The 128,034-nt window shown below is 52.6% G+C and overlaps 37 protein-coding genes and 1 non-coding gene across 38 annotated transcripts in view; 21 read left to right on the top strand and 17 right to left on the bottom strand.

Moving 5' to 3' along the window:
- Positions 1-821: 821 nt before the first annotated feature.
- On the bottom strand, positions 822-2,426 carry BO95DRAFT_454528 (adaptor protein NBP2; the record flags this gene model as incomplete). The annotated part of the gene is made up of 3 exons (XM_025588267.1): positions 822-866; positions 1,086-1,281; positions 1,309-2,426. 3 exons carry the CDS (start codon positions 2,424-2,426, stop codon positions 822-824), a joined length of 1,359 nt encoding a protein of 452 aa, XP_025440503.1.
- Positions 2,427-4,406: 1,980 nt separating this feature from the next.
- Positions 4,407-5,779, bottom strand: BO95DRAFT_188644 (uncharacterized protein). The gene has a single exon (XM_025580925.1). The coding sequence runs from the start codon at positions 5,597-5,599 to the stop codon at positions 4,544-4,546; it is 1,056 nt and encodes a 351-aa protein (XP_025440504.1). The 5' UTR covers positions 5,600-5,779; the 3' UTR covers positions 4,407-4,543.
- A 2,360-nt stretch (positions 5,780-8,139) lies between these two features.
- On the bottom strand, positions 8,140-8,590 carry BO95DRAFT_188681 (uncharacterized protein). The gene is made up of 2 exons (XM_025580926.1): positions 8,411-8,590; positions 8,140-8,354 (listed from the first exon to the last, which is right to left on the bottom strand). Exons 1-2 carry the CDS (start codon positions 8,537-8,539, stop codon positions 8,247-8,249), a joined length of 237 nt encoding a protein of 78 aa, XP_025440505.1. The 5' UTR covers positions 8,540-8,590; the 3' UTR covers positions 8,140-8,246.
- Positions 8,591-9,854: 1,264 nt separating this feature from the next.
- hmg1 (HMG-CoA reductase) lies at positions 9,855-13,889 on the top strand. The gene is made up of 4 exons (XM_025580927.1): positions 9,855-10,524; positions 10,588-10,953; positions 11,009-13,329; positions 13,379-13,889. The coding sequence occupies exons 1-4, from the start codon at positions 10,183-10,185 to the stop codon at positions 13,716-13,718; spliced, it is 3,369 nt and encodes a 1,122-aa protein (XP_025440506.1). The 5' UTR covers positions 9,855-10,182; the 3' UTR covers positions 13,719-13,889.
- A 1,399-nt stretch (positions 13,890-15,288) lies between these two features.
- Positions 15,289-16,354, top strand: BO95DRAFT_500073 (metallophosphatase domain-containing protein; the record flags this gene model as incomplete). Its single annotated transcript, XM_025590964.1, has 1 exon — positions 15,289-16,354. Exon 1 carries the CDS (start codon positions 15,308-15,310, stop codon positions 16,352-16,354), a length of 1,047 nt encoding a protein of 348 aa, XP_025440507.1. The 5' UTR covers positions 15,289-15,307.
- Positions 16,355-19,617: 3,263 nt separating this feature from the next.
- Positions 19,618-22,761, top strand: BO95DRAFT_188724 (putative cell polarity protein). Its single transcript, XM_025580928.1, has 3 exons — positions 19,618-21,019; positions 21,072-22,181; positions 22,236-22,761. Exons 1-3 carry the CDS (start codon positions 19,751-19,753, stop codon positions 22,635-22,637), a joined length of 2,781 nt encoding a protein of 926 aa, XP_025440508.1. The 5' UTR covers positions 19,618-19,750; the 3' UTR covers positions 22,638-22,761.
- A 694-nt stretch (positions 22,762-23,455) lies between these two features.
- cyp4 (peptidyl-prolyl cis-trans isomerase) lies at positions 23,456-25,066 on the top strand. Its single transcript, XM_025591779.1, has 5 exons — positions 23,456-23,528; positions 23,805-24,023; positions 24,274-24,443; positions 24,523-24,629; positions 24,686-25,066. Exons 2-5 carry the CDS (start codon positions 23,828-23,830, stop codon positions 24,870-24,872), a joined length of 660 nt encoding a protein of 219 aa, XP_025440509.1. The 5' UTR covers positions 23,456-23,528; positions 23,805-23,827; the 3' UTR covers positions 24,873-25,066.
- Positions 25,067-26,300: 1,234 nt separating this feature from the next.
- Positions 26,301-27,215, bottom strand: BO95DRAFT_367237 (high-affinity Cu transporter CTR3; the record flags this gene model as incomplete). The annotated part of the gene is made up of 4 exons (XM_025582781.1): positions 26,301-26,337; positions 26,483-26,990; positions 27,068-27,098; positions 27,171-27,215. 4 exons carry the CDS (start codon positions 27,213-27,215, stop codon positions 26,301-26,303), a joined length of 621 nt encoding a protein of 206 aa, XP_025440510.1.
- Positions 27,216-27,697: 482 nt separating this feature from the next.
- Positions 27,698-28,980, bottom strand: BO95DRAFT_417329 (exosome non-catalytic core subunit SKI6). Its single transcript, XM_025584411.1, has 2 exons — positions 28,404-28,980; positions 27,698-28,327 (listed from the first exon to the last, which is right to left on the bottom strand). The coding sequence occupies exons 1-2, from the start codon at positions 28,700-28,702 to the stop codon at positions 27,817-27,819; spliced, it is 810 nt and encodes a 269-aa protein (XP_025440511.1). The 5' UTR covers positions 28,703-28,980; the 3' UTR covers positions 27,698-27,816.
- A 206-nt stretch (positions 28,981-29,186) lies between these two features.
- BO95DRAFT_483523 (putative DNA excision repair protein (Rad26L)) lies at positions 29,187-32,673 on the top strand. Its single transcript, XM_025590296.1, has 2 exons — positions 29,187-29,324; positions 29,370-32,673. Exons 1-2 carry the CDS (start codon positions 29,237-29,239, stop codon positions 32,438-32,440), a joined length of 3,159 nt encoding a protein of 1,052 aa, XP_025440512.1. The 5' UTR covers positions 29,187-29,236; the 3' UTR covers positions 32,441-32,673.
- A 484-nt stretch (positions 32,674-33,157) lies between these two features.
- On the bottom strand, positions 33,158-35,025 carry BO95DRAFT_433423 (OSBP family protein; the record flags this gene model as incomplete). Its single annotated transcript, XM_025585093.1, has 7 exons — positions 33,158-33,407; positions 33,469-33,782; positions 33,837-34,086; positions 34,142-34,420; positions 34,489-34,599; positions 34,662-34,767; positions 34,911-35,025. The coding sequence occupies 7 exons, from the start codon at positions 35,023-35,025 to the stop codon at positions 33,158-33,160; spliced, it is 1,425 nt and encodes a 474-aa protein (XP_025440513.1).
- A 1,689-nt stretch (positions 35,026-36,714) lies between these two features.
- BO95DRAFT_188862 (uncharacterized protein) lies at positions 36,715-37,151 on the top strand. Its single transcript, XM_025580929.1, has one exon. The coding sequence runs from the start codon at positions 36,801-36,803 to the stop codon at positions 37,023-37,025; it is 225 nt and encodes a 74-aa protein (XP_025440514.1). The 5' UTR covers positions 36,715-36,800; the 3' UTR covers positions 37,026-37,151.
- A 293-nt stretch (positions 37,152-37,444) lies between these two features.
- Positions 37,445-38,332, top strand: ssuA (RNA polymerase II subunit A C-terminal domain phosphatase; the record flags this gene model as incomplete). Its single annotated transcript, XM_025582780.1, has 2 exons — positions 37,445-38,155; positions 38,207-38,332. The coding sequence occupies 2 exons, from the start codon at positions 37,445-37,447 to the stop codon at positions 38,330-38,332; spliced, it is 837 nt and encodes a 278-aa protein (XP_025440515.1).
- A 625-nt stretch (positions 38,333-38,957) lies between these two features.
- On the bottom strand, positions 38,958-40,940 carry hosA (histone deacetylase HOS2). Its single transcript, XM_025580931.1, has one exon. It carries the CDS (start codon positions 40,451-40,453, stop codon positions 38,996-38,998), a length of 1,458 nt encoding a protein of 485 aa, XP_025440516.1. The 5' UTR covers positions 40,454-40,940; the 3' UTR covers positions 38,958-38,995.
- Positions 40,814-42,555, top strand: BO95DRAFT_188867 (isocitrate lyase/PEP mutase family protein). Its single transcript, XM_025580930.1, has 2 exons — positions 40,814-41,308; positions 41,363-42,555. The coding sequence occupies exons 1-2, from the start codon at positions 41,174-41,176 to the stop codon at positions 42,140-42,142; spliced, it is 915 nt and encodes a 304-aa protein (XP_025440517.1). The 5' UTR covers positions 40,814-41,173; the 3' UTR covers positions 42,143-42,555.
- A 1,666-nt stretch (positions 42,556-44,221) lies between these two features.
- aspf4 (allergen Asp F4) lies at positions 44,222-45,819 on the top strand. Its single transcript, XM_025586909.1, has one exon. The coding sequence runs from the start codon at positions 44,646-44,648 to the stop codon at positions 45,636-45,638; it is 993 nt and encodes a 330-aa protein (XP_025440518.1). The 5' UTR covers positions 44,222-44,645; the 3' UTR covers positions 45,639-45,819.
- A 553-nt stretch (positions 45,820-46,372) lies between these two features.
- BO95DRAFT_444560 (cytochrome b5-like heme/steroid binding domain-containing protein) lies at positions 46,373-47,614 on the top strand. The gene has a single exon (XM_025586910.1). It carries the CDS (start codon positions 46,423-46,425, stop codon positions 47,536-47,538), a length of 1,116 nt encoding a protein of 371 aa, XP_025440519.1. The 5' UTR covers positions 46,373-46,422; the 3' UTR covers positions 47,539-47,614.
- Positions 47,615-48,037: 423 nt separating this feature from the next.
- On the top strand, positions 48,038-48,890 carry fkbp3 (peptidylprolyl isomerase family protein FPR2). The gene is made up of 3 exons (XM_025580932.1): positions 48,038-48,058; positions 48,140-48,406; positions 48,564-48,890. Exons 2-3 carry the CDS (start codon positions 48,150-48,152, stop codon positions 48,730-48,732), a joined length of 426 nt encoding a protein of 141 aa, XP_025440520.1. The 5' UTR covers positions 48,038-48,058; positions 48,140-48,149; the 3' UTR covers positions 48,733-48,890.
- A 1-nt stretch (position 48,891) lies between these two features.
- On the bottom strand, positions 48,892-50,304 carry zrfB (low-affinity Zn(2+) transporter ZRT2). The gene has a single exon (XM_025580933.1). The coding sequence runs from the start codon at positions 50,055-50,057 to the stop codon at positions 48,960-48,962; it is 1,098 nt and encodes a 365-aa protein (XP_025440521.1). The 5' UTR covers positions 50,058-50,304; the 3' UTR covers positions 48,892-48,959.
- A 1,346-nt stretch (positions 50,305-51,650) lies between these two features.
- BO95DRAFT_454547 (uncharacterized protein) lies at positions 51,651-52,496 on the top strand (the record flags this gene model as incomplete). Its single annotated transcript, XM_025588269.1, has 2 exons — positions 51,651-51,879; positions 51,973-52,496. 2 exons carry the CDS (start codon positions 51,651-51,653, stop codon positions 52,494-52,496), a joined length of 753 nt encoding a protein of 250 aa, XP_025440522.1.
- A 10,434-nt stretch (positions 52,497-62,930) lies between these two features.
- On the top strand, positions 62,931-64,805 carry BO95DRAFT_189113 (uncharacterized protein). Its single transcript, XM_025580934.1, has 4 exons — positions 62,931-63,118; positions 63,179-63,467; positions 63,544-63,682; positions 63,738-64,805. Exons 2-4 carry the CDS (start codon positions 63,317-63,319, stop codon positions 64,714-64,716), a joined length of 1,269 nt encoding a protein of 422 aa, XP_025440523.1. The 5' UTR covers positions 62,931-63,118; positions 63,179-63,316; the 3' UTR covers positions 64,717-64,805.
- A 609-nt stretch (positions 64,806-65,414) lies between these two features.
- On the bottom strand, positions 65,415-66,589 carry BO95DRAFT_444568 (alpha/beta hydrolase). The gene is made up of 2 exons (XM_025586911.1): positions 65,997-66,589; positions 65,415-65,859 (listed from the first exon to the last, which is right to left on the bottom strand). The coding sequence occupies exons 1-2, from the start codon at positions 66,441-66,443 to the stop codon at positions 65,485-65,487; spliced, it is 822 nt and encodes a 273-aa protein (XP_025440524.1). The 5' UTR covers positions 66,444-66,589; the 3' UTR covers positions 65,415-65,484.
- A 1,388-nt stretch (positions 66,590-67,977) lies between these two features.
- Positions 67,978-68,543, bottom strand: BO95DRAFT_189141 (uncharacterized protein). The gene is made up of 2 exons (XM_025580935.1): positions 68,251-68,543; positions 67,978-68,183 (listed from the first exon to the last, which is right to left on the bottom strand). The coding sequence occupies exons 1-2, from the start codon at positions 68,333-68,335 to the stop codon at positions 68,071-68,073; spliced, it is 198 nt and encodes a 65-aa protein (XP_025440525.1). The 5' UTR covers positions 68,336-68,543; the 3' UTR covers positions 67,978-68,070.
- Positions 68,544-71,335: 2,792 nt separating this feature from the next.
- On the top strand, positions 71,336-72,283 carry BO95DRAFT_444573 (uncharacterized protein). The gene has a single exon (XM_025586912.1). The coding sequence runs from the start codon at positions 71,822-71,824 to the stop codon at positions 72,221-72,223; it is 402 nt and encodes a 133-aa protein (XP_025440526.1). The 5' UTR covers positions 71,336-71,821; the 3' UTR covers positions 72,224-72,283.
- A 179-nt stretch (positions 72,284-72,462) lies between these two features.
- Positions 72,463-76,090, bottom strand: ura7 (small subunit rRNA maturation protein UTP4). The gene is made up of 3 exons (XM_025590297.1): positions 74,688-76,090; positions 74,392-74,621; positions 72,463-74,332 (listed from the first exon to the last, which is right to left on the bottom strand). Exons 1-3 carry the CDS (start codon positions 75,736-75,738, stop codon positions 72,566-72,568), a joined length of 3,048 nt encoding a protein of 1,015 aa, XP_025440527.1. The 5' UTR covers positions 75,739-76,090; the 3' UTR covers positions 72,463-72,565.
- An 804-nt stretch (positions 76,091-76,894) lies between these two features.
- On the top strand, positions 76,895-77,706 carry BO95DRAFT_189186 (uncharacterized protein). Its single transcript, XM_025580936.1, has one exon. The coding sequence runs from the start codon at positions 77,089-77,091 to the stop codon at positions 77,497-77,499; it is 411 nt and encodes a 136-aa protein (XP_025440528.1). The 5' UTR covers positions 76,895-77,088; the 3' UTR covers positions 77,500-77,706.
- Positions 77,707-89,268: 11,562 nt separating this feature from the next.
- Positions 89,269-90,893, top strand: BO95DRAFT_189278 (G1/S-specific cyclin). The gene is made up of 2 exons (XM_025580937.1): positions 89,269-89,771; positions 89,829-90,893. The coding sequence occupies exons 1-2, from the start codon at positions 89,559-89,561 to the stop codon at positions 90,870-90,872; spliced, it is 1,257 nt and encodes a 418-aa protein (XP_025440529.1). The 5' UTR covers positions 89,269-89,558; the 3' UTR covers positions 90,873-90,893.
- Positions 90,894-93,484: 2,591 nt separating this feature from the next.
- On the bottom strand, positions 93,485-95,898 carry phzA (putative serine/threonine protein phosphatase). The gene is made up of 3 exons (XM_025580938.1): positions 94,126-95,898; positions 93,908-94,060; positions 93,485-93,761 (listed from the first exon to the last, which is right to left on the bottom strand). The coding sequence occupies exons 1-3, from the start codon at positions 95,491-95,493 to the stop codon at positions 93,732-93,734; spliced, it is 1,551 nt and encodes a 516-aa protein (XP_025440530.1). The 5' UTR covers positions 95,494-95,898; the 3' UTR covers positions 93,485-93,731.
- Positions 95,899-98,145: 2,247 nt separating this feature from the next.
- On the bottom strand, positions 98,146-98,657 carry BO95DRAFT_367162 (LSM domain-containing protein; the record flags this gene model as incomplete). Its single annotated transcript, XM_025582775.1, has 2 exons — positions 98,146-98,391; positions 98,547-98,657. The coding sequence occupies 2 exons, from the start codon at positions 98,655-98,657 to the stop codon at positions 98,146-98,148; spliced, it is 357 nt and encodes a 118-aa protein (XP_025440531.1).
- A 735-nt stretch (positions 98,658-99,392) lies between these two features.
- BO95DRAFT_483539 (uncharacterized protein) lies at positions 99,393-100,602 on the bottom strand. The gene is made up of 2 exons (XM_025590298.1): positions 100,221-100,602; positions 99,393-100,167 (listed from the first exon to the last, which is right to left on the bottom strand). The coding sequence occupies exons 1-2, from the start codon at positions 100,381-100,383 to the stop codon at positions 99,752-99,754; spliced, it is 579 nt and encodes a 192-aa protein (XP_025440532.1). The 5' UTR covers positions 100,384-100,602; the 3' UTR covers positions 99,393-99,751.
- Positions 100,603-101,327: 725 nt separating this feature from the next.
- On the top strand, positions 101,328-102,784 carry BO95DRAFT_444580 (protein MEMO1). The gene is made up of 3 exons (XM_025586913.1): positions 101,328-101,638; positions 101,693-101,761; positions 101,813-102,784. The coding sequence occupies exons 1-3, from the start codon at positions 101,484-101,486 to the stop codon at positions 102,690-102,692; spliced, it is 1,104 nt and encodes a 367-aa protein (XP_025440533.1). The 5' UTR covers positions 101,328-101,483; the 3' UTR covers positions 102,693-102,784.
- Positions 102,785-104,605: 1,821 nt separating this feature from the next.
- On the top strand, positions 104,606-105,942 carry BO95DRAFT_189486 (uncharacterized protein). Its single transcript, XM_025580939.1, has 3 exons — positions 104,606-104,886; positions 104,962-105,358; positions 105,423-105,942. The coding sequence occupies exons 1-3, from the start codon at positions 104,826-104,828 to the stop codon at positions 105,901-105,903; spliced, it is 939 nt and encodes a 312-aa protein (XP_025440534.1). The 5' UTR covers positions 104,606-104,825; the 3' UTR covers positions 105,904-105,942.
- Positions 105,943-108,530: 2,588 nt separating this feature from the next.
- Positions 108,531-110,942, top strand: BO95DRAFT_500085 (uncharacterized protein; the record flags this gene model as incomplete). Its single annotated transcript, XM_025590965.1, has 4 exons — positions 108,531-108,708; positions 108,781-109,008; positions 109,240-110,306; positions 110,369-110,942. The coding sequence occupies 4 exons, from the start codon at positions 108,531-108,533 to the stop codon at positions 110,693-110,695; spliced, it is 1,800 nt and encodes a 599-aa protein (XP_025440535.1). The 3' UTR covers positions 110,696-110,942.
- A 658-nt stretch (positions 110,943-111,600) lies between these two features.
- On the bottom strand, positions 111,601-112,598 carry BO95DRAFT_444584 (PLAC8 family protein). The gene is made up of 3 exons (XM_025586914.1): positions 112,277-112,598; positions 112,092-112,189; positions 111,601-111,985 (listed from the first exon to the last, which is right to left on the bottom strand). The coding sequence occupies exons 1-3, from the start codon at positions 112,425-112,427 to the stop codon at positions 111,752-111,754; spliced, it is 483 nt and encodes a 160-aa protein (XP_025440536.1). The 5' UTR covers positions 112,428-112,598; the 3' UTR covers positions 111,601-111,751.
- Positions 112,599-113,956: 1,358 nt separating this feature from the next.
- BO95DRAFT_t205 lies at positions 113,957-114,028 on the top strand. Its single transcript has one exon. It is a non-coding gene; the product is annotated as a tRNA-Gln (tRNA).
- A 2,724-nt stretch (positions 114,029-116,752) lies between these two features.
- Positions 116,753-118,600, bottom strand: png1 (peptide-N4-(N-acetyl-beta-glucosaminyl)asparagine amidase). The gene is made up of 3 exons (XM_025580940.1): positions 117,775-118,600; positions 117,312-117,712; positions 116,753-117,256 (listed from the first exon to the last, which is right to left on the bottom strand). Exons 1-3 carry the CDS (start codon positions 118,305-118,307, stop codon positions 116,841-116,843), a joined length of 1,350 nt encoding a protein of 449 aa, XP_025440537.1. The 5' UTR covers positions 118,308-118,600; the 3' UTR covers positions 116,753-116,840.
- Positions 118,601-123,797: 5,197 nt separating this feature from the next.
- BO95DRAFT_465357 (glycosyltransferase family 20 protein) lies at positions 123,798-125,821 on the bottom strand (the record flags this gene model as incomplete). The annotated part of the gene is made up of 5 exons (XM_025589135.1): positions 123,798-123,864; positions 124,017-124,356; positions 124,431-124,801; positions 124,868-125,243; positions 125,521-125,821. The coding sequence occupies 5 exons, from the start codon at positions 125,819-125,821 to the stop codon at positions 123,798-123,800; spliced, it is 1,455 nt and encodes a 484-aa protein (XP_025440538.1).
- A 1,790-nt stretch (positions 125,822-127,611) lies between these two features.
- Positions 127,612-128,034, top strand: part of BO95DRAFT_189688 (trehalose-6-phosphate synthase) — a 3,572-nt gene continuing 3,149 nt past the window's right edge. Inside the window, exons 1-3 of the mRNA XM_025580941.1 lie at positions 127,612-127,710; positions 127,778-127,908; positions 127,975-128,034. The exon at positions 127,975-128,034 is cut by the window's right edge and continues 1,270 nt beyond it. Of these exons, the coding sequence (XP_025440539.1) occupies positions 127,886-127,908; positions 127,975-128,034 (83 nt within the window). The 5' untranslated portion in view covers positions 127,612-127,710; positions 127,778-127,885. The remainder of the gene's footprint in view (positions 127,711-127,777; positions 127,909-127,974) is intronic.

Below are 128,034 nucleotides of genomic sequence, written 5' to 3' on the forward strand. Positions count from 1 at the left end.
CAATGGATGATGATGTTGGCTAGCTTTCAAATTGAGTCTTGTTGTGTAGATGTTGTAGACTTCCAAGCTTTGTGAGTGTTGTGCCGTAGAATTAAGGGGTTCTCATCCATGCCGTCTATGTAAATACAGACAGCTACCTTCCTGCTTGTGCGGGGTGGGGGGGCTAGATATAGTCCCGAGTCAAGCCCGTGAATTTTGCTCAACTTGATGGCCGGGCCAGGGACAGATACAGAAGAAGATCAGACGAAGAGATAGATAGACCGCGGCGTTCTATGCTACATATGTAATACATCTACCCCTCCCTTCTCCAGTGGGACGTGAGAATGAATAGATATGACTCTTAGACTGGTCATCTGTCCATTTTCTATTTGAGAATAGAATATACAAAAGGGAGAACCAAAGCCTCGATAATGCCGGTTCATGCACTCACACGCAACACACCGTGTTCATCATTGGTGAGAGATATAACACTACAATTGTCCGTGGACAGAATCAAAATAGAGACACAAAACAAAGTATGACGGATGTCCTCCCACGCTAAAGAAGAACTTTACTGCGAAACAAACTGGAAACTTAAACACCAGGGTAGTCGAAAAAGAAAGCAGAGAAAGAAGAACTGATATCATAATACCCGTGTATGAATTGTACCGTATGCTTTGCGTGTGGGAAGTGTTGCTAAGCGATGATGAGTGTAAGAGAAAAGAGAAAAAAAATATATTTGAGATCACAAAGTTCCAGCCGGGGAACGAAGAACAATAATATAGCGATGATATGGGGTGTCAATAAGTAAAAAGATTGGGAAACAAATATGCAGGATGCAATTATGGATGACCAGCTTCCTTTCTTTGTCTTTTGTTCGCCGGTCTCTCAAGGCATAGCCAGGTTTGACTGGGGCTGGGATGGAGGGAAATGTCAGAAAGGGGTCTTGGGGGGGGGGGGGGAATTTGTGGGAGGCCGTTTCTCTTAATACCGTACCTTGGTCAGGTACGTAGACAGGGCAGGTAGGGAACCGGTGGGGGGGACATATACAGTGGGGGAATTAAATTTTAACAAGCCTGAATGTGACTGTTCTTCTCGGTCGGGACGTCAATACCCTGCTTTTCTGATGCGCTCAGATGTGACAGGTTCGAATCGGCGTTGCCACCGCTAAGCGACGACGACTTGGGAGCACCTTCTTCTCCTTTCTCTCCGTTCATGGCGGCTTCACGAGTTGCTTTCGGAGAGTCTTGTTGCTGTGCCTGTTGCTCGTTCGTGGCAGATGGTATCGTCTGTTGATGAGAGCTTCGATTCGAGCCCGGGTCATGGTACGTATGCTGATGACCCTCGTCTTCATCTTCCGGATCGGGCTCGCCGTTCAACGACGTCAACCCACCTTCGATATCACGGAGCAGCCGGACGAACTCCTCAGGAACCAGTCCACTCTCGCCGGTCCGGGGATCCTCCGCTACCAGCCAGCCCTGACCGTGCCGGTATGAAACAAAGATCACCTGCCCCTCGGTCAGAGGCAGCTCATTCTCGTGCTCGCGTGTGAAGTCAAAGAGCGCAACCGCCTTGCCGTGCATCTCTTCATCTGGGCATCCCACCGCAAACTGAAAATCTCGCGAATACCGATGTGTTTCATAATCATCCTCGGATTCGAAGTCACCCTCGTGTCCATAGGACTGGTCATTACCGTAATCGCCCGCTCGGGAATACCGGCTTTCGTTAGCTGGATAGGTGACATACTCGCCCCCGGGGCCATCGTCCATATCATCGTGGTCGTCGTCATTCACATAGTAAGTCTCGCTACCATCCGGATTCATGCTGACGAGCGTGCCCCGTTCGGCATCATTCTCATAATATACACTTCCATGTGCACGATTGAACTTCCGGCTCTTGCGCCCATTAGAATCGGTGTCAGTGGACTTGTTCTTTCGGTGATGGGGTGTGGAGAAGACTGGGCTGTGCAGGTCTTCGTCTTCGCTGTAGGGCGGACCATCGCCAAAGGACATGGCAGGCAGCTGCTGATGCCCGTAACTGTGATCAGTGCTCCAGGGGCCCATAGACCACTGACCACGCGAGCTATCCCACGGAGCCGGAGGGTCAGACAGGCGTCGTGGCTCACTGGCCGGGGTGGATGCTATGGATGCACGAGGAGGCAGCGGACCATAGTGGAGGGGATGTATCGGTGGGTATGCAAAATCGCGCACCAAAGCATATGACAGGCTGGAATGGAAAATGGGAAAGACATGTGACCCGGGTCGCGACCGGTTGTGTGAAGCAAGCGAGACATTCGAATGTGTTGAGAGGCGCTCACGGGCGTATGAGGAAGAGCGTTGACGGCCCGGCCGCTTAGCTGAAGCATCCGTAACTATCGGAGGCAAGACCGTGAGGTTCGCAGAAGACGCCGCCTGCTGCGGCTGAGGGGATGATGCCGCAGAAGCCATGGCTATTGAATGCTGGTCTTTGTGGAGACGGTTCGGCGCGCGAGAATTGTGATTGCGTGTCGAGAATGTCGTGTGAAGTGATGTCAAGTCGGATGTTATAACCCAGGGAGGAAATGAAGGGGAGGCTCAAAAGACTGGTTCGCCCTAGCTTTGCATCGCGATCGCCCGCCCACTGAAGTTCAACTACCAGCCTGCGTTCGAAGAACGTCTCTTGATGTTGACTCGACCAGGCAAAGAACCGGGAGAGAAGCGTGCGGACCGAATTGGTGGGAGGGCAGGAACTCCTTGCGTGTAAGCACGATGCAATCGAGTTGGTGGAGGAGGCTGCGCCGAGCAGGATTGTCCTAATTCGAAACCACGGAGCTGAGCAAGCGACGAACGATGGGGTCCTAGGCGCCAGAGAGGCGAGGTGGTATCAATCGGGTTACTGGAAGGTCCAGTGAGAGTCGGCGGCGCAGGGCAGGCAAGGCGCGGCTATCAATCGCAGAATACCACAGCGATCTTCACAATCCAGACTGCTCCCCTCTGTCTCACATAAGCGATAGGAAATTTATTGGTCACGGCAGCGAAGAGATTGTCCAGGCCAGACGACTGAAACGAGACAAGAAAATGTGGACAGGCGCCCAGGTTTGGGGAGGTTGTAATGAAGCAGAGTGGCAGGAAGCTTTTTCGACCGGGCTTGGTGTCTCGGTGTCCCGCGCTTGACAGTCGAGTGGATTGGATGGTCGAGGGAGGGTAGAACTGGGGATGCTAAATTTAGCAACGAGGGCAGGGAGGAAAAACGCCACTTTTAGAGACAGCGATTACTAAAGCCCATGGGACGCTGGAGGGGAAAACCAAAGAATTCTAGGCGAGAACCGGGGGGGGGGGGGGGGGGGGGGGGGGGGGGGGGGGGGGGGGGGGGGGGGGGGGGGGGGGGGGGAAGGAGGGGAGGGAAAGAGAGGAGAGGAGAGAGGAGAATGAGGAGGAGGGGAAAAGTGGGCGCTTGTAGATGACACCACCTGCAGGACAAGAAGGCAGAAAGCAAAGAGCAGAAAGCAGAAACACACAGACTGAGACTGACAGACAAAAGGATAAGAAAGAACCAACTAACTTAAAAGGATGGTGGAGCGAGTGAGGGCGAAGAAGGGCAGGCAGAGGCCAGCGTCGGAGATTACCTTGCCTAGTGTGTAGTTTTAGTTAATCGATGCGTTAAGGATCACCGAGGCGCAGTTCCGGGGAGGAGGAGGGGGGAGGGGGGGGGGGGGGGGTAAGAAATGTAGGGAGGGAGACTCACGGGTCTTTTTCCGCCCTCTGCTTTCTTGAGAATCGAAACACGGAAACACGTTTCAAAAAGAGAACTCTTCATGCAGACAAGCCACTCAATCTGTCTTATCGCAACATTGCCGCGCGGTTGATCTGGGATCGATCATTCATGACAAGTCAATCCGGAGAGAATAATGAAGAGTGAAGACTCGCCGGGAAGCACGTGACAATCCACGCGTGGCTTAGTGTGTTTCAGTCAACGATGCCTCAGGCGATCCCTGTTTGGGATACACTGCCTCAGGTTTCATCCTTGCTTCCTCCCTCCTTCTTTCAGTCACCGTACATACGGTACCTGCCTACCTACATACCACAACCACCACGCCATTGCTACAACCATGCACAGCCAGCACATTCAACACAACGCCCCCCCTACAGCAAAGGCCAAGTTCTAGCGGTATGCCAGCGTATGCCAGCGGGAATTCTTGGCGGTTCTCCTTCCCCCTCTGGCTACATCTTGAAACCTTCCAGCCTGATGGTGCTGCGCTACGCCAGGCTCAATACCTACAATAACACTACATTCTTGTACAATCTTACTTAGAAGGAAATTTTCAAAGAGACCAAAATTTTTAAAGGTTAAAATGTCTATTGATCAAATCAAGGAAACTAAAATAACATCAAGCGATCGTGCTCGTACTGCTCAGCCAGCCGAGCAGCAGGAACAATAAAGAAAGAATGGCCCCCAACAGGTCACAATTGTCTGATCTGCCATGACCTTCAGGACAGGGCGTTTCATGCTCGACTCTCGATCGCTCTCTCCTCCCGGAATATGCAAGGGAGAGCATACTTGTGCCCCGAAGTCAAGAACAGCACACTCAAACTGGTGTACTGCTTGGATAAACGGTCTTATAGATCGTCAAGAAGGTGGTTTTGGAGGCTGGCTCGGACGGTGCGCAGGCTGGCTGGGACGATGCGGAGGCTGGCGCTGTCGAGGATGGCGATGGCACAGGCTGGCTGGATTCACCACCCACGGCCGGGTGAGAACCCATGATCTCAGCAAATTGCGATGGGATCGAGGCCTTATCCAAAGGTTGGTCGTCCACATAATCTGCAGTTCCAGCCTTGACGTGCGTATGCGTCGCAACATTGTCCACAACATCCACGTCGATGCAGGTGGTATAGATCTCCTGCTTGCCGTTGGGCAGCGTGTCCGTCACACCAGGCGCAGTCGGCCAGTCCCAAACCCAATACAGGGTATACGGCTTGCCGGACGGCGCATTCGCGGGTAGCGCGATATCCTGCTGACACCACAGATCGGCGCCCATGGTCTGGTCGGCCACGTGAGGAAACTCGGCCTGGCGATGCTCGGAGATATTCCCGGAGTTGATCTGGTAGCACCGGCCGTCATCGAAGTTCTGCTCCGACAGAAGCACGCCTCGTCGGTCGCCTCCCGTGCCGTCGCGATTCCAGACGCGGTGAACGTCCAGGAGCTTCTCGTCTGCCTTGGGCTCGGTGGTTCCGTACACGTATACCGTGCCCCGATTCGGGGGCTTTCCCGGCTGCGTCCCGGGGAGGGTCACATGGCCGTTTTCCTGGAAACGAAGAGCGATGGCCGCGCCCGCGCTGGCCTGCAGTCGGGGGTTACCTTCGGTCTGTCGGTACAACTGCTGGCTGTCCTTGCACATCTTGTCGGTGGGAAGGATCTCGCTTTGATTGGCCCGGCCGTTGGGAGGGATGAGATACGTCATATCGGTATCGCTGAAGCCAGAGGCGGTCCGCTGGACATTGCCGCGGGGGTAGCCAGTTGCTCCGACGAAGGTTCCATTTGGCGCGATGACCGTCAGTTGTTCCACCCAGGAGTGTGCGTTCGCAGTCGACAAGCCCAGGGCGAGCAGTAGCCCCCCCAATCCCGTGCCACGGATGAAGAGCATGTTTGCGTCTTTTCAAACTGTGGTGATTTCTGAACGCTTCGTCAAATCGTTGTTCTTGTGAGGAATAGCAAGTTGAGACACCGGCCAGCGGGGTTGTCTATCAAGAAAACTTGGTGGTTGGTTTCTGCGTGTGGTCAGTGGATGGCAATGGTGGTTTGTAGAAGGCAGGGGTGATTCATACATAATTTATAGCCTCATTGTGACAAGAAGGGCCTTATGTATCTTCTCTTGTCGTCTAGTTCGCTGGAGTGTTCCACTCAAAGACAATTAACTGACCGCGATGGACAATGGCTATCTAGCGGAGAATCACAGTGTACAATAAAACAAACACAAAGGAAACGGGAGTCATTGGGTGTTAATAATGACATTGAAGGAGAGTGCCCGTTCCAGATATTGTCGCCCTCCGGGGCCTTATGATCAAATTCACTTCCCAAAAGAAATTAGGAGTCAAAGCAGTTGTCCAATATTATCCAGTTGTTTGAAACAAAAAGAGAATGAGGAAACTCGGCCAGGCTGCGTCAGTCATGAGAGGCTCGTTTCTGTAGGCGCTCCGGGACAATGCAATAACATGATCATGACTGGAATAGATCCTTGATGAGCATCGCAGGACCAATCGATCCCCTTGGAAGCGCTACCAAGCTTTTTGTGGCCCTAGGTGATCCGGAGAAAGACGACAGCCATGATTCGTCGCGTCTTCAAAGTCTAGCGCGGAAGGGGGGGGGGGGCAAAGGGCATGAAGAAGAAGACGATCAGACCGGTCAGGTCTTGATGGGATTTGCGACACTAAGTGAGGTCTGAAATTAGCAACGGCGCCTAACCTGGGCCGGAATATAATCTCTTACTGACAGACATTCGCCCTCACGGATGGACCCGTTGTTGCAGAGTTGCAGACGACGCAGCAGTCCTTTGATCCTGCCCCATCCGCGGCACACTCGAGCACCTAGGGGCTGTTGGTGTTTATTTGGGGTAGCTTAGCGATGTACCCCCCATATCCATGAGCAAAGCTGTCTAGCTTGACGGCGCGCATTGGTATTCAGCAACCAGCCGGGCAGACATTTACCCAGCCAGGTGTTGCATGTTTATGTTTTAGGCGCCTGAGGAGTGAGTGTTGAAACATGGCCGCGTCCCGCCCTCGCCAGCCCTAGCAGATTCCCGGACGGCTGGGAACAGTCGATCTGAAAAGCAGAAACTTACCCGGGCGGGCATGACTGGGATATTCTGTGAGCTTTGTGCATGAATCTTGATTATTTTCGCTGAAGAACAGTTCCTGCGAAAACTGAGAGTACTATCTATGACTGTGAAATGCAAGATGCAAATAAAAAAAGGTTCCAGCACTGCGGCTCATGTATGGAACTGACAACAAACCCCTTCTAGATCCTCCCGCCCGCCCAATGATCCAAGTTAACTACTCCGTACTTAGTTTCACTACCGAAGTTATAGCTATAGAAGTGTACTCTAGTACTCCGTACATACAGTACTATACCTACTGGACGTGACACGATTCATTGACAGACTTCTGAAAAATCTACCTGTCTGGTCAAGGGGCTGAGATAACTCGGGTCGACTAAGTCACCAACTCACCGACCTCACAATGTTCTTGCTTGGCATTGGAAATGACCCCCCCCCCCTCCCCACTTCACCTTCGTCTCGTCTCTGGATCAAACAAGACCACAGCGTCGCCGTGGTTCCATCGCCCAACTAAGGTAGTGAGTACCCATCAATTGATTATCGGTCCTCAGGGGAAAACCCGACCCCCGAACACGCATTAACCGTATGTACATCCAACATTGCGACTTGCGAGACCGACATGAAAGTCACTCATGTCATGACATTAGATCAACAGCTCAAATTACCATACTGCCCTGAGAAAATACCCAAGTACGTAGCGACTTGTTGCGTGATCTCATCCGGGTCCAAGCTCGTTACGTGTCAAGAGTGCCAGACCCGCAGCTGAACTGGTTTTTTTCCCTGCCGATTTCCGGACTATCTACCGGGGAGTTTTTGTTTTCTTCTTATTTTTTCTCTGTTGCCTGGGGGGGATCAACCTTGCTCGGGTTAGCAAGACGTTCTGATGGTCAGCATACAACAACGTTTTTGACAGGACTTTTTTTTCTGTCTGTCTGCCACGATTTCACCGAAGCGCACAGAGAAATTTAGGTCAGGCCTAAACCCAAAGTAACCGTATGTGAGACAGATGGGGATCCCTTCCCCCCCTCTCTTCGCCAGAAGAGATGAAGAGATTGATTAGATGAAAAAGGGTGGGTAGGCTGTGTTATCTCCGATGAATCGCAGCCCTTCAGTGGCCCCCGACGGTCTCGGTTTCCACCATTCGATCTCCACCCCGGCAGACTGAGGGAATATCGGGCTACGGATGCAGTCTTGGAATTTTTTATCAGATGGAGGGGTTTTGGTCTCCTACGGCTTTCGAAAGCGGGATGCCAATTAACCACCAAAGGGCGGAATGGGGATGGAGGGGGGAGGGAGCTTGGAAATTACCTAACGCATTGAATAATAATATTACGACTAATTTAGACTGGATTGTGTGTGATTGCTCTCTGCTGGAACCAGGATTGCCCTTGCCACCATTTCAGCCAACTGGATCGGGGGAATGAGTGCATGCGGTGCTGTACGCTGCTGGCATGGACAATCAGAGAGATGATCTGCTGGTGGTGGTGGTGGTGGTGGCCAGGGTGCTTTGCTGCTGGACTTCCTTGAAGTCATCATGATCAGACCAAATGTGGTCCATGGTTAGTAGGTATCACCAACCAGTACCACAATCCGTATTTCTCTGATGACGTTTGTGATACCGATGTGTTTGGAGGTGTTCAGCTTCACTCGGACACCAAAAACGCTCTCCCCAATCTCATACATTCCGACCGCTTGACCAGCTGCGGCAGAGCGCAGCAAGCCGAGATCTAGAAAAAGAGGTTGGCCTGACATGCGGGTCGCTATTTGGCCCGCATGTCGCTGTTTGGCTGAAGTGTTTGGATTTCACGAGAGAACTGCCGTCTTTACTACCTTACGAGTGCTGAATCATGAATGCCTTGTCTGATCTGCCGACCAGTAGAGAAGTGGCTCTTAGAGTTGAGCAGAGATCCAATGACGGGTCTATAACCGTATAACTTAACGGGAGCTGGGCCACATGGATACCCTTTCCTTCGGGCTCGGGTTCTCTTGGAGGAGAAAAAAAGTGGCTGTAAGTACGGAGTAGGGTAGGTTACTGTACAGCGCTCCGTATCTTAGTTTGCTTATTAGACTGTTTTCTGATCACTGAGGTTTGGAAGCCTTCTGTCCCTTCGGTGAGATTGGGCAAAGGCTCGCTCACACTCACATACTATCCATGTATTATGTACTGTACATGCACACTGCAGATACACCATCCAACATTGAACATGCAAGGTTAGTCTGCAAGCGGCTGCAGAATCTGTAGAATGCTGATCTCAGAACAACGCTAACCAATCCTACTTTACAGACTTGCAGCTGGCATCATTTGTGCATCCTCCACGTTGGGATTAATTGTTGCGGCTTCCTCCCGATAAGCGGAGTATGTGACCACCACAGACTAAACTAGAAGTAAGTTAAGTACGGAGTAAGTTAATCTCGTAAAGGAAAAGAAGGAAAAAAAGGGAGGAGAAAAAAAAGAAAAAGTGGAAAAAGGGAAACCGAAAAAACCACTATCAATTTGTACTAATCCCGATTAGGTTATCTCCATTGGAACTTGTCCCGGTAGTCGCTATTGTTCCCAATTCTTCTTTATGCTGGGTTGCCCCCCCCCCCCCCCCTCCGCTCTCTCTCTCCCCTTCCTCACTTCTCACTTCTCTCCGCTCATTTTCCTTTTATCCTTCCTCTTCCTCTCCTTCTACACCTTCTATATTCACTATATCACCTACTACTAGATCCATTGATCTTGTGGTAGTAGCCCGATAAGTGAACTGTCGGTTGTATCCCAACGCGACCAGTGTACTTTTGAGCCACCTCGGCACTGCTGCGGTCCGTATTCCCGCAGTGCCATCGATTGGCTGTCTTTGTTGGCCGAACCTGTGGCTTGGTTCAGCGGCGAAACTCGCGGATTTACTTAATCCCACCGCCTCTGTGGCTGCCTAGTGGGAGTACTTCCACCCTTGCTTCTTTCAGGGGCCCGTGAGCGAGTCAGGAAGTCCCAGAAGGGGTAAGAAAAAAACCTCAAGAATCCAGTTGCTTGGGATCTTATATCAGCCCAACGCAGAGGTTGGACTTTGGACGTTTTGCTGTCAGGTAAAGCCACTCCGACCCCCTCGTCCGCCCTTACTTGCCCCCCCACCGATCGCAAAGCTCATCGCATTGCTCTTTTCTTTGTTTTTAGACCCGATAAGCAACGGCCACTCTCGCTCCTCAATCCCATGCCATTGACTTTTGGGGAGGTGCTTGTTCAGATCTAAAAATTCAGATCATCGTTCGCGTGAACTAGTGCGATACGTTCGGGGGCACTCTTTGGCGGAATCTCAACGCGTGGACCATCGCCCTCCCGACTCGACTAACTTCTCCTTTGACACTCGGTCCACACCGCTCCTTTGGACTCAATTGTCCAACTTCCATAAGCAATCATGGCTTCGACGTTGATTCCTCGCAAGTCGCGTACGGCAGAGGAAGATCGCGATGCTGAGCCCGGATGGCTCAAGCGTCAAGTTACCAGCGGTCTACAGTTTATCTCCCGCCGTGCCTGCCTTCACCCGATTCACACCATCGTTGTAATTGCCCTTCTGGCCAGCACCACCTATGTTGGTCTGCTGGAGGGGAGCCTTTTTGACTCGTTCAAGAACCCGCGCAATGTACCCGGCCAGGTCGATGTGGACACTCTTCTCAGAGGCAGTAGGAATTTGCGCCTGGGAGAGAGTACCTCGTGGAAGTGGCAAGTTGAGGATGCTCCGACCATCCAAGACTCTGAGGTGAGCATCTGCTTGATCGATCTATCTGTGTTTGTTCATGCACTGATCCTTTCGTTCCGATAGTCCGCTCAGCACATGGCACTTGCTACATTTATCTTTCCCGACTCGGTATCTAAGTCAGTGTCGACCGCCCCTCTAGTCGACGAGGTCCCCATTCCTGCGAATACATCTGCCCAGCGGGTTCCTCATACGCCCAACCTGTTCTCGCCTTTCTCCCATGACTCGTCTCTCGTGTTCACTCTTCCTTTCGAGCAGGTCTCCGATTTCCTGAAGGCCGTGCAAGAGATCCCCGAACCTTCAGCTGGCGCGGGAGAAGGAGAGCAGAAGAAATGGATCATGAGGGCAGCTCGTGGCCCGGCTTATGGCTCGACTGGAGCCCTCAAGCTGTGGTTCGCAGACGCATGGAACTCATTCGTTGATCTGATCAAGGTATTTTCCCACAAAATGTAACCAGCCTAATGACTTGATTGCTAATTGTCTGTAGCACGCTGAGACCATTGACATCGTCATTATGACCTTGGGATACCTTTCTATGCACCTCAGCTTTGTTTCCCTTTTCTTCTCCATGCGCCGTCTGGGATCGAACTTCTGGTTGGCTACCACCGTTCTTTTCTCTGGTGCTTTTGCCTTCTTGTTCGGACTTTTGGTAACCACAAAGCTTGGGGTCCCTATCAACATGCTCCTGCTGTCTGAGGGCCTTCCATTCCTGGTGGTGACCATTGGATTTGAGAAGTCGATCATCCTCACTCGAGCTGTCCTGAGCGCTTCCGTGGATAGGAAGCAAGGCGCCCGGGCTGGCAACAACCCCAGATCCATCCAGGACTCTATCCAGACTGCTATCAAAGAGCAGGGTTTCGAAATTGTTCGCGATTATTGCATTGAGATTGCCATTCTTGCTGCTGGTGCAGCTTCTGGTGTCCAGGGTGGCCTAAGGCAGTTCTGCTTCCTTGCTGCTTGGATCCTGTTTTTCGACTGCCTCTTGTTGTTCACCTTCTACACTACGATTCTCTGCATCAAACTCGAAATCACCCGTATTAGACGCCATGTTGCGCTCCGCAAGGCTCTCGAGGAAGATGGGATTACTCAGCGTGTTGCCGAGAACGTGGCTTCCAACAATGACTGGCCGAGAGCTGGATCGGAGTACAATGGCAACAGCGAGACCAGCATCTTTGGCAAGAAGTTCAAGTCCAGCAACGTCCGTCTCTTCAAGATTCTGATGGTTGGCGGTTTCATCTTGATCAATGTGGTGAATTTGACGGCTATTCCTTTCCGGGATTCCGCTAGCATCCCCCTTCTGTCGCGCGTTTCCAATGTTTTGGCTCCTACCCCCATTGACCCTTTCAAGGTCGCTGAGAATGGTCTTGACTCCATCTATGTCGCCGCCAAGAGCCAAATGCAGGAGACTGTCGTCACGGTTATCCCTCCCATCAAGTACAAATTGGAGTATCCCTCTGTCCACTATGCTGCGCTTGGAGAGAGCGCAGGATTTGAGATTGAGTACACCGATCAGTTCCTCGATGCTGTCGGTGGGCGTGTGATCGAAAGCCTTCTGAAGAGCATTGAGGACCCGGTCATCAGCAAGTGGATTATCGCTGCCTTGACTTTGAGTATCATTCTGAATGGCTATCTCTTCAACGCGGCCAGATGGAGCATCAAGGAGCCCGAAGCTGCACCCAAGATGGAAGCCCCGAAGCCCAAGGTATACCCCAAGATCGACCTGAACAACCAGGATGGTCCCACGAGGAGCGCTGAAGAATGCGAGCTTTTCCTGAAGGAGAAGAGAGCTGCCTTCCTATCGGATGAGGAGCTCGTGGATCTCTCCCTGAAGGGCAAGATCCCCGGTTACGCTTTGGAGAAGACCATGGAAAATGAAGATCTTATGAGCCGCCGTGACGCTTTCACTCGCGCAGTCAAGATCCGTCGATCTGTCGTGGCCAGGACTGCTACCACGTCTGAATTCAGTGGCTCCTTGGAGGCCTCCAAGCTCCCCTACAAGGATTACAACTACACTCTGGTTCATGGAGCTTGTTGCGAGAACGTCATCGGTTATCTGCCTTTGCCTCTCGGTGTTGCTGGTCCTATGCTCATTGATGGTCAAAACTATTTCATTCCTATGGCGACCACCGAAGGTGTCTTGGTGGCTAGTACCAGTCGAGGTGCTAAGGCTATCAACGCTGGTGGTGGTGCAGTGACTGTACTGACTGGTGACGGTATGACCCGTGGTCCTTGTGTCGGTTTCCCTACCCTTGCACGAGCCGCAGCCGCCAAGGTTTGGTTGGATTCAGAGGAGGGCCAGCGCGTTATGACTACAGCTTTCAACTCCACTAGCCGCTTCGCCAGACTGCAGCACATGAAGACTGCCCTCGCTGGTACTTATCTGTACATCCGATTCAAGACAACGACAGGTGATGCCATGGGTATGAACATGATCTCGAAGGGTGTCGAAAAGGCACTCAATGTCATGGCTACTGAGTGTGGCTTTGACGACATGGCTACGATCTCTGTTTCGGGTAACTTCTGTACGGACAAGAAGGCGGCTGCTATCAACTGGATTGACGGCCGTGGCAAATCGATTGTGGCCGAGGCTATCATTCCTGGCGATGTTGTCCGGAGTGTGTTGAAGAGTGATGTCAATGCCCTCGTTGAGCTGAACACCAGCAAGAACTTGATCGGAAGTGCCATGGCTGGAAGTATTGGCGGCTTCAACGCCCACGCATCCAATATTGTTACTGCGATTTTCCTTGCTACTGGTCAAGATCCCGCCCAAAACGTGGAAAGCAGCAGCTGTATCACTACCATGAGAAAGTGAGTGGACACCCTCAAAGATTTACTACATTATGCTAATCTACTGTAGTTTCAACGGCAACCTTCAAATCGCTGTGTCGATGCCTTCCATCGAAGTCGGAACTATTGGCGGTGGCACAATCCTCGAGGGACAGTCCGCCATGCTGGATCTCCTCGGCGTGCGTGGCTCCCACCCGACCAACCCCGGCGACAACGCCCGCCAGCTGGCGCGTATTGTCGGCGCGGCTGTGCTTGCTGGTGAGCTGAGCTTGTGCTCTGCCCTGGCTGCCGGCCACCTTGTCCGGGCGCACATGGCGCACAACCGTAGCGCTGCCCCGACCCGCTCGGCCACTCCTGTTTCTGCCGCCGTTGGTGCTACTCGAGGCCTCACTATGACCTCGTCGAAGTGAAGTCCGATGCGCTCGGTTGCCTTATGAATGCATGTCCCCCAATCCTTCTGCCACTGAGCAGAATCTTTTCCCCCGCGCTCCTCAGAGACATTTGCTCGCCCGTCTTCTTCTGCATACGAACCGTTCTGGCTATCTGGCCCATGATTTAGTTGGGATAATTCTGGCCATTTCCCCCTTCCGCCGACGGGCTTTTCTACGACTGTACATTTACTTCCTGCATACGCACTGGTAGTTTATCCGGGCATTCTGCACATTTCATGTCGGTTTATTTCTAATTGAGGGGAGGAGTTTACCTGGTTGTGAAGACAGGGCTGTTGATAGACGGAGAAGAAGAAAAGCGAATGATGAGTTCATTCGCCTGTATTGCACAACCTATACAGCTACCTGACTGTAGTTACAATATGATGATGGAATGTCACCTGTTTTTCTTTTCCTACGTACATAACTGGGGAGGTTCAATGCATGTGATGAAATTTGTTATCGTCAGATTTCATTGCCAGCATGCTCATAGCCCTAAGTCGCACATGTTAAGGTAAAGGATGAGTCGAGGCGCGCGCTAGTAGTAGTTTCTTCGGCTGACTTGCCACTGCCGCTGTACTAGATACAACGCATTCGTGTGGAATGGACACCGGCCGGGCACTTTGTGAGGCTTCCGAATCTGGGTTCCACGAGAAGTCTACAAAGTTACCTCAATCCTACTTTGGATATCCTCGACTTAGCTATTTTCTCGCATGCCCCACACAACATGTATAGGACCATGTGACTTAATTTCCAGCAATACACAAGACATCTAAAGCAGCATTTTACATTGTTCTCTGCTTTCCCCTTCACAATGGTTCGTATCCTGCTGACAGCTTCCTGGGGTAGCTTGCTTGAGCGGGAAATGGCAGACTGCTCTCGAGGTAGGAGCAGCTAGGATTCGATGCAGTTACAGTGTCTCTGTATACAGGAACAGGAACAGTGCAGCCAATTGCAATACGGAGGAAAGAGCAGTGGACAGGACAGTGCTTTAGGAAGGCGTCTACAACCGTCCATCAAAAACAACCTCGCGGTTCTGTAGCGTGGCTGTCAGTTTGCTAGAGACAACAATATTTTATGAGAATATCATATATCATTGTATGATATTTCAACACGCTCACTCTGATCGACCGATCGAGTCCGTCCCAGACCCTCCCCAGCCTCGCTCACAATATACTCCAGTGAGTTCGCTGGGATTCTTCGATTGCTGGGCAATAAGAGCTCGAGATAGAAGGACGGCGGGGACTTTCTCTCCTTTGTACAGATTATACTTATAGAATATTCTTCTAGAAGTATTCTATTTATTATTGTTAGACATATCATATGGATCAGCATGATTGACTGCCCACACATCTACCGTAGTACGCAATTGTGGTGTAGTGTTGGAATAGAGATCCGTATATTGCAACATGATTAGGGCATACTACTTTTGTGACTCCAGATCTTCTTTCACATCCTCTTCAATCATTCTTCATTCTTCGTCTTCGTTTTCATTCTTCATCCTTTTCCTCCTATCACCTCTAGAACTGTTCTGAAATCATCAAGTTCTAGAACCATCCTTCACACCCAACATGGAAACCTCCATCCCATCCGATATCAAAACCCGTTTCCTCATCCTCTCCGACACCCACGGCCACGAGCTCCCTGGAGAGTGTTCCCAGCACCACGCCGACGTAGTGATCCACTGCGGCGACCTGACCGACAGCTCCTATCTGACCGAGTTCCGCACCACGATCCAGCACCTCCAGAAACTGGACGCGCCCCTCAAGCTGGTCATCCCCGGCAACCACGACTTCACCCTGGACACCCCGACCTTCCAACAGAAGGTCAAAGCCAGCGGTCTCGACCACAGCGAATACGACCGCCGCCTCGTGCGGCAAGTCTACGGGGACTATGAAGAAGTCCGAACCAAGCTCTTCACCGACGACCTCCAGCAACGCAGCGGGATTGTCCTGCTAGACGAAGGCATCCACGTCTTCACCCTGGCCAACGGCGCGCGGCTCACCGTCTACGCCAGCCCGGACACCCCCTCGCTCGGTGGCGACTGGGGCTTCCAGTACCACCCGGACACGGGTCACGATTTCCAGTTCGACGGCCGCAGCAATCAGATCGATGTGGTCGTCACTCACGGCCCACCGCGAGGCATCATGGATTATACTAGTAGGGATACGCATTCACGCGGACGACGAGCCGGCTGCTCCGATCTGTTCAAGGCCATCGCCCGCGCCAGACCCCGGATGCATTGCTTTGGACATATTCACGAAGGGTGGGGGGCCATGCTCGCGCACTGGCAAGACACCCGCAATAGTCCTCGAGATCAGGATCCTGATGGGTTGGGCACCCAGAACGAGCCATCGCATTTCACGGCCATCGACTACGGCCGATCGACCGTCATCAGTAAGCTTGCCCGGCTGGTGGAGCTGGGGAAGCAGGAGGAGGCGGCGGCGGCCCCAGCGGTCATGGCAACGAGCCACTGCTCGGAGGACCCAGCCCCGTTGAGACCTAGGGAGCAGACGCTGTTCGTGAATGCCGCGGTGCAGGGTTGTAGCGCTGAGGTTCCGGTGCATCCGCTTTGGAGGGTGGATCTTGAGCTGCCGCGTGCGGTGCCGCATGGTTGAGGACAGCGAAGGCGTCCGAGGACCAAAGGAACGAGACCTGAACTGGAAGAGACAGTAACTGGGCCTGGCCTGAGTACTGGACTGTAGTGTACTGTACTCAATATGGCAAACTTTGGAAAGACACCTCGGCATTCGTCTCGTCCCTCCCCCCCAAAAATTCTTTGTCAAACCACAGCAAGGGCATTTTTCATGGCCACTTGAGATTATCTTAGACCACGTCCTTGTGAGCGAGGGCCGGAGCCTTTTGTTTTCATCTTCATCATTTGTCGTCGAGGGTGGGAAACATGGCTGTTTACCCTGTTTTGTGGGCTACAAGTACACAATACATGATATATGGATGGAATCAACAAGCGGATATCGCTCGCATGCGAGCTGCGTGCAGGGGCGTTCCATCCCCATATGAGAGATCCATCTTTGAATATAGGATTTCATCACGACCAGCAGGATACTTGTTGCAGCATTGACTCTACAATTCAATTTATAGACTACGATTCTTCTACCAAGAATAGGTTGCTATGGTCTGCAGAACTCATTTTTCATCAATAATCATATCGTGCCACAATTTGACAAGAGTGTGGAAAGAAAAACATACACTTCCGTCGCCTATCTTGGGGGACTATGCCACGATTCAGATATAATCAAAACAAGGTGATTTAGAGACTCACGAAAGATGAGATATGGGAAGGGGCTGCTGTAAAATTGGCGGCTGCACGTATTATTGTGTACCTTAGTTTACCACATCTACGTCCAAGACGTTGACCAATGACCAGCCAGTCTTCTGAGAAGCCATTTGCTCCGGACAGCGTTGGTCAACTGCTGGCTTATACTCCGGAGTTGATTTCCCAGCTTCGGGGTTCCTCCTCTTTCCATAATGTCCATTTATACCGACAAGTTGTTGCATGGGACATAGTTGGTGGTCTCGTGGCTCGGGGCCTGAAAACCGGGTTGACGTTTGTTTGCCGTCCGGAAAGCCCATGGCTCCCGAGTCGGCAGCTGACGGCCGAAGACTGATGGAGACCATCTTGGGATACATCAAGGAGAGTGGATATCGAGTCCGACGAGATGGAGTATACGTTCTTGTTGCCTACCGTTTGCAATGCTATACTGCACGGAAGGTAGTTGAAGGTAGAACCTTCTAGCCTTCTGAGCCCACCGGTTATACATAGACTGTGGTGTGTCTCCACGGTACGAATTGGCGGCCGCCCCCTGAGATGCTGCCTACGCCCTAAGCTTAGGGGGGGGGGGGGGTGGAAAGAGACAAATTTAAGTACCGTAGGCTAACCTTCAAGCCTAGGTACTTACCGTAGTGAGCAATAATCACTCAGAAACAGTACACCAATCGCAATCCAAGATCCCAAGCAATAGCTCAAACCTAACGACCATAGACTACGGAGTAAAATCCACTGTCTTCTTTTTCTTTTTTTCTTCGTCGCATGAACAGGTTTTGCCATCCTTACCCATACGACCACAAAGAAGACAGACAGGAAAAAGAAAAACACAGGCCTAGGATAAGCCGATCCAAGCTCTGAAGGGGCATCGGGCTCTGGGGTCTGGGTTCTGGGTTCTGGACCCCAAACGAATTCGAACGTGCGCGGGACTCGCAATCTCGGCAGAGGCCAACAACGAAAGTTAGTCGTAACTAAGTTACCTCCTGAACTAACTTAGCAGCGAAAAGTCTCGACCAGATGGATGGATGGGCGGGTGGAGAGCCGGTTGCAGAAGTGGTGCTTGTGCTCCCTCCCCTTCCCCCCCTTGGGGGCTTGGAGTGAAGCGCATGCTGGGGGCTGGTCAGTTTTTTTTTTTTTTTTTTTTTTTTTTTCCCTTTCAATCGACACTGGGCTTGTCACTGGTCATCCCTGGAGGGAGAGGGACACCAGCCTCAAGAGGGTGGGTTTTGACATTGATGGGAGGGATACGGGGGCAGGAAATGCTTGTTTTGTTTCCGTAGAGTCTAACTTAAGGGGTTGGTAGCGAAGAGGTTGATGGGTGGGTGAATGTAGAAGTGTGTCTTGAATTATGCAGTGGCTGTTCGGCAGGTGCTGGGAGCAGCAGCACCAGCAGCACCAGCAGCCACCGCCACACGGTGTGCGTCAGTTTAGAACCGATCGATCAGTTCCGGGCGGAGGAGTGGAGTTCAATGTGTCGGTCCAGTCAGTCATCGTATCGTATATTGGTATTTCATGGTAAGAAGGAAATCATGAATTCCTGGACGGACGCACTACGGTGTATTCGTAGTTTCGTACCTGCATTAGCTGGGATGATGAAGCATTTATTTTTAGTCGAGGAGGATGTGACTGGAGATGATCGCCTTTGCACCTGGAGTGTTGACGCCGCGTTCGAAGTACAGTACTCAGATTGTACTGCACCACATTTATAGAGAGAGGAGGACCAGTAGTCAACGGACGATCGGGGCTCTTATCAGTCTGGCGGGTGTCTATCTGGTCTATCTGGGGTCAATCTGAGACAGTCAAACAGCTACTCCGCATCATTTCTGACTGCTCAAGTTGCAAAGGAAGGATTGAGAAAGAGAGAGAAGGGGAAAGAGTCTGTGCCTGTCACAACGTCGGCGTGGTCGAAACTGAGATCGGACTGCTACTGAAGCACCGGTAAGAGTGCACAGCTCAAGAACTAGGCAGACATTGTGGACTGAACGGACTGAACCATACGATACCCCTTTTTGTGGTACCTTACCTGTTGAGTATCCTCCGTATTCGTAAAAACACCTGCGGCTGGGCTGGTGCTTCTTATGCTTTGCCGCAGTCATTAATCTTCCGGCTAGACTAAGTTCAGTCCACAGTTCAGTCCACTTTCTGTCTTTCGGTGGCTCAACACTCACTAACTCCATTCACTGCTAATTTCACTCTTACCACACCACTCTTCTTCTTCCTCTTCCTCCACCCATGGACTATTTCTCCTTGAGGCTGTTTTCCAAGGTTCCTCCTGGTGGCTGCGACTTTTTCCCCGGTGGCTTAATTTGCCCGGCTTTAATCTGATCCTAATCCGACCTTTCCTGTTCTCATTGTTTACTTCATCTTTGCTGGTCGTCTCTTCTCCATTATTGGTGCCCGTGCCGACTTGGCCGAGAAACTACTTCCCCCCCCCCCCCCCCGTACCGGCTCGTCTTTACTGAGTCTCCTATTGTCGCTGCTGAACTCTTCCTCTTACCACCCCCTCCAGAGTCACAGAACTGGCCTTTGCGTCAAGCTCTTTCTTTTGAGTCTGGCCGACAATTTACAACAAGCGATCTCTTCTTGCAACTCCACTCCTCTGCTAAACCCTCCATCGAGCCTGGTCGATGGCCCGGGTGCCGCAGTTCCGCCCGTCGCACATCCTCGCATGCATAGTTGCACCCCCCGGTCTTCTCGAGCCGCTCAGTGACCAAAATCACTTTGACCTATGAACGGTCACTCAGGGACCATGTCGCCTGTCTCTGTGGATGGGAGTGACTGGTCCGGGATTAACCAATACAATAAAACCGACCCGCCCTTTTCCCCGACTTTTTCGACACGCAGCAATCTCGCGACACCGCCAACATCAGGCGTCCCCAGTGGCTCGTCGACGGTGGAGGGAATCCCAAATGGCTCCTCGGGCCCGCTGAGCGATGCTGGCAACCCGTCTCCGCCGAGCTCCGTGGCCGCGCGATCGAGCGATGGGACCTTGCCCGACCGCACCAAGCGGCAGAAGCGGCTGGAGGAAGTCCTGGGCCAACACTACGTCGCTCTGCGCCGGTTTCTCCAAGGTCCGTATCGGGAAGATCGCCTAAATAGCAAATCGAACAAAGCTCGCGACAAGCTGCTGCGACTCTCGCCCACCCAGTTCCACGAGCTCAGTACGGACGTCTACGATGAACTACTCCGACGACAGCAGGCAATGCCATCGCCCTCCCGGCCCCCTCGTCCCGATATCCCTCCGTTCCTCACCCCGCGAAAGGAGTTCCACGAGAAGCGCAATCAGGCACGGAAGAAGCTGGCTTCGCTGCAACACCAACGGTTCAGAGATCTTGCGACGGATGTGTACACGGAACTCGAGCGTCGGTTTCCGCAGTTCCCAGCCCGAGATACCAGTCGCGCCGTCAGTCCCGCCCCGAGCTTTCGCGGACGCCCTCCTCCCACTCCCACCGGCTTTCCGCCCAATGGGTTTCCTCCGCCGGGCCCCGGGGGCCGCAATTCACAGAACCGGGGACCCCCACGGTATCCCCCGGGGGCGATGCCGCCTCCGAGTCCGATGCGTTACCCCCCACGCCAGGGTTCCTTAGGAGGCCCACCGCCTAGCATGAACGGAGATGGCCCCACGGCGAAGTCGTTCCAGAGCAACACAATTGTTCCCAATAAAAGTACCATGGTGGAGGATGATGACGAGGCGGCGGGTACGGAAGACGACTACGATGCGCGCAGTGATGCGTTTGCCCTGGATGTGGTTCTCAACAGTAGGAGAGGGACCGGGACAACTTTAGGAGATGGTGACCGCAAAATGCTGGCCGAGACCCAGTCGCAGGTGTCTTTCCTCCAAGAAAAGGTGACAAAGCTAGAGGAGCTGCTCAAATTGAGGGATCAGGAGCTTTCAAATTACGAGGAAGACCAGAGCAAATTGGGCATGCTGGAAGAGTTGGTCAAAACGAAAGACGAGGAGCTTTCAAGATATCAGGAAGAACAAGACAAATCACAGGTATATTGGCTCGCCGCGGTCAAAGTCCATTCTAGCTAACCAGGTGGAACAGATCAGTGTTGCAGAACGCCAAGAGTGGGAGGATATCAAGTCGGACTTGGAGAGCAAAATAACGCAGGCCGAAGACCTGAACCACTCCCTTCAGCAAGAACTCGAAAAGGTCCGGACTGAACAGCAGGATATCGAGATGGAACTGCGCAGTCAGATCGATCAGGTTTCGCGGCAGAGCACGGGTGATGCTGAGTTGCAGGCCAAATTCAGTAACCTTGAAATCAAGCACCAAAGCTTGCAGACGGAGCTGCAAGAGCAACAAAGGGTGACCGAAGAAGTCAGGCGGGAGGCAGCAGGGTTCCTCGTGGAGATGAGGGCCTTATCGGAACAGAGCCATACCAAGTGGGAGCAGGAAGAGCGGCTTACGACGGAGGTCCATCGACTGGAAGAGGAGGTAAAACAATGGAAGGCACGGTACGCCAAAGCGAAGACTCAACTACGACAGCGCACCTCATCCATCGGCATGTCGGAATTGCGCGCAGATGCCGCGAGCGTCGTGAAGGACAACGAATTTATCCAGGAGAGGGGCCTCGTCATGGATGTGCATGTGACCAAATTCCAGATCTCCATCGACGAACTGCTGCGCATAGCGCGGGAGGATGACCCTCAGTTGGTCATGCAGCAGATCAAAGCCGTCGTTGTTGCCGTGCGCCACGTCCTTCACGATGTAGAGTTGCGCAAAGAGAGCAACGAGGAGCTCTCCGCGCTGAGTGCCAAGGCCACCCGCAAAGTATCTGCCACTGCAAACAACATGATTACTGCGACCAAGAATTTCGCCAGCTCCGGTGGACTCTCCCCGCTTTCTCTCCTGGATGCTGCAGCTTCGCATTTGTCATCTGCAGTTATTGGGCTGATCCGCATCGTGAAAATTCGGCCTACTCCGGCAGACGAATTGAACGATGACGAGAACGACGAAGCGCAAGTCGCCCAGATGAAGTCCCCCGACTATTTCAGTGTGGCGCCCAGCCAGGGTCGGCTCAGCCGTAACGATTCCGTTTACAGTGCCATGAGCGCTCCTGCTGAGCACGAAGTTGCCTCGCCCGGTATGAATGCAGGAATGCATACAATGTATCCCGTGAAGTCTGTGGACCACGAGCTCCATGAACTCAAGGTGGGTGCATCCACTCTTGGCGCCCCTGTAGGCGGATTCTAACTTGGAATATAGTACTACCTCGAGGATCAAACGGACGGACTCGTTCAGTCGATCCAGGCTCTTGTTGCTAGCATTCGCTCTGAACAAGGCCTCAACACCATCAGCACCCATATCTCTGCCATTTCTTCCGTGGTGTCCCAGGTAAACTCCTCCACGCAGCACTACATCAGTGGTCCTGAAGTCAGTCCCACTCTGCGTCAACGTGCCGGCTCCATCATCCAGACCTTGGAACAGCACCGGGACCGGCTGACAGGCACCGCCGCCGAGGGCGAAGGGGTCTCTGATTTCGCCGAGCTCCGCGCCATCACCAACAAACTTCCGCCCATTGCCTTTGAGATCGCTCGGGAGACCAAAGAGCTTGTTCATCAGCTAGACCCTCATGAACTAGACGATGAGGAAGATGACTTTCGGTAGTACGGCCGATCCGATGAGCTCGGCATGACTTTGAATATTGTTGTTGTTCAATGCTCGATATCTTCTACCCGCCACTTCAAATTCATGTCTATGGCGAGACATGTTGTACCTTATTTCTTCACTTCTCCTACATATTTCCCCGACTTTTCCTGATCGTCTGTTTGCCATCACGCAAGCGATGATGATACTTTAACTGCTAATCATGGCGGTATCTTTCTGCATATACTGTGCATGACAATGAGTAACCATGCGGAATGAGACGTTGATACCTGGAGGAGCTTTTATGACTTCTTTTACTTTCGTTCTCGGTGTTGGGTACAAGACTTCTCGCCCCGCGAACCCCACCTCTTTTTTCGCTGTTCTTCTTATCATCGTTCCATGTACACTTTCCTCTATTAGCGATGTGACCTTTGTCTTCATCTTCGATGGCCCTTCGTGGTCTACCTGTGATTTGATATGCACAGGAACGGCTGATCAGTTGTTGATGCAGCGGTCAGTCTTTCAAATCTTCTGTTTGGATTATGTGTTTCTAGATTTGAATAGCCTTGTCCAGAATATTGCAGATATCTTGTCAATAACGATGGTATCACAAGTCAGTACTGCTATGGTTTAACTGTAGTCGAGGGGGCTGATCACGTGGCTGCTGTGTCTCCCGAGGGATTCTGGGGCGAGAATGCTGGGTGGCTGGAACCAGGTTGGGGGAGCTCCGGCCGGCCTAAGCTGAGCTGAGCTGAGGTGGTATTACTTAATCCGAGGCCATACTCTTTTGGGGAGCTGGCTGGAATATTTTCTTCGCCGGTCCGATATCTTCCCCTTGAGCTTGATTTCCCTTTCCTCTCCACACCAGCAGCCATTGCACCATCTTTAATCATCTTGTAAGCTTGAATTTCTGTAAGTGCACCTCCATCCCCTGTTCTGCCCGATCCCAATTGGTCGTGAGTGCTGCTCAGCGGATGAGACTCGATGATGAGGCGCGCGCGTCTCTCCATGGAAGTGGATGGAAGAGGTCCGACAGCGGCGGTTGGGGGCTGCTGACCAGCTCGCCCTGTTAGCCTGGGTTGGCAGCCTGAGGCTCCACGAATGACCAAGCGGGAAGACTGCACAGCTGGTGGCTGTGGGTGGACGAAGCCTTCCAGTGTGCATCGAGCTGATCCTGATGCGGTATAGTGCGGACTGCCCCTCCAGCAACAATGTTCTCCCGAAGCCTGAGGTCAACAATAACCCCACCTTGCTCGTCCTTCGCTTCTCGTCCCCTCTTCTCCATCCCCGTTTGCAACTCCCCTTCTTTCCTCTCTCTTCGTTCTTTCCATCAAACATCCGCAGCCATGTCTGGAAACACCAAGGCCTTCTTCGAAGTCGAGTACGCCCCTGTGGGCTCCAGCGCCCGTAAGTCTTGATTTTGATTCTCGTCTTTTTTTTTCGATTTTTGCCTCTCCAGCTCCTGCTACTGCTGCTGTTGCCTGAAGAGAGAGAGGGAGAGGCAGAGGAGCAGCCTTTTCTTACCCCTCTTTGGGATTCGGTGACGGGGTGAGAGGAGGCTAGGACATGCTTCATCTCTCCCCTCTTTCTTTGAATAGAGTCTTCCAATGGCAAGGGAATCTCTGACTGACATGATCTTTTTCCTCCGACTCTCCAGCCAAGGTTGGCCGCATCAACTTCAACCTCTACGAGAAGGACGTCCCCAAGACTGCTCGCAACTTCCGTGAGCTCTGCACGCGTCCCAAGGGTGAGGGCTACAAGGGCTCTACCTTCCACCGTATCATCCCCCAGTTCATGCTCCAGGGTGGTGACTTCACCCGCCACAACGTAAGTGTCTCTCACTGGTTCTTCAATTGGCCCTGGTTGAGGAGCAACAAGCATCCCGACTAACTCATTCATCATCCAGGGTACTGGTGGTCGCTCCATCTACGGCGAGAAGTTTGCCGATGAGAACTTCATCTACAAGCACAACCGCCCCGGTCTCCTCTCCATGGCCAACGCTGGTCCCCACACGTAAGTTCTTTTGTTAAAACAGAGGGAGCAGCTCCCGCTAACTTCCAAATCAACAGCAACGGCTCCCAGTTCTTCATCACCACCGTTGTCACCTCTTGGCTCGATGGCAAGCACGTCGTCTTCGGCGAGGTTGCTGACGAGGCGTCCATGCAGGTCGTCAAGGAGCTCGAGGCCCTCGGCAGCGGCTCTGGTGCTGTCCGCTCCGCCGTCAAGCCCACGATCATCAACAGTGGTGAGTTGTAAGCAGTTTTTAGCCATTTAACGAGCCAAAAATATGTGATACGGAGGGGGAAAAAGAAGAATGAGTAAGGTGGACCAATAGGACTCTTTCTTTCTTTCTTTTTCTCTCTCATCTATTTGCTTCCCACTTTTCCTATCTGGTACGCTGTAATCTAGAGTGTCCATATTGAACTCTGCATATGTTCCCTTTGGTTGTCAATGCTCGTAGTTATAAGACCACGACTCGACTATTTGCTGCGCGCATAAAACATACTAGAATGCAGTCCCAATGCGAATCGTCATTGCAGTCACTGAGCAGGAGAAATCGAATTCTTGCGTTACGCCATGATGAAGTCAGTACCGCGGGTTGAGAGAGAAGGGCGAACCGACCTGGGCATTTCGGTCGAGTGGCAAACTTTCAACTTAGAGTAAGATCCGAGTTGACCCCGCTTGGGATAGCGGGGTAATTTTTTGACTTACTGAGTACGTACCCGGACGGAGGCGCCATTGCCGTCTGGTTCCGACAACTGGACACAGCGTGAACATGACATTTTGAGTGACCCTGCAACTGCAATTGCAACTGCAGGTGTATCTGCATGTGTGTCTGCAAGGCCGGCTGCTTTTTTTTTTTTTTTTTTTTTTTTTTTTGCGTTGTGGTGCGCATAACTCGCTTTCCAGAAGATTAGTGATTAGTATGTCCTGTACTATAGCATTTCAGTTGATGTGGTGTTAAGCGGTAGCTCTAGTGCTTTTCAGTCGTTGACTGGTAAGTAGAGGTGTTGGAAGTAGATCTATCTGTAGGGTGCGATGTCTGGAGGTAGAAGTCGTGAGTGTACTACGGTTTGGTTTAGTTTGTTGGTTAGTTGGTTCTGAATGGCTTTTAGATTGTATCGGATTCTATTTAGGGGGGTTTTTTTTGAGGGGGCAGAGGATGAATGGAGGTTGTAGGATTGGGTTGTGTATCGTTGGTTTGAGCACAATTGCTTGCACAAAGTACCTTAACTTAGTTACCTGCCTTGGTGGGATTCTATGCTATCTTTGACGGGTTTGGGCTCTGATTGTAGTGCAGTGGTGTAGTGTACTAGACAAACGGGTTATTCTGTTGTCTTTGATATCCTACTACTCTACTCTACTCTACTCTACTCTACGGTGTACATGGATTGACGGTAGTGGAGATCTATGCTGGGGCTGTAGTAGTAGTAGTAGTAGTGGTAGTAGTTGTGGCAGGCTATTTCCGGACCCTGCAATACTGAATCCTGAATCCAGCTCCTCCTCCGTTCCTGAACTGTACCTCCCTCTCCATGGTCCAGGATGGAAAACCCATCCTCATCTCTCTTAACCTCGTAGTGTTGAATGCGGGTAAGCTAATGTATTTGCATCGCAGACCGTCTCAACCCCGATCATCTCCAGTATACCGAGACCCACCCCGCAACAACTGATGCCCGGTATCTTCTAACCACAGCACTTCGTCACGGCCGTAGCATCGTTCCTGGGACAAAATATCAAGTCAGCCAAAGCCCCCCTTCCCCTTTCCCCCGCTTCCCCCTTCCAATCAAAGAACCCCGACACGGAACACCACAAGCAAAGAACGAGAGAATGATACTCCGAAGGAAGCAGAAAGAGAAAAAGCATACCCCACCCCATCCCCAGACCCCATCACCTCCCACGAAAACACCAACGCCCCCAAAAACGCCCCCACGATGATACAGATGATGATGTACCCGTTGAAGTACATCGCCAGCAACATGACGAAGTACGCCACGGCGAACTGCAGCATGTGCAGGGTTGCTCGGACGAGTTGCTCGGGTAGGGTTGGGCGGTAGGGTGGTGGTGGTGCTGCGCCCGCTGGAATAGTAGCTGCTGCCGCTGCTGCTGCTGTTCTTACTGTGGTAGCAGCAGCAGCATCCTTACACCGAGAAGTCGAAGCCGAAGCCGACGGCGGCGCTGTGTGCATCTCGCCCTCGGGGGAATCAAGATTCACCAGAAACTGATACCGCAGACGGGCCCGCCGGACGAGGAAAGCATCGTACTCTCGCGCGACGCGACGCAGGAACTCCAGGCACACCACTAGGCAGATGGTGCCGAGGCAGGTGCCGGCGAACATGCTTTTGGTGGTTATGTGCCAGGTTTTGGAGAGGAAGCCTGTTTTTGGTTCTTAGTGTTTTGGGGGGGGAGGGATGGGTTAGGGTTGGGTTGGATTGGGCTTGGGGAAGGCGTACATGCGTCGATGGTGGTCCAGTTCCAGAGCATCTGGGTAGCTTATTCTTAGTATTGATGGTGTTCGATATCGGCAGAGGAGAAAGGGGATTTGGGGGTCCTTACGGAGATCTGGCAGCTGGAGGAGCCCATGTCCATGTCCAAGTCCATGCTGGAGGATGCGGTGCTACTGCCCATGGCGGCGGTGGTGGTCGGCGACGTGGTCATGGTCATGGTCATTATCATGTCCATAGTTGTAGATGTGGATGTGGGCATATCCATATTGACGATGGATTGTCTGGGTACCAAGACGGAGAGGATGATCAGATCGTATGTCCTGGAGACAGCGGCGTTTCAAAGGTTGATATAGCCAGTTTGACCCAAACCACCCACGCAGCTCACCGCGAGCCCAACCCATTGTCTGATCCATCAACCATAGCAATAGAAACTCGATCATCCTGCGCAGATTCCAAGACTTTGGCAACACGATGCCCACTCGCTACCCCCCCTGGCCCGGCCAATGGGGAAGATGCACCGCGCGCAGAATTGAGCAGATTTATGCACTCCCCACCCCCGGGCCCTCTCAGACCACGACCGTCCACAACATCAAATGAAAGAATTTGCAATGCAGAAAGAACGCGTACTGGAGTCTCCAAGAAACACACCTAACACCGCCCATGGCATTCATTTCACGGGGTATATACACGAATATTTCGCCTGCCATGCTTTTTCATCGCAACACAACCAAATACAAAACAAAACAAACACAAAATCACCGGCGAGCCGACTTCTTGATCACCCCCTCCAGAATCTCCCGGATCTGCTTGCACCCGTCGATGCCCACCGCCAGCATGGTCTCCACATACGAGCAGTGCACCTTGGAGTCCATCGTCAACATCGACACCTTCATCTCGTCCTCGTCATCGTGGATCATCGCCGCCTCCCCGACCGGCACCGTCGTCGTCGTCCCCACCGTCAGGAACGGCAGCTCCTGCTCCTCCGGCAGGGACAGGTCCAGCAGGGGGTCCAGGAAGTCGTTGTTGGGGTCGCGGGGCGTGGACGCGCTGCCGCTCATGCCGGCCGTGCAGGCGCACAGAAGCCCCGGCATGGGGATCCCCGCGTCCACCAGGGCCAGCGTGCAGGCGTTGACGGCCGCCGCCAGCAGGGAGCCGTCCGCCGACAGCACCGAGACGTGGATGCTGATCGTGCTGTGCGGGTAGAGGTAGGTGTGCAGGTGCGACTGGAAGGCGGAGCGTAGGATGGTCCCGATGCGCGAGGATTGTCTATACACAGATAGAAGAAAACGAGTTAGCAACGCTGATATGTTGTATAAATATATCCTCCGTAGGGACTCCTTACTTGTCACTTCCTCCCGCCCTGCGTTTCCGATCCACCCCCGCGAACCCGGCGACGTTCACATCCACCTCGACGACCGCCCCGGAGGAGCCCGCTGAGCCGCCGGAGGCATCCCCACGACGGCCCTCGGCTGGCCCGTGGACCGAGCAGATGATCGCCGTGTTGCCCATGGCGAGGTATGACGAGCCCGAACTGGCGGGGTTGGTGGAAATCTGGGCCTGAAGGAGCCGCAGCTCGTTCCAGCGTCGGCCATCCAGGCGTAATTTGGTGAGCGGGTATGTGGTAGACGTGTCGAGAGGCATTTTGGTTGTGTGTGTGTGTGTGTGTATGCTCAATGGCGTCGTCTATTTCTGTGTGGGTTGCGACGGCGGGGAGAGAGAGATGGGAAGAGCGACTTGCGAAAGTCCGATTTTGCTCCCCGCACCAACGTGTAATTCGACTTTTGTGGCTGCGACGGAGGGGCACAGTTGAGATTGGGAAATCGGCGTAATAACCGTGCAAGGATGAAGTTCCTTCCAAGAGTAGGTCTCGAGAGTGATATCTGAGGGCGCGCGTAGGGCAGTGAAGGGTGAAATTGGCGATGGGATTGAGGTTGCAGAGGTTGACTTTTCGGCGCCGAATTATTCGAGTGTGATCAGCTCGTTGCCCAATCGGGAAGCCGGCCAACCCAATGACCGTCCAGTGACTGCCATCCTCCGCCGTCTCGCGTCTCCGCACTGCGGCTTCTCCAACTACCAGGCCGCCCTTCTTTCAACCTGCATTTTCATGTCGGTAATAACTCATTTATCTGGCAGTCGGCCTCAACATGGGCTCAGGATGGGAGCCAGGGGACTCGGATGCCACTACAATCGGCACAGATGACGATGACCTTGACACCCCACGTCCCTCTGCCCGCCTTGCTCTCGCTCGTATGTCTCGCATTTTGTTCGGGATAATTAACCTGGCGTCTCTCTCACCTTGTGAATGCAGGTCAAACCTCGATCGCAGGCGACAGAACACCTCGTCCCTCGACGAGCACCCGCACACCGATCAAGCAGCGGTCCTCGCCTCCTGAAACTAAAACCCCCGTCGCCGTCGTGGACCTCGCCGGCGACAGTGACAGCGACAATGCATCATCCTCGTTCAACGAGGGCGCGGCCGCCTACGAGGAGTTCAAGAACCGGAAGTCCCTCAAACGCAAGCGGCAGTCCACGAGCGCGCGGAAAAGCAACGTCAACAAGCCTCTGAAACTCGGACCTCCCACCACCAGCTCCTTCGTTGGCCGACTTCCGAAATCGAATGCAAAGGCCAAGCCGCGGCGGCCGCTGAGAGAGTATGGCGCAGAGTATTCCTCCGAGGATGAGTTGATGGAATACACCCTCCCCGACTACTTGCAGAGGCGTCGAGTGCAGTTCGACCGCCGGATGGAACATCTCAAGGCGTCGGGGTTGAAGTTGCCTCCCAGCTACGACCAGGTCGAATTCTCAGACGACGAGCGGCTTGAATTCCTGCAGGAGAAGCCGGCCTTTGAGCATCTGAGGCCGTGTAATCACTACAAGGATATCACGCTGCCTTACTCCCTGGGACTGATCCCCGCCCCAATCGCGCAGTGGCTGCGTCAATATCAAGTAGACGGCGCGGCCTTCCTACATGAGTTGTTCGTATACCAGAAGGGCGGAATCCTCGGGGACGATATGGGCTTAGGGAAGACCGTGCAGGTGATCGCCTTCCTTACGGCTGCCTACGGGAAGACGGGGGATGAAAGAGATGCGAAGCGCATGAGAAAGATGCGCCGCAGTGGACAAGACTGCTGGTATCCGCGGACGCTGATCGTCTGTCCGGGGACCTTGATCAAGAATTGGATCTCGGAGCTGGCCCGCTGGGGCTGGTGGTCGGTCGATACCTACCACGGTGACAGCAAGGAGCTCGCGCTCCAAGCCGCAAGGTCCGGACGAATTGAGATCCTGATCACCACCTACAGCACCTACCTGCACAACAAAGATGCCGTCAACATGGTGGACTGGGATTGCGTCATTGCGGACGAGTGCCATATCATCAAGGAGCGCAAGTCGGAAACGACCAAAGCGATGAATATGATCAACGCGCTCTGTCGGATCGGCCTCACGGGCACCGCAATCCAGAACAAATACGAGGAGCTTTGGACGCTGCTGAACTGGTGCAATCCGGGCAAACTGGGCCCGGTGACCGTCTGGAAGAAGACGATCTCTGAGCCTCTCAAGCTCGGGCAGTCGCACGATGCCACTGTGTACGAGCTCCGTAAGGCCCGTACGACGGCCAAGAAGCTTGTCGAGAATCTCCTGCCGCAGTTCTTCCTCCGGCGCATGAAGACTCTGATCGCCGACCAATTGCCCAAGAAAGTCGACCGGGTCGTCTTCTGCCCGCTTACCGAGACGCAGGCCGCGGCCTACGAGAACATCCTGGAGAGCGAGATCGTCACATACATCAAGACATCGACCGATCCCTGTGACTGCGGCTCCGGGAGGAAATCTGGCTGGTGCTGCCACCAGCTCCTGCCCTCTGGGGCGAAATGGCAAAGCTACGTGTTCCCGGCCATCGCCGTGCTCCAAAAGCTCAGCAACCACCTCGCCATCCTCATCCCCCAGGGTGGCGATCCCGCGGAGAAACAGGAGAAGGACAAGGAGATGCTCGAGCTGGCGGTGCCGGAGCAGTGGGAGAAGCTGTACCGCTCGCGGGACTCGATCGTCAACTTCGCCAACCCGGAGTTCTGCGGCAAGTGGAAGGTGCTGCGGCAGCTGCTGAAATGGTGGCACGCCAACGGCGACAAGGTGCTGGTGTTCAGCCACAGCGTGCGGCTCCTCAAGATGCTGCAGATGCTCTTCCACTACACCAGCTACAACGTCAGCTACCTGGACGGGTCGATGAGTTACGAGGACCGCACGAAGGTGGTGGACGAGTTCAACTCGGACCCGCGGCAGTTCGTCTTCCTGATCTCGACACGCTCCGGCGGCGTGGGGCTCAACATCACCTCGGCCAACAAGGTGGTGATCGTCGACCCCAACTGGAACCCTTCGCACGACCTGCAGGCGCAGGACCGCGCCTACCGCATCGGCCAGTCGCGCGACGTCGAGGTCTTCCGCCTCATCTCCGTCGGCACCATCGAGGAGATCGTCTACGCCCGCCAGATCTACAAGCAGCAGCAGGCCAACATCGGCTATAACGCCAGCTCGGAGCGCCGCTACTTCAAAGGCGTGCAGGAGAACAAGGACAAGAAGGGCGAGATCTTCGGGATGGACAACCTCTTCGCCTACCGCACCGACAACATCGTCCTCCGCGAGATCGTCAACAAGACCAACGTCGCCGAAAGCCGCGCCGGCGTCCAAGTCATGGACATTGACCTGACCGCGATGGCGAAGGAGGAGGATGACCCGGACCATCCCCTCAATAACACACCCCAGCCCGCCCACGAAGACACCACCACCGACGCCGTCATGAACAACCTCGCCGCCATGATCCGCGGCGAGACCGCCCCGTCATCAACCCGCCCCGCCCACCCAGCCCAAAACCCCCCGCCCCGCCACGACCCAATCCAAGCCATCCTCGCCAACGCCGGCGTCGAATACACCCACCTCAACAACGAAGTCATCGGCTCCTCCAAGGTCGAGGAACGCCTCAGCCGCCGCGCCCAGCTCACCGCCGACGACCACCGCGCCCTCGACAAGCGGGTCTTCGCTGCCGCATCTCGCAACTCGCAATCCCAGTCCCAACCGCAATCGCAATCGCAGCTCCTACTGTCTTCGCAGCCATCCGGTCAACAGCAGCCTTACGTTAAGTATAAATTCCACCCACCGCGGGGGGTCATGAAGCGCCAGTTCTGTAGTATGGCGCGGCGGTTCGGGTTCGCGAATGCGACCGAGTTCGCTTTGGTGGTGGAGGGCATGACGCAGGCGGAGCGGCGGGCGTGTTTAGAGCGGTGGTATGCTGAGCGGAGGGAGGAGAATTTTACTGAGATGAAGGCCGAGGTGAAGGCCGAGGGTGGTGGTGGTGGTGGTGGTGGTGAAGGAGATGGGAGAGGAGGTTGAACAGGTTTGGGATTCTTACACTAGCTGGCATCTGGGTGGGGGTTTTCTTCTGTCCATTTTTAAATTACCCCTTGGTTTGGTATTGGTAGGTAATTGGGGACAACTCTTTCCAGGCTTCGATTTATCTATCGGGTTGGAATGCATTGTCGGTCAGGATATGCAATATCTACAAGCAACAATCAAACAAACGATACCCCTTTCTTTCAGGCAGACACATACTACATGAGTTACGGTTTTGCAAATTGAAATATTATATTATCATTCAGTGGGCTGAAGTCTATGATGAAGGCTGAAGAAAATAACAATAATAAGGAAAAATGGTCGCTGCTCACCCCTCCCCCACCCCATCAGCCTTCCTCCCAATGTGTACGAAACATGGACATGTATCCACATAAGAGTGGCTGGCCTATGTTCTGTTCCCTTTTCCCTTTCCCCTTCTCTTGTTGAAACTTTTTCTTTGAAAACGCATGTTCCGTACTATGAAATCAATCGGGTATCCAGTATAGTATGACGCCGAAACGGTAGTGAGCTCGTCCTGCAAGCCGGTGTTGAACCATAATTATAGGCTGTTGTGCAGGTCTTTTTTTTTGGAAGGTATGTCCACAACACCCGACTTGCCCTACCCGTTCCCTTCCTATGTCCAGTCGCTGTGCGACCATCCCTTGCTCGAGTTGCGGGTGGGAAGTTCTTAAGGGACTTAACGACGAAGTCGATCGCTCAATTCTCCTTCGCATCCACGTAAGCGTCGATATCGTTGGTGCGCGAATCCTTGCGCTCAACTGCTTCCACGACTTCGGGCTTGGGCTGGTCCGGAACTGGCGCCGCCCCGTTAGCCACATCGTCAGTGGGGACGGGTTCGTGCGACTTGTGCGGGGGGATCTGATATTCGGAAGAGTCCGTCTGGCCGTCCAGGATGGGTGCGATAGCGAGAATCTGCTTGGCCGCAAGCTCAGGGTTATGCGCGTCACTACTCCATTATTAGTCTCGATTCCAACCACGATCGACGTGCGCAAAGCCCGGCAACTTACACATGCGCATTGATGATCCAGTCCAAGTCTTCCTCGCCCTCGTCCGGGCCGTTGGGCCCACCCTGCACCCGGCGGAAGAGTCGGGGGTGCCATTCGACACCTTCGTCGACCCGCTTGGCCGCCTCCTCCCGTTGACGGTCCTCGATCTTGGTCTTCTCATCCGTGGCCGCCTCGTGGTTCCGGGCGATAATGGCCTTGACAGTGCTGTGCCATAACCGCTGGGACTCGCGCTCGCCTTGCTGCTCAAGAGGCCGGGTCAAGGGGGGAGTGTGCTTGGCGTGGGTTGCATCAAAGAGAAGCTCCTTCTTATGGGTCTGTTTCGGTTACAATGACAGCTCAAGGTGGGAAAGGGGCTGGTCTCAACTTACATGCACGTCCTTGATGTACATTTCACCGTTCCAGAGTCCGGTCAGCTCGTAGTAGACCTCACCAGTCTTCTCGTTCTTGATCGTTCCACCAATAGCGTTGTAGTTGCCTGAGAAGTAGCCCTTGGTCTTGAACTCGATGTCGGCGACAAGGTTGTTCTCAGGGCAGCGCACGTAGCTGTGGTCACCAAGCTCATACTTCATTTTTCCGAACAGGATACCGCGAGCGTACATGTTGGGTTGCGTCAGGATGCTGGGAACATGTCAGAAAAGCTCCAGCCACTCCCGAGCTTTCGAGGACCACCTACTATCGTTCGCCCTTCTCCTTATCTTGGCCGCGGTTCAAGAAGCGCAGGATCGCAATACCCTCCATCATGCTGGCGGCCGAGTTACCGAGGAACTTGCTGCGCGGCTTCAGGGTGCCGTCAATGCGGATGTTGTGTTCGGGGGCCATGAAGAAGTAGCTCGACTTGGGCGGGTGGTGCGAGGTCTGTTCAGAGATATAGTATCCGCGGGTTCCGTCGGGGTAGTCCCAATAGCAGGTGTAGGTCTCGCCCAGGATCGGGTTCAGCGGCTTCTTCACACCGCTGCGGAAGGGGGTCAACGGGGTCCGGAAGCGTTGGAAACAAATGGGACGAAGAGTGGGAGGACATACGGTGGTTTGATGTGCCATCCGCTCAAGTAGAACTTGACCACGGAGACGAAACGTTCGAGGGGGTCATCGATATCGGGCATAGGCAGCAGGGTCTCGGGGTGTGCCATGAAACTGATCGGAGGATCAATGGAGTCAGCGACCGCAATTTCGTCACAGATATTGTCTCCACCTACTTTGTAATGCGCTCCAGCATGGATCGGGGTTCGAGGATGAAGGTAGGCAGGACGACCCGACTAAGATCTGCTCCCGGTCGGAGCTGCGAGATAATGTGGGAGAGGACTAACAGGGCCGGTCAGCAACAGCAAAGCCATAATTGTCGCGAGAGATTATAGATGTAAACCAAATTCTAGGCCTATGGATTCCACCTTTGCATGCCTACAACTTCTTTTCAGAGGTGGGGAGAGGGGCTGATCCATACGTACCGTTGCCCTGATCGGGCTCGACAATCTCATCGTCCCCGCTCACATTTTCAGGCTTCGGCTCCTCATGGGAAGACCTGCTACCTGAATGGAAGAAAGAGCCCCAGTCAGCCGACATATTGGAGGGTGCGTAGAAGCAGTTCAATAGGGGAAGAAGTGGTGTTGGGGCTGAGAGGAAAGCAGGAGAGAGTAAAGGAGGAGAAGGGAAAGAGTGTGAGAGTAGGAGGGGAGGAGGAGAAAATATGACGTGGGGAGGAGGTAGAGAGAAGGAGGGGATCTCAACCTCCGGGTCAAAGCCACGGCAGCAACAATCACATTCAACCACGACTACTGATACTCACTGGTAGGACTAGCCACCGACGAACGACGTCGGATATGGGGAATGGTTATGGTCATGACTATCCGTGGATTTTGGAGAAGGCTGTGAATTTGCAAGTTGACCTCTCTTCCTTGTCCAACAGCGAAGCTATAATTGAGGATGACAAGCCAAGAGTGAAAGAATAGAGATAGAAGGGGAAAGGGGAGAAAAAAATAATAAATATTCAGAACAGCAGATTCTCCTGCTGCAGGCTCAGGCAGTGAAGAACTGCCACTGATTGTGTTCCGTTAGACCCTTTTTCTTCCCTTCTCGTTTTCGTATGTCTCGTCCCTTTTCGTATCTAGTTCGAGCAAAAAGGTGAAATTAATTTCAATCAAATCAATGGTGACAGCGCTAGGGTGCTGGGTGCTCTGCGCCACAAGCCACGATCAGGTCAGAAGAGGCGGTCTCAAGACGTTCGTCTGAAAAATTCTGGTGAACCAGAGAGACACCGGTGAAGAGTCTACTGTATTTATATGAAATCCGTCTTCACGAGGGAAGAGGGGCGATCTTTCGGTGTATGTGTATCGGATGACGTTGATCGTCTGCCTTGCCTTGTCTCAAGGCTACAATTTATACTCTTTGGTGGTCTTTTTTCGCCTCCAGATGAACGAGGTCCTACTATTGCGGTCGTGTTGATATCCCGGGTCTGGAGGGGAAATGGGATAACGAACGTTTCTCTAGATCTAGTGGCCATTCGAAGGCTTGGGATTTTCTGCACACTTCCGGGATTGCTGTTGCTGCTGCTGCTGCTGCTGCTGCTTTGGCTTTGGCTGCTTGCTTGCTGCACCTGGTAAACAAGAGGGGCGACCGGCTTGGCGGGGTGGGGGTGACTGGGAATGACAGCCCAAAGATGTTTCAAGTTTCGACCTCATTGCAGGAGGAGTCATGGACTTGTGTTCCATTGACGTCTATAGTCGACCGTTTTATAGCCTTGGTCCGGAGGGCCCGGGGTCGATCGCTGCTTAGCCGTGAGGGTATCTCAAACCTGAGCCACACTCGTCAACCCCGAGGCAGCATGGCCTCATCGTTCCCCTCACCTTCCCGTGATCATCTCCCCAGAGGCTCCTTCGGGATGGTGCAGCATGACGTGAAAAGCACCGGTCCAGATGACCAGCGAAGGGTTCTGGGATCAGTCGTCCGTCTTCTGACTGGGTCTTTTTGCATCCCTTGCTGTGGGCGATATTCTATACACCTGTTTTAACAGAGGCAAAAAGCCGACTGCATGGGAGTTTCACGAGCATGAAGGCGACAGATAGTATAGCATCATTGCTTGTAGTTATTGTAGTACGAGTACGGAGACAATGAGTATCTGAATGAAATGATCAACAACCGCCGCGACGGGGAAGCTGTCCCAAAGCGGGCTAGCAGCACCGGGCGTGCTGAGTCAGCTTGGATGAGCACAAAAGCGGCCTCGTCGCAAGCTTCCCGCTGGACGCAAACTTCCTTCCATTCGCAATTCTTCAGGGCTGCGGCCCGGGACTATTTTTCAGCAGCTGCAACTGTAGATTTTCTGCGTAAATGAGCCACAAATAATGAGAGGCCACCTTGAGGTATGTATTCAACATATCGCAGTTGTGTTTTTCTCCCTCCCATTGCACCTCTTTCTGCAGCAGCATGATGAGTTTATCTTTATTGGAGCTGTCCGAGCCAATTATGCGGACAAATCTTTTATACGCATTTTTTACCTGATTCTGCTTGTTACTTTTCTACTTGTCATTATCACAACTTGTCGGATGGATTATTCTGACTGTGAGTAGACATTACAGGGCCCTAGTGAAAACATCTTTCAACCTCCTTGATTTGGACCGACAGAGAACAACGACCAGACCACAACAACAGCAGATCTCCTGAAGAAACTCAACGCGTAAAAACAGAAAAAACCCACGTGGACCCACTTCACCAGATAGGCTAGCCTCATAAGATACACTGCATCTTCCTACCTACCTTTATCTTCCTACTCTTATTCACTACCTACCTTCTTATCCACTACCTACCTACCCTGCCCATCATGGCCTACGACCCGCGACTAGTATCCTCAACAAGCACCAGTGCAGGCACTGCGTCCACCACCACTACAACAACCTCCGCACCACCCCCACCCCCACCGCCCCATGAGCACCAAGCACAACCACAGCCACAACCCCAAGAACAACAAGAACCAATCCACCAAGAACCAATGCGCGTCACCACGCGCTCAGCCTCCAACAACACAACCACCACAACCGACAATGCCGCCGCGCCCGAAACCCCCAGCACCAGCACCACCACCACCACCTCCTCCTCCAGCGAGACAGACAGCTACAAACTCCGCTTCTGCACCGTCTGCGCCTCGAACCAGAACCGCTCAATGGAAGCGCACCTGCGGCTCTCCACCGCGACCCCGTCGCCCTTCCCCGTGATCTCCTTCGGCACGGGCTCGCTCGTCCGCCTGCCCGGCCCGACGGTCACGCAGCCGAACATCTACCACTTCAACACGACGAGCTACAGCCAGATGTACGAGGAGCTGATGGCCAAGGACGAGCGGCTGTACCGGTACAACGGCCTCCTCAACATGCTGGACCGGAACCGCAACCTGAAATGGGGGCCGGAGCGGTTCCAGGACTGGGTGCCGGGGCTGCCGCGCGTGGACCACGTCGCCAAGGGGGACAAGGGCGCGCGGGGCACCGAGGGCGGCGTCGTCGACGTCATCATCACCTGCGAGGAGCGCTGCTGGGACGCCGTCGTCGACGACCTCATGGCCAAGGGCAGCCCGCTCAACCGGCCCGTGCATGTGTTCAACGTCGACATCAAGGATAACCATGAGGAGGCGCTGGTCGGCGGCAAGGCGATTCTGGAGCTGGCCCACCGCTTGAATGAGGCGGCTAGGCTGGAGCGGCGGGCTGCTGCCGTCGCGGAGGCTGGGGCTGGCGCTGGGGCAGAGGCCGCGGCCGCGGCGGAGGCGGACTGGGAGAATGGGCAGGGCGAGGCGAGGAGGAATTTCGATGAGCGCGTGCCGGAGATCCTGGCCGCGTGGCAGGAGAAATGGCCGCATTTGCCGGCCTTGTGGACTCTGGCGTGGTTGTAGGAGTTTTCGGAGACGAAGAGGAGGGGGTGATAGAGCTTCGTTGCTTGGCGTCGTGATATCATATCATAATACCTATCCATTGAGCCTTTCCTGCCGTGACTCATGGCTTGACTTTACTGTAGTTTTGTAGTTCTTGAGACTAGTGGGATCGCAAAGTCGGGGAGTGCTTGTCTTTGTGGCTACAGCAGGGGCCCGGTACATGCAGCGCTTGGTCGGCATTTCATAGCCAAGTACTCCGTACAGTACGGTACAATCACTTCCCTCTAGCCCAGCTACGACTTAGTCTGACCACAACAACCATGGCCTTCAGAATGACAACATACTCTAAGTAGGAACCTTTCTTTCCCCATGGACCAAATAAATGCTCTAAATTGACTTTCATGTCATGTCTCCAAACGCCAACTAGTTATCATACAAGACCCAACGACAACAACAATAACAGGATATCACAACCTATCTGTATCTGCAAAAAAACTGCACATGCTGTATATTGCACTGCCCGCCTCCCATCAATGAAACCCCAGAGACGCCGCTATCACTCATCCCATGAAGCGAAACCCCAACCGTTAACACCGGAAAACAAATGAAAATCAATGCAGCTAACAACCCTAGCACGGAAGAACAAAACCCACTGACTTAGAGGAAGGTCGCACCTAGAAGGTACTACTGATATAGCTCCCCCCGTTGGCCGGCGGCGCGTTCCAGCTCCCTCCGCCGACTGGCCTTGCCCAGGCTGCCTCCGCCGGCGCGGTCCTCGCGCTCCTCCTCCATCATCGCCGTTTCCTCCTCGATCTCCTTCTCCGTGTCCTCGCGCAGACCCAGGATGTCCGGGGGGATGAAGCTCATCTGCACGCTGGGGGCGCCCTCGATGTAGCGGAGCTGCTCGCGGATGGACTGCAGCAGGCCAGCCAGGTAGGGGCGGGGGTTCTTGTTCTCGAGCTTGCGCATCTCGGAGAGCGGGGGGAACAGGGAGAAGTCCGGGCCGAAGTGGTTGCGGAAGGTGACGGTCTCGGGGATGTTGGGGTCGATGACGTCCTGGGCGTCGAGCAGGATCGAGGTCTCGTGGGCCCAGGCGCGGGAGACGTTGCGCGGCGTGTAGCCGCCGCCGCCGACGACCAGCAGCGGCAGGTTGAAGGTCTTGACGAAGGCGACGCACGCGCCGTGCGCCGAGACGTTGAGGTTGAAGCAGCCCAGCCGGTCGCAGCCCAGCGAGTCGGCGCCGCACTGCAGCACGATGGCGCCGGGCCGGTAGACGTCCACGCACGAGCCGATCACGTCGCGGAAGAGCTGGATGTACGACTCGTCGTCGATCCCGTCGTGGAGGGGCACGTTGACCGAGTGGTGGGCGCCCGGGTTCAGCGGGTGCGTCGGCCCGTTGCTGTCAAGCGCGCCCGTGCCGGGGAAGAAGTTGTCCTTGTCGTATTTGTGGAAGGAGACGGTCAGCACCCGGTCCGTGGACCAGAAGGCCTGCTCGACGCCGTCGCCGTGGTGCACGTCGATGTCGATGTACATGACACGCGGGTGGAGGCGGAGGAGCTGCAGGATCCCCAGGACGATGTCGTTCACGTAGCAGAAGCCGCTGGCTTCGGACTTTTTGGCGTGATGGAGGCCACCCGACCAGTTGATCGCGATCTCCGACTGGTTGTTGCACAGTTTGCGGGCTGCGTCGATGGTGCCGCCAGCGTAGAGCGAGCAGTAGTTGTATAGGCCGTCAAAGATCGGGCAGTCGTCCCCAAAGTTGAAGCGCGCAATGTTCTCGCTCTGTTCCGAGTTCTCCATATCTCCCGGGTTCACTTGGCGGAGAAAGTCGAGATAGTCGGACGTGTGGAACTCCTCCATCTCCTCGTATGTGGCCCGGCGCGCCAGGTATAGGTCCATCGCATGGTGCATGCCATAGGCCATCACCAGCTGTTTCGTGAGCGTGAGCCGCCAGGGTTTCATCGGATGCGATTGTCCGAAATGATGCAGTTCGACCGCGGGATTTGCATGCCACGAGACGCGGTAGCCTTGAGGGCGGGCGACGCCATTTTGTTGGCGTTCGTGGGTGACTTTGCGATCAACGGAGAGCGTGGGAGCGGAGGTCGGAGGGGCGTATTCCTGCACAATGGCGGAGCGGGCCATGGAGATGGTTGTCGAGGAAGTATCAGAGAAATGGAGATGAGAGGTGGAGGTGGATCGATTCAAAGAGACCGATGGATTGGTTTCAGATCATTCTTGCGCCCAAGGGAAAGCAGAGGCGAATGAATTGCATGCAGCGAAGAAGAGGGAAAGAGAGAGAAGTGGAGCGGAGCGGAGTTGGGGTTGAATCGCGGCAGAAAAAGCCCGCAATCACCTGCCAACTGGACAGTCCCGACTCCCAGTATTAATGCTGCTTGATTGAAAGCCTTCAACTTTCCTGTCCGAGCCGAAACCGATGCATCGGTAAGCATCGGCAAGCATCGGCAAGCAGCTTGCAAGACTTCAAACAATCATCATCCATTCGTAGCTTTATGTGCCAATGCTCGGTTCGATCGCCTCTGCCGAGAGCGCCCGTGGCATTGTGTTTCTCAAATCCGAAACTATGCCGAAGGATTACCTAACGTCCGCCGATGTCGGTTGAGCAGCCATGACATTTTTCTAGAAGCCTACTTCTGCCTTGAAGAATTATGGGTCCGAAAGAACGGTCGGGGCTCGAGACGAGTAATGGGCGAGGCGACTTTTGGGATTCGGGCAATGGATTAACGCCCTATAAAGCCAGCTCTCTCGCCCTCAAGACCCGAGTCTGAGTGGCGACGTCATTGACTTTTTTTTCTCCCTGAAACACTGCTCTACCTATTCGTGTATACAGCCACCAACATCATCATGCCTATGGTAACAGCAGCTACAAGCCTGCGGCAGGCTCTCGCGGACCCTGAGGCATTCGTCGTCGCTCCCGGAGTGTATGACGGTTTCTCCGCTCGCATTGCTCTCGGAGCAGGCTTCAATGCCCTCTACATGGTGAGTGGCAACGCAAGCCCAGCCACAATCAAATCTGCTAACAAGCTCTCATAGACGGGTGCCGGTACGGCTGCCTCCGTCCACGGCCATGCGGATCTGGGTATTTGCACCCTCAACGACATGCGCGCTCATGCGGAAATGATCTCCAATCTTTGCCCCACCACGCCCGTCATTGCCGATGCAGACACCGGATATGGCGGCCCGATCATGGTTGCTCGCACGACCGAACAATACTCGCGCTCTGGAGTTGCCGCCTTTCACATCGAGGACCAGGTTCAGACGAAACGCTGCGGCCATCTCGGAGGCAAGATTCTCGTGGATCAAGACACCTATGTGACGCGAATTCGCGCCGCCGTGCAGGCTCGTCAGCGGATCGGTAGCGACATCGTGGTGATCGCGCGAACGGATGCCCTGCAGGTGCGCGGCTACGAGGAAAGTGTGGCACGACTGCGGGCGGCGCGCGACGCTGGGGCAGATGTAGGGTTCCTCGAGGGCATCACATCTAAGGAAATGGCTCGACAGGTGGTGCAGGACCTGGCGGGGTGGCCACTGCTTTTGAACATGGTTGAGCATGGAGCGACACCGGACATCACGGCGCAGGAAGCCAAGGAGATGGGATTCCGGATTATCATCTTTCCTTTCGCAGCCATTGGTCCAGCTTATAAAGCCATGCAGGAGGCGATGGAAAAGCTCAAGAGGGATGGCATCCCAGGATTGAGCAAGGACATGACCCCACAGATGCTGTTCCGTGTTTGCGGGCTCGACGAGAGTATGAAGGTGGACGCCGAGGCGGGCGGCGCTGCTTTCGAAGGAGGGGTTGAGCTGCAGAAGTAGATCGTCGCCTTCAAGCTATGTCTGTCATGATTACTGTATTCTAGAGATCTGTTAACAACGTCAATGTAAATATTGTATAAATTTATGGAACGAAATGACTGTTGCTGTGAAATGCTGTGCCTTGATTGGGAAGGCCAAAACACTACCTTAGTCAATTAGACTCACTGTAAGTCAAACAACCTTGGAGTTCGTCCGGCAACCCGCCGGCAGTGCTTGGAGTCTCTTTCCGGACACCAAGTCACCTGACACGGGATGGAGGGGGAAGATCGCACAAGAGCTGACGAGTCGCTCTCCTTGACAGGAATAGCATCATCTCAAACCAGGCAGGCAACACTCTAAATTTGGGGGCTCCCAACTCCAGAAAAAAAAGGAGTGTTCGGCAGCATGCTATTCATGATATGGTCTAGTGTTAGACTTAGGGGGGAGGTAACTTGGCAGATTTCCCAATCCTGTCATTCTCAAGTGACCGAAAAAAGGCTCGCGGTTCCGAGAGTTGTTCCATAGTTGAGTAACTCTGGTTCCGTCTCATCCAGTCCGCAACCACCCAAGGGAACGTTGTTTATTTACTGGCCTCAGTACTCTGCAGTAGACTCTCGGCAAGCACGGGCTCGAGAATCAAGTGATCCAGACCAACGTCGGTCACACAGGACGGTGGATAAACTGAGTTTTCGACCATTGAAATTGGTGTCTCTATTCTCTCACGGGCCAACCTTTGGTGGGTGGCGATTGACATTACTGTGGGCTTGGTTATGGTCAGTGGGCGCGACCAAGTCAATTCAATTCCAATGGCCTGTTTCGTACTGGTAAGACACGGTGAAATAACACTCAGCCTATGTTGTTGTAGTCGCTGCTCGCCGTGAGGTTGTTCCTGCAGCCGCCATCCGACCGCGGAATTCGTTTCAGGTGTTTTTCGATTTGGGGGCTATTCAGGGTCCTTATGGCGCCGGCTGGCTTGCGTGATGGCATCCAGGGACGGAGGGGCAACAGACCCTGGAGTCCCTGAAGGGCCCTGAGGGTATTCGTGTCCAGCGTGTAGGCAGTCACAATACCGACCATTCCGTAACAAAGGCAGTCCACACTGTAGGCATCTCCGCAACACGACGGGGCAACACGACCGCAGCGCACCGACTCTCGACTTGCTTGGGGAGAGTACGGAATACGGAGTAGTCGGATATTGAATGGGCCAGAATAGATGGCAATGAGATTGTTCAGTCCGTGTGGGCAGTGTACGTGTCCAATTGATACGCCACTCACCCTATTCATCCTGTATCATGGGCAACCACAAGTCCGGCTTAGACAGTGTCTCTATCGGTCTCCCCCGCGATATATCCATCACATCGTTGCTATTGACATCATCGGTTGGTTGCCCGATGATTCACAACGGCGAACCTCGTGGGTCCTGACGTGGTCCATTGAAATTACAGTGGTGGTTGTCCTGGCTGCGAATAGAGTGTAGAAGGAGAGGTGAGGGGGAAGCTGGGTCTCGCAGGGGATGACGAAGTTGCAGGCAGTGCGCCTGCAGATTGTGACTCTTCAGCAGGCACGTATCGATAAGCAGTGCGCGATGGCTCGAATGGGCTGAATTCCTCAGATCGGGCAGCAGCATTCCTGGTGGTGGACAGAAGCCATCCGCGAGATCTAATCAATCACGAATGTCTGCGACAGCAGTGTGATAGTGACTTGTCTGTTGGGAGATACATTGATTATGACGTGTCGGAAGGATCGAGAGAGATCGTGGAGATATCATGATATCACTGGTGTGAGATGGAGACGACGAGGCCTTGCATTGTTGCTGTTGCTGTTGTGGTCTGCTCCAACAAGCTACTCACTCTACTGTAGGTACAATTCCATCTTCACTCGTCTCACCCATCGGATGCATGTAAGGTACCAGGCACGGTAATCAAACGGTATGATACGAGCGGATCGACAGAACCAATCCAGGGAAATCCGAGCCTCGAACCGCGGTCTGAGTGGGGCTGACCACCAATGACTGTGCAGTGTTGACCTTAGTTCAGGAACCGCCCCCCTTTTCATTTAATTGTCGGTCTCTACGGGTCTTGGTGTGCCTTCAATCCGTGATCTTGACCAACAAACTCACAAACTCACCCCCATCCCCAACTGGACGGTGAGAGTCTGGCTCGATGCTCGCTCATTTTCATTTTCAAATTTAATTCTTCCTCTCCCCCCCCTCATCCCTCATCCCTCTTTTTCCTTCCTTCTTCTCCCTTTCTTCTTTCTCTCAATCCATCATTCTTCCAGGTGCTCGCAACCCACACTCCTTTGTCGATTGCTTGTTTCAGGTCGAGGGCTCTCATTATTGTGTTGCTCTTGTCACTCCTTATTCACTTGAACTGCCTATCAATCACTCTTTCAACTGCGTCTACCCTGGTCTCGATTGTGGTTCCAACTTAAACATCCGTGATACCCTCGTCTCGCACCTCTTTCATAGCAAAAGCAAAAGCAAAAACTCTCATCAAGACTACAACCATCATCATTCTTCACAATGCAGCTCAAGAACTCCATGCTTCTGTTGACCGCCTTGACGGCTGGTTCTTCCGTCGCTCGCATGCACGGCCATGAGCGCCGCCACCACCACCACGAGAAGCGCAACGTCGGTGACGAGGTCTACGCTGTCATCGACGGTGTCCTCGAGTCCTGGGTCAACGACTGGTCTGGCTCTGCCACGACTACTGTTGAGTCCAACAAGGCTGCTGCTACTGTCGCGGCTGCTGCTACCATCGAGGTGAGCGCTAACGTCGCTGCCTCTGCTACCGTTGCCGCCAGCGCTGCTGCCGCTACTTCGAGCTCCGCCTCGGTTGTCTCTTCTGCCGACGGCACCTGCAAGTCCTGGTCTGCGACCTCGTCGAGCTACTCCCGCTCTGGCTTCGGAGCCAAGTCCAACGCCAAGCGCACCACCGATGCCATCTACTACTCCGGTAACGTCGGCAGCCCCTGGGGCAGCAACATCATCGAAGTCAGCGAGGACAAGGCCTGTCTCTACCAGTACGTCGTCCGCTTCCAGGGTAGCTCGTCCGACGACTGGACCGTCAAGTTCTGGAACAAGATCGGTCCCAACGGTGGTCTGAATGGCTGGTACGGCAACTCGGCTCTGGAGTTCAAGATCAAGGCCGGTGAGACCCGCTACGTCGCCTTCGACTCCGACTCCCAGGGTGGCTGGGGTGCTGCCAAGGGTGACTCTCTTCCCACCGACGAGTACGGCGGTTACTCTTGCACCTGGGGTGAATTCGACTTCGGCAACACTAGCAACGACGGCTGGTCCGGCTGGGACGTGTCCGCCATCCAGGCCCAGAACGCTGGCCAGGAGGTCCAGGGTATGAAGATCTGCGACCACACCGGTTCCAAGTGCTCCACCATCGGCAACGCTCTCGCCTCGGTCATCAACGCCTACACTTCCAACCTCGCCGATGCTGACGGCATTGGTGGTAACTCCAACGAGGAGGCTGTCCGCTTGGACGTCGAGCTTGACTTCGCCTAGATCGACTTCGTGTGATTTTGTCGTTTTCCTTCTTTCTCAGATTCCCCTTATGGTTTCCCTTGTGCTGGGTTGGAAACTCCTTAACATGTGTGATTTGCGGACTACTGTGAACACCATCCAACTCCTATTTTCTGTTTCGAGTGTACATACCAATGTTATCGTATCTATTCCTGATTGGTGATATCCTACAGTTGTAGTCTGGTTCTCGGGTGGTACCCTGGTTCACCTCGACCATTGCAAGGAGCTCTGAGGCATTGCTTTGTCTCTTCAATGCGGTTTGTCGTGATGTAGTCACCTTTGTTTTTGACCCAATGCCGAGACTCAGTGTCGATAACATAGGTTGCTGGACAAAGCCTTTTGCCGCTCGACTTCTTTCCACATTACGTGTTTCACTTCTTTGAGTAGCACGTACGAACAATCAACAATACACCATGAAGTAGCAATATCCGGCACGGCTTGTGACTTCCAGGCCCAATATGAATAACACATGGCAGGAATCTAGTGTGATATGTAGTACTTCGCTTCTTCTCTCTTTCTCCTTTGTATTCTTTTTCCGAGGCGAAGGTAGTTGGGCGGCATTGTGACTAATAATGTAGTCCATAGTGTTGGCCGCGGCGGAGGCGAGAGGATTCCTGAGGCGGCGATCAGGGGCCGACGCAGGGACCACGTGCCGATAGACGGCGCTGCGGCGTCATTTTCAGCTTTCCCCTCCGCATAATTGTTCCTCTCTGCTTGCCCCTTTCCTTCCCTTGCCACGACTCACCAGATCATACCACTGCCTAGCATGGGCTGGTTTGGAGTCGCAACGCTGATTGCAGCTGCATGTTATCTTATTTACCGACATCCGCCCGCTACCTGGGCGCCTCAGCCTCCGTCCGAGAAGACATCCGCGAAACCGCCCACTACTGGGAGCACCAGGGACGCTGTAGAGTCTCTCGAGCCTGATGTCCTCGTAGAGGATACCCAAAGCACTCCCAAGGCTTCTGCGACGAACGTGCCCTCTATTGAGATACCATCCTTACACCTGGACAACGAGACCAAACCTGTCGCGCAAAACGACCATCAATCCCGCCACAATGGACCAATAGACCCCTTATCCCCTCCATCGACAGCAACAGCAGCAACATCCTCCCAACCCAAACCGAGCAATGGAAGTCTCATGCTTCCGCCACCGCTACCGGTTCCGCAACTCCTTCCCCCCTCCCCCCAACCTTCCGCGACAGCTTCAACTACTTCCTCCAAAACCACGTCCATGCCTCCGCCACCCCTTCCCCGACTCCGCCCAATCGCAGCCCAGCAGCAGCCACAGCAATCACTATCATCCTCCCTGACCTCAGGACGCTACCCTCCGCGCCCAACAAACCCCGCCGCCGGCCCAGCAGGATCCCTCCGCCCACCCCCATCCGCCGCCTCCTCCCTCCGCGCGCCGCCGAGCCGCTCCTCCCCTTCCTCCCTCGCACCGACGAAGCTGATCGCGAAGCCCCTCTCGTCCTCCGCGTCGAACAAGAACAAACACATCCTCCAACCGGGGTACTCGCCGCTGGATTGGGCCGCGTTGACGTCCAACCCGAACAACAACCTCCGGGGCAAGAACCTGCCGCCCACGCTGATCCGGGTGACGCCGTCGATGCTCAAGGCGCAGAACGGGCGCAAGGGGGCCGACGCGTGGACGTCCTACCAGGGGAAGGTGTACAACATCACGCCGTATCTGCCGTTCCACCCGGGCGGGAAAGGGGAGCTGCTGCGCGGGGTGGGCAAGGATTCCGGGCAGCTGTTCATGGAGATTCATCCGTGGGTGAATTGGGATGCGATTCTTGGGGAGTGTTTGGTCGGAATTTTGGTGGCGGAGACGGAGGCAGAGAGTTCTGGAGGGGGGAATGAGTTGGATGCGATGGATTGAGTTGGTTGACTTGGGGGGGGGTTGACTGATGTTGTGTTTAGCAGATGATACCCTAGATTTGTGATGTGATATACTTGGATATACGTACAGATCAGTTGTATAGCTCCTTCATAGAATATATCAACTGGCTATGCCATCCACCTCGCGCGACACTACTGATGACATGATATCCATTGTCCAATCCACTGTACTCTAATCAAGAATGACCAACCAACCTAGAGCGCAGACCCTTCCTAGAGAGAAAGCAAAGCCCAAATACCACACCCAAACGAATGCACCTCGAAAGCTGCAAACCAAAACACGTGTACTTACCTTCCTGTCCTCCCGCAAGACAAAGAACCACCCACCGGGCCTGTAGCGGTAGGCGCTCGGCATTACCTTAGAAAAGTACCCTAGCCCCTCCCGGATGCGGAACACCGCCCGCCACCGTCCACCGCGGACTCTTCATTGGCACCGCACCGCACCTCCACCTGGCACCTACCAAGCTAGCAGCCACCTCCACCCCCAGAAAACATAAAACGTAATAACCCTCACCACCTCACCATCTCACCACCCTCACCTCCAAATCCCTCAACCAACCCACCTACAATTCAACAAACAGAACCGAAACAATGCGCCTCCTCTCCCTAGCCCTCACCGCCCTAACGGCCACCCTGGCCGCCGCCTCCTCCTCCTCCTCCTCCTCCTCCTCCTCCCTTGGCATCGAAGTCACCTACCCCGTCGAATGCAGCCGCAAGACCCAAAGCGGCGACACGGTGCACATGCACTACCGCGGCACACTGGCGGCGGACGGCTCCGAGTTCGACGCCAGCTACAAGCGCGGCCAGCCGTTGGTGTTCAAGTTGGGTGCGGGGCGGGTTATTAAGGGGTGAGTTTTTGACCTTTTCCCCTCTCTTTTGGGCAGGTTGAGTTGGATTTGGGGGGCTTTCGTTACATTGTTTGGATTGGGCTGGGCTGGGTGGGCTGGACGGATTGCATTGCATCGCATTGGGCGGCAGTAAAAGCTAACTTTCTTTGGCGTGTAGCTGGGACCAAGGCCTGCTGGACATGTGCATCGGCGAGAAGCGGACGTTGACGATTCCGCCCGAGTACGGGTATGGGAGTCGTGGCGTGGGCCCGATCCCCGGCGGGGCGACGTTGATCTTCGAGACGGAGTTGGTGGGGATTGATGGGGTGGCGAAGGATGAGTTGTAATTGTTCTTAAGTTTGGTTTTTGTTGGAGAGAGGGGTTGGGAAAGGGGGTGTATGAGATGGGTGGATGTGGATGTGGATCTTGATGTGGCTTACTCGTTACTGCACAGTACATAACATCGAAATGCTAAAGTCCAGCTTTATTTCTAAAAGGCGCAAGTATCTAAAGTATGCGCGGATAACCTTTAACAGGTATCTTTCTATATACATATAAACAAGCCCCCCAAAAATCAGGCCCATTTCCCAAGCAACGCCATCAGCAGCGCACCCAAACATAACAGTCCGAAAGCGGACAGCACCACGTGGATCGGGGCCTTGCGCATCGACGTGCTGAACATGAACTCGTGCGCCAGGAGCTCCACCAGCGCCGTGTAAATCAGAATCCCCGCCGAGATCGCATCGAACACGCCGCTGACGATCAACGTCGTGGCGCCGCTGTCGGCGTAGCTGTTGCGCACGCCCAGACCGATGGCGATGGCGATTGGGGTGGACACGCCGAATCCGAGGCCCAGGAAATACGGCGTCCATCGCTTGGCGTGCGGCCACGGCACTGTGGCGAGGCGCGAGCCCAGACCGAGCCCCTCGAACGTTTGGTGGAAGACGAGCACAACATAAAGGGTCACGAACCCGGTGCCGGTGACCGCGAGAGTCAGGCCGATGAACACCGAGTGGAAGATGATACCGAACTCCAGGATGAAGATGGACGTCAGCTGCGCCATGTACTCCTCCAGGTGCGAGTGGTTCTTGCCCGCTTCGACGTCGTGGTGCTCGCGCGAGTGGCCCAGGTGGTCTTCGCCCGGCATGTGGCCTTTGAAGTCCTCGGAGACGGCCACCGGCTGCTCGGCTTCCACGTGGTGGTGGTGGTGCTGGACGTCGTGGTGGTGGTGGTGGTGGTGGTGGCTGTCGTCGTCTTCTTCGCTGTCCGAGTCATGAGCGTGGCCGTGCCCGAAGCGTGCGTAGCGCATGACCATGAGCTCCACGAAGAACAACACCACAATCGTCATTAATACAATCGCTTCAGTCCACGAGTACTCTGTGATCGGCCCCGTCAGGCAATCGCTCGTCAAAGCCTCTTCGGCCGGGGCCAACAGGTGGATGAACGCCGTGGCAATGATGACACCGGACCCGAAATACTTGGCGACGAAGAAGGCCCATTTCGACAGTTTGCCGTCACTGAAGCTGCGCGCAAAGACAGGGAAGATAGCCCCGAACGACGAGCCGATGAAGATCACGAAGATGGAGGAGATGCGCAGGCCGATTCGGCCGTCGTAGTCGTTGCCCGTGGGGCAGCCATCGTCTCTGGCAATGAGGGTATGGAGGGAGTCCATGCTTTCTGCGCTCACTCGTCCTTTTCCAGATCCGTCGGCAACTCAAGGATCCTTGGGCCTGTGCTGTGCGCTGTGTATGTGTGGCACGGGCCCGCCTTCAAGGACAAGGTTTAACAGGATAGATCGACCGCTAGAAGCCAGCGACACCGTTAAGGAGTCCAATGATATCGCCGGATGGGTGTGTGACAGGGGTTGTGGCAGGCGTCAAAAAGGCACGTGGGAGGAGGAATGTGAAGGGTTGAGAATGCTGCCAGCCTGCCAGTGTCCGTCTGCAAGGTCCGCGTTCTTTATTAAGTGGTCTGTTTTTTTTCGAACCCCCCGCTCTTGAATGTTCGAAATCCGGTTGTGCGGCTGCCAACGGGCACGTCGACAGTCCCCAAGGTCCTTGAGACTAGTCAAGAATGCCCACGTCAAACTAGTGAGGGCGAGACAGCAGCAGCCTGTCGGATGGGGACCTTGGTAGCACAGTGGGGGAAGCGACCCAGCTGCAGTGACTAAGAGAGCGATTGAGTAGCCTGACGACTCGAGAATGACCGACACGTCGCAAGGATAAACGAGCAGATGCACCTGAGGTGATACAGGCGCAATAAGCAGGCGGACAGAGGGAATGGACGAGGAAGGCCATCGTGGCGGGCGATGAAGAATTCGACTCTGTTCTGGGAAAGGTGCGGGTCGATGTTGCAGTGGATGGGGACCTTGGAGGAAATCGACGTCAAATTCCTCGGGCACTTGGGGACCTTGCGGACAGGATGACCCTCCATTTTTTGGGCTGCTGATTGGCCCGGACCAATCTCGGGGTGGGCTATGTCACGTGTTTACACAGGATATGATAAGATGTCTGTAGTTAGTCTACAATAGAGTACACTTCAGTTCTTTAGCTGTGCCGTAAGAGGAAACGAGAGAAAAGTCAAGTTCAGACATTTCATAGAGAAAGATCTATTACGGAGTAGGTTGAATACCGGTCAGGTTATTCATACACTCGTTCTCTATGCTGTGGATGAGTCGGTTGAATGAATCGTAGATGTACTATAGTATCAATGAGAAGGAACCATGGACCACCCTCACGAAAAGTCAATTCAACAAGCCCCAGATCACACCATCAGGGTACCCAAGGAAGCAAATATAGACTCATGAGGTCACGCATCTCTCATTAGTCTGAACCAAATTCTTAACTATGGTTTTGGCATGGCAATATACAGGTAGGACACTGTATATTATGGAGGGACTTCGAAAGAGACGACGAGAGAGACAAGATATCGCAGGCTCCTAACCACACTGCACACTGCACACCGCCCTTGGGGGAAGATGCCGAAGATGCCCAGTCTTTCCGCCCTTGCCGGGCGCGCTTGGCGGCGCAGCTCCGAGCCCGGTCACGTCACGCTTTCCGCCAACTCTCGCCGACGACCACCTCACACATGACATCAACACACACACGCATACTCGATCCCCTTCCACTCTGACACTCTACCTATCTATCTATCTATCTTCTTCAAAGCTACCGAATACTAGCCCGAAATTCGACTTCGGTATCAACTTTCTCTCCAACACCACAGCACCTACATTCCATCCGTACAAACCGTGATCGCTGCCCTCATGGCGCCGATTCGCCGCTACCTCCGGATCAGCAAATACACCGTGCTCGAGTGCCGGATCTACCTCGAGAAGCCCTCCGACATCCGATGGCTGCTCAGCAGCCGTGACCCCGTCCTGCAACGGATCTTTGCCGCCATTCGACCCTTGGTCCTGCCCAAGTTACGCGAAGAAAACGAGCGACTTTATGCCCGGAAGAAAGGCAAGCCCGTCAAGGATGTCATCGCAGAAGGTATGCTCCGACTTTCGGCCGATGCAAGCGGAAGTCCTCTGGTTTTCGGCGGGGTTGAGAACAAGACTTGCTAACATCATGCCATGGGTGCAGATGACTTCGAAGTCGCTCTGTTCCTTCGCGAATCTCGAACACGCCACTCTCTATTGACGCGACACAAGGAGTTTGAACAAGACGCAAACAACGGCCAGAACAAGCTGCCAGGTCAGGCGGGGGCCGATGGCACCGCCGGGGGTCATATTCTGGTCGAAAGCGATGACGAGAGTGACCTGCGGATGCAGGATATTCCCGAAGCCGGTGCGGTCGAAGAAGGCAATGCCGGAGGGAAACGTGCGCGAGCGACGGAGGAGCGGGACGAGTCCCCGAATGATCGACGCACTTCCAAACGGAGGAAAGAGGAGGATTCGATACCACAGATAGATGAGACCGAGGACAAGAAGATGCAGTTCAAAACGAACTATGAGGGGTTCAACATCTACGGCTGGGTGCTGTGTCTGCTCGTCACACGCAAAAGTGACGGGGTGACCGCGGCGCCTGGCTCCTCAGAGCCTGGTCGCCAGGTCCTGATGGAAGAATGGATTTCTACACAGGCTCAAGGTGACCTGATTGAGGACTGATTCTGAAGAATTGCTTGGACATGTGCGGGGTAGATGGGCCTATCGGTCGGTGATAGCCAGCGCTGACTCTCGGATCCGATGGTCGGCAGACCGAACGTGCAATCTCGTCCGCGTCAACTTTGCATAGCTGTAAGAGGCAAGTATGATGTGCAACCCTGCCTTGCAGACATCCCTGATCATGACCGTTATTGGGCAGAGTGGGATGATCTTGACTTCCATCTGGCACGGTAGCAGGCTCCACGGCATTCACTCAATGCCTGGATCTGCAGCCTCGAGGTCACCATGAAACACACCCCTGCAGCCGTTTATGCAACAGAGACGGTAGTGCTACGTGCAATTTGTGGAGCTATCAGGCCATCTCTACCGTTGTCTACAATGCTCTCTGTGCAACCCGCGGTCTCAAGGTCCTGCTTTTGCGCGAAGCTTCTCACGGTCCAATTCGGCCATTCTCACCATGGCGCATTTGATTCACCACACATAGCGCCACAGATGGCGCTCTGGACGGAAACGAGTTGCGCGATGCTCGGGGACACTGCGCCAGATGCATCTGCAGGCCTGTAGTGCTGATTTAACTTCCGGCTTGCTGCATATGCCAAGATCCTGGCATGGGCGCTCTCTTTGGACAGGGCAGTTCTTGCAATTTCCTTGGAAAATTATATCGAGTCGTGATATAGACACAACCCAAAACGATATCAAGGCCTGAACGGAACGATGTTTGGCATTTCGGCAGCTGAGCGGAGTCCATGCTTAGCGTTTAGAGTAGCTTGCTGATAACAACATCGAAGCCTGACCCCGGGTGGACCCGAATTAATCCCGTTCCCTGTCTCCCCAACAGAAAAGTGGCGCAGGATCCTCCGAATTCGGCTCACCGTTTTCTTTCAAGATCTGAGAGGGGCCCTACAAGGAGGAGGGCCAAAACGCCTTAGAGTAGTTTACGAGTCAATTCCAACGCCCAACGAAGTGCGGAGGCTTTCTTCCATTATTGTTCTATGGCGGCTCCGATGGGGCCTGCAGGATGGGGATTCAAGCCCAATCCTCGATACCAGCCTTGACGGTCGTACAAGTTCAACAGGAATTACCGAATCGCGACGTCAAGGAATGGGGACAGTCGGCTTCTTGTTCAGCAATCGGGCTACCCCAACCTGTACGTGCACCAGGATAGCGACTATCCAACCGATCATTGGTGTAGACATACACCGCATGCGCGCGCTCGCGCAGGAAGAGACAGCAGTAGTGGACCATCGGTTGCAATTGAAACCCACGATGTGCTTGGCGGCTGGGACCGCTTCACGATGGACTGGTGGCTAGCGGGATTTGCATCATAATTAGTGGCCTTTTAGCCCGCGATTAGCGGGCATTGGTTTGGAGGGGGTTCGAAATGGATCCATATCAATTCGTCGAAACCACCCCGAATCTTCTCGTCTCTCTGGAAATCTGCCCCTCGTTTCCTGCTAATTAAAGAGCGGTGAACCGTGGAATGGAAAGACTTCTGGAAGGGCGGGTACCATTCCATGAAGCGGAGACAATTCTCTGTCTGTCTGAGGTTGATCTTCACCGCTGGAGATGGATTGCGATCGTGGTCCCTCGCCTCCATCGGCTGCGGATCCTGACCACACCGACATTGATTGATCCTTAAAGATGAATAAACCTTAGAGGGAGATTGAGGTTCGGGAGAGGGGGGGTTGATCGACCGAGTCTGTCTCGCAGTCAGTACCCCGTACTCGGCGCTGCATAAATTCTAATTAGGATTGTCAGAGCTGCAGCGAGGTGCATAGTACCTGCATTAAGCAGGTGATTGACTGGCGCAAGGCGCCAATCACTCATCGGCAAAGATACGGGCAGTGCAGGTGAGACAGAGACAGGGACAGAGACAGGGAGACTGATGAGTTCACCTCGTTAGAGTGTCGGGATGGCAAAGAAGCACAAGAGACGGGCTCAGCTTCCTGGCGGGAGGTTTAGTGATCAGTCTAGTCTAGTTTAGTCTATCCACTTCGGGACAGGCACAGAGGGCACATGATCACCACTTCACAGCCAGACTATGACCGATCAAGAAAGCTAGAGAATTCCGATCTACCCACATTGCTATGATAGGAAATGAAGCGCCAAATTGAAGACCACCAGGAACGACAATCGCAATTCGATGTCTTTTTCAGTTAACCCTCCGACCACCAAAAAGCGCTAATTACACATACCCGAGGAGATGATGATTGACCATGATTGACCATGATTGACCATGATTTACACTGCCTCCGCAATCCGCAAGGCCATTGCTGCTGCTGCTGCTGCTGCTGCTGCTGCATGTTGTTCCCACTTTTTTTTGCCAACGGCGCGGAATGAACAGTGGGGAATCTCATTTCCTTCACTTGGAACCATTGCTCCACACGTACCAGAGTATCTGTAATTTTTTTTGGTTTCGGGACGGTCAGTTTGCCATGTGTTCGTTCCATCGCCTTCCAGGGTTTCAGAGCCGACGATAATAATCCATCATGAATCATTGGGCATATCGGAAGCGCAGGGAAGGTCTGGGTTTCGTCGTGGTCGCATGAGAGCTTCGAATCAGGGTCCATCTTCAGCCTTTCTGACTCGGAACACGGCGGATATAGGTTTCCACTGGGAGTTTTGCGTCAGTTGTTCATCATCGTGATTAATACCATCATCATCATCATCATCATGAATCCCATGGACCAGAACCGAAATATCCATCGGAGTCGCCAATGCCCACTCCGAAATACCCGCTGGGACAGACAGAGCAGAAGAACGCCATCCTCGTAACAGCATAGATTCATGCATGGTCTCCCCAGCGCACACGCTACAAGTCCTCCACGGCACTAGGTCGATTATAGACTCCGACCTACTGTGAATTTAGACTACCAACTCATATATCCACTAGGAGGGTCGGAGAGTGGTTTTAGGCGCCCGCCCTAAGTTAGCCCGAGTACGGGAAGAGAAGCATTAACTTATCAGTCATCTCTCTAGTAGTTATTGATCAGATACGTACGTACTGTCCAAGTTATCTGCGTATCCTGCGGGATCGATTGGTGTGAGCTCTCATCATCAGTAGTAGATGGTAGATTGACGTGCAGGATCATCATCCCTCCCTCCCTCCCTTCCCTCCCGACCACAACGTCTTGCTCTTCAACCTGCAGGTGATCCCGTCCGCCCATGTCTTTGTGCTAGACTATATGTAGAGTACAATATAAGCTGCAGCAATTAGCTGCAGTCCATCAATCCTGTTTAGTCTCGTTCGAACTACCCTGCCCTGCTCCCCTGGGGTTGGGATGTCACGCTAAGAAGCACACAGCGCACTGCAAATCAAGTGAGAGTGATAGTTGTAGTCCTCCCCCGTAGTGCTCCGTGAAGACGACAGTTATTAATCTAATCAGGGCCAGGGAAGGCAAATTGCACTGGAACCAGGTTTGGTTGCATTGCATAAGGTCTGCAGGACCGGCTTGATTTCCCAGGTACTGTACACCATGGTAGATTCAGCATTGCGAGGATACCATGAACCCGAGGCGTGCCCGTTAGTTACCTACAGTTTTTCTTCATCCTGCCTTGATCCGGTCAGGACAGGTCAGGCCAGGTCAGCCAGTCACTGGAAAACGAGCTCTGCCTACCGGCATCTACCGTATCTCCCCCTCCACCATGCCCTTACCTAAGGTAAGTAATCCTCAATGACATGTCTCGAGAACTCGAGATCACTCTCGAGAGCAAGTTACGTTACCCAATCCATTGCGAAGATACTAAGTCAATAGCAAAGCGCCAAGCCCAACCCAAACCGCCAAAGATAGATAACCAGATGAACCGACCGCACAAGAAACCACCAGAAATAGTAACCCGCCCTATTCGTTCGCGCGCGCGCCCCCCCTCTCCCCCATCCGTCAGATTTAGACTTGAGACACTATTGATAATTATAGAGAAATAGGCCATAGCCATGACCAGGAAATCCTGGGGGAAGTGAGAGACAGCTCACCTAGTGTTCGTATTAGTGTTAGTGTTAGTGTTAGTTTTTTGCAAAAAGAGTTGTTGCTGTTGGGTACCACCAGTACTGGAGGTACGTAGTGACAGGCGACAGGCGACAGGCGACAGGCGACAGGACAGGTCTTAATCGCATAGTAATCCTTCAGGCTCAGCCGCCGCCGCCCCTCCTTCTACTATGTACGTACCCCGGGAGCTCGATAATACGAGGTTCCTGGAGACAGTGGACAGGGGACGTTGTACTCTATGTACTCCATAGTCACGTAACTAACATTAGGTTCGTGAGATTTGTTCTAGTCCCGTTCCTGGATGCAAGGAGGCTTGTTCGTTTGGCAGGTTTTTACTTTATTGTTGTGCGTGTGTGCGAGGGAGATGAATCGGAAAACAGGAACTGTGTTTTGGGTATGCGTTGGGGATTTGGGACGGAATAGAGTGGGATAGAGGGGAAACGAACTACTGACTCGCGACAATGTCTGGAGTCTTCCTCGCTACGTACTTCGTAGCTGCAAATGCGGCTGCTACAATAAGTGGGTGGTTGGTTGGTTCAAGCTGTAACTCGTACCTTACTAAGTGGTGGTGCCCCTGAAACGATGCGCGGCAAGCCACGACTAAACCGTTTCGGGTACGGCTACTCCGTGCACTGCAGCAACTTTCGCCTCCCCCTGGCCCGATGAAACGACCTGTCATTATGACTCGCTCTCTTGTCTCACTCTCTCTTGCTGCTTGCATGGTTTACAGTCACGAACCCATCTTATCTGTCTTCGCGTCAGTCTCTCACCCCTGACTAGGGCTGCAAGGACGGGGAACCGGTCTCGGAGACAGCTCGACTACTCATGCACAGTGGTTCAGCTATCCACTATCCACAATTCATATCTGTTATGCAGTCATTCTTATAGTTGGTCACTTGTGCTTACCACCTCAACAATCATAATCGAGATCGCGATGCTTACTGCGGGCGTGACGTCGAACTTCGCAGTCGTAAGGCTGCAAGAAACACAGTAGAACCCAGCCAGGTTGTACTGCCGTAAGCAAGAAGGCAGAAGGCTTGCCAACCAAGGTCTGAGGATCCGATGAGGATTGTGTGGATGTGGCTTGGGCAATCGGACGACTAAGATAGAGCTGATGGGCAAGAAACGACGGTAAACCCGGACCCGGCACTCTGGCTGGGGCTAGGATCTTCCTCTTGAAGTACCAAGTACAGTACGGCCGTGTGTGAGAGATCACACGCAGGAAACAACGAAAAAAAAGCAGGCTGCCTCGCGCAACAGCCGCAAGTTAGTGGAAGGAGGCGGGGGGAAATCGCTTGGAAACTCCATACTGTTTCCCCAACTTTGCTTCTTCCATTGCAGCCTTTTTTTTTCTTGTCATTTGTTGTCCACTGTGAACACTAAACCCCATCCAAACCCGAGAGGATCTACGAACTGGCACGTGTCGTTATGGTAGGAGACTCAGGACTAGCCCCCAATCCCGTAAGCCTATCATACGCAAATCAGGGATTGAGGTTGCCTGAGCGCGAGGGCGCGAGCATGCGCACATATCCTGTATAGTTGTGGAGTGCGGTCGGCCGTGGTGTCTTATCGTTCATTTCGTGATGATGAGGTTGAGTCATCGCGACACCGGCCGGTAATTATTTCTTCACGATTTCCCATCGACTAGGTAATTTACGTAACTGGGGCTTAATAACGGCTAGGGCCAATGAGCGTTTTGTCCTTCTTCAAGGGCAGAAGAAGAAGAGGGAAGCGCGAAGTCGACACACAGTAAGTACTAGGTAAATCTCTCGGGCCCAGCGCTGGTCGAAGGTGGTGGAAGAAGTCGAAAACAAAAGAGCAAGAGATAGACATCCCCCTAGGCTTGGAACATGGCGGAAGGACATTAAAAGGCGAACAATATTGATTGACATGCGGCAGAAACTCACCTTAGCAAGGAGGGTGGGTCGTTCGTGGGTGCCTCTTTTTCTCCTTTGCCCTGAACTGCCTTCCAGAAAATGATCGATTCGGTGGGTGTCAGCCAGCCTGGCGGTCGGTTTCGATTTCCCTTTTGTTTGATGTAAATGTTGTTTTCTGTTGGGTCGCATGGAAGATTTTTCGACTTCTTTTTCCTTTCGTACAGTACCAGAGGTCACAAAGCCATTGACTTCGTGTCCCTTACTGCATCTGTCTGTCTGTCTGTCTGTCTGTCTGGGCTTGTCTGTTTGTATCGGTCGGGTACCTCCGACACATTCATTTGGTTTGAGACTGAACCAGAACCCAGACTTTCTGCAACAGCCTTGGGGAGTCTGGGACTGATGATGATGATTAAGCTCTCACTACGCAATCTCATGCGAAGTCAATCAATAATGAAACCTGCGGAGCAAGTTTGAAAAAGGGGGAGGCGAAAAAAAACCCTCCCCCTCCCTCCCAGTCCTTAGTAACGTAGTGCTGCAAACCCCGGGCAGCCGAAAGTGGGACAGGGAGAGACGGAGAGAGGAGACGGAGAAGAACTTCTAGAAAATTTCCGTGGGATTTCCTGAATGGGGGTGGTTTCCCCATCGGATTTCCCATCTGCTTCCCATCTGGCATCCCACCCGGTATGGCACTAGTGTAAGAACCGTCAGATTCTGACGTAGTTCGGTTTTTTCCCTTCTGTCCGAGTGGAGCTCAGCTCCTGTTCCCGACAGGGGGTACGTCCTTAATATTATTGACTTTGGGGGTATTTTTTTCCCTTGATTTTATTTTTTTTTGCGTTCGATTTTCTTACCTGGCGCGCGCTGTTGTTGAACGCCAATCATTCTTAGTCGGTGTTTTTTTCTCGCCCAGATAGAATTTAAAAAAGAAAATCAAAAACAAAATTATTGCAGATAAAAATAATTTTCTAAAAAAGAAAAAAAGAAAAGAAAAATAACACCGCGACAGAGCAAGATTCAAGTGTATATATTAGGCACCTTCGAACCTCGCTTTTGAGACTTTCCTTTCCTCTTCTTTCCTAGACTTCAAAGATCTTGAAACTATTCAAAGAAACATCACCACTACCAACCCACTACTACCGCTGCGCAGACACTCCCCATCTTCTGCCTCAACACCACCACCATCAACCATCTCGACTACCATCTCCACACCTATTCTCAACAACTACATCACAATGCCTTCCATCGGTGGTACCTCTCAATTCCCTCCCTGCCCTGGCCCTCCGCCAAAGGGACCTCTTCCCCCGCTCCCCAAGTAAACAATGGGTGTACCATCTCGATATGAACTTGACGACCAATTGATTCGGACCGGTTCCTCTCCATCGCATCTGCTCCGCCTTGATGAATATCTCGATCGAGCGGGCCGGTTCGAATCGCTCATGATATGGGAGCTGCACCCTTTGGCATGGATATGACGATTTCGTTTTTGGGACTCGCACTACGGCTTTTTACCACATACGCCTTTTATTCGACACGCTTCAATACCACCTCATTCTATCTTCAACCCCCCTCTTCATCATCTTTCGGGATCTTACCTATTCTGGGATTACGCGACAGCATCTGAACCGATTCTCTATCTGTTGCCGATATATTTACTTCTCCACCCAAGACGATCTTCCTGGAGACGAGCGCAGGCGCTCTGCTCCAATTTCCTCTATCAGCAATTGCGCTTTAAATGTTGCGACATCAACACATCATCACTCACGGTTTACGTGTCCGGTGGACCGAGCAGCGGACCCTGCCGCCTGAATTACCGAACCTGCAACTGTTGCCAAACGGAAGGCCATGTGTCTCATCTGGACCTTGGCGGGTCACTCGGTAAACTCGTGGGTTCCAAAATCGGCAGCCTTGTCAGTCACCGTGGACTGGGCAGTCAGTCAGCATTTCCACCAGCAACCCCGCAAGAGTCGGTGACGACACGACTCCCGCCCGCTCGGGTTCCCATGTGAGATAGTAGTCTCGGATCCTGCCTGGATTTGCCGGGACTGACCCCTCCTCTCACATCAACCACTGTTGATGTCAATGCGCTAATCCGTGTGGTGATGTTCACCATCATGCATTGCTATTGGCGGATGGGATCACTTTGCATCTCAGCCTACATTTTAATCATCGGGGGAATTTTTTCTTTTCTTTTCCTTTTTTTCTCTCTCATTCGACCCAATCCTCTTGTATCATCTTGATTCCTTATCTTCGTCTTTCGGAGGGTCTGAGCTTTTCATCTTTGATTCCACGTGCATGTATAATAGACTTAATATACCCACCAGCATATCGCATCTTAACTGCGCGCGCGATTTGACATCGCTAATGAGATTGACCATACTTATTACTACTTTTGACACCTGGAACATCCTGTTGTAAACCAGTGTAAATCCCGCATTGTAAGACGACACAGTCCTATTGGTCGTGTGGTAAGTGTGGTGACTGCGAGACAACGGGGCTGTTCCCTTGCGTTGATTGAGGATCGACGGACAGATGCTCGGCCGGACAGGGATCATGATACCATAGCTGAGGGAAGCAGCCCTTCCCTCCTTCCTTCTATCTAATTCCCCCGCTTCCCAAGCGACGATCTGAAACCAGCCAAAAGCGGAGTTATGACTCAAACGACCGAGCGGATGACGATGGTGATGATTATGATCACCATTACGAGATCATGATCCTGACTGGGTGGGTGACAGACAGTTGGGGCCTTGTCGGGAAGCTGAGGGCAACTTGGAACTGGTACCTTTTTCTTTTACCGTGTATTTTCTTTTTTCCATGGCGGAGTCTCAAATTCAATAGTCGCGCAGGCGAACATCCCTCCCTAGCTCTCCCGAGGTGGCGTGCCTTGAGCGCTCCTGATACGGTGATGGTCCGTAGGGAGGGGAGAGGGAGGGAGGGGGAGCTGTTCATCAGGCTGAGAGTACTTAGTCTTGCACTGTCCTTGTTCCGGCTTATGGTCATAATAGTTATGTTTATTATCGCTATAATTGATACGGAACTGAGTCACTCATGACATCCATAACGTCGAACGAGCTAATCTAACCCACCTGCACTATTTATTGGCATGCATATGTATGGCATGGGTCCGAGAGCCGTCGATGATCTGAATAGGGCAACCTGACGATGTAATCATGATAAGCTACCGTCACTGCCCGGAGGCTGTTACTCAGCTCAGAAGTGTAAAAACCCACGATGGCAGGCAGCATCTACTTCCCTCCAGTAGTCCACACTTCTGGACCAAGTTTACTCCAGTTCCTTGGTTGCGAACAACAAGAGGCGGGGGGAGAGTTGGTTGAACCGTTGCTAAAACGTCCTGTGTCCTTGTTTTCCGGACTGGGGAATCTTCTACCCTGACCTATTTGATTCTTTTCTCGAGTCGACCACGTCCCATGTCCACGACACCACCACCACCACATACTAAGTCTAAATGGTGCGTGCCTAGCCCGGCAAGTCCGAACGCAGGTCAACTGACCCGACCTGAATCCTGACCCTGGCACTTGAACGCGGGGACCTGAAGGGGAGGGGGATACTGTACCTGATTCGGTTTAACGCCACTTCGACTGTACTAGACTCCTGGTAGAGTTCCCTCCCCCTCCTTCAATGCCCACAGTCTCTCAACCATAATCCACTTACTCTCTCCCACACCCCTCCTTGAACAAACTGCGGCCCAGGCACGTTCCACTTCCTACCCGCACTCTGCTCCATTGCAAAACGGATATCATGCCATCGCCATGTGCTCCAATGTATGGACGGGAATGGAAATTGAGTTTTCCTTGATCGGGAGTCCCTGGATGTTACCCCCTCTAGGTACTAGGTGTGGATGTTTACCTAGGGTATAGTTATGGAAAATGGGAGGAGAGCCCCCCCCCCCTAAAAAAAAAGAAGCCGGAAATCAATCCCTCCTCTCACGTTCTCTTCTTACGTCTTCCTCTTCCTTAAGCGCTCCGAACTAGAAAAGAAGCGCCACTGCGTTGATGCGTTGTTGCCCTGCGGCTCGTCGATTCAGGAAGTGTGGATGGTTCGTTGCAATTTCCCATACAGAGGATTCGCATTGCCAGAGCAGGAAGCAGCTTAGGATGTCCTGTACACCACTATCAATTAACCAACGTACTCCTTACTTCCTACGTAGTAATTTCTTTTGCCGTGGGATACTATCGATCGCCTGGGGAAGAGACGGGAGTTGGGATTGTCATACTCATATCGCCAGATGAGTAGTGGGTGATGGGGTCCGGTGTCTATCTTGTGCTGGGTGCTTATCATTCGATCGTCGTCCCTGCCAACGCCCCCTTTCCCCCTCCTCCGATGGCGTCTTTATCGATAAGTGTTTAACAATACCAGGTTGCGCCAAGAGAGGGAGATGAGGTGCTCGCGTCGTGGGCTTCAATTACCGGATCTCTGCAGCCTGATTGTGCTTTTTGATGGTATGGGTGAGGCACGGGCCGTGGAAAGGGGATGGAATTGATGAAAGTCGCTCATCCCACCGGGTCAATGATCTGATCACCGGGCTCCATGTTTCGTTGTCTTATCGAGTTTATCATGGGGCATTATGCGAAGAGAGGCCCCGATAACGCCATATTGAAACCGTACTTAATCTACTTGAGATGGTAGTCGAGGCTGATCATGTACTCATGCATCTCCCTCTCTTCTTTACTTGTGACAATCTTACCTGCGGGGAATGCCTTGGATGATCGATAAGTTAGTGGTAACGAGTAGATGAGCACGGCATGTGAGTAGCTGCCTCAGGCATCCATACGCAGCCCCACCCGACAGCTCATCGATGCCTGAGGCTGGGGATCGTGCAGGATATGGAATTCTGCACGTGATCGGCCGTGATCAACAAGTCCGATGCACCTTTGCACCAGCACCACAACAGCTCGTCCGGACGATCCATCGGCACACGCGCGTGAAGCCTCCGGAAGATACGATGGTGCTAGAACTCCATGTTTGGGGGCCGGCATTCTCCCTGCCGTCCATCGATGCGCAATGTCTGGCGACCATTGCCTATCTGTCTCTCGCCCTACCCAAGGACGCGTGGGTGCTCGTCGCAAGTAGCGATCCCTCGGTGTCTCCCACAAGTGAGTCGTCCGGGCTTCCCCCAAGGCGTCAAAGGTTTCGAGAGGACTTTACTAATACGTTGCTTGTCGCAAATAGATGAACTCCCTGCCCTCCGAAACGGCAACACCTGGGTCTCCCGCTTCCGCAACATAGTCGACTATCTCCGCCAATACTCCGCGGGCGATTGGGATCTGGATGCCGAATTGACCGGACTCGATCGCGCGGACAGTATCGCGTACGTTTTGATCCCCACCCCTCACCACCTGACCAAAACTCTGAAGCGCGAATAGATTCACCTCCTTCCTCGACACGCAATTCCCCCCTCTCCTCGCCCTCTCCCTCTACGTCACCAGCCAGAACTACTACAACTCCGTCCTCCCCGCCTACTCCTCGCAGATCCTCACCTGGCCCTCGACCTGGCTCATCCCCCCGCAGATCCGCGCCGCCGCCAAGCGCGCCTCTGACCACCTCGGCCTCTCGTCGCTGGACCTGGTCGCCCTGGAGGAGGACCGCAAGCGCGAACACTCGGCCGCCGTCGCCGCGGGGCGCCTCCCGGCCTCCCTCCCGCTCCCCAGAGCCGCCCCCACGATCACCTCGGGCCTGGCCACGACCCACCGCTTCCGCATGGAGGCCGTCACAGCGGCGGCCTTCGAGCCCCTCGCGGCGATGCTGCAGCCGGCCCAGAAGAACTACCTGCTCGGCGGGGACCGCCCCACGAGTGTCGACTGTCTCCTGCTCGGGTACGGGAGCCTCGCGGCGCTGGGGCCGGAGAGTCTGCAGGATGCGTGGCTTGGGGAGGCGCTGCGGCAGAAGGCGCCGCGGGTGGTGGAGTGGGTGCGGCGCATGCAGCGCGAGGCCGGGCTGGCCAGCCTACCGTGGCGGAAGCCCGAGCGACCCCGCTGGGTCACGGTGGGCAACACCCTGTGGAACACGGTGGCGGACGCGACGCCCATCTGGCGGGATATCCGCGCCAACACCCGCATGCGCGAGATCGCGCACTCCCAGGAGGCGGATCTGTCCGGGGAGGAGCGCACCGCATTGGCCGAGTATGTCACGGGGTATAAGAAGGATGTCTGGTTGTCGGTGGCGGTGGTCGTGGGCGGGGTGGCGGCGCTGGTGGGTTATATGATGCATGTGGGGTTGTTGGGCGGTGGGGAGGGAGGTGAGGAATTTGAGGAGGAGGACGAAGAGGAGGAGGTGGAGGTGGTGCAGCCTGAGTTGCCGGTGAGTCTGAATGCGACGGACTTCTTGGGGTCGTTGTCGTTCTAGTTAGGGGTGGGTTGTGCTGTGTACATGTACGATAGTTTGGTTGATCGATCTAGAATCGAATCGAGTCACCGTTCGAGTGGATGTTTATGATGTCTGGTTCTTGTACGAGACACGGCTTCTCCAGGTAAAGGGTGCACTTGCACTGCCTGTACAGCCTGGAGTGCGTAGAGTTACGCCGCATTTGGACAGACCACCGTCATCAGTCCAGCTCTGATCTATCGGCTTGCTAGTATGTATCTAGCATGGATACCATCCAACGAACCGATCTAATGCTCATAGCGAGCACACTTCGTATCAGCCACGGAGTACATGAGGACTGTAACTCGCAAGCCATCGATATACTGCATGACCTCGCTGATAAACCTTCTTATCCACCACCTCTCCTTCTCTGTCCCATCCAGCACGGGGGAATAGATACATCGAGATCATCCCAATGCAGTAGCAGACTAGAACCCAATACCCCCGGTAGGATCAGACCCCACCGCCCCCGAGTATCCGAACGTGTATCTTCATCTCCAGAATACTCAAATATGAACAGGACCATACGTACACAACCCCAACTAATAGGAAGTAGTAGTAGTACAGGGCACCAAGGAAGCACCTCCCTATCACACCATCAACCACAGTAAACTCAACTGTACAGTGGAACTCCACCCCTCCCCCTTCTCCCCTCACCCCTCTCCCACACCATATACTATACCATATACCCGCCCCATCCCCCTCAATCAACAACTTGGAAAGAAAACCCAGACCCAGACCGCAAACCTCTTAAGAAAACCCACGAACCAACTCCGCCACCACGCGCACCGTCTCGGCAATGCGCTCCTCCCCCACAAACGGCGCACAATGACCACACTCGATCTCGCGGACGACCCACTCCCGCCCCGTCGCCGCCATCATCGCATACTGCGCCTCGCGGGGCACGGCGCGATCCGCGGCCGTGACCACAAACGCCAACCCGGTCGTCTGTGTCTGTGTCTCCGCCTCCACCTCCGCCCACGCCGGCGCCGGCTGCGGGGAGGTAAACGCCCGGGTCGCGTGCGGCCGGAGATACGTCTCGAGAGCTGCCTCAGGGAGAATCCCCCGGGCCTCAGGCAGGAAATTCCCCACCGGGTCGTCGGGGTAGTTGAGTTGCGGGGCGGGCTGGTTCCCCGTCGTGAGGGTGGTGTTAGCCACTTTCCCATCGAACTCCCTCCCTCTCCATCCAGAAAGATAGTCTCAAGGGGCTGGGGCTGGGGCTGGGGCTGGGGCTGGGGCTTGGGGATTCAGGGTTGACACACCGTATCCAACAGAATCCACGGGGGCAGCGCACCGCCCTGCAACCCGGCACAGCTCACCCCCTCGGGCACGAGAAACGCCGCCACGAAGATCATGCCCACCACGCCGCCGGGCTTTCCGGCCCGGTGGCGCGCGGCTTTGCTCAGCCCGGACGCCGCGGCCGCGCCTGGCATCCCGGCGTAGGAGTGCATTATGAGGATGACCTCGCGGGCTTGAGATTCGATGAGCGTGAGGAGGCGGGTGCGGATGGCGGTTGTGTCGGTTTGGACGTCGGCGGTTGCGGCGGCTGTTGCTGGGTCCCCCGGCTTGGGGTTGGGGTTGGGGTCCAGGGACGGGTAGGGGATGTGTTCGACAGGGAGGGCGGTGGTTTCGGTCAGGGTGGAGAGGAAGGGTTCGTAGAAGGCTGGGGTGAGCCAGGCGCCGGGGATGAAGGCTATTATTGGGGACATTTTTGGGGGGGGGTTCTTCGGGTGTGGATGTTTTGGGTGTTGTGTCTGGTCTGGTCTGGCTATTGTGGTGAGGGATTGGGGACTGCAGTGGGATGCTGCTTTTTCCAAGGTGGGAGAGAGACTGGTGGGAGTATGATATGTGAGGGGGGTTACTGCACTGTACTCGGTGAGTATGATAAGAGGGATGCGGGGTCTTGGAGAAGGGGAATTGGGCTTGGTCGATGGCTTATGTATGTGATACTGATAGCGCAGTGGAGTGTGGATGGGGCTGTAGGCCCTACCCTAGTGCTAACTACCCCCTCGCTCTCTAGGTTGCAGCCTATGATCATGATATCGGTAGCTTGGGGATGATGTACAGTAGTTAGCTGAGATGGTCTAAATTCGACCCCCGCAGCTTAGCTTCATTCCTTAGTCTGGTTGGGTTTTACGGTTCGGGAATCGTGCTTACGGCGTCGGCCATGGCTGCTGGGCTCCCCTGCCAATGGTAGAGGTTTGTCTATTGTGCGTGGGGGAGCTTGAGGGTTGCTTGGTTAAAGGAGTTGTCTACTTGAGATGCAGTGTGGAAGGGGGTTTGGGGAGAGAGGGAGAAAGAGGCGGGGAGGGTTCATTTCAATACCCGAATCAGTTACTTAGCGACTAGTATGACAAGGCCCATCTTTGCAGAGTCAGTTCATATTGTAGAAAGTAGTACAATACAGTAATATCACAACCCGAAATCAGCATATGATACAGATCCATCCCCTTATCGAAACAGAGTCCAGTGACCAGCTAAATAGCGATTGACAGCATCCCGTCATGTCAGACAGAACAGGTATAGTACATCGTAGGGTAGGTTGTGTTGGTTGTATGCGACCAGCGCTGTTGTTGTTGTTGTTGCTGCTGCTGCACCTCGACAATCGCAGACTGTCATGAGTACTGCATGCAGCAGGCAGTTGCGGCATTCGTGCTTCCGCATAGGCGAAATGCAGAAGCGAGCAAATAAAGGAGTGACATGACATGACATGATGCGGCGTGAGATGGCATAATCGGAACACAACTCCCCAAAGTCCGGTAGGAAACACCTAACACCAAAACTGGCAAAAAGGGCAGCGAAAAGAAATCAAGAACAAGATGTCGAAGTAGCCACGGGCACACGGCCTAGGGAAGATAGCCCTAGTTCTAGAAGGTTGCTGACAGACAAGGGTCGCACCCGGGCAACCCCCTCGCAAGCGATGTTCTGGAGCAAAAACACCAAAACCCGAGATATGGCACAAGTAATGTACAGTACAGCAGCAAAAGAAATAATGAAACATGCAGGCGATTGTCCGGAACAACAATTCCAAAGTGAACGGACGGCCATAAACAGCGGAGATCGAAGGCGACAGGCACAATGCACCATGGTCAAGGGGGCAGGTGCACAGTTGCGGTGACGAAGAGTCCAGAATGGCGAGAGTAAGCATCATCGGTCGGTCGAGAACGAAACAGACGCCGTCGATCGGTCCGCCTCACTTTGTGGGAGATTGAAGCCGCGCGGATAACCCGCGGTCCCGGCGACAAATTGCCCAAGCCGAACCCTCCAGCAAGCTAACTGCCCAGCAGTGCTTCGGAGGAGGCTGTTCTTTGTCCCGAGGTACCCAAGACAATACTTTCACTTCCACCGTTGCTTATCCCAGTCGGAAGGTCTCGTCTCATCGTAGATTTGTCCTCCCTGGTTGTGGATGATGACGGGAGCTTGTGTTCGACGGGGACCAGCATGCGAGCCTAATTCGGGGGATTGGTGGTTAGTCCTCGATGCAAGAAGAGCAACGGAGATAAGATCTAGACATACCTCGCATGTCCGTCACCCTAACACCGTTCCCGCTGCTGCCACTGCTGGACAGAGATGAGGTCGAGTCGCTGACTTTGTGAGGCATTTTGTTGGATTTCGAATTGTACACGAGATTGAATTTGGGAGAAGTAGATGAAGTGATTGGAGTGGATAGTATGAGAAGTGGAGGGTTGAAGTGGAAGTACTGGGAGATATATGTACGCTGGTTGATCTGTGGCTGAGCAAGGCACAATAACCAGGAGAACGATGAGGCGCACGCAGGTAGGGAGATCACAAGGTAGTGAAGGATAAGAGATAGAGCGAAGAGAAACTCAGAAGTGATGTAGTTTGCTGTAGATGTAGTGTAGTGTAGTGAATAGCTGTAGTAGTTGGTTGAAAAGACAAGACGGATGAAAGGCAGGACAATGGGGGCCTTTTGTATGTTTCCCTCCCCACGGTAGCAGAAGAAGTATAAGTGATCGGGAAATAGACAGAAACCAATCTGGACTGGGGGCCTGGAGCAATGCCAAAAACGGATCCCAATCGAATCTCGAATCGTTTCCCCCGAGTTTTACGAACCCAGGAAGAAATGGCAGCAGATCGGTCATCTTGCAGAGCGACTAGTAGGAAGAAGCTCCGGGCCCGCCTGGCCTGCTCCATCGCCCATCATCCTCCATCCATGCTGTATGCACTGTATCTACGCTTTACAAAGCATCGTCGATCCCCAGTTCCCAATCCAGACGTCATGACCCGAAACCAACCAACAGAGAATCGGATGTCTGGAATCCCCATCGAAGCGTCCAGGCTCCACCGTGCTGCCTGCCCAGGCTGCCAGGGGCAAACCGAGCCCGAATGGGGACGAGGCAGCAAACCGGATGATTCGTCACTTGAAGCACCCAGCGAAAGGGCGGTTTCAGGGACCGACCCATTGGGTTCGACAGCTAACCTAAGCATAGCCCAGGAGGTGAGTAGGAGTAAGTGAGAGTGAGCCTTATTGCCCGGGCACCAGCCACACTTGTGTTAGACAGGAAACCTGAGCACCGCCTGATTCTGAGTTGAGCATATTTCGTAACTACCCCCTTTTGCTACCCAGTGCCAGTGCCTGGACATAGAGAGGCTGCTGTGGCGCGGATGGAGGCTGAGACAGTCTGCTGTCCAACAGATAACGTTACTGTATGAACTGGGTCCAGGGTGTGGTGCTGGTCTGGAGTCCCGCCTTACCTGTCGTGGTCACGGGAGGGCGACCAACCCCAGCAGATGACCGTATAGAACAGACAGCGAGACAATATGATTGGTGCTGGCGACGTTTTCAAGCCGTCAATTACAGCTCATAACAGCCACTTTCTCGATCACGTGACCGAAGAGACAGTCGCAGAGCACCTGGCCGTTTAGTCAGACTCCCACCCCAACCAAAATAGTAACACCGCCTTCCGGATACCTACCTACCTACCTGCCTGCCCAGTGGTCTGGCCAGCTTCACATCGCATCATCAGAATCATCATCATGATTATCCCCATCTCCACGGCTGATGCTACCCAGCTACCTGAGTGACGGTGAAGGGATCGTCGTCCCCTCCCATCTCCCAGACAATTGACAATAGTGATGCTGTTCTCATACAATTGCCGCGGGCCTTTTGACCCGGATACCTCAACCAGGTCTGGCAGCCGTGCGCCCATTCTAGCTTTCCATAGTTTGCGCGATTATCACCTACTTCGTACTCATAGTTTCGGAGTCTTAGCTACTATCTGATTATTCGGTCATCTTCCCAAACGGGCTACATCGCTGGTGGCCATACTCTGCAATACTGGAAAGGACCACTGGAAAGGTCCGGTGCAAACCGAACGTTAATGCTACTTCTCCAACGGGCTGGCCGTTTCTGCGGTGTAGCGTGCAATATATGTACAGCACTTGTACCACCTTACCTTGCAGTCGCCAGAAATTGAATACTTAGTGCTATCATACAATAGAACCAAGCTAGCCACCAGCACAGGAAGACACACACATAGGTTAGACCAGCTAGCTAGCTAGCTCAGTAGCTCAAGCTAGCAAGCTACGCAGCACCTCCCCTCCCCGCCCCCATTGCTCTGAAGGTGTACCTAAAATAGGCCCCGAAACCCAACCGGGCCCCCGCCATAGACAGCCAGACCTAGACTAAGCGCTGTACTGTACAGTATAGCTTCGCCTAACTAATACTCTCTGAGCAACGCGAATCACGACGACCTTGGAGCACGCACAGTACTTTGTGTGGTAGGAGGGGATCAAGAAAAGCCCGGGCTTGATTCCATACTAGTAGTTGGTTAGTACCCATGCCTCCTACATAGTCACTATTACACGATATCAGATGATTCCATGCCCCCATGCCCCCCGGGCATCTCCCCTATGTGATCTCACCGCTATCTTGACGGACGCTAACTTAGGCTATGCCCACGCTTTAGTCCGGGACAAGACGGATGTCATCCCTACTTGCTCCGGGCTTCGAGTCTTGCGCAGTGTACTCCGTAGAGATGAACGTATCTTTGTCCGCGTAAGTTGGGACCAACTAACGAACTACTACCCCGATCCAGGGACGGAACCCTCGACACCGCCAGATGGGAGGGAAAACAACCCGTGCCCCGGGGCTGGCATATCTTTGACCAAGATGGAGGCAGGGACGTGTCACAGCTCCTGATTAACGCTGTAAGGTTGATAGATGGTAGATGGGGTCGGGAAAGAAAGAAAGACAGGTCCCCCCCCCTGCGCAACTGCCAACTGTACCTGCGTTCAAGATTGTTTTTCGCGTGCTGAGTGGAATGGAGACGGACGGGATGGGATTATCTAATTCCTGAGTCATCGGGGCCTGCGCGGCCACTTCAGCTCCAGGCTCCGGCCGGGCTAGACTCGAAAGGGGGTGGACTATTTGTGCGGGGCTGGGGCTAGCATTGCCAGGCGGAGAGTGAGGCTGCACGGTTTGGGTGGACTGGTTGGTTGGCGGGTTCGGTCACGGGTGGTGATGCACTCGAATCATGGATATTGATGATTATGGTGATGACGACGATGCGTATGTATCTACTCCGTAGGTACTGTACGTACCTTTTTTTTTCTTTGTCGAGGCAAGGCTTCGGTTAGCGGCATGCTGTCTGGAGGCAGACACTGTGGTGGCCTGGTTAGGCTAGATGCGTCACGGTCATGCTCTTGGGTTCTACTTGTGTGGTGCTGTTTGGGGGCAGGTACGGAGACTGTTCTTGTGTGCATAAATGCAGCAGCAGCGTTGCCGCGTGCTTTGTCATCAATGCACACTGTGCGGTTTTCCAGGGACATGCATGTCTCCTACCCAAACAACCTCCTATCCCATCGAGCAAGAGGGTGTTGACACCGAGGTAGATTTATCTGTATGACCCTCTGTTTCACTATAAGTGAGCGGATACCAGGGTGACAGCCAGCGTCAAGGGGCTATTCCTGTGGTTGTTGCGAGAACAAAACCCATGTTTCACCGTATCTCATCTTGAGACGTACGTCTAAGATTCGTAACCTCCAGTGCTTATTGATGAACCCACCCAGACACCTCCTGCTAAGCAACACGGTGGCTTACCAGTTCCAGCTCAGCAAGAAAGAAATGAGCTGGGTGGGTAAGCCATCTCTCCTTCCGATGCCCGTATGCAAAAGTTGTTGTTGGATAGCCTCTTGCCAGGCAAAGACTTCTCATCCATCTTATCCTTCTTCTCGCTTCGACTGCCAATGGCACAGCAACCGAGCTCGCTTTCTCTCTGGTTCTGGGCCTAAATATGCCGTTCGACTCAAAGCATTTCCCAACCCGGTTGCAAGCATCCATACTTTACCTGTCTGTTGTATGTCCAAGATCGAGAACGATCCGATCGGGCTTGGGGGGGTCCTTTTGTATCATGATCATGGTTGCGGACGCAATGTATTTCCCGCTAACATGTCTACACGTGCACACGATGGTGAGCATACCCCTCTGGCTATGGCGGGAAGGGGTAAGAGTTTACGGCCAAGGTAGTTCTTGCGGGGGCCTGTGGCTTTAGATCATTCCCTATGAGAATAGTATGCAATATGACATGAACAAGATAGAGTTAGTTGGTCTAAATCATACTCCACATACAAGCTACAGTCAACAATACAATGAGAGCGGACCAAGAACTGATAGAACACAATAGAATCAAGAATTACTCTACACATTTCAATAAAAAAGAAAAGTGAGAGTATTGGAGAAAAAGAAGAAAAAACTTGATTTATGAACTGTTTCTGCGCCGGAACCTATAGACAAAACTGCCTCACTCACACTCTTTCAACCCCCTGTCTCTTCCAAATCATATCCAACCTCACTCCGGCAAACACCCTCTCACTCATAATCCCTCAAGTACCGACCAGGCAAATCCACATCCCACATCGGTCGCTCCACTACGGCAACCTCAAGGAACCCTTCTCCCGCATCCTCGTTCTCTTCTTCTTCCGATGACGACGATAGCGCATCCCCGCTACCAGCGTGGTAGGTACTACCGCTCCCCAGGGGCACAATACCCAACAGATCACGGTACTTGTAGGTATGCCACCAGCGACGCGCGGGGAGGGTCTTGCTGATAGCGGACCCGTCCTCTGCGCTGCCGGAAGCCAGGACGATCTGCTTGCTCTGGGCGGAGGGCGAGTCGACGACGTCGTGGGCCGCGTTGGCGGCCAGCAGCTTGTCCTGTCGACCGCCGAGCGAGACGCGCTTCATCGGGGTGCTGGTCTCGATGGCCTGGCGCTCGCGACGGAGTCGCGCCAAGGCGACCTCATTCCGGGCAGTGCGCTCCTCTTCGTCTTCTTCGTCCTCGTCCTCGTCCTCGTTGTTGTGGCCACGCGGCCGGGATGCTACCCTTTCTAAAGAGATCTCCTCGGCGTTGTTGTCATCATTACCAACGATCTTGCGCATCTTGGTGCCGAAGAAGATGTCGGATTGGGCGAGGGACATGCGGTCTCCGGCACCGCTGTTGGGTTTCTTGGTGGTGCGGGCGGCGGTCGAGTCATCCTCGGTGGGGTCGCGTTTGCGTTTTTGGTTGTTGTTGTTGTTGTTGGTCGTGGTGAGTTGGGTATTTTGGTTCTTAGTGTTGTTCTTGTTCGGGGTGGAGGTCGTGTTGTTGGTGGAGGTGTTGGTGATGGCAGGGATGTCGGCGGCGGCGGTGAGTTCCTCGGGAGAAGGGAAGTCCTGGTTGAGATCGAACATCCATAGCCAGGAGGTGCCGTAGAGCCAGAGCCGTTCCCGGGTCTTGGACAGATCCCACACGCAGCCCATGGCGCGGTCCTTGACGCCCCGGAACTCGGCGGGGAGGAAGGCCTTGGGGTTGCGGCGCGACCAGTCGGAGAGTTTGCCCTCCGCGGCGTCGAACTCGACGAGCTGGTGTTCGCTCGTCAGAGCCATGAGCCGGGTTTCGCTGCTGCCGCTCTTCGTCTTGTTATCGGCGTCGCCGTTGGTCAGAAGTTTGGTCTTAGCGAGGTTGGCCGGTCGGAAGGAGAGGAGGACAACGCCCGATTTGAGACGCGGGATCGGTGACTCGGCGGCCGCATACTTCCACCGCTCGCCTTCGATGACGGGCGATTCGTCTTCGTCGTCCGAATCCTCGTCGTCGGATCCAGCGCTAGGCTTCTTCTTCGAGGCCGCCTCGTCAGCTTGCTCCAGCACCCAGGTGTCGACACAGCCAGAAAGATCGCCCGAGGCGACAACGTTGCTATCGTGGGAGAACACAACGCAGCGGACCGTTCGCTCGTATTCACCGAGGGTGCCGTGGGAGGCTTTCTCAAAGCGAAGGTGGCGCGAAGCCCGGTTGAGCTTGACAAGCTGGGGCAGGATCTGGGGCTTTTCTTGGGCGGTAGGGGCGGGTTGGATTCGGGCAAGGTAGAGAGCGCTGTTGGGGCGAACGACACAGAGCCACCGGCTGTCGGGAGACACGGTCACCACGCGGGCTCCATCCTCTGCGAGCACTTGGGGCACATCCAACTTCTGGACTCGGAGAGTGCCCTTCTCGTCACCCTTGCGGCGACGCACGGCGAAGACCTTGATAGTAGAATTGGTGGCGACAACCAGAATCTTTCCATCCGCGGATAGCATGGCCGAGGTGATGTTCTCTTCGCCCTGCCATGCTGTTAGACACATAAAACCAGAAGGCTTGGACAAAGAGTCTTCGTTCGTACCTGAATCAAAACCTTGCCAACCAAGCGATGCCGTTGTCCGTCAGGAATCTCATGCGACACGGGGCCACGCAGCATGCGCCAGATGCTAACCTCGCGATCCCAGAAGCTCATGACCAGTCGGGACGAAGGCGATGAAGCAAGCTGGGGTATTTGAGGCAAGCTGGACAGCTTTCTGTGATGTTCCTTGCCGAACTCGCGCAGGGGAAGGACAACAGGGGCAGCGTCGGGTCCTGTTGCTCAATATTAGCCAATCAAGATACATAGCGAACAGAGCGATGGAAGGGGACAAAGCCTACCTCCAGACACGACGATACTAATATCTCTCGTCTCGTAGACAGCAAAGGTTTTGACATCATGCGTATGGTAGCGACGGTGCATGACCTCCACCCAGCGAGCCCTCTTGTCATTCTTCTCCCCATCCTTCTTCCGGTAGACGACCGTCCGCTGGTCGGCACCACCACTGACAACGGTATCTCCATTCGCGCTCACTGCGACATCCAACGTATCCGCCAGATGACCTTGTATCCGCTGGACAAGGGCGTAGTTCTTGGCATCCCAGAAGCGGATCTCACCCGCCGAATCGCCCGACACAATCGTCCCATCCGGGAGACACTTGACAGACCAGACGAGCAGCTCCTTCGTCCCGCCGGCGGGGCCCTTACCGAGCGAGATCGTGCGCAGCAGCTGGCCATTGCGAATATCAAACAGGCGGATCGAGCTGTCCGCATACCCGGCCACAATCGTGTTCCGGTTCTGGAAGGTGACGCTGAGCACGCGCGACCGCTTGGTCGACGGGCGCATCAGCCGCAAGAACTGAAGCTCCCCCTCGGCGGTGGACAGGATCACGATCGACCCATCCGCGCAGCCGGCCGCCAGGTGCTGGCCCGTATACTCGCCTTCGGCGGGGCCGCTGGCCGCTCCCTTCCGCGACGAGGCCTGCCAGCGCGGCTGCGCCGCCAGACACCAGATCTCGCCGTAGTTGCCGCTCGAGTGGCGCAGCGGCCGCCCTTGCTCCAGATCCCACTCCGTCACCGCGGTCGAGTACCCGATGCTGAACAGGCGCAGCTTGCCCGGCAGCTTGGTGCCCTCCGGCCCGGGCTCCTGGGGGTCCTGCGTCCACACCAGGCCCTCGATGCTCCGGTCCTTGCCGCCCCGCAGCACCGTCTCCTGGAACCAGGCGCCGCGCAGCGGGTTCCAGATCTCAATGTCACCGTTGGCGCGTCCGATCGCCAGTCGCAGCGTCGGCACACCCCGGCCGGCGAGTTCGGCGGAAGGGGGGTGCGAGAAGGCGAGCGCATTGATCGCTTGCGGATTGTAGGGGACGAAACGACAGCGGTGGATATCCATGGTTGCGATTTCTTCTTGTTTCCCGGAAGTCTCTTCAAGGGTCGGTCTTTCTTTGCGGTATTGGGGAAGGCCTCGTTCTCAATATGCGCGTTCCTTCCTTCGCGATTCGTATAAAGCCTGCGACGCGGTGTTTCTTTCGTGGCTCGATTTCCGATAGGGGGGGTCGCAGTAGGATTTGAGGAAGACGTAGGATTTCCTTTCTCTCGTTGATGTTATAAAAAACGAAATCTGCCCGGCTCAACTTGTAGAGCCCGACCGCTTAAGCAATCATTTCCGGAAATGGACCGTATGGGGATTCTGTTCTGATTGAAAGGTGGAGGTGAGGTTGATGAGCCGGAGTCGAGACTTTTTTTTTCGCTGGCGGCCCTTTGGGGAAATTTTTGGGATATGATTTTTAGCGCGGCCCGCGGAGGTTCCACCGGCGCCTTTGGGTCACGTGCATCGCTCGCGGTGCCGGAGCTGGGGCACGGTCACTAGCGCTCAGGTACAATGAACTTGGGGAGTAATATAAGAATGAGACTTGCTGAAAGATAGAATGAGCTTGGGGCTCTCTCTATGTGGGGTTTAGGTGATGAAGCTTGCTTGGGTCGTGGTGGATATGTGTGGATATGTTGTGGTGAAGGTAACCGCTATAGACTACCGGAATGAGGTAGACCACTGATGCATCTGGCATTCAGACGATTAGTGAGATTACTATGAGGCATCTTCAAGCTGCATTCTGAGCCAGCATAGTAATTTTGCTGGTCACCCATCGATGTATATCATTCTACATATTGTTGTAGACGGTAGTGAAGGTCCCGTGCTCGCAGGAGTAGGTAAAAGCTTGCTTGCCCGGTTGACTGAAGCGCTTGACACTACATACCGAGATACAGTTGAACTTGCTACCTCCACTATAAAACTCATCGGGTATTTCAAATCAAAGTATGCTTGTCAGATCAAAAAGATGTCGTCGACACGTTGACTGCCCTCACCTTACTCCATACAAAAAGGCTACGCAGGATATCAATAGCTTCACACCTTGTCCAAGTGAGCGTCATGGCAGCAGGCTCCGAAGGGACAATGCAGTCGTGAGCACCTAGTCTGCTGCTGTGGATCATTGCAAGGCCTGGACCCATGCTCACCCGCCCATGCACACGGAATGATGACAAGCATGTATGTCGTCGGAACAAATCAATTGTGGCGGAGGCTTTACAGCAACTTAGTGTCTACCAGCAGGGCCTGAAATGAACATATAGACAGCCATTGAGACTGCATGGGGACGTGGGAGCCATCGAGGGCCGTATCTCTCTTGGGCTAGGAGAATCGACATGGACCGCTCGACATCGATAGGTCCATTCGAGATCGAAGGGCATGCCACGTCAGAGCGAGTATCCGCAGAACGCAATTTGCAGGCACTGGGCTATCGAATGGGGGTGGCAAATGCATTTAGCATCGCAGACTGACAGCACCTGTCCACCAAGCCAGGCTAGGGGGAAGGGGAAGGGGGCGAAAAGGCATCCAAGGCTTATGCACGATGAAAGTGGAGTTAGATATTTGGAAGTCGGAGAGAGGAGTTGGGAAGTGTCACCACCTGGCATCCGTCGCCTTCAACCCGCCGTGGATGAGAAAAGGGGGGAGGAGGGGAAAGACGCAGGTAATGAGAGGCAGCTTGGAAGGGATTACATGCTAAACAGCCATGATCCCTGTAGTCTGACGCCGTCAGCAGCAAGGCACAATGATGATGGTGGGCCTAACTCAATGACCCCGGTGAATTTCTCTTGAATGTTCAGCTGAAGGGTGATTATTAGCGGATGGAATGGCTAGACTACGACTAGTCCACGGTAATCTAGGGTTCTGCTCCTTCTGAGCCAACCCTTCATCTGATTCGATCTGCGGCAATGCGGGGTATTCAGTCCGATGAACACGATCATAGATTCAGACATGATTTGCCGCTGTCGGACTTGCCCAAGCAGGAGCCCGAGCCGCACCACCACCACCACCACCACCACTCCTTCTTTGAAGACAAAGTTGTAAAACCTACCGTCAGTCAACTGAAGACAGTAGACACATCACGGCTCATTGATCCTACCGATCCACGCTCTCTCCCCCTTGAGTCCCATGGCCCAGAAGAATCGTGGCTCGAAGTGAACCTTAAATGCCAGACAAAGATAGGATAATTTCCCGAGCCGCAAAAGGATCTCAAACATACCGAGTACTTGCTTACCTATAGCTCCGCGAGGTGAAACCCCAGGTTCATTGGATGACAAGCGATCTGCTAAGATTCTCGGACCACCATCGAGTACGACCACAGACAAGGCAGAAGGGAAGGAACAAGCGACACACGCCAGTCCTTCTGGTCCTCTTTTCAGAAGGCTTAATCCGTTTCACCACCGTTGCATCGACTGCAGCTTGCAGACCCGTAACATGATACCAATCCTAGGGCAGGTATCATGTCCTTGGGTGTAAGTTTGCTGATTTGGCAAGGCATTTATGCTTCAAATTCGCGCACATTGTAATTCATGACCATGGCACTGCTCGATCCCAGTCGACCTCCCCTAGATGTGATCATCAATACTAACTTACTATCCTGATAGCACGGAGTCGTCGCAATGTATTCCGGCGACTGAAATAGCGTGGTTGACAAGGGTCCATGCAGCGATCGCAATCTCCAACCACTCGACCAGGGAGTTGCTTTCAGGATTGTGGCATAGGCAATCCATCCATTAAGCCATCCGCGATCGCTCTAGGGGCCAGGCCGCTAGAACCGATGTGATCATAGTAGTGCCCGTTATCGCAGGGCGGACAGGCATCAGTCATTCCTCGATCGGGAAGGTGACTGAAGAGGCCCCCGAGGAGCGGGGACCGGTTCCATAAATGGCTAGTACTTGTAATCGGTACAACCCTCAATGATAACAAAGCAAGCGGAATAGAGAAGCAGTTGTCGGGTTCCAAGGATCCGTAAGTGGCACAGGTCTTAGCCAAGCGAAATATCACAGCACCAAAGGATATAGTGTGAGTCGACCGTGAATTGGTGCTGTCTTCCCGGACTAGTGGTAACTTGCAAGGCACGGGAAGGCGGGACGCAGATACAAGGCTTCTTCTGGGGTGGTGTCTGGGCCAGGTTTATCCGGGAGAACCACCAAGGAATAGTCATGCCGCGAAGGGGGAAGAACTGGAACTGGAACTGGAACTGGAACACGCCAAATTGGCAATAGGCGCGAGAGAACGCGATCACCAAATCATGGCGCGTACAAGGGCCTGCACAGCATCTGCGCCAAGCACCACGGATAAGACTTTCACGATTTATGTCATCTCGAAAGCCCCTTAACTTTGTTTTTAGACGTCTCGGGGAGAGATGGTCGCACGACCGCTGGTCCGGAGGGAGGAATTGGCTGTTGATTACTCAACCGATCGATGGAACAGGGGAGAAATAGCTTGAAGCTGAGGAAACGTGGCGTGTCTGCCTTGCACAGGTCCAGTTAGTCAGGAGATTAATCAATCAATGGTCTCTTCCCAGGGGAGATTGAAGGAGGAGAAGGAGGATACAGTGTAGGGAAAAGTGTTCATCGTTACCTATATCATAGAACCACAATTATGGGAATAAGACCCCCTTTAGGGAGTTATGTTGAAATTAAAACACATTGCTCGCAGCCACCAATAACAATCTCCTTTCAATGGCTCATAAAATCCGGACATCAGGCCGGGGCCCCGAAACGTGGGACGCGAGTCAATCAATGACGACATTCGCCTTGGAAGAAGGAAATACGTACTTAACAGAAACGCGTGGGCAAGTATCGATGGTCATTTCCCGTCTCAACTCCACGCGTCTGGGATCTGAGTTTTGTGGGTGTGGGAGGAGGCGGGTACAGGGAGGCATAGAGAAAACAAAATTCGAGTTTTACAAGTCTGCAATAAAATTTGAAGCCATGCGCAGCTATCAATAAGATGATATCAATTGAACCATCCCACCATTGACCGGTCAGTGACTTGACTTCACTTGCCCTTGCTTCATTGCCATTCATTGGCAGAGAGGCCTCCCGTGACCGCTGAATAATACTACCACTACTGACTAAGTAGTCAGCTAATTTAGAGCATTTCGGCTTGGGGTTAAATGTGGAGTCGTTTATTTACACTACTATCGGGCCCGCTCTTCCCATCCTGCGCTAAGCCCCATCGCATCTAGAGCCGGTGTGTGTCTTGTCTTGTATCTTTGATCGTTCACCCGTACAATATGTACCATTTGCCCCGTTGTGTTCGGTATGTAATTGCGACGGGCCCTTACACTGTAATCTGTCTTCGGGTCACATCTGATACCGTTCAGATCTGACAGAAATACCACCGCCTGAGACCCATCCATCCCCGACTGGCTGTCAAACGAGCAAGACTAGGTAAGAACGAGAGTCACAAAAGAGCAGGGCCAACCTGCCCATGGTTGATGCTCTCCGCTGCTTCGGGCGCCGCGAACCAACCTAACCAGAAATAGTTATATTGTCTCGGGCCTCGATGGGCGTTTGTAGAATTTCGCGTCACCGGTTGCCCGGGGATTTCATCCAAATTAGCCAGATCTCGATTCGTCAATCTGATCAATGGCTCCATGGCAAACGTGGATATCACTTCCACCTGTGAAGATTAAGTACAGTGCTCAGTACATACTACAGGATCTCAGGCAATCCATCCTTGCGATGTCTGAATCATATGTTTGCGTTGTGTGCAGTTAATCGTTACCTTTCTCGCACCCCCATGATGTTGGAGGCAAAGAAGAAGTGGACTCTATGACGAAATCAAGACGCCAAACGAATGAAGCTCAGCAAAAGAGAAAACGTCGGACAATCCTATGTTTCGTCCACCACCACAAACTGTATACCGACTTAAGGAATAATTAGGTAAAATCGGCCGGCCGGGTGGATCGTTAAGCGAGTGACGGTACCATAGTACTGGTACGAAGTCAATTGAGGCAAAGTAAGGGCTCAATCGGATGTGATAGATACACCGAAAAGAACGATGAATAGACTAAACTCGTTCACTGCGAATATGTGCTCATTCAGCTAATTCGCAAAGGAAACACTCGTCACACCCCTCCCGCCTGGGTAAGAGTTGATAGTAGTCTTTTAAGTCCATCACAGACCCTCCGTTGAGCCATCGAACAACCAGAGGACTATCAAGATCGACCAGAGGTTATGTATCAAATCATGTCGACAGCGCAATCCAATGTGATACAGACTAGCCCGCGGTTGCTATACATCGAAATTGAAATGTTCTGTGAACCTTCCAGAACATTTCCCAATCCAGCCGGGCTTACCTGACGCGTTCACCAGGCTTTCCCCATCTTCTGGCCTTTTTTTTTTCTTCAACCTCTTTCTTGGCCTCAATTTTTTTTTCTTTCTGCTTCACCTGGCCCACTTCCATCACTCACCGTAACCGTTTGCCTCCCGGGCTACCGCTAGTTTGTGTGTGTGTATTCCCCGACCAACGCCCACTTTGGGTCCTTTCTTGAAGGCCGGTTTTTCGAAGGGTGGATCTCCACTCCGTCGGAACTGCGGGGCTGGCTAGCAGGAAAAAAAAACAGCCTTTTCCTTTCTCTGGTAGTTTAACCTGGAAAGATTTCGCAGTGGCCCCGGGTCGTCGACAAGCACTGTACTTTTCATGTGATGTGCTTGTTCATCAGTGGGTGCTTTCCGATGGATCATGACAGCGATGCTCAGACAATAAGATCTTATGTCGAGGAAAGTTTTCGATTGAGATTTTTCCTTTTTTTTTTTTGCAAGTGAACTCAATTGAGAAATCAATCCTGGTTCCAAGTCCTGGTTCCTTCAGGTAAGGCGAAAAAAAAAATTCCCATGATCCGCAGTGGGCTGGTAAAATTTCATGGAGCCGAATGCGGTGTGTTCAGATGGTACAGGACACTAAAGCTTGGAAATTCACCGATACTGGAACTGTACACAGTGTGCTTCGAAAGAGGTAGAAAGTCATGGGCCGGGGAGCAAATGGCATGACATTCGAAGGCTTTTGACAGCTCTACTAAGGGGGAAGGGGAAAGAGAACAACAAAAGAGAGAAAGATACCTCCGGAGAATGCGTACGTGCACTCTGTATACTCAAACCTAGGATGTACACAAGAGTATTCCAGAACCAAGCTCTTCCCTGATGATATAAGTAAAGATTGATAGTTATGTCAGGCAAAACCTTACGCACCACTGCGCATGCTTTTAGCTACATAATACTTCATGCACAAGACGTCCACCCGCTTCCCTATAAGACGCTCGTTGATGGAGCAAGCAGGCAAGAAAGAAACCATATATACAATACTGTATACTCCGTACAATCGGTAAACTCAGAGAATAAGAATACGGTAGCCCGCCATCACTACCTCCATAACCTCTAGCGCTTGTGGTTTGGAGACGCGTATACAAATTGGGTTTCGGACCAGTTTGATGCGATCCCACAAAATAAAGGATATCCCCAGGAATATGGCCCTTGCGTAGGTGATGGTTTATTGTGTTTGTGATGTTGGTATGAATGGTTACACAAGCTGAATCCCAAGGGAGGCATGGGGGTAACAATCCGTTCGGTGGGTTGGCCTGGCGATCATGGTGTTCATCGATATGCTCAGATGTTGCAGTACAGAGGGACCAGGGATCCCTATCCCTCCAGCCCTCAAGAATGTGTGTTATCTGCGAGTTCACCCAGGATGAAGGTGTTTTGGTCGAGAGAGAAGAGGCGGTTGTAGATCGAACTGAGAGGAGGGAGGACACTGCAGGTACCCAGCAAGGAGCGCGCGCTTACATTCGCCTTGGATTGGATCTATAAGATCTTGAGAATTCTCTCACTCTCGCGCGCGCGCTACACTTCGAGATCGAAGTCGTCTTTGTCAGTCAGTCCCCTTCAGGTCCTTAATCCTCGAAAGGTTCATGCAACATGCTGGGGGAAAGCACCGCGTCATTCCTACATCCGCGGGTCGTCTAGTGAATTGCAATCGGCAGGAATACCCTTGCATAAACAGTGATAAAGAAGTGAGAGTATGCCAACAACATGCATGTCAGGTTCCTCACGGTGGATCGTACCTTTTTTCTTCTTTTCTCTTTCCCACCGGGATCTGTCGGATTTCTGATCCGCTTGACCCCATCGTTTGCCGCGATGCTGAATCATTCGTCGAGAAGCGGCTAAAGCTGAGGGCCGGCGCCCCTATCCCATTCGGTCTGCCGGTACTATATCAGACTGATTGAAATGATAATTTACCGTACGCTTTTCATGACTCCTTATACGAGTATACTGACCAATGTGTAACCTGTAGAATAGATTCTTCTCTGATGAGGGCAGTCATTTCCACGATCGACTATAGACTGTTCAATCTGTTGGAAACAGACACCGAAGCTCCGCGCTACTGAATTCAGCCGCCCTTTTACCCCTGACGACACATTGAAAAGGCTATCTAGAATCTGGAAGGTGAATGGTGTTCTAGAATTTAAATGGTGATGGGCTGATCCTCTAATCATCGACCCGTACACGAGAGTCAATATTAATGCATCAATATGGAGCACCGGGTGTCTAATCTCCGTAGGTACCGAGATGAATTGTGGGCGTTTAAGAGAGAAGCAGAAGATGATGTTTCTATGTTTAGCATTCCATGCTTCCCGCTTCCCTCCCCATGGGAGAAGCACCAGGTTACGTAGGAGAACATGGCGGCTAATTACCACGCACACAATGTAACTATATGCTGCACATGTTATTCAGAATGCCCAACAGGCACGACTCGAAAGGACATTACACAGGTTACTTCCAGATAAGTGAAAAAAGCATACAGGGATGCGATGGTGACTTCTGCTGTCTTTTGTCGGATGAGATTGCCTCCCTCCCCAATCCCGCGTCAGCCTCGAGTGGCTGAGCTGTGCCTTGAGTCGCTGAAAGAGATTGGCAGTTCCACCCGATCTGATATCCACTTCCCTTGATGCAAGTCAATCAGAGCTTATGTTATAGGCAGGGGGACCACGGGTAATTCGTCCACCACCAGCCACTTTTGTCAGCCACTGCCCGCAAACAGACATCGCGGTTCAGGTTGGGCTTGGTGTTGGTTGGGGGAAGCTGAGTTTACAGCTTGTCAGAGACAAAGCTCGAGAGGATGAAATGTTTGGCCGAGGGAATAAAGACGTTCGAGTATACTTTGTGCCCAGTGGCGAGCTTTGCCTACAGTTATGGGGAGGGGGATATACCTCGCGTGCGTTTGAGGCTGTTTAGCAAGGCATCAAAGGGAGCCAGAAAAGATGCGCCATGGTATGGACTTCTCAGCTCACCACAGTTGATGGGCAGAGTAACTTCTTCTCCCTTGCTTCTCTTTGGGATGTACCCGTGGCTGGGGCTGCGGGGATCATCTTCGTGACCAGCGGTCTCAAGTTGACCTAGATTCAACGTGTCGGCGTTTGCCACTGGAGCTCATATCTATACGGGGTTGAACAATAGAAAGAGGGGGATTAAAATCATGGGACGTAGCACTCCATAACAATTGGTGTATATGGTATGCTGGTTGGTCATTGTTCCGGGGCGAAAGTTGATAGAACTTCTTGATGTGGAAGTTTTGATCACAGTATAGTAGATCGGGGGGAGGGTGTGGGGATCGTGTACGGTAGCTTGGGGGAATTCCCTTTGTTGAAGCAACCAGCCTCAGCGACCGGAGGATGATGTGGACATTCTATGGTAGGTTACTGTAGCTTTGATGGGCTATCAGACCTATCCATGAGACACCGGGATTGTTCCCTTGGTAGGGAAACGGACAGACCCCCGGGCAACCGAAGAAGAATCGATGGGAAAGCATAACCCCGCAAGAAGAACAAAAAGAAGGGAAATGAAAGTTCTACAGTTCACTTGCCAACTTCACTAAAACAACAATGAGCCAGAATGGGGACGGGGTATGTGTGTCCATGGAGGAGGAGGTGCTGGTGATCATAGCGATGATGATGACATGGATTGGATCCAACAAACTTATACAAACGGTACTGAAGATAGTTCTGACGACGCCTGGTTTGAGCCCGCGCGCGTGCACTTTATTTCTTGTCAATCCCGAAATTCTCTTCTTCTTGGTTCAATGGGCAGAAATAAAAGAATCTACACCAGTTCTTTCGCTCGTTGTTCTTTTTTGCATTCCATATACCTTGGGATCCGGTAATTCCCCCCCCATTCATCCTCTCATCACAAAACAAAGACATCAATTGGAAAACGATTTGGTCGAGAACACAAGCGGCCGATGGTTGTTCATGTTGATCGGCATTGATAGGCTTCTGAATGAGAGAGAGAGGGGAGGGGGCAGCAATGACGACTGGTCAAGAATGAACCGTAGAGGAAAGACACGACACGACACGACACGTTGTACTGAGATCTAATGGTGAGGAGGACCAGGGCCGTGTCTGGCTTTTGAGCCAGTTAAAAGAATATGGTAGTCGATGACGGCGATAGGTAACAGTGAGAAGTTCTTCCCGTCCTTCTCTGGGACGCGACCGCATGAATTGATTTGGTATGCGTTGTATGTATGGAGCAGGCTTTCTTCCATTACTGTATGTAGCATGATTACTGCCTACATACTGTATGTACTTACGGAGACAACGGGACCATACCGAAGTGAAATGCCAGTTTACGGGGCAGTAAGCAGCTGAAAAGAGGGTGCAAGAAAAAAAAAGAAGAGAAAAAAAAAAAAAAAACTCAGTCGGCTACTCCGCATTGTGGGTAAGCCGAGCGGTCGTCAAATGGCATTACGTTCTTATGAAGTTATGATATACATATGTACTACTTTTGGGCAGGAGGAGGAAAGAGGGTAGATCGATAGGGGAAAGTCGGTCGATTATTCAGTGAGGGGAGAGAGAAATCACATCAATAGTCAAGTCATAGAGGGCGCGGCTATCATACAATAGACAATGCGTGTGTCGCATATGGTAGACCGCTCTCAAGGGAGAACGAACTTCTTTTGGATGGGAATGATTCTGTTGCAGATGCTAGTAGCGCCAAATTAGAAAAAAAATCATTCCATATATGATTGGTTTCAAACTAATTTATCTTGACATTTGACATGGGTTTCAAGGTAGGTCTACTGTAACAAGAAGTTGGTCATCAAGACCGGTTGGAGCATCAAGATGAGAGGCCACGAAGGGAGAAGAGCAGCCGGGGCCAAGGACCGGAGGTGTTCCTGGCCTGAACCAGGGAGGGCAATGGCTGGCGAAGACTGGCTGGTGAGCACGGAGATCACCCCACCCACCAGTCCACCCAAGTCCCAAGGGAGCGCGGGTGCTGGGGAGGGGGAAGGGGGGAGTTGAGGACTGGTTGGTGTTGCAGGCTTAGGCTTATAGTACATGATAGTAGGCGTAGGCTTAGGCTACCTTTAGTGAGGGTGTGGTCCTTTTGGGGAGGCAAAAGGAATGGATGGCAGAGCGTGAGTGCAGTCTAGAAGCCGCCATCAAAGACAGATCATGTATCATCTTCTCTCCATACATACAGACTGCCCAGTATAAACAAAGACACTGCAGAGCATTGGAAGTAAACTCTCCACTTCTCCTCAGCTTGAGCTTGGTTGGCAACGTCAGAAAGACATGCAATTGCATGCTTATCATTATCGAATCGGTCGGTCAATAGGGAGCAAAAACAGCCAAAGAAGAATAATGATTGCACAGTAGCTACTCCGTACCGACTAAGTATCGACTACGAAGTAGTCTACCCCTCATGGACCAAGGCTGGCTCGGGGCTAACAAGAACTCGACCCGGACGGAGCATCCTTACGCGATGGACGGTACTTTACCGTGTTCACCCCAGAGAACCGGCAGAGACAAGAAGAGACAGGCAGACAAGGTATTTGACTTTCACTCATACAGTAAGGGTTGCTGCTAACTTCCTTGTGGCTCAGGCCGCATTGAAGGAGTAGGAGAGAATTGCCCTTAAGACGTCCTACCTAGTATAGTATCTGCATATGAGGGTTCCGGTTTGACCAACCTTTTGGTATGATCCAGTAATTTGCTGCAGCGACTACAGCAGCGCCCGCCGGCGCCCCCCCCCCCCCCCCAACCGACCTCCTTATGTCAGGCCTGTTCCACAACTACACTACTAGTTGGATCTGGATGGAAATTCTACTTGCGCCATACGTTTCACAGAAAACGCGAAGCATTTGGTCAATTTGATACTGAAGGCCAAAAGAAAGGGAATGGGGAGGGGGACATCCATTTCAGTATAACCAGCAAACTGCAACCAGCAACAAACCAAATGTACTGTACGTACAGTACAGACACTAACTACCACAATTCATGGGTCGAGTATGAATTAGAAGGATTGACATTTCCATGGCAAGAGTAAAATCAAGGCCAGCCAGCCAGTCCAGCCAGCCCAGCCCAGTCCACAGCCAACCTTCAACTGTGCCCGGCGGCGGTAAGGAAGAGGAGGAAGAGGTATTGTTGAAACCAGATGAAACCAGAACTGGTCTATCCATACATACTTTACTGTACACTGTACACATACTATACATACAGGACATACTGTACGGGTACCTCAAGCAGCCCGCAGCCCGCCCGTAACCCGCTCTTTGATGATAGTAACTTCCGGGACCTCGGGACACGGTACCAATTACCACGGTCGATACGTGAAAAGCGTCATGGTTTACCATACATCGTGGGCAAGCTAACCTGCAGCGATCCTCTCTCGAGAGACTTCTATCTCCGGGCCACTCGTCCCATCTCTTCTCGTTCTTCTCTTTTCTTTTCTTTCTACTACACCCGTCTGGAGAGAGAGAGAGCAATTCCTCCTCACTTTCCTCTCCTCCTAATTCTTCTTATCTTCACCTCTCCTCCCTTCCTTTCTTCTTCCTCCCTCCTCCTCCGTCGCCCCTTTTCCTGCCATCCCGTCAATCCATTTGGAGAGATCTGAGACTGGTCCCCAGGCCTAAGATCCGGTTGACTGCACTATAACAGTCAACTTCATCTGTCGCCCGTTGCACCAGCTCTCCAGTCGAGCCGTGTCCGTCAGCTCCTGCTTCGACGTCTTCTATCGACGTTTGTTAACTCAAACGGCGAATTCCTTTCCCCCTCCCCCCCACATCTGACATCCGGTGCCTACCCCCGTGACATCGACCGTTGGATTCCCCTGATTTCAGCTCCTGCCGGTTAGAAGAGCGAAGAGAAGGGTTCTTTTCTGTTCTTTTATCCGAAAGCTTTGTGTGTACATGCTTCTATTTTGGTTGTGATTTCCTCAAAGGTGAGGCGTCAAAAATTTTCCTTCTTCCCTCTCTCACTCCCCCCCTCATGCGATTGTCATGGCTGCGTTTGCATCCGATGGCAAGCCCATTGGTGGATGCTCGGATGAATTGTGGCCTCAATCCATTGTGAGCACGGCGAGATGTTCCTGTCGGTGCACGGTCAATACCTCTTGAAGTCGGTTCGTGTCAAGTCAGCAATTGCCCGCAGCGGATCTTCGAAAGTGTCACGTTTCGATCCCACGAGCACTGGACGGTCCAGGCTTGATCCTACTCCTCACACATGCGTCTCATCGATACTATTGAAGATTGGGTTGGATGGATGGGAGAGATGAACTGTGTCTTGGTAGAGGGTGGAGGACAATTGGTCGTTTAGTTAAGACAAGAGAGTCGTGCTGCAGAGGTTGAAGGGCCAGATTTACCCCCTCTGGGAGTGAACTTCAGTCAATTCAACTTGATGCTGGCCGGACGAGAAACGAGTTGGTCTATCAACTCGGTCCGAAATTAAGGGTTGCTCATGTGCTTGCGTGGGAATGTATAGGCCCTTTCCCGCATACTTGGAGGGGACGATCTCAAGCCTTCGACGACGCCGAGATATCCAAGCAATCTTACCACTGCAATTCTACATCGCAATCATGACAAGCAAACAAAGGCATTGTTTGAATCTGACGGCTAACTTGTTACTTTCTCCTTGCTAGGAAACAATTGTCTTTTCTTGATTAATTTTCGCTTTGGGCCTCGATATAGCCTCACTCCTTTCAATGTGGATTTTGGCTTTCTAGCGCTTTTCGCATCTCACAACTTCATTCTTGTCCTGCACAAAAACGTTCGAAAGGATACTGGATTGCCGACTGTACGTTGTGATCATTCTCATTGCACCTCGATTCCCCCCCCTGACGATCTCCCCACCCCTTCACAGGGTTCGTGCCTGTACTCCTGTTTCCACATTCCGGAGTGCCCATAGGCTTGCCAGTCCAAGAACCGGTTCCTAGGGCGAAGGCGTTCAGTCGCACTTCGTCTTTTGAATTGGCATCCTCCAGAGTTCATCTCGCCGGATCATTCTTGCGTCTTGGCCCTGCCTAGATGCCAGACACGCCTTCACGGTAAGGGTTGCATCGTGCCCTCTGCCCGAAGGCCTTCTATCTGGGTTAGTACCTTTTTATCCCCAGGGAGTCCCCCTTTTCACCCTCGACCTTTCTCTCTCTTCTTCCCTCCTTGGGCCTTCCTTTCCCAACTACAAGCCTTTCTTTAACATCTTATATTTCCTTTTACTTCTCTTTTTTTTGCATCACACACTCTTTTTCACCCTCCCGTCGTTCTTTTTCATTATCTCTCTTTTCTAATCCTAATATCACGTATACTAATTTTAACTTCATCTAGCTCCGGCCACTCGAAAAAGGCTTTCCACCAGCTGTCTGGCTATCCTTTCCCTTTCCAGTACTCGGACTATCGTCATCTTGCTGGACACTTTCTAATATTTCCAACTAATTCCGTTCATTAATCCCCACACCTAATTCGACGACTGTCACTCTCTGAACTCCGTCGTTCCCTGATAGACAAGACCATCTATCAGATCCACTCTTTACACTAATCATTCGGATCGTTATAATCACCACCAGTCCGACAATATGGCCTATCAAAAGCGTCCTGCCTCTAGCTATCAGCCTTGCGATACCTTCTTTGTGGAGTCGTATGACGACTTCCCGGCCCCTCGCATGGAACCAAAGGAGCATGCGAGACTGATTGCCCGAGAGCGTCAGTATGCCATTGCGGATGAACTTTCCAAGATCACCAGCGAAGAGTTCCGTGATGACATTCTGGCGCACATGCTGGACATGGATGTCAGTTGTCACTTGACTGGTTGTGAAACGATTGTGGCTAATCTTGACCTTTAACAGACCGCCACCCTCCCTGACGTTGAGTCGATCGATATCCAAACCGAGATTCAATGGTTCATGCGTCCCTACCTGCTCGATTTCCTGATTGAAGCCCATACCGCCTTTCAGCTGCTGCCGTCTACTCTCTTCCTGACCATTAACTTGCTCGACCGATACTGCTCGAAACGTGTCGTCTACAAGAGACACTACCAATTAGTCGGGTGTGCGGCTTTGCTCATTGCTGCCAAGTATGGTGACAAGAAGGATCGTGTTCCGACCATCAAGGAGCTCAAGTCGATGTGCTGCTCGCTTTACGACGATGACATGTTCATCCAGATGGAGTGGCATGTGCTGCAGACTTTGGGCTGGACTATCGGTCATCCCACGGTCGACAACTTCCTGCAAATGGCTGTCATGGATTGCCCTTATGACGCAGAGGTTGAGCACCTGTCTCTCTACATCGCGGAAATCTCCCTGTTCCATCGGGAATTTGTCTCCAAGCCTTCGTCCGATCTAGCCAGAGCCTCCTTGGCTCTTGCACGGTGCATCTTGAACCGAACTCAGCCTCGTCACACTGAGTGGGCTTCTCAATACGACTCAATGACACTAGTGGGATTGTCTCAGCAACTACACCAGCCCTCGCAGGTGCTCTCTAGGAAATACTCGTCGGCCCACTACTCGCGGGTGTCGAAGATCCTGGAGCAATTCCTCGCCCGCCAGGCCTCCGTCGCGAGCTACACGCCCCCTAGCCCGCCCTCCGATGTTGTTCCGGCCGAGTCTAAACCCTATGAAGGAGAGATTGGTCTTGCTACGCCCCAGAAGGCCCCGCAATCATCCACTATGGCTCACGGCTACATCACACCGCCAATTACTCCTGAAAACGAAGTCTTCGCCAACGGTGGTAATCCCACCTTTGCCAAAGGAGTAGCTGGCACTAGTGCCTGCTCACCGTCACCCACCCCCTCCCCTAGTGTACCATACACCAATGCTCCCAGCTACGCGCAGGAGGCTACATATCAACAACAATATCTCCAGCCTCAAATGTCTTTCAGCACCGGCTACTGAAGTTGACCTGGCTGAAAGCAATCTCCGTCGATAGTATATCATCACCTCGCTCGATACCTAGAATCAATGTGCCTTGCGCCTTGTGCCATATTTGCCGTCTCTGGTTCACGATCTACCCTCGATCCGACCACAATCAATCTGCTGAGAAGGATTGTCGTTATTTCATTATCCCCCTCCACTATCCTCTTCCTTTGTTCCGTGTCCAAAAAATTGCATACCCATCCTTCGATTCGCATACCATCTCTTGGGTCTCCCAAGTTGCATCTAGCTCGTTTGTCATCCTCTTCTATAACTAGCATTGCAAGCGCGAGCTGTTGAAATTTATTTGCATTTCACTGTGTTTTCTTTCTATTCCCCGCCTCGAAGACCCAGTTCAGCAACGCAGATCATTGATTCTCTGCGGTTGCGGGGCTCGACGCTGTTGTGCTTTTCCTCTTTTCTTCATTCTCCTCCACTTTACATTTGTCACTCGTAAAGAACATTAATGTGGCTCAAGCTCTGACCTCTCTTCCTCATTCGGGCGGGATCGTGCCCATGCTTTTGTTAGTATGACCGCCCGCTTTCTTTTTGTGATGTCGCTGGATGAAGGAAAGAGGTCCCTTTCCAACAGAAAAAAAAAAGCAGAAAAGAGCTCCCTGTCAAGTGCAAAACAAACCAGACACCCAAATATACATATCATATACAACAATAAAAAAACCACAAGACAAGGGAGTTCGCGAAACCCAAAAACAAACCACCACCACTACCCCATAGTTTTTGTGCTTTGAAATGCTTTTGGGGCGACTGCTTGCCCTATCTACACATAACTCCCAAATACCCTTGCTTGCACCTTTTACCTACAACATACACTCTACACACTTCCCCACAGACTATCTGCAGAACATACTAGCAAAGATGACAACAAGAGAGAAAAAGAAGAAGAGTGGCTAGATGGAGACAGATCTATTTGACGGAAAAATCACTTCCGCTTCCCATCGAATACTTTTCCCTTTTACTTTGTGCCTTTCGTGTCTTTGCGCGTGGTATGTCGGATGAAAATCTTCTATACATACTACATACCCATGATCATTCCCCGTACGAATAATTAAGCCGCGCTCGTAGACTCATTTCCCGTGGTTATTTGCGCCCCTTCACCGAGCGCAAGTACGGACTTGCTTTTTCTCTTGTTGAGGACGATCTCCATCTGTACCCTCCACATCCCGTACTTGCCCTATGTTTGTTGGGTATGGCATTGCTATGCCTGTTTTTGTTGGCGTGTTGGCAATTCGTCCGCGTATACCGCCCCCTCCCTCTCCCCCTCCCTGGACCTTTTCTGAGAATGCAAACGCCGGGAAACAGTGGTCCAAAGCTCGCTCTCCACATCGGCTGATTCTAGCAAGCGATCCCCCGTGGACAAAACCGAACGTTCGGTCTACCGACTATGCTACGACATCAACTAGAGCAAATGGATGGAAGTAAGGTGCCGAGATCGATTGATCATCATCGCTACATAGATCGATCACCACTTGACACGTGCGGAACCGAGGGTGGGATGGATATTTGAGAATCCTCGAATCCTACTAGTCTGAGGCAGTGGGACGAATGAATAATGATACAGGTATGGCAAGACAAGCTGACAAGCCAACACCACAAATCCATCGAGTGCCTGTTGCATGACCACGCTACCGTGATGATGGACTTGATATGTACGTACTACGACGAGGATCCGATAAAAGATTGAGTACATGGACTCCAAAGTACAGCACAGTGCAGTACAACTACAACAACAGTTGCACGTACACATAAGCAAGCAACAAGGTAGATAGGTAAGCATGAATCTTTCACTGCCCGCTCCGTCACGGGTCCCATCACCATTTACCCCAATCTTACTACGAGTACGTACAGCGGACACACTCATAAATCCCAGGGCGATGCTTCAGTGGCAACTGTCGAATCGACTGTATTCTGTGATGTACATACAGACAGACATACATAATACATCCGGGCCGCAACCCCGAATTTCTCAACGCTTGGGGAAAAGACGAATACTGCAGAAATGACAAGTGGCAGAGAACTCAAGACATCAAACGCCAGTTGTAATTTCCCTTTAAATATCTACCAGAACCCGATTGGTCAGAGGAGAAGATCGAACGAACCATGTTTCATGCAACAACAAAAAAGAAAAACGGCAACAAGAAAATTTAGAATAAAGGGACCCAGAACCTGCTGATTTCGGCTGAATACGGCATACAGATCGTGACGCATCAAAAGTCTCGTTGCAGTGTTCAAGCGTGGTGATAGAGGATGAATGATGATGATGGGTGAACCGTGATTTATCATAGCAAGGGGATGAAAAACAAAGTGGCGATTCTCGCATCGTCTTCATCGTCTTCCTTGTTTTCGTTCTGGAGTCATGAAAATCCTCCTCTCTTTAAGCAAATGAGTAGTGGCAGTTCTGGAACGACCGTACGGTTTTTTGGACCATGTATGGACAGTCTAAGGTCTGTCTGTCAAGGACGCGTGTTTCGGAGCATCGGCTCGCTATGCTGTCGATTCTGAGTAACATGAAAGATGACGAGCCTGGCATATCCGACATCTGCCAAGCCGAGGATCGGATGAATGGAGAGAGAAATGGGTCGGTAGAGCCAGGATCACTGCACTGCAGTGGGGTTCCTCAGGCTGGCGCCCGAATGTCGACGGGATAACTGTGGTGCACCTGCCGAATTGGCGGTGATACTGTGCTAGCCCAGCCGGTTGCCAAAGGCTGCACTGCCGATAGCGAATGATGGGCATTGGTCAGTTTTCGTGGTGTAGGGTCCGGGTATTTTGATGGTGACATATGGCGGATGATGATCGCTTGGCATGCAATTACCAGGACCTCTAGTAGCTTTGTGCCGAGACAATTGCAGGCTGCAGACGTTAGCATTGTAATCGAGTCAACGTACCAGTGCAGAAGAAGCAAGTATCGTCCAAGGTACAGATCCCTCGGCATTGTTACACAAGGGTGTAGTCTCTAGGCTTGGCGAGAACAAACGAACAAGCAAGGGACGACTTACAGGACTGCTGAGCATGCTGTTCCGCTTGTTCCGGCCCTTTTTAATATGGTTCTTCAAGGCCGTGGAATCCAACGGTTTCAAGAGTTCGAAGCTACACAGTAATTCACCTGAAACAGACATGATGGCTCCCCAGTTATCGAATTCACCGCAATACTAAATATATCCACAGTCAGTATCATGAAAAGCATTGACACAAATCGACTTCGAAATATACTCACGTTAGGCGCAGAGAAGACAGTAACCAGAATACGGTCCTGATAGAATTCATAGCCGTCCTCGACCACCATGTGCGCTCGACACACCAAATCAAAGTCATGCCGTTGCAGGAAATTCATGATGACCTGCTTGCCGAAGCAGTAGCTGACACCACGCTCGCTCGGTTCCCAGTCTTCCTCCATATCTGCTGGATCACTCCACAGAAGATCATTCAGCAGTCCATAGTCCGGTACGTCGGTCGGGCGGGCGATACCTCGGATGTCATCCATATGGGAAAGACTCGGCGACAGACCACCATGGACACAGAAGATCTTGCCAGCAACGATCGCAGCAATAGGGAGGCAGTTGAAAGTATCGATGAATGTTTTCCAAGTCTTGATGTTGCAACGCCGTTTGCACTCGTCATAAAATCCATACACGCGAGTGACGTTGGCACACTCATGGTTGCCACGCAGGAGGAAGAAGTTCTCGGGGTACTTGAGCTTATAGCAGAGCAGAAGCAGAATTGTTTCCAAGCTCTGCTTTCCACGATCCACATAGTCACCCAGGAAGAGGTAGTTTGAGGCAGGGGGAAACCCACACATCTCGAACAGCCTAATGAGATCGGTGTACTGACCATGGACATCTCCGACAATCTTGACGGGGGCCGACAGCTCCAGAAGAGCGGGCTGGGAGAGGAAGAGTTCCCGTGCGGCGCTGCAAATGGCCACGATCTCTGCATTCTTCAAGCAAACGGTCTTGGTAACCTTGGTCGAGTAGCCAGCATCCAGGAGTCGGGAGATCATGTCATCCAGGTCGATCGACTTCAAAGCACCCATTCCCATTCCCGGCGATCCAGATGTTTCGTTGTTCATCGGGGTGTTCATGATGAAGTCCAGAATCGGATTCAGCTGGTTCTCCCTCTTGATGAGAATCGATTCGCCAACTTTCTGTGTAGAAGGGCCCTTGGGGGCAACACCGGTCGGGGGAGCGTCTGACACGAGGTCAACTTCCCCACTCTGCTGCATCGCGTTCACATCTTTATGGCCTCTTTTCAGACTGGTGGACAGGGACGGCGACGGAGGAGGTTCCAATGAGTCGGTTTTGGAAGCGGCATCGTCAGCAGCAGGGGACTGAGGAGCGCTCAGGTTGGTAGAGCTGCGCCTACTTGCCGCGGATTTGATCGAGCCAGCATCCGACTTATCGGTCTGGCTTTCCGTCTGATACAGAGCAGATGTGGAGGCGCGGGGACTGTCGCTGCTACGAATCTTAGAGCGGATCGAGCCACGGAAGGAGCGAATGGATTCCTTGGTGTCAGAGCGAGAAAAGGATGGATACGATTGCAAAGAATCGCCAGGGCCATTATTGCCCTTGGAATGCGATTGACCCATTACTGCAACGGCAAAATATCTGCCAAGCTCAATCTCAGACGCCCGACGATGGATGGGGATTCAGCAGAGGAGCACCAAGCCCTGCTAGGTGCTGGAATGCTAGCAGGTGTCTTGGCCAAGTATACCTCCGAGGGTAGGTTTGGGAGTTATAAGGAAGAGGAAAATCTTTCGCTGATGGTGGAGTCGACAGGTCAGTAAATTGTCACGGGGGCAGTTGATGACCACAAGACACGGCGATGGGAAGCAGTAGTCGGAAACCGGGCACGATCGATGTTTGTACGGGGAATAAGGGATCCAGCCCTTCGAGGTGACGCGAAGGAAAAGGGGAGTCGAGTTTCGATTAATGGCGCAGAAGGAATTAGAGGCAGGAATGGATGGACATCGAGTTTGGGGGAGACGAAAGCATCAGCCACCGAGAGCTAGTCGTCGGAAGGATAAGCTCCGATTCGCCGAGGAAGCTCCTAAATCGCGACCGTTAGGAGTTAGGAGGGGAGGAGGACGAAAGGGCAATGACGGGGCGGCGGGAAGATGAAAGACAAAAAGGAACACTAGTTCATGGCAATATACATTCGAGAGAGACACTAGAAACCTGGGGGAAAGGGTTGCATGTGAGATAGGCGGTAGGTAGCAGGTGAGATATTCAAACGGAGAATTTAGGTAAAGTTTTGAGGGGGGGATCTGTGATCTGTTTCTGACGGGGGGTGGGTGTAGTGGAAGACGTGGGAGGGGAAAATGATAAGAGTTGTGGAAACGGGCAAAGATGCGTCATCACGGGGGGGGAGGGGGATGTGGCAGTGGAAAGAATGGGGGAAAACCCAGACCAGATTAAAATACTCACTCTCACACACAAGCCACAGAGGATAAGGTTGAGACACTTGAGCTACTGGAAGGATCAATACCAATGACGATGGTGGAATAGAAGCTTGTTGGTGGTGGTAAAGGAAGAAGAAGAAGAAGGCGAAGGCGAAAAGAAGAAAACGAGAAACAGAGAAAAAGAATTACTAGGTAACTTAACTAACGGTGTGGAAAGAGAAGGCTGGAGTGAACTCACTTTACTTGTAGACTAACTAGTTAGTTAAGTTAGCCTTAGCCTAGTGAAGAGTGAAGGTTCTCGCCTCAAGTCTACTACTTTGTACTGTACTAAGTGCAGTACGTTAACAGCTGCCAGGTGAGCTCGGCTCAGTTCGTTTTTGGTCTCGAATCCTGCAGCCAACAACAAGTGTGGCATGTCCGGATTAATCGGTCGGCCCGGAACGGGGAAGCTTAAGCCTGAGAGCTTTTGTAGCAAGTGAGTTGCCTGAGGAACAGGAATGGAGCTGCCTGGATGGGTGGATGGATAGATAGATGGATGGTGGATAAATGCTTCAGCGGAAATGGTACGTGTGGTAGAGAAAGTACGGTATGAGGAACCGCCTGCTTATTATAGCATACACTCATACACTTAGGTATGATGATGCTGATGATGCTGATGCTGATTTGTGTTCAATTGTGGATGATGGTGTGGGGGTCTTTGTCACTGTCCACACAATCTTATCGCCTCAGATCAAATCTGACTTCGATCCAGACTGTCTGAGTCCCCATCCGACTTATTTATAACATCGGTCACTACGGTGAGATCGTCGATGACATTATGACTGTTTCATTCTCCTCGATCCCAACAAACTTCGCATGAGATCTAGAGCACTTATCGAACCTGAACACTGCTGCTCTACGTAAAAGGCACATGGTTGGTCTCTTTCCACCGCGTCCACCCCTCCTAAGGCCTTGGCTTCGTCCCTTTCCCTATATCATAGGTTCTTCGTTCTTAGAATGATGCATGGAAATTTCAATTCTGCCTGGATCCCGGACGCATCAATCATCTTCGGATGATCACCGACAGTCAGCCTCCAGAACGCTCCGACCACACCCGACTCGCCGTCCGGAGTGATCCACTCGAGGTGGCTAGATATAGATACACGATGCCGAACTACAAGTCATAACCTTGTTGTTCCACAATAGCGATATCGTCTCCAACCACTCGCGCGGCCATCTAACCCGGGCTGGCCCTGTACCACCCCCGTTCGAGTGGAAGCAAAGTTGCGAAGGCAAGGATCGTGCGCTGCGAGATACCCTTTAAATCACCTCAACGATGCAACAGTCAGCGGTATGCCAAACTGCAGGAACACCGCCATTTCGACCACAGTCCCGTGGTGCATGGTCACGACGGTGGCTGCTGCTGCCAAGCCCATGCACCCTGCGCCAAGCACCAACGACTTTGTCTGAATATTTCTCCTAACCACGTTGTTGTTGCTGGAGTGCTTGAGGGCTTTGCCTTGGCTCGCACAGCAGCTCGGCTGGGGAACAGGGAAAACCCTTATTCTTCTTTAAGAAAGCTCCTCCCTGAAAGCGAGACATATGTGGGCCTTTGGCACAGGGTCAACGTGCAGACTGCTTCGGCTCTGTGCGCTACTCATGCGTCTCCTGGGTCACCATGAGGTCTTCACCCCCCTCCCTTCCACGAATTCTTATCTCAAAGTCCTCCCCCTTCGCCCCATCATCATCCCAGATAGCATGAGTATAGTGTAGTGTTCGTGTTCGTAGCTTGGAGCATCTCGTGCCGCCGGGTCGTCAAGCTTCCAGTAGTCCGTCTTTCGATAGGAGATCACAACCTCATTATGATCGGAGTGTCTCCCGCATACGACCCAGTTGCGGGGTCTCTTCCAACTCAATTTTGGTAATATGTTGACCGGGGACGACCACCAGCCCGATAAATCGACTAGTCATGGACACTTTGATATTTTTCTGCGCGGTCCCCGCGCTTTCTGCGGCTAGCTCATTCGCATTCGTGGCCGCGTCTCGAACGGCGGAGGGAGAGGGATACCGGTACTCGTGAGTATTGGCCAGGATGATATTTCGTGCCTAATGCAAGAAAGAGAGACAACATCAAGTCAGAACCTGAACCCCAACTTGAACAGCGACCCCAAATAAAATAGAAAGAAAAAAACAATCTCGTATCTTTTCTGCCAACTCCGACCCCAACAAATCATTCAAGTGAAGAGAGAGAGAGCACTTACCGCATCGGTACACTTGAAGGTGCCCACGAAAATGCGCGTGTCTGTCGCGTGCACCCGGAGGGTTCGACCGATCAAGGAGTCCAAGTATTGCACTGCCGTGTTCTCGTCCATGATTTGTATAGCTCTCTCTTCCTCCTTTCGAATTTTTGTTGAACTTGTCCTAGGCGGACTAACTAGCTTGACCTCACAGGTGAGAGAGCGGGGGGGGTTGAATGCGACCACTCGCAGGAGAGAACTTGGCGGTCTGGACTGTTCTGCGTTGGCCGATGCTAAACGAGACTCGATTCGAGAGGGTAAAAGTTGCCTGGGGCGCAGTAGTCGGTCGGAAAATATTTAGGCGGGGTTTATATCTTCAGCTGAGGCTAAGGCTCTCCTCGAAGCTAAATTGGGCGTGTTCCGGTTGGGTCGTCCCAGGTTAGTCCTCGGAAGGAGAAAGATGGTCACCCCAGCGTAGTAGCGTCAAGGATCCATGATAGTCGGAACCGCTGGAGACCTTAGGCATTACTGCTCCTCCCCCGCATGTGACACCCGAAAACTGAGCGTGTGACTAACTACCACTTGCTGTAGCTTCAGCCACCATTGTTCGTAAAAAAAAAAAAAAAAAAAAAAAAAAAAAAAAAAACATGTTTCTTTTAGCAGTTCGCGTGGGGAATCAAGGAACTTGGTTTCCTCAATATTTTGTTAATTATGCTCATGCCTCCTCGTGTCCTGTACACGTTGATGAAACTCCAAGACTACTGAATAACACGGAACTGCCGAAACAATACTAGGTGTTGTCTCTTATGGTACTGATTGTTCCATCCAGACAGATTGTATAAGACTTTGGTTCAGTTATACAAGCTTTGTGTTCTAATGCTCAATAGTATTATGTAGATATTATTCACATAGAGGCTGCGTCCGAAGCCGCGGCCGTCTCAGCCTCCCAAGCCACATCAATAATGTAAGCAGGGCCAGAGACATTCAAGCTCGTTTCGGAGCAAGAACACAGCTTCTCAATCGAGGCTGTGAAGTATACAAATGAGTGACGTCATTCAGTTGTTGTCCAAGACAAGACGCATCAGGTTGGGGTCTGAATAGAACCGACGTGACCAGCAACAGCCGGTAAGTCAACCCCAGTGTGACGAAGTGTAAGCTTTGGTATCATCGCTAATTGAAAAGAGATTGTCGATTGCGACATAGAAGAGATCAGGTTCTTCGTTTGGCGCTCAGAACCTAGGGTGTCCCATCCAGGCGAGTCCGCCAGCTGGTGCTCTGGATGAGCAGTTCGACTCATCACTAGCCGACTCCATGTCGACATCCATATCAGTATCCGTGGTCTGAGAAGGAGGGCTGAATGTGTCGCTATCCATTAAATGTCCCGGAGCCGAGATTGGCATACTGTGAAGGTGCACAGGTGTCGCACCAAAGAACGGAGTCTCGCTGGTCTTCGGCATGAAGCTGTTCGTGTGCGATTTATTGGAGGATGATTGGCAAGGACGGAAAAATTTGAGTAACGTCTGCTGGCGTGGGTCGACCGTCTCAGGGGATAGTGTTGGTTCGTGATTCATTTGTTCTTCCTCATCTGCAAGGGGGGCGGCTCTTTGTTGCTGTTGGGCTGTGAAAAGCCACCGAAGTGTGTTCTCTGAAAGGTGTAAGTATAATGCCAGGACGATGAGAGCGACCAACAAGCCTTACCATATACAACTTTCTCTTCTGGCCGGTCGTTCCTGAAACGCTTTCGTGTCCGACTGTTCAAATGCTGGGGTGGTTCCTCCCCCTTTCCGAAACCCCCAATCGAACCGAAGGGGGCATTTTGTGATTCGAGGCTTGGAAATGAAGCTTTGCGCTTGAGGGACATGATGATGACTTGAGGTCTCAATTGCCGATTGCAAGGTCGATAGTATATCGTCCGGTCGAGCAATGCGATGTTGATCGAAATAGTATATATACGAACGTTATGGGAGCAATTGTGAAAGATGGACCTGGTGGATAGATGAAGAACGAGGTTGAGCAGCTCTTCTAATATATAGGCTGAGGAGAAGAACAAGGCTGGGGTAGAAAGCCTTTCCGGGCGTGGTTGGTCGAGACGCCGGCGCGTCGGATCGCGGAGAAAATGAAGGCGAGACCGCGTCGCACTACATGAAATATGCGCTATTCCTATTTGGGGGTAAATTGGCTGAATCCCGTAGTTTGTGTCGATTGATTTCTCGATCTATACTTCACTACCCTGAATAACTTGATGATTAGCATTTATTGATTGCCCCCTTTATAGGACTTTAGTGAGCACGACTTGGAAGCTCACAAGTTTAATTCCGAAAGGAGCAGTGATTCCAACAAGGCGCAGATGCAAAGGTGGTGCTCTAATCTCAAATCCAGGACAGACGTATGAATTATGCCGAGAAGAGTACCAATATCTACTTAACTATGCCTTGGATCCGTCTCCAGTGAGCACTGCCAAAGCGCATGCAACGACTGGCTTCACCATCATAATTGCTATGGTTGTATTGATTTCCTACCCTGGATTACTTGAGGCCTACCATATGGGGGTAGTTACCACATCACATTTGAGGAATGCCTGACCTACAATAACCTAAGACTCCATCAGGACATTCGATACTGATCTCGCAATGTGTATAATCGATCAAATGTTTTACAATGTGTATAGAATGATCGGCATGCCGCCTTCGGCATACCGGCGGAGGAAAGACTCAAGTGTTGATACTGAGCGAGGCAAACTCCGCTGTTTTGTGCCTATGACGAGGGGAGTCCCACTTCCCCGCTTCTGCTTCATCAAGCTGTCTGTGAGACTCTGACCGACCGACAAAACACCTGCAACTTACCAATCCCTTATACGCTCTTGCGACTACACGCTTCGGTCTAGGGCCCAAAAAGTCAACTTGCAGTTTTAATCGAACTTCTTATTGCTATACTCTTGCAGAGGAAGAATATCAGCTCAGCATGCCGTCTCGCGAAGCCACCCATGCTGGTTCTTGGTATTCCGATAGCCAACATACCCTGACGCGCCAGTTGGACCAGTGGTTGGCTCAGGTCCCAAAGGAGATCCCGGGTATTGGATCACTGCCTGTGCCTGGCGCTCGTATCATTATCGCTCCGTATGTCCAAGCTAATGTGACTATTCATCTTTTGACAGCATGCTGATTCCCCAGGCATGCGGGCTATGCATACTCCGGTCCATGTGCGGCCCATGCCTATAAAGCCCTGGACTTGTCAAAAGCGTAGGAATCAAGAGTACCCCAGATGCCAACAACGACTCACTCTAATCGCAGAAAACGGATCTTTGTGCTGGGACCCTCTCACCATCATTATCTGACGACACTTGCTCTCCCCGAGCTCACATCATACTATACCCCGCTGTCCGATGACCCTCTGCCGCTTGATACCGAGCTTATCGCGAAGCTCCTATCAACCAAAGCCGTCAAGCGCAATGGAACGAACATCTCGTTTACAACGATGAATGAGTCCGTCGATGAAGCGGAGCACAGTATCGAGCTCCATCTGCCCTACATCCACCGTCTTCTTCAACTCCAACATCCCAACAAGCCGACATCCCAGTATCCACCGCTAGTCCCCATCATGGTGGGAAGCACTACGGCTGCGACCGAGGAAGCCTTTGGGACCTTGCTTGCCCCCTATTTGCAGGATCCCGAGAACGCCTTTGTCATCAGTTCGGATTTCTGTCACTGGGGGTTGCGGTTCCGGTACACCTACTACGTTCCCCACGCGCCCAAACCAGGACCGAGTCTCCCACTATCGGCCAACTCGCTCCCCCAGCCTGAAGTCAACAACCACAGAGATGTAGAGGCAACGGTGGAGTCGGTATCCACCGGCCACTCCCTTCAGCGACGGGACCGTGTCCAGCGCCACGAGCCCGCCATCCACGAAAGCATCTCTGCGTTCGACATTGCAACCATGGCGGCCATCACCACGGGACGTGCGGCAAGCTTCCTCGACGCAGTCGAGCGGACGGGAAACACCGTGTGCGGTCGTCACCCCATCGGGGTCATCATGGCCGCCCTCGAAGCAATCACTAGCCAAGATGAGAGCAAGAAGGGCAAATTCCACTTCGTCCGATACGAGCGAAGTGCCGATATCACGGATGTAAACGACAGCTCGGTGAGCTATGTCTCGGCTTTCGCGGTGCTGTAGACTCCCACTTCCCTTGTTTGTCATCAATTGATAATATCGTCACGAATAGCCTAGAGTAGTCGTCGTGGTCCAATTTACCGTCAAGTGCTCATCAAATAATATTGATCTATGCATCATTTCTATATCTGCACGTCCAAGACTATCAGGTGCTCTGTATATGCGGTCCAATGTCCACGGCCATGTCAAGTACAATAATCCTGAGTGTGTTGGATATAACCCGTGATATAACCCGTTTGAAATGAAGGATGCTGTGCATGGTGAGTCGAAGTGAGTGAACTGGTTTAGTTCCTGCCGTAGTATCAAATAAGTCCGTACGCTATCTCGAACAACCCCGGGGCATGGAAATAAGCGCTGCGGGCCGCCCCTCTGAATAGGCCCTCAATTTGGGCTAGCCTGAGCGCTAAGGCATGGAGTTCCCGGGGATCATTCAGTGTGAGCCACCATAACTCCAGCCTCCATTGACGCTTTTCCCCTTCGGTTGGGTCCGTTCGGACATCTCAACCTTCTCTGTCTCCCCGTCTCTCCCCCATCTCGTACTATGCAGGATTGCTCTTTACATAGACGACTCACGCCAGGAAGGTCAAGAATTTGTAAAAAGACTATCACGGCAGGCCGAGTCTCTCCGGGTCTATATTCAGACTCTCATCTCACAATTTGGGATGTAAGGCTGTCTCCAGAAGCCATCAGTGCCACAACCTGATCACGTCGCCGATTGATTCAATCATCTGAATTCCCCAAAAAACTGACTGTCATCAATGACTGTGGCATTTTGCCTCGAGGTCCTCTAACAGTACTCTCACGTTTGTCTCTTCTGCTGTCCATCCGGCCAGTGACAAGCTCGTCTCAATACCAATGGAGTCCCGGCCCTTCAAACGACGCAGGACCAGGCTAGCATCAGAACATATATGAATGAAAAGCTCTCAGGGGCCTCTCTCTAGCCTCGCTGGGTCAGTCAACTACCAAGATCCGGCTGAAGACTCTCAAGCTATCGCAAGTCACAACGATGATGAGGGCGAGTCGCAATGTCCCAGCAATGCGGGTGCGACTGGGCTGGGGAGCACCGGGCCCTCATCGCTGTACGATCCAGTCATGTCTGTGTACAGCAAGTCCGTGACACAGGCATATTGCGACTGCTGTGGCATGCTGCGGTGTCTTGGGAGTGGCCGCGCTGGAGGGGATCAACATGAAGGCGAAGAAGAAGCCGGAGGGAGATAGTGCGTGGGATTTGAGTTTGGGCGTTACTTTTCTGGAATTAACAGAACGATAATCATCACGATGGTATGACTCTCACCATAGATGAGGCTGTGATCTATCCAGCGACAAAGTAGTCAAGTGCCGCGTGACACGATCTGCAGCTCCAGGAAAGGAAATCACAATAGAAGATAAGGCGATAAGACAGATGCCTGACGAGGCAGGGATCATTGAATGAAAATGAGTAGGGAGTGGGCTACAGAGTAGTTATTCAAGGAAGACAATCCAGCAGGAGTTACTCCGCTTCGTTCTCCGGCGGGATTTTGATTAGGCGACGAGGCTGTAATCTCCCTTTTCCCTTGGTCAGTCAACAAACAATATCCGACATCCGCCGAACTGAGCGACTGCTTATCGCCGTGTTATCTTTCTGCCATCTCCCTTCTACTGTATTTAGACGAAATGGAAGGTGAATCTCACCTCACCGACTTTCCTTCTAGATGATATGTCTTCCTCACCCCTTCCATATTCCATATATAACGGTGTCCCTCATGCTAGATCTCCAAGTATAGTTCCAGCATAGACTCTTTCTTCCCCCCTTCTCACGATGAACCTCCTCTCCGGTTAACCGCTGGCGCTTACATTCGGATCCCTCCCTTCTTCCCCAAGTTCCCCTCACCTACCCCCGCAGCCACGTACGTCGAACAAGATCTCGCGTGATTTCAAAATCGATCGTGTGGCTCAAATCACCCCCAGTATACAAGTTACTGGGCATTTCTGGGCGCGTCAGGCAGATAAATCAACCTTCCGAGCTCATCATCAATTGGAAATCATGGACTATTGACAGTTGTTGCTGCATTTTTTTCGGTCTCGCTCGTTCAATCTTTTGGTACAGCATCATCTTAGTATACCTTCTATACTGGGGCGCAGATTCTGCGGATCACCATGGCCAGGATCAAGCAGGGGATCTTCTCGTGGGAGGATGTACTGGCGCAACGGTATCAGAGTGAGTCGTCGCCGCCCTCCCCCTTACCCTCATTCTTAGGATTGTGGTTCTAATTCATGCTTGTCATGTTTGAAGATAACAAGCCAACCGCCCTCCCTCGGACCCGGCGATCCAGCAGCGCTCAACAGGGTCAACGTGCGTCGCAGCCGCAGCCGCAACAGCAACCAAAGCCCGACACCCGGGGCGAATGGACATTCCAGCGGGACAGCTCCCTCCTCGCGAAGCTATCGCCGGAGCTGCGCATGACGATCTGGGAGCTGGTGCAGGGCGGGATGCGCATTCATATCGTGCAGCGTGCGAATCGACGAATGGGGCACGTCGTGTGTCCCGAAACGAGTGGCGGGGGCCGTCGAGACGGGGTGGTCCGGGGATGTGAGATCTGCCAGGGTGGGCTTCCCAGCGCGACGAAGGCCGCGAGTCGGAGGCCAACAACTCCAGGGCTTCTGGCGTTGGCGTTGACGTGTAAGCAGATGTGCGTTCTATCCCTTATCCCCCAAACCCAACCCCAATTCCTACAATTAACAAAAGGAAAACAGCTACACCGAATCCATCTACACCCTCTACACGCTCAACACCTTCGAATTCAGCAACACCTGGTCCCTGACGTACCTGCGGCCCACGATCCCCGCGGACTTCTGGGACGCGATCCGCGCCGTCGAGCTCCGCTGGGCCTTTCCGGGCCACTGGCTGCCCAGCAAGGACCCCGTCAAGACGGTCTACTTCGCCGCCGGGCGGCAGCAATGGGTCGAGACGTGCCAGGCCGTCACGCGCATGCGCAGCCTCCAGACCTTCACGCTGCAGCTGCCCTGCAGCTGGTTCGGCGAGCCCGTCGAGAAGCTGCCGTTGTTCCTGGAGCCGCTGCGCGGGCTGCACCTGCCCCGGCGGCGGTGGACGCTGCAGCTGCCGCGGCAGCCGTACTACGTGCAGGAGGTGGGGAATATCGATGGGGAGTTGCGGGAGAGGGGGATTGAGTGTTGTGTTTGGGCGGTGGGGGAAGGAACCGGGGGTGGTAGGTAGGTGAATCAAGGCCTGTGGCAGAAGAAAGGGTGGGTAGGAGGACTCGGGTTTGTTGTAGGTGAATCCTGTATGTTTTCTTTAGCGAGTAGCGTGTGCATGAGCATTTACCTGTGAGCAAGATACTTGAATTTCTGGCATCAGATGCATTAGTTGGGTCAGATCATCGTACGAGCTGGAGACTTGACCCATGTAAAATACTATGTAGTAGCTCAATTGACTGGGAGGGAGTTGGTTCGGTTGGTTCATCCCTTGTTTCCATCCCCGCACGGCGACTGCTGTTCAGATTGTACCGAGTCGGCGGGTAAATTGTCGACCTAGTATTCACCAACAAGCAGACTGGTCGAGCACCAGAACAATAGCAATTAGTCAATATAGTCTACATATAGACTCATATGTAGAATAATCGCATAAAGTATACCCACATCTCTCGTCAAGAAATAGGCACTACCGAGTACGCCCGAACGCCACCAACATTACAGCGATCCGTCTACAAATATACAAATATAGAGAGATATATATGCTGCTGTGTTCTACATCTACATTCATCAACAGCACCAAGAATAGCTCACACCATATCTCACCACCACAACTCTCCCAACCCACTTCCCTTCCACTTCCACAAAAAAAAAAGCACCCAACTGCTGGACACTACCACTCCAACGACCCAGACAATCCCCTCCCTCCCCTCCTCCAATGCTTGACAACCAAGAAAAAAGACACAACAACAAGAATAACAACCTAGGGATACCCATACTCCACCCGACAAAGACAATGACTACTACCACCACCGCCACCACCCAAGCAAAACACTACTAGTTAGGTATACTCCTAGCCTGAGACCCTCCACCAAGTCCCGTCCTGTTCCCACCAATAACCAAACCCTCACGCCCACACCGCCCTCGAGGAGATAGCACCAAGCCGAAAATCAACAACATCAACACCACCATCCCCACCGACAAAATCACCAACAACCTGCCAGGTGGATATGTAGCCATCCCGAAATAAGGTAACAAAATTACTTACCTCACCATGGAAACCACCCCCCCAACACCAGCATGTTGATAGGCCAGTAGCGACAACCAAAAACTTAAAGTCTATAGTGCGGATTCCTAGGCAGCGGAGGTATGTGAGCTAACCTTCTCAGGGGATGGGCAAACCTTGAATCTAGAAAGAAAGAGAAAGAGGAGCTGGGGTGGGACCTATCCGAGTGAAAGAAATAGAATGAATGGTACCTGGGAGGGTTGTAGCTTCGTACCTTACCTGACAGGCTAGATCGTACCTGGTCGGGTTAGCTGCAGGGGAAACGATGTTAGACCGGCTGTGGAATTTCAGGGGATGGGAGGTAGCTAGCTTGTAGCTGGTACCTGCTTGTAGTGAGGGGTTTTGGGTTTGGGTTTGGGTTTGGGTGGATGCCTTGGGTGCCTGGGGATTATTCTGGGTAGGGTTGGAAAGGTGGTGCTGGTTTTCGTGGACTTTGTTGTGGTTTTTGGGGGTGATGGGTTGGGGTTTTGGGAATTGTTATAGAGTATACGCCTAGTCTCTGGGTTGAATAGCCAGAGAATACGGTTTTAGACTGTGTTGGTTGGGACGGTGAGAGGGGTTGACGTCTGTGTAGAGGTGAAATATATATTGATGTGGTGGGGATAGTACAAAGCATTGTAGGGGTACCGTGGGATAATGGCAAGGACTGGAGACTACGACGAGTCTTGGGAATCAAAGTTTGGTATTGCGTTCAGTGTCTACTACTGTCTACTAATGTTTACAGTAATTTCAAGCATATTGTTGACTCTATGGTGAGCAAACTCATGAATCAAGTTAATTGACTCCATTATATCACAAACACAAAACAACAACAGAGGAAGTACCGCTAGACTGGGCTCAGTCTGGAGGAATGTCCACTACATTCCATCGCACCCTCACTGAGGCCTGGACGGGTACCTGCACGCCAGGACAGAAACGACGGCTTCTGACAAGTGAGCCAAGTAAGCGTCAGAAGTAAGGGTGCAACTGAGTCCTCTGCCTGGATTATCAGGTAAGACTGTTAAGAGCAAGCGTCATCGTTGACTTCAAAAACTTGATGGAGCGGAAGTGATCTGCATCGAGTGTTAGGCTCAAGAATACATCAAGCTCAGAGTGGAGGCCGAGGGTTGACTAGACAACAAGCTCAGGCATGCTGCGGAGAGACAGCGAGAAGCTGCTGCGGACGGCAAATCGGAGAAACAATAAAGAGGACGCTGTATGAGGTGGACTGTCCTCCCGGGCAATGTGTAATCTCCCAAAGAGCGTTAGGGTTGACGCCGGAATGCGCTTCGTCCACCCTAAGAATGCGATAGACTATAGAAAACACATTCCACAGCCGGCGGATGCAACAACAATAGAAGACGCAAAGAACAACCCCACTTCGCTAGTGGATTGTCACAGTGGGATACTGAAGGTGGTAGTTTGTTTGTGTAGTGTGCATGTTGTGGTTTGAATGGGTTGAGCGATTTGTGGCGTCTGCTGGCTTGATACTTATTTAGTTACAATGACAGCCGTCCAGTTCCAAACCTTTTCCCGACTTTTAGCTTCACTATCGAAAATTGTTGCATGCTTGGTCGATGCTCGTACACCCATACTAAGGACCAACGATGCGACTAAGAAACAGACCCCATGGCCTCGGCCTTGCTAAGAGGCAACCTCAACTGGCCGATGCTTCTGGGTCAACATGGTCAGCCGGTGGCGCCTCTGCCTATGGCACTGGCCAATGGTCCGCGGACACCTCCGTTGCCGGCTCTGGACAGTGGGCAGGTAGTGGTGCAGCAGCCGGTGATGCGTCAACAGCCGGGACAGCAGCCGGGACAGCAGCCGGGACAGCAGCCGGGACAGCAGCAGGCACAGCGGCGGGAACAGCGGCAGGAACGGCGGCAGGGACGGCGGCAGGAACGGCAGCTGGGACTTCAGATGGCACAGGTACATGGGCAGCGACAGCCCCAGTTGCCGCAGCGGACGGCACTACTGCCGCCGGAGCCACTGCTGCTGATGGCAGTGCGGCAGGCACAGCGCAAGGGAGCACCGGGCAATGGACAGCAGCGGCAGCCACTGACCCAACCACACAAGCCACCGCAGGTACTACAACAGCCAGTGCCGGTACAGAAGCTGCTGCTGCTGCTGCCCCAGTCGCTGCACAGGATAGCACTGCAGCGGGAACGGCCGATACGGGGGCGGCTCCCGCTAGCGATGCCGCGACAACAAGCGAAACAGCCGCAGAAATCGCAACGACCGACCCGACTGCTCAATGGAGTGCTGGAGCTCCCAGCACCGAGCCCCCAACGGCTGCCGCCGCCGCTCCGGTCGTAGGGGCTACAACTCTCGCAACAGCGGTGATTCCCACTGCTACCAATACGTCGAAATCTCTCCCCTCATCCACCACTAGCGAAGCCACTGCCACCAGCACCGTCCTCTCGGTTAATTCAACAAAGCATGTGGGCACGCCTGCCGGCACAAAGGCGGCTATCGGCCTTAGCGTCATCATCGTCGTCGCCGCGATGGCAGGACTCATTCTGTGGTCGCTACGCCGGAAAAAGCGCCGCCTCCGAGAAATCATTGCGAAAAGCCGCGGCGAGAAGGTGCCTGAAAGCCCAAGAACAAGTGACGAGTTCGTCAGGTACGCATCCAAGGTCTACACCGAAGGGGCCAGCGCAATGCGTCAAGCGGGCGGCAAGATCAAGACAACATATCAATCTAAAATTCCTGTCCTGCGTCGCCACTTCGAGAACGCAAAGTATGAGCCGATCAAGGAGTTCAGTCGCCAGGTGTACTCGACAAGTGTGACCACACTGAAAAAGGTTGGCGGGTTCGTACATTCGACCTGGGCGGCCAAGGCCCACGTTCCCCGTCCTTATAGCACATACAGCACGTATAGCACCAGCAGTCTGCAGCAAGGCTTGCGGGACCTTCCTAGGTCGTGCCACGCAAACGAGCTCGCCCCTGTTGTGGAGGTAACTGAAAGTATCGAGAGCCCTACTGGTTCTTCGGAAACATTGGTCGGTGATGTTGGTCGCTTAAAGGATGCTGCAGTATCAAGCACGCCCAAACTGGAGACGGGCAAGTTCCCAGAGGCAAAAGTAGCAACTGTGGAGACTGTCACACCCATCTCCCCGGAATCATCAGGATCATCATCGTCATCGCCATCGTCATCGTCATCGTCATCAGCGAGCAGCAGCCCTTCAGTGTCAAGGAGCCCCACTGTCGACATGGTTTCAAGAAGCCCAACTGTGGAAAGTCGGACCTATCCCGGCACGCCCGATATTTCCTTTGCCAGAGTGTACCGGGTAGAGATGGACTTCAAGCCTGTCAGCCCCGAGCATGTCGAGCTGAAAGAGGGTCAAACTGCCGTCCTGCATCTCGTCTACGACGACGGATGGGTGAGTCAATCCCTTCTCCACAATGTGCCATCGCACGTATGCTGATGAAATCTTCTCCGCAGGCCCTTGTCAACGTCCTTGAAACTGCCCAGGAGGGTCTCGTTCCCCGAGCCTGTTTCGGCGCATATCCCGTGCGACACCAAGCCCAGTACATGGGCAGCAATCTTCAGATCTCGACCGACGGAATCCCCCGGTCGATCAGTTCTGCGACCCCCACTGAGTACGGCTCTGATGGTGACATCGGCCGATTCTACTCGCAGTGCGCGAGCCCGGATCTCCCCACCCCGGCGTCGCTGCATGAAACCCTGCCACGGCCTCAGCGTCTCAAGTCCCTACCGTCGCTGGCAAGCTTGTTCCGCTCTGCGTCAAGTTTTAAGAGCATGGTATAGCAAGCACATCCCGTTGAGACTGAGGCCTGGCGCTGAAGGATCCGATCCTTTCCTTTCTTTTTCCATTCTCGTGAATACTTCCCCCCCCTAAATAGTGGACTGTCTTGTGACATCGAACCATTTGTCTGGTGTGTCCGGTCTCACACGTTAATGCTCTGTATATACCTTATCCTGATAATATTCTTCTAATGAATCTGCACACCTGGGTGTGGCGACACATACCTGTGCAATCCGGATGCCTTGCCATGTGGGGTCATAGCTGTCTACAGTACTTGTCCAATTTGCATGTCATCTCTTTCCTATAATCGAGTTCGTGAACCATCTCAGATTCAAGAGGAGAGCCGTCAGAGGAGAGACACCAGACATCGGCTCAAGTCTTCAAAGTGGAACCATATTCAGCTGGATGAGTCGAGAAGTCCATTGCTTAGCGGTCTGCGGCACTATCAACACGGCGACTGCCGCACCGACACCTAGCCCCTCAGGCTCCCCACGGCGGCCAGTAGCCACCGACCGCTTTCCTCACCGCCACTGCCGGCAGAACGCCGGCGACCTCGGCGGCGGCAACGCGAAAATCCACCAGTCACAGTCCCGAAAAACTGAAACGGGAAACTGTTCAATTTGGGCGGTGACAAACTGCTGTCAAAGCGGCGCCCTACGCTCAGACCACTCGGATTCATGCCTGAGGCCGCAGGCCAGCTGCCTTGCCTATGTACTGATCCCCTTCTCTCTGGTCTTCGCCTGTACACAGCACAAACTCTGTACCTTGTTCTCCCCAATCACTTACTGACTACCACTCCAAGATAGACTGATTAATCTTTATTTCTGGTTCGGTATTAGAAACACCACAGATAATAGGGTATACATAGAACAAAAGAAAACCCCTGGCGTCGTGCCACTGGTGACAGCATCTTCCGGCTGTCATATACACAGATAAATCCCTTGCCCACAACCCAACCTAATCCATACCACAGACACACCCCCAACTGGACCCAGAAACGGACTCTCTCTCATGCCCAGTTCAAGCTTAATGAGCCGTATGAACTTCCACCCCGAAACCTACGCCGAATACGCCATCTGCGGCGCCGCCTGATACCCCGCGAGCTCCGGCCTCGTGCGCAGCTCCATCTCCTTCTCCTCCTGAATGAGGGCGCAGCACCCGCAACAGAAGGTCGTGCAGCAGTCGCCGCAGCACGAGCCCTCGATGCCGAAGCGCTCGCGCATTTCGCCGCGCCGGATCGTTTGGATGATCCACTGGGAGAGACTGAGGCCGAGGCAGGTGAAGATGGCGCACTGTGGCTCACATAGTTAGTCTACGGTGCGATGGATATGTTGACGAGGAAGGGTGTTGAGAAGGCAGAGGCACGCCCTTCTCGTTAGTGGTCTTTGTGTCACTCACGTCAGTGTTGATGTAGCTGAGGTTCTGGAGCGTCGGGTCGTGGATGCGCGCTTGCGTCTTTCCGAAGGTAAGGCATGGGAGACACCAGCTTGTTAGGCCTGGGGGTTTTGGGTATTAGTGGTTTGTTTTCTGCACTCCTGGGATCAGGGTTGAAGGGGTTCCTCTGGCGAGGGCAAAGAACCCACATAAAGAGCCGGGGGTGAAACAGTCGCAGAGGGAATAATTCCAGTCTCTGTTATGGGTGATGTTGCGGACTTGCTCGTTGTTGGTTTGGGTGTAGGTTGGCGGGTCCGTGGGCCAGGCGCGATAGATCTTTTGCTGCTTGGGGTCTGCCATTGTTGGAAGTAGATGATTTAATCTGCAAGGTTATTGTGGTTTGCATCGTGTTGGATGGCAGGGGTCTGAATTCTTATAGTGGTTTGCGAGAGTGGAGAACCCTTGCTTCTCTGGATTAGGGGCGGCGTGAGTCGCAGCCAAAATCATCGTTGGTACCATCTTTCAGGGAATATCCTATCTGGATGATGCTGAAGTTGAGCTGGAAAGGGAAGCTCGCATTCGTAAAGAAGCGGGACCGTTGGATGGACCCACTTGGTGTGTTCGTTCGCTGCTAGGTTGAGTGGGGCCGGTACTGTGCCTTAGAGTATGGATATACACAGTAAGCTCATTCTACTATAATAGACTCTTTGATTCAGCGCGCTGACTGTGGAGATACAGGGCATTTGCTGCTAGCAATGTGTGTCACGGTTGTTGTGTTCAGTGTCAAGCTTTGGGGCTGAGAAAAAATACCTGCAGAATTGAGGGCCATTCTCTCGGATGCGATGGAGTCAAGCCCACGTGCACCAGCACTCCGTGTCTCTCCATGCCATACGATTTTAGCTCAGAGATCTCAGAGTTAGAAATAGATCATTTCAATCTGCTGTCGACAGGAACCTTAGAAGCAATCACTATGCTTGTGGTCTTGCCTATCAGGTAGGTTCATAGAGAGATAAGACCGCATGCGATCTGCCAACTGAGCATCAACCATTGTCCACCTAGGTCAATCCTATTGTATCCCTCAAGTCGAGTTGAGTTGTATAAGATGGCACTGGTCACCTCACTACTTATTAAACGAGACTGACTGGTCCAGGGGCAGCCGCGGGATCGATTGTCTCTGCTAGGTATCTCTATCAGTGCCTTACAGGAACATCCGGTGCCTGGTCCTCGCCGGAAATAACATACCCCAGATATAGGCAATTACATTGATGATAAGAGCGAAGCCAACGGCTTTGTGACCAAACCATTGGCAATGTGACAGCCACATAATCTACCCAGCAGTTTGTTCTCGTTGTCCATGCGATTTCTCTCTCTCTCTCTCTCTCTCGTGCACAATCCAATAGCTTTGCTATCTCGCCACTGATCTGTTTTCATATCTTTTTATCTCCAGGGGAGATTGGCTAGCGTCGGGGTGCTGCGTTTCGTGAACATTACGCGACCACATTGATATTTACCTGTTTCTACAGGCTACCCCGAATTGACATATTTAGTTTGCAGCATAGAAGATGATTTGACATGCAGCCTTTTGCCCACCTATTTTTACACCTCGAATGAGCTGGATCGTGCTACCTATATACCATCACAGGAAGTAAATCCATAAGCAGCATACATAAGGTAACTTGTGGAACAAAAATCCTCAGGTAAACCTCGGATAGCTATGCTTGACATTGGAGGTGAATATATTTGAGCATTATCTATATGTCTTAGACACTTGAAACATGTCGCGAAAACCCCCCAACCCTGTTCTGGTAGATATTGATGAAGAGAACTGCTACGGCTTGAATAGAATGAAGAGACATGTTCAGTATAAGTTGGCAGAAGAACAACTACCAGGTTGTGTAGTGTAATGGTTAGCACCCAGGATTCTGATTCCTGTAATCCCGGTTCGATCCCGGGCACGACCTTTTTGTGTTTCTCTTTTTTCACTCTTCGTAGCGTAGGCCCACATGTGGATACATAGGTCTCCGGTGGGGACGCGCTATAGACCCTGAGATTAGGGTTACGTACTCCTTAGTCCGGGTCGATGTCAATGAGCGCCGCGGGCATTCCTCAGCACCTCCCCTTATCCCGTACGCTCCAAGGCTACAACCAAAACCCACTCACGGTACGGAGTACCAATGTAAAAACCATTATCTACCTACTCTCAATTCAATATCCATAAGAACAGCCTATAAAACGAGCCAGGGAGTCAGCCAGAAGATCAGGAACGTACCCCAGCCCCCTCCCCTCGAGAATCAAAATTCAAGATCCAGCGGGACCCATCCACCCGTCCACATGACACCACCACCACCCAATGGCGGTGACCGCTGGATGTCGATCACGATCAAGTAGCCGCGTCTGGCCGGCTGCTCGGCGCGTCTAAATATAGCAGGGGGGAGGGGAAGGTGGGCTCCATCGCTCCGACCACTTCTTAGTCTCTCGCTCTCGGCGCGCGCGGGGTGCGAGCCTAGGGAACGCGTGCCAGGCACCATTCCCACGGCGCAAATTTCTAGAAAGCCTGGATGTCAAACCAGGACGCGGTTTGCATGAAGTTAGATCATTGAGGAGAGCTCAGCACTGTTCTTCATATATGTCGAATGATTCAAGGTCGATGTCGCCGGTACACTTTATACCACAGAATATACATGAGAATATACTACGTACTGTAGTAATTGCAGTAATTGCACCTCAACTCAAACCTAACAATCAAGCGCGCTCAATGTCATCTACCCAGCCCAAGAAAAGATAAAGAGAACCCCGATCGGAGCACGAATAACCCCCGTGAGAGAGACAGAGAGAGAGTGTGTGTTCCGATTTCCCCTGAATAATGTCTCACATCCATTTCCCAGGTCCGGGTCCGGGTCCGGATCAGGGTCAGGGCCCCAATAAACCGAACCCGCATACGTAAAACCCACCCTCTCTCTCCCTTGGTCTTCACACTGCATCAGGCTACCGAATGCGCCTGGGCTCTTGCCCTCTATGCCCAAGGCAAAGCACATTCAATTGATAGAAGCCAGAAGTCCATGTTCCCAAACCCATGACTAATCCCAGAATCCTGGGATAACAATCACGTGGACCGGAAGTGCAAGTTTTTTAGTATTGTGTTTTCCACAAGTGGAGACCACACCTGGGCTGCAGTGGACCCTCTTTTTCTTCTCCCGTTTCTCCTGTTTTCTAGTTTGGTCACGGAGATTAAGGGTCTACCGGGTAGTCTGAGGAAGAGCCTTCGGAACTAAGGTAGGTTCTGGATTTACTCCGTACAGAAAATACCGGCCTGCTTTCTTTCAATGCTGCGACCGAAGGGTCGGTTCTGCAGCCAGCAGATCTGACTGTTAAGGTCCCTGTACACTAATACCACCCAGGGTTTTGGCAAGCTAGCTTGGATACCCTCAAGACTTGTACACTAGATTCTGATCCTCATAACTTTTGGCCTAGATAGACTAGACTAGGGAGCGAGATTCACAGACGGACTGCCACCCCGGGATTGGACGATCCGGGGGCCCAACTCAAAGGGTCAAAGGGCTACAGCAACAATCACCGTGGAAATCGCACTCCGTAGTTATTATTGCTGTCCATGCCGACACGCGGAGACTTGGGGGCGGTGAACTCCGTTCCCTAACGTAGCATTCCATTGCGTGCCGGAGTTCCAAATGGTATGTATAGTTAATTTCACTCGACTCAGTACCCCTGTCGCTTGGTATGTCTGGAGTCTGGAACATCAGAGACATTCGGTCCACATTGTTGGGAGCCAAGGTTCGAGGTAGCCAGTCGTCATAGGGTTCGTTGAGGCACTGCAGAATCTGCGATGGGAACGCGGGAAAGTATTGGTGACAATCAAACTACCATGTCGTGACGTACTACACATCTAGTGCTGACAGAGCCATGCTACGATATCAACAAGTCTTGGTGGTAAAGGTTCAATTCGGTATCTGAGATCGCCAGGAGCCAGAACTAAACTAGAAAGATAGGAATTGCCGCTTTGCCTGCTTAGGCTACATGCGACCGAAACATCTGTCTCATAAACATGGCATTGACTGATCCGCCGCAATGCTGGGTGCGCTGTCTCTGAACACAAAGAGCCAAGGATGCGAAGAATTATAGGACATTATGTAAAAAATAAAGACAACTCCGTGTCACAAATGCGCCTCCCATAACCGTTCCCCCATGAGGTATCCGATTAAATCTCCTGAAAATGCATCATTCAAAGAAGTAAGAAAGGTAAGAAAAAAGAAAAGAAAGTACATTTTAGACAAAATGTGTAGTCGAAAGAGAAGCTCAAATGACATATAGGAAATGAATGATCGATAGGTGGAGTTCGATGAATCCACAAGAGATGAAGTGTGGTGGTCAGGTCGGTATATCGCGAACATGATCTGTAGGCATCTCCATACGGCCTGAGACTTCAGCCTCAGGCCTAAAAGGAGCCCTATGGCAACGACCCGATTCTTGACCGGGATCATTCCCGGAAGTCGGCAGACGTGACATGGTGAGGCCCGCATAAGTGCCAAACCATGCAGTGCGTCAGTTTGAATCCTATAATAGGTGGGACCCTTCGTGTACATCGTTCATGTGACGGTTTCATACATCGAGTCCAGTTTATATGGTCGTGTTTGTTGTATCTTGCATGGGAGCCGCAAGGCAATCGGTCGGATTGCTGTACATGCCGACCGTAGAGCGCTAGGCCTTCGTATATGCAATATGCTGAGGGGGGGGGTGGACAGTTCAGGGAACGCGTCCTTAGCGGCCGTCCTGCGAGCCATCTGGGCCTGACTGGCCGGATGTTCTTTGTCTGTTGTTTAGCCACTCGACGGAGGCATCCTGTCGGGAAGCGGGGGTCTTCTGGTCTTCCAAGCGGCTGTTGGTGGTGTTCCGAGGGAAAAGGTTGTTCAGCTCGGCTGCAAGGGCGGATGCGGTGTAGGTACGGAGCTCCTTCTCCTCGCGTTCGTCCTCCTTCATCAGGCGTCGCTGGTCTGTCTTGGACAAATTCTCGCGGCGCTTTTTCCGAATTTCGTGGATACACCAAACTAGAACTTCCTCGGGCACACGGTTCCGTGGAGCGCCATGCCTCGTCGGGCTTCGAACATATCGTCTGGTGACATCCGTAGCTCCGTCAATCGAGAACGCAACGCAGTATGAGATCTTGCGGCCCCAACCTATATCAATCTGCGTTAGCATCACTCATATGCACCGGTACAATGAAGCACATACCCTCAGTGTAAAGACGGGGTTGGTCCCATGCCTCTTCGCAAGCATCAACGTGAATCCAACGTTTCTGGTGGTCGGAATAGACCTCAGTCCAGACATGATCCTCAGCATTCCAGACCCAACGCACACGGCCTCCGAGGGCTCTGCAGAACATGCTGAAGCAGTTGGCCCACTCTCCTGCACGTCCCCGTCTCGTCTGCAGCAACTGCCACACGTCGGAGTACCGAGGAAACCGCTCGTAAGCGCCGCAGCTAGGTTCCGAGCATCGATAGAGTTCAACTCGAGTGCCACCCCGTGCGGTCTCATCGGGCGTAGGAGGAGTCATGCCTTGTGCGATTGTAGGCATGGAGCAGCGAGAGCAAGGGGGGTTGTTGACGAATTGGAAGAAAGAACGTTTGAACCATCTGGTACCCAAAGTCAGTAAGTTGTCAATCCTGTCACCTCTCTGAAAGGAAGTCAAGCCTACCTTAACAAGGCCCGAATGACACAATCTTGATAACCCCATTCTGGTCGTTCCCCTACACTAGCTGCCTGGGCCTGCAATATTTGGCTCTCCTCCTCTGCTTCCGCGTACAATCGATCGAGAGGGATGTGAGAGAGCGCCTCATCGAGGAGACCTGGATTTTCGTACTTAGTTGGTGTCACGGAGAGAACGTGGAGGAGGTTGCGAAATTTGAGGGACACCGGATCTTGAGGAGGGGCAGGAACGATTGGTAGGCTGCGAAGTAGGGGTGACTGTGACGATGTTTGCGGCGGCATTTGGTGGGCCGGATACTGGGGTGCGGTCGGGGGCGGCGGTGGTGGTGCTCGCGAGGGATGGGGAGGAGGGTAGAGGCCGGGAGAGGGTGATTGCGTGCGAGATTGTGATCGGGCTTGTTCTTGGAGTTGGTTGAATCGCTTGTTGCGCATCAATTGTTCAAAAGCATTTGTCAGTTCGCCGGCATCGAAGTTCTCAGGATTCGTCGCCTGGTTGTGGTGGTGATGTCTTCCGTCTGCCATGGTTGTCGGTGGGTGGTAGGGGCAGGGTCAATGACACCAGCGGCGGCAGTAAGGCGTATAGATCTCCAGGGTGAACAAAGTCAATTCCCAATTCTAACTGAGGTATTTCGAAGAATGAGTCCGAATCGGTTGCAGAAAAATAGAGCTGTTTGGCAGGAGACGGGTCTCAAGAATTGGTTGTCGAAAGAAAAGAATCGGTCAGTCAAGTCGGCCGACCAGGATGATGATGGTCGCACAGCCCAGCCAGGCGGTCGCCACGCTTGGCGCTGAAGTCAAGGTAACCGCCACGACTATAAAGGAGGAGAAGTAGGAGCAACGAAGATGAACCTGAAGCCAGTCGACAATGGGCTACAGGTAAAGTGAAACAGAAGTGAAGAGTAGGTTGAAGGACGTGGCTCCGAGAACGACCGAAAGGGTAAGGCGAAGATTGGAATTGGGAGGGGAGAGGGAGGGAAGGGAAGGGAGTCCGAAAGGGGAGCGAAGAGAGAAGAAAGGAAGAAAGAGGGAAAGAAACGAAAGAGAGAAGCGGGTAGAGTTTAGTTAAGAAGGTGGATAAAACTACAAAGTGAGGAGGAGGAGGACGACGATGATGATGAGGAAGAATAGGGAAGAAAGAAAGAGTTGTAGTAGGGTAGAGTGGTGTTGGTGGTGGAAGAAGAAGAAGAGAGGAGGACCAGACCACACGCAGTATTGGATGGGGCAGTCTACGACACAAGACAGGCACTTTCAGAAGAAACCCGCTCTGTAGGAAGTGCGCAGTGACTTGAGTGCCAGCTGCAGTGGTGACTGACTAACTGACTAACTGACTGATTGACTCTACCCGTACTAGGACTCTGGGAGTGTCTAGCGTGGTTGGATAAGAAGTAGCTTAGCAGAAAATGGATTTTTTTGAGTTAAAGGGCCATTTTTTTTTCAATCCACGCCAGCAGCGAGGGCGAAGCGTCGTCAGCCTTGAGCTCCTCGCCCCAATCAGGGCCCCGCGCCAGCACCGCAAGCCGCGTGTGTCCCTCCCCGAAACAGTTAACTGAACCATGGCCAAGACCCTCTTTGCTTCCGTCCGCATCTTTTGGGAGGGTTGGCAATACTGCCACGCATCCTCATCGTAGGTATCGTAGGGAAGGGTATGCTCTCGCTGCAAATTATTCTCCTTTTACTACCAATACCCCCTGTGGCAATAAGCCCTTGGCACAACCACTCCCACTGCCACCCTTCCTCCACTAATATTACCCCTACCAGTCGTCCTCTCGTCGCAGCAGCAACAGCAGCAGCAGCAGCAGAACTGCTGAAGCCATTGCCATCCTTTGCTTGATTGTTGATGCTTTTACGGGGTGCTTGCGAAATTGGATGTCTTGGCTCCACTCATTGCTTGCGATGCCTACATCGCATGGAACATTGGCAACAATTTAGTCTTTTGATGGGGTACAAAACCACTTGCTGATGCTTCTTTCCCAAAGCTTGGCTCTCTGCTCGCTTCTCCATTACTACAAGGAAGAGGGATTTTCTCTTCTTCACAAGACACGTCCACGCAAGCCTCCGATCACTGCTATACCTTGGATTCCGAAGGGCTTCATCATCCTCCTTGGGCGGCGAGACAAATGATTGCGACCATATGAGTATCTGGAAATTTTTTTTCTCCTCTCGTCGACGCGTCTGAACAAAATCTCCTAACAAGGCAATCCTCGAGCGCGACCGACCGCACTCCGGGTCCGCGCCATGGAGGATCTCGTTCGACGTCAGCCTGCCCGTCTTACGCGGCTCTCTGACCAACAGGCTAAAAAATGTCACCATCGGTCACTCTGTCATGCTTAGTGACCGTGCACAACGCACGTAGTGTCCACTTCATCTCCAGGCTACCGGATCAGCGATTTTTCTCTCCTTGCCCTCATCCTCCCTTCCTCCGAGAACGCATTTTCTAAAGCTTCAAGTAAGGGCATTTCGGAGAAAATGACAGCCTAATCGAAGAGCTTCATCGATCTCCGTCCCCAACTAGGCAATTAATTATCCATCGCGGCTTCAACCGCATAGCCTTACGAGTATACTGGACCCATAGTCGGAATTGCACCCACTCAGACTATTTGCTCCGCTGACGAAGCAGTGGATATCCCATCGGATTTAGAGATCGAGCTTCCTTGCTGGAAAAGAGTAACGATTCTGGGCAAATAGGACGAGATGCGAAAATAATGTAACAGGCTAACGAATTGAACGTAGGAAGCAAGGTGACTATATGCTAACTAACTGAGGTCTTTTCTGCTGAACGGGGTCCCGAAACGGCAGTATTCAACTTCCAAGCTTTTGGTCAGTCTCCGCTAGGTGCTTCCGACATGATATCTAGTGCAGAGGATCCAGGTCGTCAATCCACGATGCCTCCTATAAGGACCAACCACGATGCTGGCCGGGATAGACTTAAGCCGGCCGATGGTCATGGTGATCCTGATCAATGTGAATCGAGGTCGAGGCCCTCTCCTCTATGCCTTACATGCCCTCATAGACCCCTAAGTCCGAGTTCCGACATGCATTGCGAAGCCCATGCAGGTCTCCTTCAGTCCGACCGACTCGAAACGGGCCCTGTCGCTCGGGTCAAAATCCTGATGATTGCTCATGGGTTCACCAGGCGACGAATCCTCTGGCGTTGACGTATGCCATGTGATACACACACAACGACTATCAGGGCTGATCGTACGTATACATATGTGTACTAGACCCCCTCTCCTGGAAAGCGTCTTTCTTGAGTGAGCGCTGCACAGATAAGACGTGCACCCTATCCAGCACAAGCACTACGCGGCACCTGCAATATTGCAACAGCTATCCCCACAGACGGACAGACAGGATTTTCATGTACGCGACGCAAGACATTGATAAGTTGATAGACATCCGTCTCGCCACCTCCTCCTTTCCTTCCCAGAGAAGATCCTGGGATGAATAAGACCTTTGCATCATGATTGACATGGAACATTCAGGGAACACGGCGAAACCCAATTTCCCCGGAGAGAGAGAAAAGAGCGCTGAGCAACATGGTCGCACGGCCCGACCAAGCCGACAGCCGTACAGACCGACAGATTGAAGGTGCAGGAACCCCTCCAGGCTCCATGCCTCAGCCTCCCTTTCCCTTTTCCCTTTTCTCTGGACCAACTCGATATGGAAGCAATTTCAAACCGCCCGGCGTTACAGGATTACGGTATCCTTCCTAATCGGGACGGATTGGTGGCGGAGACGCGCAAGCGTCCGTCTTGGCATAGCAACAAGATCTGGCTGGAGGTCCGAGGGAACTTTGGGAGAGCCTGAAGCCTGGAGGAAAGACCCCATCCCGCTAAGCCCCTTCGGTGAGTCTCTCCCAAGGTGCCTGTCAACCACAAATCTGCCCTAGACCCTGGCGGGGCCTGGCCAAGGGGAGGTTTAAAAATAATGGGAGAACTTGGCCCTACAATTGGGAATCTTGTTGGTGAAAATGACTCGCAATCCCATTGAGACCCGGGGAAGAAAAACAAGACGTGTCGAGATCTGGCTATCCTCTGCCTCTTCGGATTTTTGACTTTTTGGTGGTCCCTGATCCTGCCATCCATGAAGAAAGGGGGTAGATCCCTCTACGGAGTAGGTTAGAAGTGTCTCTGATGCCGAATGCCAATGGTTCAACAGCACAAGAAAGAAAGAAGAGAGACCTTGAGTAGGGGTCCATGGTGGCCAGACCCTGGAGGAAAATCAGCGGCAAATATTTCCCCTGATCAAAAGCATCGCATCATACCGTAGGTTGACCTCTTTTCATTCGTTTGTCTGGCCCAACAGGAGACTCCGAACCTTATACTCTGTCTGTTCTTCTGTTTTTTTTTTTCGAGATTGTAGCAAGATTAAGCGACAACACGTTGATGAGTTAACCGTACAACTGAAGATTCCCAGGTTTTGTGCCTCTACCCTTCATCCTCTCCTTCCATATTAAAATACCGTAGATATATATAATTTGTACTCTATGTCCGTTGCTAATATTAGCGACAACACCTGAGAACGGAGAAGAGAGAGAGAGAGAGAGAGAAAACGGGATCTTCAACGGGACTAGTTCCAACCTCCCCCTCAGAGTTAATCTTGGCTTTTTTTTTTCTTCTTTTCCCATGACTCGTGATTACGTATGTCTGGGTTAGTCATCCTTCCCCCGGGCGGCCGATCACGAGAATTGGGTGATGAAACCTTCGAGACCCTTTTTTCTTCGAAGCACGTGAGGTGAGATGAAGATGAGGGGTCGGGACCAAACCCGGTGCTGCAAGTTGAAACGGCCCCCCTTCGGAATTACCCTGTTGGGATCATCCCGAGGTCGTCGTCCACGGTTTCTCATCTACTTCTGCGATGGAGGAGTGAAAGAAGAGGGTAGGTTATGAGTCCTCAGCTTTTTACAATATACAATATATATATCTTAAAAAGGTTCTCCAGTGATGGATTGCTTGATATGATTCTCTCCTCAGTCTCAATAGCTGAGGACAGTTGTAAAAAAGTTGTGGATGGGGTTGTTATCAACGACTCAGGATCATTAAATGTTTCCTCGTACATACTATCATGCTACAGTATGTGCACAACACGATCCGCAAGGATATCTGAGTGGTGCATGCGTTGAGTAGTTTACTGTAAGTGCAAGCAAGTTCTAGACCCTGTCTTAGGGCGCGGATCTAAGCTCATACGATCCAGCAGATACTGTTGTGTTGTTCGGCGATATGTCATCGTGAAGTCATGGTGAGGTGTTAATGTGTACTGCACTACACGATCATGGGCTTGGTTTACTTAAATTAAGTGGTGATTTTCTGGTTGATACTACCTGTTGTTATAGGAGTGGTAATAGTAAGGCGTGATATACCGTCGACGGCATGGTTGTGTAATATCCTTATAGTAAGGCTTGATAATCGAGAAGGTAGGAGGTAGGGGTACTGTGTGTTTCGGGCTGCGGTTGCTGAGCTTGATTGAGCTTGAGCTGGATCGTTGCTCTACCTACCTATGTGGGGGTGGGTGAGGTGGGTGTGGATTCGAAGGCCGGGGCCCATGGGCGTGGGCAGGGGGCGAGCTTAGATGTACTGTTCATTGTAATGTGTTGACGTTGATGGATGACGTATTTGTTGAAGTGATGGTGTAGTCCCTGATGATTCAGCGATAAGAGGTCGACTCAGATAGAAGGGATAGGCATCTACACGTTGGATGTGGAGGATCCAAGCTTGATTGGGTGGACTTGATTTGTTGATTAGGCATTTGTACTCGTACTCATACCTGAGGTAGGTGGCATGCCACATGTCGGTGTTCCAGATTCTTTATTGTTCTTCAATTGTTCCTGTCCTATATTCGATGCTATATCATGTGCTTTGCAAAGGTGAGAGGCTGTTGCTGCTAAATCTATCAAACATAATCGTGAAATGCTCACTCGTGCGCCGGAGTCGTATCAAAATTGAATTGCATGCCAGGGGTTAACCGAAGAAGAAACGAAACAAAAGGGTAGATAGGCCAATAGACAATAGATATTGATCAAGCATCCGGGTTTGCAGCCGAGAGCTTGGACAATTCGGCGACGAAAGACTTGCCCCAGAATGCACTACATCAGTGTGGAACAACAGTCAGTACTCTGGTTCTCCTCCATGCGTGGCGCGGGAAGGCAAGGGAAGGGAAGAAGGAGACAGGGCGGGAAGATCGCCCGTCTCTGCATGCAATGCAGGAAGAAAGGGGGGAGGGGCCACGTAAGCTTACCTCGTGTACTTGGTAATGTACTTGTAGAGCTTCTCAAACTTCTGCGCACGCAGATCGTCGGTCATTGAGACCGCTTCGTGGTATGCGTTGGCCAGCTCCTCCGTGTTCCACGGGTTGACGACGATACTTCCGTTAAGACTTTGCGCGGCACCCGCGAACTCGGACAGAATCAACACGCCCTTGCGCTTCTGCTGGGTCGCGACATACTCGAACGAAACGAGATTCATTCCGTCGCGGGTCGACGACACCACACACGCGTCCGAGGCGGCGTACAGCGCGATGAGTTCGTCAAAACTCACCGACTTGTGCATGAAGTGGATGGGCATGTAATCCACCGTTCCTGTGATTCCGTGAGTTAGTCCAGTTGCGCTATCCAGACACGTTCGGTCACTGGACTGGGGTAAAATGACTTACCGAATTTGCCGTTGATTCTTCCGACTAGCTCGTTAACCACCGCCCGCAGGTTCTGATATTCTTCGACATCCTGACGACTCGGGACGGCGACCTGCACCAGAACGACCTTGCCCACCCATTCCGGGTGCTGGGACAGGAAGACCTCCAAGGCATGCAGCTTCTGGGGGATACCTTTGATATAGTCCAGGCGGTCGACACTGACCATCAGCTTGGTACCCTCAAACTTGCTTTCCAAGCTGGCGATCCGGTTTTGCACCTTGGGACTTTTGAGACCCTCGGTAAATTTTTCGGGATCAATGCCAATGGGGAATGCCCCGACAGCGACCGACCTGTCCTTGAATTCCACGCTGCTCGGAGTGGTGACCAATCCCCTACGGCGGCCGGTTAGCGTGCGACAGACGGGACCTCCGAGTGGGAAGAAAAAGATGGTGACCTACAGGATATGCGAGCAACAGCTCAAGAAATGACGCGCATAGTCGTAGGTGTGGAATCCGATCAAATCACACTGCAGCACGCCGCGCAAGAGCTGACTCCGCACGGGCAGGATGCGGTAAATCTCGCTACTGGGGAAGGGGGTATGCAGGAAGAATCCGATTCGGATATTCTTCTTGCCCAACTCGTGAAGCTCCTCGCGGAGATATTCCGGTAGGAGCATGAGGTGGTAGTCGTGGACCCAAACCAAGTCCCCGTCGCGAGCCTCGCGCGCGATGGTCCGAGCGAAGAGCCGGTTCGCCTCACGATAGGCATCCCACGCCGCTTCGTCGAACACGATTTCACCGGGGTGGTAGTGTAGCAGTGGCCAAAGAATAGAGTCTGACAGCTCACATTAGTCATGGCGACCCATTGGAGGGGGGAAAGTGGGAAGTGGGAAGTGGGAGGGGAGGCGCCTGTTGCTAGGTGCCATGTGGCTATCGCGGAAGCTGGGAAATATGCAGGCGCATATCAGATGCGGGCAAAATGCCCAGGGAGGGGCAGAAGGAGCAGCAGCAGCAGCAGCAGTAGCAGCCACCGCCGCAGCAGGAGGAGCAGCAGCAGCAGAAGAAGAGGGGTAGGTTAAGGCGCGGGGCGGGTGATTAGGGCAGCGACTCACTGGAAAAGCCATTGTAGTGACGATCCGCCAATTTGTCGTCCATGAAGACTGGAGTCGCATTGAACTCATCCGACAGTCGCGCAGTCACTGATTCAATCTCATCCTCAGGTACTTCCAGTCCGGGCCAGCCATACCACTGGAAAGTCGTCGCCTTGGAGAGTCCACTCAATCCTGTCACCAATCCTCCCGAAGACATGGAAAATTCATACTTCCCTCCTGCCGATCGTCGAATGGTGATCGGAATCCGATTCGAGACGATCAACAGGCGGGAATCGCCCTGTGAAGAATTGTCGCTGGCCATGACAGCTGACACTCAATGTGGTTCAGGTAAATGAGATTGAGAATTGGAGAGAAGCTAGGAAAGCTCAGAGATGTTGTGCCCCGCTTTTCTTCTGTTCTGATCGAATCTGGAGGGAGCTTGGATGGGAATGGGAAAAAAGAAAACAAGAGGGAAGTCAATTGGGGTCTAGCGATAGGAAGGAGAAATTGGAAGAGTAATATAATGCGATGGAGAGAGAGAGAGAGAGAGAGAGCGCGCGCGCGCGAGAGATGGAGAGAGGGGAGAGGAGACGGAAGAAAAGGTGGTGATGACTTTCTGGCTTCGTATCGGTGAAGGGAGGGAGAAAGATCGGGGAGCGAAAGGGCGAAACCCAGATAAAGATCAGGAACAGGGCTTGGAAGAGGATTAAAGTGGTAATTTTGGTTTCCCTGGTGTACACACTACACAACAATCAGGAAGAGCTCCACTTCCTTCTTAAGTGATGGCTGGCAAAAGAATAATAATAGTGTGTAGACTATTGTTGGGTTGGTTATTACTTCACCACCGCCTCATCGAGCCCCTCCATATGGGGGATTAGAGTATTGTACTGTAGGTTAGTTAGTCGTGGACTACTTTCTGTTTACCTAGTATTGATCTTGCTTGTCCGCCTTTTTCTCCCCCCCTATCATCTGCCCCTCCTTTCTCTCTTTCTTTCTCTCTATCTATTTTCTTATCAAGTACCTACCAGCATCTTCAACCCCCTTGTTGCGACCCATTCCTACTTTTCCCGTGCAGTTCCTTCTTGCTGAACCAACCCTCGAATCCATGTGCAAAGGGTGCGACTGTGAGTGGTAAGAAGGGGTGATGCCAACCTTGACCAAGATTGACCAAACCGGGCACGCGGTGGTGGTCGAACTGTCTCGAACCGTCGCCCAAACGCCGCGGGTGGATCAGTTGCGGATCCCACGGGAACCTCAACGTCATTGTTCTCATTGGTCTTTGCCCGTTTCTATACTTCCCTGGTCTCAGCTCTTTGTTTCTTCCTCCAGCCTAAGCTAGGGAATAGTCGAACTGATTATCTGCAGACCGTGCTGCAGGCAAGTTTTACTCCCCGTCTAGTGCCTCCTATCCCGATCTAGCTAGATCGGTGGGATTCTTTGATATTCAATTGATGCTATGAGCTTGTGATCTGATAGTTTTCAATTGTGATGGTTGTTTTATTTTTTTTCCCCTTCCAGCCTTGAAACCAAAAAGAAAAATAAAATCACTCAATGGGCTAGAATCTTCCTGTTTTTCCCCTCCCGGGCTTCCTTTTCCCCTCTTTTTCTTTTGATTCTTCGCCCCTCCCCCTCCTTCTGCCTTCTTCTGGAGTGCCTCCGTGCACAGCTCATCTCTGCCCAAGGCCACCACACATAAGCCAAAGAAGGAAATTGGAGAAATACAGATCCCAAGAAATTAAATGGAAATGGGAAAAAAAGAAGAAGGAAAAAAAAACCTGCCCAAACCCCTCCTTCACGCACGAAAAGGCCAGAATGTTCCTGTCTAGTAGGAATTGATGCCTTGCATGTGCTCCGTTCCCCGCGGGTTTTGACAGGTGCCCTGGTCCTGGGCCAATCAATGCCCATCAATCATGGACGTCACCACTGACTGCTTCTTCCTTCTCTTCCTTCTGCGCATGGCTCGGGTGTCTAACTCTCTCTCTCTCTTTTGCATCCACCCGGGATTTTCAGGGTCATCCATTCTCTTCTTTCATCCTCGTGTGACTTAAAGACCTAACCATTGTCCTCTTTTCTCGCTTGGATCCGTATTTCAACTCTATTATCTATCCTCAGCTACCTCTCCCTCCACTCCACTACCCTCTGCAGCCTTAAAACATCCCTAGGTCCGAGTCTTGTCGCTGCAGCACCCTTCCTCCTTATTATTCTTTCCTACCCATCACGGACTCTTTGACTCTCTGATTTGCTCCACTGCTCCACTATTCTTTTCAGCCTTCTGGTCCCCGCTGATCCTGGATCCCTCCCTGCTGTCTGCAAGACATCCATTTGGTGTCACAAAGACCTTCTAGAAAACACCTCTTGCTCCAAGACACATACACACACTGTCGCAATGACGGTCTTCATTGCTTCACTGTACGTCAATGCCTTTTTTCTTCTTCCTCTCTACCTGGTCCGTTGCACCCTACTAACCCTGAATAGCTTCCTTCCGTACACCATCAACTTCCAAGCTACCGAGCTGAGATATGCTCGTCGCAAATC

The sequence above is a fragment of the Aspergillus brunneoviolaceus genome (assembly GCF_003184695.1).
Source record: "Aspergillus brunneoviolaceus CBS 621.78 unplaced genomic scaffold BO95scaffold_48, whole genome shotgun sequence".
Lineage (NCBI taxonomy): Eukaryota > Fungi > Ascomycota > Eurotiomycetes > Eurotiales > Aspergillaceae > Aspergillus > Aspergillus brunneoviolaceus.

What these genes read in the sequence shown, in the direction of transcription:
- BO95DRAFT_444573 (XM_025586912.1), top strand. Translation starts at nt 71,822, where the DNA reads ATGAGCTGGGTGGGTAAGCCATCTCTCCTTCCGATGCCCGTATGCAAA.
- cyp4 (XM_025591779.1), top strand. Translation starts at nt 23,828, where the DNA reads ATGTTCTCCCGAAGCCTGAGGTCAACAATAACCCCACCTTGCTCGTCC. An exon ending in GTGACTTCACCCGCCACAAC is followed by an intron (nt 24,444 to 24,522) that starts GTAAGTGTCTCT and finishes TTCATCATCCAG; the next exon opens with GGTACTGGTGGTCGCTCCAT. An exon ending in GCCAACGCTGGTCCCCACAC is followed by an intron (nt 24,630 to 24,685) that starts GTAAGTTCTTTT and finishes CCAAATCAACAG; the next exon opens with CAACGGCTCCCAGTTCTTCA.
- aspf4 (XM_025586909.1), top strand. Translation starts at nt 44,646, where the DNA reads ATGCAGCTCAAGAACTCCATGCTTCTGTTGACCGCCTTGACGGCTGGT.
- BO95DRAFT_188644 (XM_025580925.1), bottom strand. Translation starts at nt 5,599, where the DNA reads ATGCTCTTCATCCGTGGCACGGGATTGGGGGGGCTACTGCTCGCCCTG.
- BO95DRAFT_483539 (XM_025590298.1), bottom strand. Translation starts at nt 100,383, where the DNA reads ATGTCCCTCAAGCGCAAAGCTTCATTTCCAAGCCTCGAATCACAAAAT. An exon ending in AGAAGAGAAAGTTGTATATG is followed by an intron (nt 100,168 to 100,220) that starts GTAAGGCTTGTT and finishes TACACCTTTCAG; the next exon opens with AGAACACACTTCGGTGGCTT.
- BO95DRAFT_188867 (XM_025580930.1), top strand. Translation starts at nt 41,174, where the DNA reads ATGCCTATGGTAACAGCAGCTACAAGCCTGCGGCAGGCTCTCGCGGAC. An exon ending in GCTTCAATGCCCTCTACATG is followed by an intron (nt 41,309 to 41,362) that starts GTGAGTGGCAAC and finishes AAGCTCTCATAG; the next exon opens with ACGGGTGCCGGTACGGCTGC.
- png1 (XM_025580940.1), bottom strand. Translation starts at nt 118,307, where the DNA reads ATGGCAGACGGAAGACATCACCACCACAACCAGGCGACGAATCCTGAG. An exon ending in GTCATTCGGGCCTTGTTAAG is followed by an intron (nt 117,713 to 117,774) that starts GTAGGCTTGACT and finishes TTTGGGTACCAG; the next exon opens with ATGGTTCAAACGTTCTTTCT. An exon ending in ACCCCGTCTTTACACTGAGG is followed by an intron (nt 117,257 to 117,311) that starts GTATGTGCTTCA and finishes AGATTGATATAG; the next exon opens with GTTGGGGCCGCAAGATCTCA.
- BO95DRAFT_189278 (XM_025580937.1), top strand. Translation starts at nt 89,559, where the DNA reads ATGGCCTATCAAAAGCGTCCTGCCTCTAGCTATCAGCCTTGCGATACC. An exon ending in CGCACATGCTGGACATGGAT is followed by an intron (nt 89,772 to 89,828) that starts GTCAGTTGTCAC and finishes GACCTTTAACAG; the next exon opens with ACCGCCACCCTCCCTGACGT.
- BO95DRAFT_444568 (XM_025586911.1), bottom strand. Translation starts at nt 66,443, where the DNA reads ATGTCCCCAATAATAGCCTTCATCCCCGGCGCCTGGCTCACCCCAGCC. An exon ending in CGTGGATTCTGTTGGATACG is followed by an intron (nt 65,860 to 65,996) that starts GTGTGTCAACCC and finishes ACGGGGAACCAG; the next exon opens with CCCGCCCCGCAACTCAACTA.
- BO95DRAFT_189486 (XM_025580939.1), top strand. Translation starts at nt 104,826, where the DNA reads ATGGCCAGGATCAAGCAGGGGATCTTCTCGTGGGAGGATGTACTGGCG. An exon ending in ACTGGCGCAACGGTATCAGA is followed by an intron (nt 104,887 to 104,961) that starts GTGAGTCGTCGC and finishes TCATGTTTGAAG; the next exon opens with ATAACAAGCCAACCGCCCTC. An exon ending in GCGTTGACGTGTAAGCAGAT is followed by an intron (nt 105,359 to 105,422) that starts GTGCGTTCTATC and finishes AAAGGAAAACAG; the next exon opens with CTACACCGAATCCATCTACA.
- BO95DRAFT_188862 (XM_025580929.1), top strand. Translation starts at nt 36,801, where the DNA reads ATGAGAGGCCACCTTGAGGTATGTATTCAACATATCGCAGTTGTGTTT.
- ura7 (XM_025590297.1), bottom strand. Translation starts at nt 75,738, where the DNA reads ATGGATATCCACCGCTGTCGTTTCGTCCCCTACAATCCGCAAGCGATC. An exon ending in TAGTATCGTCGTGTCTGGAG is followed by an intron (nt 74,622 to 74,687) that starts GTAGGCTTTGTC and finishes ATTGAGCAACAG; the next exon opens with GACCCGACGCTGCCCCTGTT. An exon ending in TTGGCAAGGTTTTGATTCAG is followed by an intron (nt 74,333 to 74,391) that starts GTACGAACGAAG and finishes ACAGCATGGCAG; the next exon opens with GGCGAAGAGAACATCACCTC.
- BO95DRAFT_189186 (XM_025580936.1), top strand. Translation starts at nt 77,089, where the DNA reads ATGCCACGTCAGAGCGAGTATCCGCAGAACGCAATTTGCAGGCACTGG.
- hmg1 (XM_025580927.1), top strand. Translation starts at nt 10,183, where the DNA reads ATGGCTTCGACGTTGATTCCTCGCAAGTCGCGTACGGCAGAGGAAGAT. An exon ending in CATTCGTTGATCTGATCAAG is followed by an intron (nt 10,954 to 11,008) that starts GTATTTTCCCAC and finishes AATTGTCTGTAG; the next exon opens with CACGCTGAGACCATTGACAT. An exon ending in TGTATCACTACCATGAGAAA is followed by an intron (nt 13,330 to 13,378) that starts GTGAGTGGACAC and finishes AATCTACTGTAG; the next exon opens with TTTCAACGGCAACCTTCAAA.
- BO95DRAFT_417329 (XM_025584411.1), bottom strand. Translation starts at nt 28,702, where the DNA reads ATGCCTCTCGACACGTCTACCACATACCCGCTCACCAAATTACGCCTG. An exon ending in AGGGCGGGAGGAAGTGACAA is followed by an intron (nt 28,328 to 28,403) that starts GTAAGGAGTCCC and finishes ATCTGTGTATAG; the next exon opens with ACAATCCTCGCGCATCGGGA.
- BO95DRAFT_483523 (XM_025590296.1), top strand. Translation starts at nt 29,237, where the DNA reads ATGCCACTACAATCGGCACAGATGACGATGACCTTGACACCCCACGTC. An exon ending in GCTCGTATGTCTCGCATTTT is followed by an intron (nt 29,325 to 29,369) that starts GTTCGGGATAAT and finishes TTGTGAATGCAG; the next exon opens with GTCAAACCTCGATCGCAGGC.
- BO95DRAFT_444560 (XM_025586910.1), top strand. Translation starts at nt 46,423, where the DNA reads ATGGGCTGGTTTGGAGTCGCAACGCTGATTGCAGCTGCATGTTATCTT.
- zrfB (XM_025580933.1), bottom strand. Translation starts at nt 50,057, where the DNA reads ATGGACTCCCTCCATACCCTCATTGCCAGAGACGATGGCTGCCCCACG.
- BO95DRAFT_189113 (XM_025580934.1), top strand. Translation starts at nt 63,317, where the DNA reads ATGGTGCTAGAACTCCATGTTTGGGGGCCGGCATTCTCCCTGCCGTCC. An exon ending in TCCCTCGGTGTCTCCCACAA is followed by an intron (nt 63,468 to 63,543) that starts GTGAGTCGTCCG and finishes TGTCGCAAATAG; the next exon opens with ATGAACTCCCTGCCCTCCGA. An exon ending in GATCGCGCGGACAGTATCGC is followed by an intron (nt 63,683 to 63,737) that starts GTACGTTTTGAT and finishes AAGCGCGAATAG; the next exon opens with ATTCACCTCCTTCCTCGACA.
- BO95DRAFT_188724 (XM_025580928.1), top strand. Translation starts at nt 19,751, where the DNA reads ATGAACGGTCACTCAGGGACCATGTCGCCTGTCTCTGTGGATGGGAGT. An exon ending in AAGAACAAGACAAATCACAG is followed by an intron (nt 21,020 to 21,071) that starts GTATATTGGCTC and finishes CAGGTGGAACAG; the next exon opens with ATCAGTGTTGCAGAACGCCA. An exon ending in ACGAGCTCCATGAACTCAAG is followed by an intron (nt 22,182 to 22,235) that starts GTGGGTGCATCC and finishes CTTGGAATATAG; the next exon opens with TACTACCTCGAGGATCAAAC.
- BO95DRAFT_188681 (XM_025580926.1), bottom strand. Translation starts at nt 8,539, where the DNA reads ATGTCAGGCCAACCTCTTTTTCTAGATCTCGGCTTGCTGCGCTCTGCC. An exon ending in AGCTGAACACCTCCAAACAC is followed by an intron (nt 8,355 to 8,410) that starts ATCGGTATCACA and finishes GGTTGGTGATAC; the next exon opens with CTACTAACCATGGACCACAT.
- BO95DRAFT_189141 (XM_025580935.1), bottom strand. Translation starts at nt 68,335, where the DNA reads ATGCCTCACAAAGTCAGCGACTCGACCTCATCTCTGTCCAGCAGTGGC. An exon ending in TAGGGTGACGGACATGCGAG is followed by an intron (nt 68,184 to 68,250) that starts GTATGTCTAGAT and finishes CCCCCGAATTAG; the next exon opens with GCTCGCATGCTGGTCCCCGT.
- fkbp3 (XM_025580932.1), top strand. Translation starts at nt 48,150, where the DNA reads ATGCGCCTCCTCTCCCTAGCCCTCACCGCCCTAACGGCCACCCTGGCC. An exon ending in GCGGGGCGGGTTATTAAGGG is followed by an intron (nt 48,407 to 48,563) that starts GTGAGTTTTTGA and finishes TTTGGCGTGTAG; the next exon opens with CTGGGACCAAGGCCTGCTGG.
- BO95DRAFT_444580 (XM_025586913.1), top strand. Translation starts at nt 101,484, where the DNA reads ATGCCGTCTCGCGAAGCCACCCATGCTGGTTCTTGGTATTCCGATAGC. An exon ending in GCTCGTATCATTATCGCTCC is followed by an intron (nt 101,639 to 101,692) that starts GTATGTCCAAGC and finishes CTGATTCCCCAG; the next exon opens with GCATGCGGGCTATGCATACT. An exon ending in GCCCTGGACTTGTCAAAAGC is followed by an intron (nt 101,762 to 101,812) that starts GTAGGAATCAAG and finishes CTCTAATCGCAG; the next exon opens with AAAACGGATCTTTGTGCTGG.
- phzA (XM_025580938.1), bottom strand. Translation starts at nt 95,493, where the DNA reads ATGGGTCAATCGCATTCCAAGGGCAATAATGGCCCTGGCGATTCTTTG. An exon ending in CTGTCTTCTCTGCGCCTAAC is followed by an intron (nt 94,061 to 94,125) that starts GTGAGTATATTT and finishes GGATATATTTAG; the next exon opens with TATTGCGGTGAATTCGATAA. An exon ending in ACAGCATGCTCAGCAGTCCT is followed by an intron (nt 93,762 to 93,907) that starts GTAAGTCGTCCC and finishes TAACGTCTGCAG; the next exon opens with CCTGCAATTGTCTCGGCACA.
- hosA (XM_025580931.1), bottom strand. Translation starts at nt 40,453, where the DNA reads ATGGCCCGCTCCGCCATTGTGCAGGAATACGCCCCTCCGACCTCCGCT.
- BO95DRAFT_444584 (XM_025586914.1), bottom strand. Translation starts at nt 112,427, where the DNA reads ATGGCAGACCCCAAGCAGCAAAAGATCTATCGCGCCTGGCCCACGGAC. An exon ending in TTTCACCCCCGGCTCTTTAT is followed by an intron (nt 112,190 to 112,276) that starts GTGGGTTCTTTG and finishes CAAAACCCCCAG; the next exon opens with GCCTAACAAGCTGGTGTCTC. An exon ending in TCAGCTACATCAACACTGAC is followed by an intron (nt 111,986 to 112,091) that starts GTGAGTGACACA and finishes TGTGAGCCACAG; the next exon opens with TGCGCCATCTTCACCTGCCT.